This window comes from Tachypleus tridentatus, chromosome 7 (genome assembly GCF_004210375.1).
Source record: "Tachypleus tridentatus isolate NWPU-2018 chromosome 7, ASM421037v1, whole genome shotgun sequence".
Classification (NCBI taxonomy): Eukaryota; Metazoa; Arthropoda; class Merostomata; order Xiphosura; family Limulidae; genus Tachypleus; species Tachypleus tridentatus.
This window is the reverse complement of record NC_134831.1, coordinates 126,399,642-126,521,537: the sequence shown is the minus strand read 5'-3', so window position 1 is coordinate 126,521,537 and position 121,896 is coordinate 126,399,642. Positions and strand designations below refer to the sequence as shown.

Below are 121,896 nucleotides of genomic sequence, written 5' to 3'. Positions count from 1 at the left end.
AGCTAAAGCTCTCATATCCTGTGATTATCATCCAGGCTCTCACACACACATCCTGATGCCATATAAAGTTACATCGACTGTCAAACTAATGATTTGTTGTTTTTCTTTGTTTTTTTCAAAAAAGAAACAGAGATAACCACTGATACATAGAATAGAGGAGGAGCTGAACTATTCAATGTACTTGAAGGATAAAATGTTTACATTTCTGTGTGGATTTTCAATATGTTTTAATGTGTTGCTACTGAAATGGAAAGTTTTTTTGAATATCTCAGGTTTTACAGTTTTAAGTACCAGTTTTGAAGTTGAAACAGTTACAGAAGTCACATCCCACTGAAACTGAATACACTTTCTTTCCACTTTCATATTGTAGCTTTAACCCACTGACTGCTGATTTGCTGTATACTGTAAGGTCCTCCTCTGGCAAGTTCAGTGTGGCATGTATAGCTTACAGCTTGTAAAAACTGTGCTCACAATTAGAGCAGCTACAATTAATATGATTCAAATCAAATAACTGAAGACTGAAAGTACTAAAACAAGTACCAATGTTGTTCCAGAGAGCTGTTTCATGAGTAATCGTACCAAGTGTCTTACAAGGAGAAAACAATAATCAAAAATAACATTGTACGTTCCACTACTGAACCCTGTGTCATACAGGATAATGTCATGATCATACAATCAGTTTGTCACACTCAAAAATATTGCCATTTACACAACTGTATTTTGATGTTTTAACCAAAACAGAGTATTTCAAATGACAACATTTTTTTAGTCACACAGATTATACATGAAAAACAGCATTTATTTCATTTGCTGGTGACTGACAAATACATGTACAATTACAGAACTTAGATACATTTGTACAGTTACATATCTTGCATTGCAATGAAAACAACAACCTACTCTAAACATGAAATAATAGTTTTTACATTTGCTGCATCACATTAGCAGAAATTACAAATTTTGATCACTAAACATCTTGAAAAATAAAACACTGTTCCATCCATTGTTCCTTAAAAACCCCGTAGCAGCTTTCTTATTTAACCTGATCAATATTCCACATAATAATTATTTAATATGGAGACTTATGTACAATTAATGCCCCATTTTATTTTTTTTTGGAGGGACCAAGTTTTACAAATTGATAATTTAAAATGTGCCATATTAATAAACTACCTCCCCACAACAGCTATTGGTAAAAGCTGGCCTTAATACATTTTACTACATGATAGTAGTAAATCATTTGTATAAAAATTATGAAGTAACAAGAGCATAGTATATGTTTATTCATGACAAATATTGAAGTTACAAAATAGAGTATGGCAGTTTTGGAAAGTTCTTAAATAATTATCAGAAGCAATTGTTTTATTGTTATTCGTATTTTATTTTTGTTGCCAACATGATCATAAGAAAACAACTCGGGGCTGTAATAAAGGTTTTCTTTAAGAATATGACACCTTCTAGATATTTTTTAACATATAAGAGACTGGAGAGAAAAAAAAATCTAGGGTAACTTACCTGTTCTCCAATAACACAAACAATTTAAGGCAGAATATATGTGTGTATCAGTAAAAGTTGGGTTCTTCTCTTGTATAAGAACTTTTGGTCATGTACACAGAAAGTTACCAGGGTTTTTGTGGGAACTCCACTTATTTCTCATGAGCCAAAAGATGCTTAAATAGTTATAATATTATTTTCTTTTATTTGAGGGTTTCAAGTTATGGAAACTAAATAAGGAAATATTGGTTTAATATAAACGTCATTTAAATGGTTATTTCACACAATTTGTTTATACACAAAATAACATTAAACTCGTGCCAAATAATGCCTCTCTGTCACACGTAGCATACCTTTCAAAACTTACAGTGAATTATACGTAAACTAAAACCAATTTACTTGACCTGCATAAAGTGAAGTTAGTTTTTACTAACATGCAAAGCAAGAGCACCAAGTATATAGTTATACTTAGTATTACGTAACCAGCAAGGTTACCATTTCAATAGAATCAGGTATGAACAAGTGAAGTTTACTGCTATATGGCAAATAAAACATTTAGTATCCAACTTCACTTTTGTCACAGATAAGTGATGACACTGAACAATGAATTATCTAATAGTTACTGGTGCTCTCTTAACCAATTTAAAGATTCTGGGTTGGTTCAGTTTTAGAGTGCTCTCTGTGAGTAGTCCCACAAGATGAATATTGAAAGCCAAGAATGAAACTTTAGGATATTTAAAACAATTTACTGTGGGATATCATACAACATAAATTATCCAGACTTCACTGTTAACAAGTAAATCTATCTGATTTGTGTGTGTATGTGTATATATGTATACACACACACTACTAATTATGGATACTGCACATGCTGGATTCATTAGGAATTTTGTAGAATAACAGATTTTAAAATTTAAATTTTCAAACCTGATAATGGCAGATCTTTTTCTTGTGCAAGAACTGTTAGCCACGTACACAGACGTTCATCAGTGTTCATATAAATGCTTCAAAAGCTGCCCAAATAATTATCCTTGTTTCCAGAAAGCTGTCACCAATCATCCTACCAAGTGTCTTTCAAGGTGAAAAAAAAAAAACTTGATCAAAAATAACACCATATATTCCACTACTGAACCCCATGTCATACAGGATACTTTCATGATCATACGATCAACTGTATCACACTTAAATATTTTAATTAATGTGATTATATTATGGCCATTAAATCTTACTGTATTTCAAGATTTACATGGTGTTACTTAAAGCCCATTATGTATTAACTGCTAGTGGCTAAATCAAAAATAAGCTGAAAAGTGTACATGTCACAGCATAGTTTTTCAGTATCTGTCATAAACCAAGATAGAAATCCAAATGTTTTACAATAAAAGTTTTGAACATGTACTAGCAACAGAACTCCTATTCAGTCCTTTCAAGGAATATTTAACCATCTTATCACTCAGTTGTCTGAACTAAAGTTCAGGTTAACAGGCACAAAACTACTTTGTGAAAATGTGGTAACTATGTTAAATGTAAAATATGTAAGTATACCAAAATTACACAAAAAGGGATAAAGCAACAATAGTAATAAATAAGTAATAAAACTATCTATAAAGACGGAAATAAAATACCAGTTTTACCAAGTGAAATTTTACTTTGTAAAAAACTGTTATGTCATACATATAATATTGAAAAAAAACCTGGATTTAACGGATAATCTATCTAGGTGATATTGATTAATAAAATGCTGTATAGATGGATAATCACAGCACACAAATGTTTGTTCTTATGCATAAAGCTGCACAGTAGTTCTACTTGTTATGTTCCCACCAAAGGGATCAAACCTCAACATTTTGTAATATAAGTCCTTAAGTTTACTGCTGAACCACTAGATGGCAGCAGACAAATTATCAAAAAAAAAAAAAAACTGAAAAGTTAAATAAGTCCTGACATATATAGCTAGAAAATAAAGTGGTGATTTGTTTTTTCAGAAGGGTATCAAATATTCATAGATAAAGCATATCCACTGTAGTTGCATGTTATCATTACATTACATGAACAGAAAGGTTGTTCCTGACCACATGAAATATTTCTCATTTTCAATTCCTATTACTTTTTCCCTAAATTCTCTTGACATTTTGAAAAAAACCTTTTAAAAAGTTTTAAAAAATTTCATAATTGGAATTTTTATTCAAATAAAAAGTAAATACACATATAAATTTTAATTGTTTGTGTAGAAATATCCTACTGTTAATATACAAATACCGACAAAACCAGTTCAAAACATTATCCATTACGGGTGGGAATTATGTTTTTCTTCCTTCGTCAACGTCAAGCATAAAATATATCTATCACTGAATGGTAGAACACTGAAAGATATACATTTATAACAATTTCATCACAGGGCTATCTAAAAAACATACTTAAAAAGTTAAAACTGTGTGGTCTCCAAGTATTAATATATATTATGGGCACAGTACACTAAGAAAAGGTGCAGATGAGAGTACCAGCTTCAGCTATGGAGATTCTTAAGAAAATTCTGTTGCAACATACTTTCAAACACTATTCCTTCAACTGTACCTACTATAAAATCTCTTGATCAATATATGTATTTACAGCAATGACAAATATGAAAGTTAAAAAGCTAGGAACACAATGGGAATATTTGAGGGAGAAGAAAAACAAAGTGCACTGGAAATTTACACATTTCACAAACATTAGAAGCACACTATTATATTTACAAACGTTTTTAATGCATCTTACACAATAAAGTAATCAACAACAATAGGCAGTTCCAGAGCACATGTGAAACGTTTTAAAGAAATCATAAAACATTAGGGATATTAACAACACCTCTGTACAAGTAAATGAGCACCATCTGCTTGCATAAGCCCAAAGCTAAATCTACACATATGTTCTGAAAGTCTATATGAATTAAGGTCAACAAAATAAAATGACTACTTTTTACTTTCTAAGCACAATCTTAAGGAGACTGTTTACCCATATTTCTTAACATATTAACTGATTCAAAATGCTTTTCAGAGCTGGGTATAGTTATAATAAAAAAACATTTTCTTCATATGACACTTCTTGATGATATTATTAATTTCAAACTTCCACTTGTTTTTGTACTTGCATTCAACGTAATTAAATTTATAACGACGTACGGTTTGTTCATCACTAATATGCTTTAAAATTTTAAAATATATCTAGTGACTGTCAAAACAGGTAAGTAGCAATTTATGTCAGTACATCTACAATTAACATTTTAATGATAAATTTAAAATCATTTCTTGAAGGAACTGAACAAAAAATATCCAATAATAATGTTACTTTTTTATTATGTTTAAATGGAAACAACTAAACATAAAAAATCTAAACCTGTTATCACATTTATATCTGTTAGCGAAGGTATCTTAAATGTCCAAAATTATATAACACATGTGTTTCATGAAACAAAATTGGCAGTTTCAATATTCTTAAAACATATTACACTTATTAATTTTTAAATAAATAGTAACTTGAAACATCATAAGAAATAGTTCTCTCTTTTTCCATCCTCATACCATAAAGACCTTACAAAGCAAAATTACTTTCATATTATATATTATCCTGAAGCTTATAAAGTATTGTTAAAATGTTACAAGTATGCTACAAAATTCTGATACAACGGTGAAATTTCAGATGCAAGATATTTTTAATTTTTCTTTTATTTCATCAGTTTACTACTGATAGAATAATACTGTTTTAGTTACAGTACCATATATTTTGCACTAGATATTAATTATACTCCCTCTTGAGGAATGTTTCCTGTTTATTTATTTTTTAATTGTACATACCATAAGTCCATAGGCAATACTACAGTTAATGGCATGTAGTTTAAAACCACACTACTGCAGATGAACGTATCTGAGCAGATGCCCCTACTAAAAATATGTTTATCAATAACAAAATAAATAGCCTGAGAATAGCAGTAGCTGGAGAAATAAAAGGCACTACCATTTAAAACGTATCATTTAAACAATCGGTAAATTCCTGTCAAAATACCACTTTGCTTACCCTGTCATGATTCTGGATTACAGGGGAGGAAGACCTTAACTTAATGTTTTTCAATTTACAAGTAAAAGTGTAAGAGAGTTGTCTTCCAACAGCAGACATAACTGACTTCAATTTAAGAGTATTTTCAGTTAAGCATGCCACAGAAGCATTAAAGTACAACAGTCTGTAATAAAATTACATGGACCCATGACGAAATGTAATAATAAAAAGACATGGACCCTTCACAAAATGTAATAATACAATGAATAATTACAAGTAAAAAAAAAAGTGCTTTCATCTAGTTTGTGCTAAAAACAATGTAGGATAGTCATTGTTGAGAATAATAACAAAGTTAAATTTTCAGTATGACGTCACCTTTAATAACCATTTATCAGGACTGCAGACCTAACTCCACACATCTATGTCATTATTACTGCTTATATTAATCACATGTTTTGGTACATAATATATTCACTCCTACATGCAAACACTGTAGTAAAAACAATATTTTCTTTTACATGGCTTAAACAACCAGTGAGATTTTTAAAACAATTATTTAAGTAAATAAACACAAATACATCATTCAGGAACATTTTTTTTCATCACCACTTTTAACTGTTCGATTTGTAATAAATCAAGCACATATGAAGCCATTCAGTACTTTGGATGTTATTAAAAAATACTTGAAACTAGAGACAAAGTATCTGAATACAGTTGTGCTGATACATATTTTATCTTTGCTAGGAAATACATTCATTTGCATTTATCTAAAGATGTTTTTCTGGAGACATGTTTTCCCTTCAAACAAACCAAAAAGGAAGGAAATAAAAATCCACAATACATATTATAGCCATTAAATCTTATTTTGACTATCGCTGGCCTTAAAGACTAGTTAACCAACTAGCTTTTTAGCAAAATAAAAGTTATAAACTAAGGCTTGCTAAGGTCAAATTTTGTGTATGTAGCTCCATTTATTATTGTAACTGTAAAACACACACAAAGGCTCTCCAAAACTGTGCCCACAATGAAACAAGGTGAACTAAAGATAGATTTTTACTGCAGACATGCCTGTATCTTTTCTATCCATTCCTGAGCTGCTTGACCATCAGTGGCCATAAAATTGTATATTCTCCGTACTGTTCTCAACTACATAGAAGAAAAAAGAATGCCCATTGATTTCACAAAAATGAAACAATGTCGTAATATAACTAATCACTCAGTAAGGAAAACTATATGTCACAAACTATTAAGTGCACTTATTCAGTATTTCTAAAACTCACAGACTAAAAAAGGTCTACAAGTCATGTTCACAATTTTCTAAAAATATTTTTCATATAATTAAACTTATATGAACATTTTGGAATACTGTTTTTCATGTACACAAAATTCCTTTTTTTTTTCACAAAGTTTCAGGGTTCTGTGAAAACATTAAATTAAAAGGAGTCCTCAGGTTACTAAAGGTTGAGAATTAATGCATTAACCATTTGATACAATGAAATGTTTTTGTTGTTTTTTTATTCAATGAGCTTTTGTCTTAGGTAAATTTCCAGTAGGTAGAGCATGTAAAACATGTTGACACTGCTGGGAACTTGAAAACAGACAATCTATAGTAAGACCCCAATATTTCTTTACTTTTTAGGTTAATGGCACAAAAGATTTCTTATTAATAACAGTACACACAGTTTAACAGAGAAATGCTTTCAATTAGTTCTGGTTTCTTCAACAGCTATTTATTTTACAATTTATTTAGTTTGTATAATGATTAAACACATTCCAGAAGCATATTTTTAGCTACATATCAAAACACTTAACTAGGTAGTAACAGCAGTTGAAACTTTGCAACTTTGAATTCAACCCTCTGCACCTGGAATTACCAATAAATTATATTTTGTGGCAAGAAGAATTTGACTTAAGTCACAGATCACCCAAAGTAACTAACTCAGGTAATGTACTATAGATGGTGAAATAATTCGTTATGACAAGATAGTAGGAACTGTTTATCTTTCTTCAAAAATATCTTAAGAAAGCAGACAAAAAGCCCTAAAGCTAATGTAGTCATCTTCAGACATCAGAAAGAAATAAAAATAGTAAGAGAAGTGAACTTAAAAAATTTTAACTATTTATTTCTGGACTGATATGTACATAAGATATTTCATAGTTTGTCTTGTATCTAGAATTAACACTAAATACCCAAAACTCTCAAGTTAATTCCATAACAAATTTCCAACTCTATAAATTTGAAAAAAAAATGCCTTTAGAATTGTGTGAGATATTTAATGTAGCAATTATACTTTGAATGATTATTCATATCATTTTAAATTGAATGTATTTTCACTTCATCAAAAAACAAAAGTCACGTCTAATCAGCTGACCACTAATACTTATCAGAATTTAATATTTAAATTTAATCGATACCTATACAGATATTTGTATTAAAGCTTCACACCAAGGAAAGACCATTTAACATTTAAGCTTTATGAGAGTTATCTGGATGATATTAAGACTATACACTTCACAACTTCAGTTATTTCAAAAGTAAAACAAGTTGACAAATAGAAGTGAAGACATATATATATATTAGTCCACAAAAGTAACACAAATATTGTTTCTTACATCAAAGAATGACTTTTCATCACACTTCTTTGTAACTCCCTGCGGTGGAGCAACTGGTGTTACAGAAACAACTTCAGCTATGTCAATGACTCCCTTACAGTGCGACTCTTCCATGACATCATAGTAACGTAACTACAACACAGAATTACCATAAGCTTGAACCAGTGAAGTACTAGAACAAAACATTTACAAAGGGTATATACAACCTCAACAAATTGTATCATACAAAGGAAGAGAACAATATATATGTATATGTACATATACAGTACTAGAACAAAACATTTACAAAGGGTATATACAACCTCAACAAATTGTATCATACAAAGGAAGAGAACAATATATGTGTATATGTACATATACAGTACTAGAACAAAACATTTACAAAGGGTATATACAACCTCAACAAATTGTATCATACAAAGGAAGAGAACAATATATATGTATATGTACATATACAGTACTAGAACAAAACATTTACAAAGGGTATATACAACCTCAACAAATTGTATCATACAAAGGAAGAGAACAATATATATGTATATGTACATATAGGACCACAGACTTAACACAATGTACGACTGTAATATTCATTGTTTTTTAAACATGCATATAACTTCAATAAACAATATATATACATACACACACACACACACACACATGACCACAGGCTACAAAACATTATTGTAGTGTTGTTTAAAACACATGTAGAACTTCATACACAGGACCAAAGACTCTGTAAAAAGACATGCCTTTGGTAGTACATTGTTATTTTGTAAATAGTTCCATAACATCAAATGCCTATTGACTAACTGAAAATATTATTGAAATTTAGCTATAGGAAGAAGTTAAGACTTGAAAAACTCATGAGCATAAACAGCATTAAACCATTGTTATCAGGTTTAAAATCATTTCAACTCTCTGTAGTTTTAAATCATGTAACTGTGTATGTCTAAAAAATAATTAAAATAGGAATAGAAAGTGTTTTGAAACAAGAAGTCTGTTTTAACAGGAGGACATTTTGATATGTTCTAAGAAACTATGAATTTATGACCAAGTGAACTTAGTAATTTGTATACATCCTAAAATCAGTGTTCTCAATTCTAAGTAAATCACAGCATTATCTGCCAATCCAGACAAGCCCTGTTTAAAGTCTACACAATAACAAAGCATTTATATTTTTAAAAAACAACTTGAGTAGAGCAAAATTATAAAAATATCATTAACTTGACATAAGGCTTAGATAAAATGACAATATATGTTAAAACTCCACCCTAAAAGTGATAAAGAACATTTCAAAACCTTATGATTTCCATCATAACTACATATACTACATTTGAGTGTATAATTCTACAAACTATAAAGCAAAACTATATAAGTAATATTATTACTACTATATGGATAGAGGTTTTATACTTACATTTGTACTTACTATAAATATTCTTCCTACAACAAAGTTGAAATAAAGATATACAGAAAACACTTAAAGTAGAAAAGTTTCCAAACTGTTAAAAATAAAAAATGCATAATTTTACAACTTTTTTGGTACAAAATTGTAATATTTCAACATACAATTAAAGTATAGGATAAAATGTGTGCATGCCATCCACTACAATGGTTTGTAAACCACAGTCACGACTCAGCTCGTGAGCTACAACAGGTGGTTCTGATTGTGTATGTAGAAAGAGATGCAGCATGAACATTTTGATTTTACAATTATCTATAACATAACAATCTTAAAATTATTCTTGAACAAAAAACATATAAGAGCAGTACCAGACTTTAATTGGACAAAGATCCCCCAAACAATGTTTGGCTATTCATGTCAATTGTGAAAGTATGCAAATCCCTCCAACAAGTTTCTGATCTATGGTTAGAATACTTCAACCAATATGTACTTTAACAGTTTACAATTCATTCTGTGGAAGTACACACACTATTACAGCTTCAAATTGTGTAAAAATGTTTAAAATTTCACGAAGTTTCTGCAGTAGATATTATTGGTGTTCAACAGTTAGTAAATGTTAAGGACATGGACAAAGTAGGTAGAAATGTAAAGCTCATTTCTTTCCAATTTATGAGTTAAGAGATCAAAGAATATTTACTTCTTTCAAACTAATGACATATTTAAATGGTATTTCTCTGTATGACATATTTCTGACACATTCTACACTCCGAAACAAATTTCTGTTAGTTAACAGATTCAACATGAGGGTAACTGAAATTATTGCACCAACAGAGTTTTAACAAAGCTTATAATACACAGCTTATTTTTAATAAAACCTATGAGGAAAACAACCTGTAGAACCACTAGTAACACATTCTTTACATTTATATCAACTGGAAATCAGTTACAAAGAAAGAAAAAAGTGAATTATGTTAGAATTCAAACACATAAGAAAATGATAAAACAATTAATTGTTGAGAGATGAGATACATGCTCAATTTAACACTGTTAATCATATGGATATGGACTAAATAAGTCAACCTGATAAAGGTATTTAGCCATAAGCTTAACATACGGAACATGTTTTCAGTACAAATCACATATTTGGAACATTTTACTGATTATATCAAGAAAATATAAGTTCATTGACTAAATTAAAGTTACTTTCTTATAATTAGCTAAAAGTTAAACATTCAGTCAAGCTTTTTTTTTCTCATTTTTCTATTTTTATTGAACGTAATTTTGTACTGAGGAAAAGCTACAGTGGTGGCAACAGTTTTATGGAAGATTCCCAGTTAATGTCAACTAAAAACAGCTTTGGCTAGCAGTTCATAAACAGTGATTAGTTGATTTAGCCAATAGGGTCAATTGATATGAGTGTTTTACCTTGCCCTCTTGGAGGAAATGCTTGAAGCATAAAAATGCTGGCATCTCCTCTGACATTATGAAACATATAAACAATAAACTTCTACATTACTGAGCTTGTAATAAGAACAGGTTAAAATACATTACCAGAAATTATGTAAAGCACTTACTTGGTGTTTAATTGAATCAAGAACAAACCATCTCTGTTTCCAACCCTTCAAAAGAGCCCCACGTTTAAATAAATAACCTTCGTGGGTTCTGTTTTCAGCAACATTAGAAGAAAACTGATTGTAATATTGGCTACTGGTTTGTACTGTTGTCACACCTGTTGAACAAGAAACACCACAAAGTTCAACTTAAAACGACAACAAAGAGAAAAGTGAGTAACTATTCATTAAAGGTGTAATTTAATGAATGCTCTACTATTAATGTCGTTTTAATCTAATAATAAACTCCTTAAAACTATTAACACAATATTTTGGACACAAGAGTTCTTATACCTTAATAAAAGATAAAAAAACTATTTGTAAAGTAAGTAACAAAACTTGAATAGTTAAGCTTGATTTCATTAAGGTAAATTCTTGCCTCACTAATCATTAAACATTGTTTGAAAACACTATCACTCATGATGAAGAAGCTAAAAATGTAGATTTCCTACACACATATTTCCAGAAAATATTTACAATGTGCCACTTAAAAGGCTTTTTGGAAAAGTATCATTAAAGGTATAAGGGTCAAGTTGTTTCAAAAATTTGTTGGTGAGAAAAAAAGTATATGATTGTTTTCAATACATTTCAGTCAAATCTGATTAACTCTTTCTATGGGTCACAGGTCAAAAGTCTGTTGTTGCATTTCTTGACTTATATTAAAAATTTTATTGAACTACTATTTTATGAATTTATGTCAATAAGTTTGAAACCACTTTTACACTATAATTCAAATTTTAATATTACATATGAGTTAATTTCTTAATTTAAAAGTAAATATTAAAAGAACACTTTAAACATAAATTTTAGTGAGTTGTGGTAGGTTGAATGTAGCTCTGTTTAAAATGAGATATTTGTGATGTCAAAATACCAAGTATATAGTTTCATACAAATTAGTAACTCAAATTACTTGTATTGACAAGCTAGAATATAAAATAAGAACCTCGTATCTTTTCATTTTGCTGAGATGTGGCTTATGTACTGAATCAAACACAGTGGCCCCATTCAACTCTTTCCATTTTATGAAACGGTCCCTTACTTACTCTTACTACAGTATATGACATGTGAATAACCAATCAACAGCTTAGAATGACCCCCGAGTGATTTTCTCAGCCATTTTAATCTTTGAAAAAGTTAACACGTTCTTCGATCAAAGATTTCAATGAGACTTGAAGTTTCATATTCTTTTAAAACTGAACACAATGCAGAGCTAAAGTCCTTGATGATGAATGGGGCCCAGCATCTTTAAGGCCAAGGTCCTGGCAAAGCCATAGACCAGCGATCCATAGTCAAATTTCGATTGAATAAGAGCACGATATATCTGTAATATAGAACATCAATCAGCTCCCCAAGTGGTGGTAGAGAGGACATGGGAGATGTTCAGTGCTTACTCTTGTACATTTGACCTGTAGCTGCTTGATGTGTGATATAAAGATCAGCTTATGGTCAAAGATAAGCCCCAAGAACTTGGTCTCAGGGACCACAGGCACCACAACTTCACTGATACGAAGTTCAGAATCAGGGTGAATACCCCATTGGCAACAAACGTGCATGCAAACAGTTTTAGAGAGAGAGAAGTTAAAGCCATCTGCTGTGGTTCACTTCAGTAAATGATTGAGGGTAGTCTGTAGCTGTCGCTTAATATACCTCATGTTCAACAACTGACGTGAGACGTGAAAGTCGTCAGTATAGAACCCGTTTGCAACAGTCAGAGGGAGTTGTTGAATGATGGCATTAATCTTTATACTGAAAAGAGTGACACTCAAAACACAGCCCTGAAGGACTAAATTCCTGTAGAAAAGAACGGAAAGTATCAAACCCACACAAACTTGAAATCCCCTGTCCATTAAAAATGTTTAATAAAAATGGGCAAATGGCCACATAACCCATATATATGTGGAGGTCTCGTAAAATGTCATACCTCCATGTTATATCATAAGCCTTCTTAATATCAAAGAATATTGATACAAGATATCATTTGAGAAAGACTTTTCTGATGTTTCAAGTAGAATCAGGTGGTCCATGGTAGTGCTGTCATCAGAACCCATACTGGTGTGCACAAAAGAAGGTTGTTTGATTCAAGGAAAAAAACAAGACAAGCATTAACCATCCTCTCTAAGGTCTTATAGAGACAGACAGTTTGACAAAGGAATTAGACGGGAATTTTGTTTGATATCCTCCATATACAAAATTGTAAAAGGCTTAGCAACCTATGTCCAACAACAACCAAGTGCATCGGTCATAGCGAAAAAATTTTGTTTGATATCCTCCATGTATAAAATTTTAAAAGGGTTAGCAACCTACATCCAACAACGACCAAGTACATCGGTCATAGCGAGAAAAGATAATTGTTTGCTTAATGTCTTGATTTATTGTTCTATATTTAAAAAAACAAGTTTAATAATTTATTTCTAAATAGTAATAATCTATATACAATATATAATTATAGAAATGCAACTGTATATTAGAAAATACTAGTCTACTAAAACACAGCCAAGACAGGAAAGACAAACGGTTATTTTTATATTACTGGATATGTATCATGAATGCACATACACCACATCAATGCAAGTTATGTAATGTTAGCTAGGCATGACTGGAAGGTCAGTATAATAAAAATAACAATAAATACATAGCATTAAAAGACTTAAGCTACTTAGACTAAACATTTGTATTTTCATGTTATAATATGTAGTCATTGTAGCACAAAAAAGCATAATTTATATTTATTTCCTAATTTTGTTGTGATGGTTGTGAGGCTGGTGAAGTGATAGATCCCCCACATAGAATACAGAAAATAATAAAATATAAAGTTTTACTGGAAAAAAAAAACATTTGAAATGTATATATAGGAGGTTCTAGAGATTACACAAATAATATTCAGAATGAAGAGTAGTTTTTAATCATAATGTGAAATCATTCTGCACTCAGACAAGTAATGAAAAAGACTGTTTTCACAAACAGATCTTTGGTAAAATATTTCATTAACAAATCTGATTTTTGTATATGAAAATACTTGTAACCTTTACTAAAAGTATCAAATTTTGTGAAGATATACATGCTGTATCAAAAGTTACAGTGCAAATACTTAACATGTGCAAATGTGTTGATGAAATCATGTAGAAAAAGGGTAACAAATGGTGTGCCTCAAAGCTTAATGTTTGGGACCTTTCTTTTGATTTACATGAAGGATGGTGATAAAGGAATGGTTGATATAAATTCACAAACAGTATTAAAATCTTGGGCATTGTTGGCTAGTGGAAAAGATGTTGCTGCTATATTACAAAAGTATTAAAGTCATTTGGTAAACTGGCTGAATAAACAGCAGATGAAAGTTAATTATAAGAAATGCAAAATCATCAGGTCGGATATCGTAGTTTGAAATTCGTGTGTAATTTTAATGGATTATAACCTCAGCAAAGTTATAGAGGAAAGTGATGTTGGTGCTTTTGTTGATCACTCTCTCAAGGTATCCAAGAAATGTGCTGTTGTAAGTGGTGAGGTAAGGTATTCAAGAAGTGTGCTGTTGTAAGTGGTAAGTGTGCTGTTGTAAGTGGTGAGGTAAGGTATTCAAGAAGTGTGCTGTTGTAAGTGGTGAGGTAAGGTATTCAAGTAACTAAGGTATTCAAGCTGTTGTAAGTCGTAAGATAAGGTATTCAAGAACTGTGCTGTTGTAAGTAATGAGATAAGGTATTCAACAACTGTGCTGTTGTAAGTGGTGAGGTAAGGTATTCAAGAAGTGTGCTGTCGTAAGTTGTGAGGTAAGGTATTCAAGAAGTGTGCTGTTGTAAGTGGGGAGATAAGGTATTCAAGAAGTGTGCTGTTGTAAGTGGTGAGATAAGGTATTCAAGAAATGTGCTGTTGTAAGTGGTGAGATAAGGTATTCAACAACTGTGCTGTTGTAAGTGGTGAGGTAAGGTATTCAAGAAGTGTGCTGTCGTAAGTGGGGAGATAAGGTATTCAAGAAATGTGCTGTTGTAAGTGGTGAGATAAATAAAAATTTAAGCTGTATCAAAAGAAATGATCATTTCATCAGAACAGGTCACTAGCTAAGCCACATTTGGATTATTGTATTCAGTAGTGGGCATGTTACTGTAAGAAGGATGATGAATTTTTGGAAAGAATTAAAAGGGCTACTCAACAAATAATTTAATAGTTTAAATCCTTTTGTAAAGAAGCAACATTATCTTCTCAGCCAACAAAATGCATACATATGAACAGGTGGTTAGTGCATTGCAAGAAAGATTGATAACATCTTGAATCTATCTTTTCTGGCCTGAAGTACATTTTCTTTCTGGAAGTCCATATTGGTTCAGTAAAGTAAGGTACAATTCACACTGTTACAGTCTTCTGGTGATTCAATATCACAGAAGTTATCAATGAAAGGAATAATTTATCAATACAGAGGTATTTCAGTAATAAGGTTGTAGTTGAGTGTTTTTCAAGCTAAACTAAAACTTTTCAGCACATAAAAATGCAAAACAATACTAATCAGTTTATCTTATAGTTTTATTCTCAAAATTATATGCAACTTCCAAATAATATTGTCTGTTTGAAAAGGGTTATGCTGTCCTCTCTTAAGTCAGATATGCTCTTCTTGCAAATTAAACCTAAGATGTGTGAACAAGAAATGTTTAGCTAATAAACTTACTAGATGCCACCGAAGAATTTTCAGCACTGCCACCCTTGGACAGAGAAACAGATGCAGCTCCAGAATCACTAACAGATTTATATTTAGTGCAGTTCTTCGGAACTGATTCCATACATTTCTCGTGGCAATTATATCCACAGTCCATGCACCTCATGCCTGAAAACAAAGGATTAAATGTCAGTCACTTGTAATATGGTTCACGTACATAAATGCATTTCATGTTGAATTTGCGAAAAAGTACTTAAATAATGATTTCATTTAGAATAACCATAAAACCACTCTTAATAATATATTTCAACCCTTTAATGACAATGCATCTTTTAAATTTTTTTCTGTGTATATCACTGAGTTATGTTCAAAATTTAATTTACTTTCAATGTATTTTAAAGAAATTATTTTGAAGTATGTTACAGTTCAAAGATTTATATTGCCTTAGTTTTCAAAAGAAACATTGAAAACAATGATAAAATCCACCAGGTTTGTGTCACACGATGCACAAGCTATAAACAATGTCGAAATTTGGTGAAGTATAGCTTGGAACATAAGGAGAGGTCATGTACATTAAGTCTAACCAAGACTATAAGAGGTCATGCACATTAAGTTCAGCCAAGACTATAATTTACTTGCCCTTTTAACACGTTTCAAAGTACCTTGGCTGAATGTGGTTGAAACAAGAAACAAGTTTGGTCATTCCCTGAGAGGTGCCACACAACATATACATGTTAAAAGTTATTTAGAAAGTGGAAGCAAGTCATCATCTTTCCAAAGGTGTAACTGCTTACACAATTACTGGATGTTTTGTTCACAATAGAACTTCAGTTATTTCTTACCTAAATCTGTTAAAGTTGGAAAGGTAGTTAAACTATCTTTATATTTTAGTTAATTGTGCATTATTTGTGTTTTAATGTGTGTATTTCAAGGGCCTAATAATTTTTTTATAAAACAACCAAAGCTTCCCCTCACTCTGCAAGGCTTAAATTACTAAGTGTGTATAACAAAATTTCACAGAAAAATAAGGTACCTCTGGTGTTCATACTGTTCTATCATCTGTGGGTACCCATTAATGTGTCAATATAAATTATCAAAGGTAAAGAACTGGTAAGGAAGGTAACACATTAAAAATAAACTATAAGTGAAATGGTAAAGAAAAGAAATTACACATTTGACCCAAATAAGCTATTTTGAGATTATCCAACAGAGTTTAAAGATACCTATGCATTTCTATTTCTTAATTTTAAAGATTTCATTGCACTGTACACTAATGACACTTGCAAGAGTTTGTTATATGGTAGAGAAAGTGGAAAATATATGAATATTGGTCTTAAAAGATTTTAATTTTCATTTAGGAAGGTCTATAGATTACATGTGTGAAATGTGAAAACGGGGAGTTTTATACTAAGAATGAAAACCCACATTATAGGTGAACTATTAAGAGTGTGATTGCAAATAACTTTATTAAATAAATTTTTATTAGAAATAACAGAAAAAAACAACTTTTTTTCAAATTAAATATCTTTATCAAATTTGTTGTTATGTTTTAAACAAGTTTATTCACTTTTATTACTGGATCAAAATTTAGTGAAACTTATGTAACATGCTGCAAAGTGTAGCACATCTTTGTTTCAGGGTTAAATAACAACTCGGTTATTCAAGTCAAAACTAACACAAAGATTCAGTTTCTTGATAGCAAAAACCTTTATAATTATGACATATGGGGATTAAGCATCTTTAAAATTTACAATTGCTCTAAAATTTCAATTTTAAAATAAAATTTTATTAATGTGTGAAACACTATGCTCAAATTAACAGTTCATTTTCTTTGAATGCTCTCTGACAAGATCATAAATACACCAAATGATTTATGTAATTATAGTCTCTGCACACAGACCACCACTACTGCTTGTACACCAGTTCTATCTCTGAAGCACAATATTCCTGAATTTTTCTCACCTAGTCTGAGATAATAGAAATTACATGCCTTATTCAAAAAGCACATTTTCTGTTTTTTAGTTTCATTAAAAATCATCAAATGTTACTTTTTTTACAATACTATTGTTAGTGTCTTATTTTCTTCATACTTTTTACAATACTATTGTTAGTGTCTTATCTACTTTATACTTTTTTTTACAATACTATTGTTAGTGTCTTATCTACTTTATACTTTTTTTACAATACTATTGTTAGTGTCTTATCTACTTTATACTTTTTTTACAATACTATTGTTAGTGTCTTATCTACTTTATACTTTTTTTACAATACTATTGTTAGTGTCTTATCTACTTTATACTTTTTTTTACAATACTATTGTTAGTGTCTTATCTACTTTATGCTTTTTTTTACAATACTATTGTTAGTGTCTTATCTACTTTATACTTTTTTTACAATACTATTGTTAGTGTCTTATCTACTTTATACTTTTTTTACAATACTATTGTTAGTGTCTTATCTTCTTTATACTTTTTACAATACTATTGTTAGTGTCTTATCTACTTTATACTTTTTTTACAATACTATTGTTAGTGTCTTATCTACTTTATGCTTTTTTTTTACAATACTATTGTTAGTGTCTTATCTACTTTATGCTTTTTTTTACAATACTATTGTTAGTGTCTTATCTACTTTATACTTTTTTTACAATACTATTGTTAGTGTCTTATCTTCTTTATACTTTTTTTTACAATACTATTGTTAGTGTCTTATTTTCTTTATACTTTTTTACAATACTATTGTTAGTGTCTTATCTTCTTTATACTTTTTTACAATACTATTGTTAGTGTCTTATTTTCTTTATACTTTTTTTTACAATACTATTGTTAGTGTCTTATTTTCTTTATACTTTTTTTACAATACTATTGTTAGTGTCTTATCTTCTTTATACTTTTTTTACAATACTATTGTTAGTGTCTTATTTTCTTTATACTTTTTTTACAATACTATTGTTAGTGTCTTATTTTCTTTATACTTTTTTTTACAATACTATTGTTAGTGTCTTATTTTCTTTATACTTTTTTTACAATACTATTGTTAGTGTCTTATTTTCTTTATACTTTTTTTACAATACTATTGTTAGTGTCTTATCTTCTTTATTTTTTTTTACAATACTATTGTTAGTGTCTTATTTTCTTTATACTTTTTTTTACAATACTATTGTTAGTGTCTTATTTTCTTTATACTTTTTTTACAATACTATTGTTAGTGTCTTATCTTCTTTATACTTTTTTTACAATACTATTGTTAGTGTCTTATTTTCTTTATACTTTTTTTTACAATACTATTGTTAGTGTCTTATTTTCTTTATACTTTTTTTTACAATACTATTGTTAGTGTCTTATCTTCTTTATACTTTTTACAATACTATTGTTGGTGTCTTATTTTCTTTATACTTTTTTAACAATACTATTGTTACTGTGTCTTATCTTCTTTATACTTTTTTTACAATACTATTGTTAGTGTCTTATTTTCTTTATACTTTTTTTTACAATACTATTGTTAGTGTCTTATTTTCTTTATACTTTTTTTACAATACTATTGTTTGTGTGTCTTATCTTCTTTATGCTTTTTTTTACAATACTATTGTTAGTGTCTTATTTTCTTTATGCTTTTTTTTTTACAATACTATTGTTAGTGTCTTATTTTCTTTATACTTTTTTTACAATACTATTGTTGGTGTCTTATTTTCTTTATGCTTTTAACAATACTATTGTTTGTGTCTTATCTTCTTTATACTTTTTTTTACAATACTATTGTTAGTGTCTTATTTTCTTTATATTTTTTTACAATACTATTGTTAGTGTCTTATTTTCTTTTTATTTTTTTTTACAATACTATTGTTAGTGTCTTATTTTCTTTATACTTTTTTTTACAATACTATTGTTGGTGTCTTATTTTCTTTATGCTTTTTTTTACAATACTATTGTGTGTCTTATTTTCTTTATACTTTTTTTACAATACTATTGTTAGTGTCTTATTTTTTATGCTTTTTTTTACAATACTATTGTTAGTGTCTTATTTTCTTTATAATTTTTTTTTACAATACTATTGTTAGTGTCTTATTTTCTTTATACTTTTTTTTACAATACTATTGTTGGTGTCTTATTTTCTTTATACTTTTTTTTTAACAATACTATTGTTAGTGTCTTATTTTCTTTATACTTTTTTTACAATACTATTGTTGGTGTCTTATTTTCTTTATACTTTTTTAACAATACTATTGTTAGTGTGTCTTATCTTCTTTATACTTTTTTTACAATACTATTGTTAGTGTCTTATTTTCTTTATGCTTTTTTTACAATACTATTGTTAGTGTCTTATTTTCTTTATACTTTTTTTTACAATACTATTGTTAGTGTCTTATTTTCTTTATACTTTTTTTACAATACTATTGTTAGTGTCTTATTTTTTTATACTTTTTTTTTACAATACTATTGTTGGTGTCTTATTTTCTTTATACTTTTTTTTACAATACTATTGTTAGTGTCTTATTTTCTTTATACTTTTTTTTTACAATACTATTGTTAGTGTCTTATTTTCTTTATACTTTTTTTTACAATACTATTGTTAGTGTCTTATTTTCTTTATACTTTTTTTTACAATACTATTGTGTGTCTTATTTTCTTTATACTTTTTTTACAATACTATTGTTAGTGTCTTATTTTCTTTATACTTTTTACAATACTATTGTTAGTGTCTTATTTTCTTTATACTTTTTTTTTACAATACTATTGTTAGTGTCTTATTTTCTTTATACTTTTTTACAATACTATTGTTAGTGTCTTATTTTCTTTATACTTTTTTTTTACAATACTATAGTTAGTGTCTTATTTTCTTTATACTTTTTTTACAATACTATTGTTAGTGTCTTATTTTTTTATACTTTTTTTTACAATACTATTGTTAGTGTCTTATTTTCTTTATACTTTTTTTTTACAATACTATTGTTAGTGTCTTATTTTCTTTATACTTTTTTTACAATACTATTGTTAGTGTCTTATTTTCTTTATACTTTTTTAACAATACTATTGTTAGTGTCTTATTTTCTTTATACTTTTTTTAACAATACTATTGTTAGTGTCTTATTTTCTTTATACTTTTTTTAACAATACTATTGTTAGTGTGTCTTATCTTTATTTTTTCACAAATATTTCAAGTTTCTTTTGAAATGTTAAAAAGTTGTAAGTTGATTTTCACCTCTATAGTGTTAAAGTTTAATTACATGCAGTAATTCAAAAATAAAATAAGCACACAAAAAATGGAAGTTTAAGAATTTGGTAGATGAAAGAATGAGTCCAGCAATTTGTCACAAATGGAATATAAGACAAAAGGGACGGTGCTAACATACGTACAAAATGAAACATTTCTAAACACAGAAGAATGATTAACCAAAGTATTGGTTACCTAATTAATGTGAAGTAAAGAATATTAAAAGTAACAAAATAACTGATTTTGAGCAGAACTGAATACTAGAAACACAAACAATCAGCACAATGAAGATTGTAATAAATAAAGATAATACTTTACAGTGTGTTCACACTCATTCAAAACAGAAATAATGTTTCTCTACTTAGAAAAGAATTTGATATGAAAGCACCACAACTGTATTCACAGTGTCTTTTTCTTTGTAGATTGTTAATCAGGAAACAGGTGGTTGAATATCCCTATTCCATGTGATAGTAAGAAGCAGTTTTCTATACAAAGAATAAGTAATACATCAAAATTACCCACTAAAATAATATAAAGGTCCCTTGACTAGGCAGGCTAGTACATGAATTTAATCATATTTTTAAGTTCCAGATTAGAACGAAAAGAAATTAATTTATATTGTAAAGTTGGAATACACACACAACAGGAGAATTATGTATATGATTTCTATGTACTACAAGTATTCAAACTTATCTGGATTTCTTATAGAATTTAGTTAATGGTCAGTGAATATTTATCTTTCTGTACTGTATAACTAAACTTGATCTTAAGATAACATGCTGAAAACATATAGCACTAAATGTTATCCTAACTTGATTCCCCTTTACCTGTAATTTAAGGCTTCTGATCATCCAATTAACTGTATTTAATAATGAGACTAAAAATAGTAGCAAATACTGGGACGATGTTTTTGTATTTATAAAATGATTTCACATCCTAGTCAACTAGTTAATATAAATACCACAGTTTCTTCTACTTTATCACAGTACATATTTTTAATTTTAAATGGTTAGAAACTGATAAAGAGCATACAATTATTAGTTTTTCTTACCAGTTTTTACCAAACCCCAAAGCACGTGAGAGCAATAGTCACAATAAGTTGGTGTAGTGTAGTTGTATTTTTCAAATCGATGAGGGTGAGAGTAAACCTGAGGTTGGCTAGACTCCCCAACCATCTTGCCTCGAATCAAAATCTCAATTGTTGATCTTTTATGGATGGATCTTCCATGGGATCTAGTAAGTTGTGTAGTGAAAGAAGCTTGTCTCTGGATAAGGAAATATTTCACATTATGGGCATGAAGTTAGATAAAAATGATATAAACACAATTTCTACAAGTTTATCTTTAAAATCTCAGTATGTTGTATTTTATTTTGTTTTTAAAGAAAAACAACAATTTACTAAAACTTATCAGATTGTATTAATATAAAAAGGGATAGGTTTACCAAATTTAGTATTTTCAAAAGCTAACCAAATTAATAACACATTTTACACATCAAATGCAAATGCAAACTAACGTGGCAGGGGTTTAGTTTAGAGAGAGAGAAATCAGAAGAATTCTCTCTCCAACTGGGGTGTTCAGGAACGTTGTGGTTCCTCTTCGTCCCCTTACAAGGAAGGTTATTGAATTTAACTTTTTTTTTTAAATAATTTTTTAAACTCTTTTTTGGGTGAAGGAGTAAAGTTTAGTATTATTCGTAAACGAGGCACAGGTAGCACCGGAGAAAATGGCCAAATCCCGTCCCGAAAGGCAAATGTCATGGTAAATGTGAACCTAAACCTAAAAGACCCGATTCAGGGCATGGCAATAAAGTTGCCTTGGCTGGGATCTAAAGATCTAATGCCTAAGTTTTTGCTGTGAGGGGAAACGGGAGCGCCCCGAGAAAATCCCACTTTCACAGGACAGGCGCCGAAAGTTTTACCTGTCTTGTGCCTGAAACCTGAAAAAGAAAAATACATGAATTTTGCCTTTTACATATCAGCTATCAATAAATACTGATATAAGGTGTACATTAAACCAAGCACAGAGTCAATAATGCATCAGTGTAGTCAGAAATTGAAATAAATTAACAAAAAATATTTATAAATTAACAAAAAATATTTATAATTTCATATGAGAATAAAAACAAATTGACACAATGAAAGCCCAAGAAAGTCTGTTAGAAATTTCACTTGAGGTCTGCATACTATAAAATTACACTAAACAATCCAGGAAAGAAAGAATGACCAACATAATTTTAATTGAAAGTTTCAACAGGACACACGAGATCTTGCACAAACATCAGGCACTAATAGGGCAGTTTAATATCAAAATAGAAACAAAAAAACAACAAATCTGCTGAAAGCAGCTGCTGATTCAGAGGAAGGCATTTTTCTCTTTTAAATACAAAGAAAAACCAACTTACCCCTAAATTCAGATATCATGAAATTTTTACTAAATATCAAGTTTGCTTGGCAAAACAAGATTCAATTTGAATAAAATCAATATAAAAGTTATTTTATGTAGCAGAAAAACTCACAATGTGTGAATCAGAAGCAGGCAGTTCTAACTTATCCCATAAAACCATCCATTTCTGTGGTAAGTGACCAAGCTCAGTCTCAAGGCTAGGGATGACCTGAAAAGAAACAAATTATATTATTATTCTTACAGTCTTCATGGAATCATCAAATAAATATTTTTTAATTTTTTGGTTAATTATTTTTTAGATTAAAATAAAAGTCCAATCAATTTCACACATCTTTATTTACCATCAAAACATTCAAATTATTACTGATCATTGTCCTCATACAAGCAATAGTTTTAATTTTTGTAGTTTTAATTCCAACTTGTAAAATAAATACCACACAATGAATCATACATATTTGTACAACCATCTTTACTTAGAACTTACATTCAAGTTTAAAATGTCTTTTGTAGCCACTAACCATAAATTTAGTTTGGATTTCTAAAACACTCCTTTATTAGAACAATCTATCAAACTGCTTATAGATCTGCAACTTTGTAAGTTACAGAATCCTTGATAACATTAAAATTTAACCTAAAAATCATCACTATTGCAATTATTTTCTATAATTACTGTACACCCTCTAGAACTGAACTGAAGATCTTCATTGTGAAAATCCCTCACTGTTTGTACAGGGAGATGGGGCATAATCATGTTTTTTAATTAATTATATTTAATATTAGATTATTAAAATAAGAACCTAGAATCTTTGTACTGTTATTGATGCTTATGTATTTTCTGTTATTACAGTGTAATGAAATGTTTCAATATTTATAGGCTGTATACCGCATGTTCTGTCTTGTTTAGGAAGTGAGGGATATGGTACAAGAAACTACTGCATTTCAAACAAATACATTTAACTACATGCAATGTTCAACGTTGGAATTTTACCTAGTCTATACTAAAATGTGTAATTAATAATAACATTAATACAGTATTTCAATATATTCATGTTGGCTAAAACCGATATTTCCCAAAATAATGTTTAATATTCTAAAAGGTAATTTTAAACAAATTGACACAATTTCAGGTTACAAATATGGAAATCTTTTCTTTAAAATGGATAACAATATTTTTATCTTCTCCTGTTCTGTATTTTTGAGTGGACACTTCACTCCTTGTCACAACAACAACGACCAAAAGTAACAATCTTCTATACCTCTAAAAGCTGACTGAAAACATCTGGTTGAACAGTTTGCATATTATCATAGCAAGCATTGACTATCCTACGAGAAGTTTCTCGAGGAATTCCATCGGCTGCCTCTGATTCTTCTTCCCTCTGCTTCTCCATAGCAACTGCTTCTAAATCATATGGTGGACCATGTGAAAGCTCTTCCTTCAAGTAATAATCCCATATCTCCAAGTTGGAAATGTTAGAATACGGTCTTAAGACCTAAAAAATGTATTATCATTTAGAAAAATAAACACTGAACAAATGTTTTAATAATTTGCTGGTTGTTATGTGAATAGACAGGAAGGGGAATATCTTTCCTATTTTAAAAAAAGCATTCATGAATAAATAAATTAATGAAATACAATATTTTGTAGCTTAACCCAAACGATTTTTACTGTCATGTTTTGTTTTCACTTCAGTAAGTAAGCAGTGTTACCCTGTAAAATGACAACCATGCAATAAAAGGCTCAATACAAAGGACTGGTCAGGGTGGGCCAATTTTGTGGCCTCTGCACTTGGCATGCATCACTCCACTAGATTTCTTTCTTTGGGGATAAGTTAAAAACATGATGTATCATAGGCCTATAGCATACAGTAGAGAGTTAAAGACCACAATAACAGATGCTATCACCACTGTAGCTTGGGCATGCTGTAGCAAATATGGACTGAAATCAAATACCAGTCAGATGTGTTGAGAGCTAACAATGATGCAAGTGGAGAAACATCAATAAAAACTGTTTGAGTTTGGGCTGCAAGCTGTTGAAAACTGCATGGTTGTATTTATTTAGTTAATTAATTGTTACATTTTCAAATTCAAAGATAAATTTGGACCAACCTGCACAATAAAAAAAAAAACATTAAATATATGGTATGGTAAAGGAGTAATTTTAAGAATTGTAGATACAGAACATTATTATTGTATGTTGCAACTTACCCCATCTTCTAGATTGGGAACATAGAAGAAATTGTAAAACATAGTTGACCTAGTCCACAGCTTATCTAAATAATCCCACAGAGATGGACCCAGAACACTTGATATGTTGTTTAGGGTACCTGTCTTTCCAGAAAATCCTGTTTCATCATCTGACCCACTGTCCAGACCACGATACTTAAATCCTCGTTCATCAGTAAGCCATCCAGCTTCTTCCCTCTCACATTCACTATCCAAAAGAAATGTACGAAAACGGCACGAGACATAATGGTAGGCCATAAACTTCAAAAAGTACTGGTTGAATTCAAATGATAATGGAAACTGTAAATGAATCTGTACAGAAGAAAGATATACTGATTAAGTTTCTTATGACTAAACTCTGGAAATATTTTAAATATACTCAAATATGAGCCAATACAAATTTCTAATCATAATCTAATTTCAGCATGTCATTTTGCAGAAATTAAATTAAAACCATGAACCTTTAGATTTACAATAAGAGCAGCTAAACACAAGGCCATGCTTGGCTGCAAGACCTTCTATTTCTCAAAAGGAATTTTAAAAACCCAAAGTGTAAATTACAGAGTTTACATGAGTCTTTTCGAACCCTTTCAAGTTTCCAATCAGATCATGATTAGGAAAAAACTAAATATACGTTTTTTATGTATTTGCATATATAACTCCCCAAGTATCAGAGTTTGTATGTATATAACATAACTGTATCTTGGAACAGGCTATTGAATATGTGTGTGCATTTTTATAGCAAAGCCATATCAGGCTATCTGCTGAGACTACCAAGGGGAATCAAACCCCTGATTTTAGCCTTCATTGTAAATCCGTAGACTTACTGCTGTACCAGAGGGGGACTAACAGACTATTGCATTAATATATGCTGCTAATGCCTTTCCACATTAGGTGGAAATTACTTTCTTCACCATATCCTGTGGCTAACATACTTCTGACATTGCTATTTTTCAGAATTACAGAAACATACATTTACATAGGTTTCACAAAATTTAGGCAACTGACAATGAGTGCTTCTTTCATGCAGAATTACCCTGCCTATCCACCAGTCATCATCAACGTTAATACAAATGTTGCACTTTCACAACTTCAAAAAGCTGAACAAGAAGCAAAATGTTTAATGTTAAGTAACCATTTAATTACAGCAGTTCTGAAATTAACAAAATGTTTAATGTTGTGGCAAGTAACCATTTAATTACAGCAGTTTTGAAATTAACAACTTTGGTTTTCACATATACCTAAAAGTTCAAAACACTTAGTCACAGAGACAGTGAATGGTATGAAAATTGCAATGATTAAATTTTAAATCAAAATAACTAAAAAAAAATCCACAGTATGTATTACAAATGAGGAGCTTTACTTGCCTGATGCACAATGTCCAGAAATTGCAAAAACACAGGAGCAAATCCACTGGCTAAAGTAGCAGCAGTATGATTGCCTCTGTGACTGAAGCGGTGACCAAAAGCTAGCCATTCCTTCTCAATTAAGGTTCGAAATCCTTCATAAGTCCGGTAGTAGGGATCGAGACAGAGCTGAGCAGTGGATGACACCTTTAATGAGAAACATATAATTAAATAATATAAGTGTCTGTGCATGTATGCATAAAATATCTTGACAATACATAAACATTCTACAGAATATAAATTTGAATGCTATCATGATATATAATAATTTCTTTTAAACACACATATTTACTAAAACTTAAGACCAATGGTTACAGATTACAAAAGTCAGTTAAAATTAGTAAAAAAAACTAATCCTAATAAACATAGCCATCATATCTATAACTAACTAAACATATTTATTTGTTTTAATAATTAATGAGTATTTAATTCAAGTTAGACAACTATGAGAAACCGAAGGATAATAACTAAAAAACTCATTAAACAAATAATTTGACATCAACTTCTAAAACCAATATAGAAAAAGAAATTTACAATTTAGAATTACTCATTATATTTCTGAATTTATGATACGTATCACCAAACAGATAATACGAACCTGGCAAGTAACATCCCAACCATCTTCTAGGCATATCATAACAGATGAGCCTTGAACATCCATCAAGTCAACTACTGCCCCAGATAGCTGTAGAACATTCTGGAGCTAGTATGGGTTACATAAAAATCATTAAAACACATCACATGTCTCTGCAATTCCTTCTATATTACTTTCATTTTGTGCATGTTACAACCTTACACCTTTTTCATATTTTAACTTCGGGACAGGGTAAGTTGAATATTTACAAATGGTTTCTAATTTTTATTATTATATGTTCATTGATAAAGATATACGTATTACACCAGACTAAATATCTAGTGTAATTTACAATTATCAAATTAGAACCTCTAATTTAATATCTTACTCCTTCATTAACTGACAATTTCAAATGAAGTTTATCTAAAGCACTCTGATGTTAAGTCTACATAAAATTTTGTATATAATGTTAAACTTTAAACATCTAGTATAAACACAAGTATGTAACATCTTATTTGACAAGTTTAAGATGTTCAGTTGATGTACCACACATTTTTTTTTCAGTTGGTTTTAACATACATTTAACCTGTGAACTTGTGCTGTTACAAAAAGCTTTACAGTACTCTATACAATTTCAGATTATATAGTAACAGCCCAACATTACATGTAAACTATCTCAACTTTCTAATGCTATATTTTTATTTCAGCCTTACAATACTAGTTTTACCTAAATATTTTTTTTATAATGTTACACCTATCAGCAAGTTTCTGTTAAATATGTTTACTGCAAACTTGTAATTATGTATACATCTCTGACTGTAGAATGTTATTTTCTTCCTAAATTTCAACATTATTTACCCACAGTTTTAACAATGCTGTATTTATTTCCAGATTTATAACAATGTTTTATACAAGATGTTTTATAAAACACTTCTTGTTGTTCTATTTCTCTTTATGAACAAATATTGTACTGGCCAAATTATATGGTGATGTTTCTCAATTAATAATTTGGCTTTAAAATTCATAGTCACCTCACAGTCACAGCCAACCACAGGCTTCCTCTTCCCTACTCTACTCTTTCGCATTCCTCAATGTTTTGTATAAGCATGCCCACCAAATTACACTCAATTTTTTTTCTTTTCCATGGCTTCTGAAAGTGGGGGTCACCATATATTCAAGATCACTGTATAATGGGGCCAATACAATATTTTACAGACAGTGTATTAACACTACATAGTGCTAAAAACTATATCAACTGAGAGTGTTCCAAACATTTTTCATAAATAAGTAAAACAAATGAAGATAGATATACTTTTCAGTAAGTGAAACAACTGACTGTGTATTTTTCAATCCATTGACTTTATTAATATTTTACACATTTGGTATATGGTTTAACCACGAAGCCATTTCAGATGATACAAAAACTAGACTTTAGGTGACTAACTAGTGTTTATGAGCATCAATTAGTGTCACCTAAACTAACCAGTTATCAAAGTACAATTAAAATTATTAGTTTCATAAAAACAAGTAACTGATTGAAATTAAAGTTTCCAACTATTAACATTTTTTGATTATTTCAACTATTCAAGTATCATGGGAAAATCCTTAATTAACAATCCCAGTGATTAATCATTTATCAAATTTCTCTATTCACCAGGAACTATATAAAATAATAATTTCAAGTGCATTAATTTCTACATATGTATCACACACAACACACACTGTTTTTAAATACCACAGTCTCATCACTTGCATTACCTGATTCAGCCATTCTGAATTTTCTGTACTTCTATAAAAATTCAGGTCTGGATCTGTCACTGGGTCACTCGGAATGCATGCCCGCATAAGTTTCTTGAAGCTTGCTTTGATCTGACGTACTTCCGTGAAATCCACCGGAATGAAGTCACAATTTGGATAAGATTCTGGTTTCAAACCCTTTATACAATAGAAAACATTCATCATTTAACTATTAGCATAAAAACATTTTTCTTATAAGTTATAACTGCTGATAACATTCAGGAATACTTTCTACAAACAAACTTAATAATAATCGCCTACAAAATCAGATAATTTCATGTCTGAATATCTTTCCTATTAGAAACAGTTTTTTAATGTTAACAAAAAATGCTTAGAATTATGTTGTATACATTTTAATTACTATAATATACTAAATTTACAGAAATCTAAAGTGAAAGAAAGAGTTCTGAAGTGTAAGTTTTTGTTAAATAGTGATAACATCACAGCATTGTCATAAGTATCATATAAAAAAATGTAAGGTGTTCTAAAATTATGTAAACACACTTTAGAAATTTATAGTTTATGAACCATATGTGCAATTTGCATAATATTTTTTTAATTTTTTACAGATATCCATGGAAAGAATAGAAAACATGCAGTTGAGTTTCAATGAGATAAAGATGATTCTAAAATGGAGTGGGAGGAAAAGAACGTCATGAGGTAGAGAAAATTTGTTGTCAGGAAGTCAACAAGACACTGTTCACGAAAGTACAATTAAGTTATTGAAGTGTTTCAAGAATCATAAAGGGCTTAGAGATGAAGCCATTTATACCTTGATTACTGCATGCAATTCAAGAAGATGACCCATAGTGATGAGCACAATTCCACCTGATTTGTGCTCTGTAATACTGTAAAACTGTTGTAGAGAGATGTCACTCATACATCAGAGTTGGCGGTAGACACTTTGAACATCTCACCCAAGTTTAGTTTACTGTGAAAGAACCATACGTTTTTGAGCTTTAAATTAAAAAAAAAGTTTTGGAAAATTGTGCATATGGTATACAAGATACAAATTTCTGAAGTGTGTGTACATAATTTTGAAACACTGTACAAGTAATTACTTGCCTTAATCTGAGCTTTTTCTCCAAACACGTACAGTGCCACTCGTTGAAATGTATGAGCACTTCCTTCTATTCCATCAGCAAAGTCAGACAATCTTGAAGTACGATAGCCCATCTCTGAACCTAAACTTGTGATTGACCCTTGTCTTCTCTCCTTCAGGCTGCCCCAACGTAACTCTTTAATAAATACCAGATCAATACAACAAACTTATATAACAAGAAAGTGGGTCTTAAATATAAAAGGTTAATCACATAAGCTCTTGACTATATTTGAGAACTAAAATATATACTGTATGCAAAAATTATTATTCTTATTTACAGTTTTTACTATTATACAAATGATTCTACCCTTACTTAACAGTCAGAGTCTGATTCACAAACATTCATATTTAAAAAAAAACACTAACTCTGATTTTGCAAGAAACTGAATTCAACTCTTCCTTCCTTAAATTCTTTGTACTGTTGAGTTTTAGTTAAAAACACATCACCAACACTGGTACATATCAGTGTTAATTATAGTAAATATTTGTGATTTATATTTTAATTGATTCTATTCAACACTGCAGTTTCACTTGTCCTTTTTGATATAGAATTTAAAAATCAACAGATTTCAAGCATCAGAATGATTGATCACTATAACCAAACAAGTTTGCAAACAAAATATCTCAGATCCTCAACAAAGTTCTTTTAAATGTGGAATAGAAATCAAATAACTTTTTATTGAAAAGAAGCTGTAAGAATAAGTGGTGATGATTAATTATTACATACAACATTCTCTTAGAATAGCAGTAAAGTAACTGATATACTGGAAACAAATTACTCTGAAGAAAATAAAATAATATTTTTTTCTGAAAACCAACTATTACAAATAAAACAATTTTTTTTGAAAGATTAAAGATGTTTATCAACGGGAAATAAGTTTCTTTGAAAAACAAACAACAGAATAAATCTTTTCTGCATAAAACACAAAACGTGTTTTGGAATAGCTGGAAATTAGTCACTTTACAGAAAAACTAAAGGAATGAGCTCTATATATTGACTGATCACTATGTTTGGTTTGTTTTGAATTTTGTGCAAAGCTACATGAGGGCTACCTGCTTTGGCCATTCTTAATTCAGCAGTGAAAAGCTATATAGTGAACACAGCTAGTCATTACCACCTGTTGCAAATTCTTGAACTACCTTTTTATCAATGAATAGTGGGATTGACCATCATATTATAATCCTCCCACAGCAGAGACAAGCATGATCCACAGATTATGAATCAAACTTCCTAATCACCTGAAAATCAGCTGTTGCATGCAAAAGTGTTTTTTGTTGTTTTTTTTATCTAACGAGCACTGCTTATTCAGACAAATGTTTTGGTACAAAACGTCCCTGTTAAGTACATACTTGCAAATATAACTTGTTTAAATTACAAAATGCCAATTATAACTGTAACAGCAAGTGTCCAATTCATTTTCATTAGTGCAAAATGTCTGGTTCAATTCCACTACAGCAACCTTCTCATGTCATAGCTGATACATTCTCACACAGAAAATTAAAAAAAAAAACTTCAAATAGAATAAAAGCCTAAATGTTTCTTCAACAATTTAAAGAAATGTTTCAGAATCTTTTACTTTACTTCTTACAATATTATTGACTTGTCCTTATATTTATAACTAACATATAATAACTAATGTATGAAAATATGGAAGAATATTTTCACATGAAAATATTAAAAATGGGAAATTACAGCAATAAAAACTTACATAAACACCAACAATTAATTAAAAAAACTGCAGTAGAATTTGAAAATCGTTGCATCTACTTGATTAATAAGTAGTACAGAGTGAAAACTGCAAATAGCCTGAAAATTTATTTCTGTAAAACTTACGTCTTCCACCTTTGCCACCAGACGATCGCAAACTGTTCACAGCCTTCTGTAAGGGGTTACCACGTCGAGCTAGTTCAGGGGTCAATGTAGGAAAATTGTCCAGGCCAGCAGAACTCATCACTAAAGATGTGATACTGAGTGTGGAATCATTAATTCCTGCTTTACCTCCTCGTACCAGAGGCGTGCAATCAACAATGCTAGAAATGAATTTCTCTTGTTCAATGTGTGTAGACGTTTCACTTGATGCACCTTTCTCAAAAAAATATAAAAATTTGAACAAAGTCGAGGCAAAGCTTAATCCGTAAGTCTGATAAAAACATACATAATATTAAACAGCACTTCAAAAGTAATTAGACTAATTAAATAATCCATAGTATTTATTGATAGCAACAAAATAAATAGATGTACTGAAATAAGTGAACTTTGGTCATACTGCTATTTTCGCAGTTGTGATATGTCTAAAAACATGCACATTAACCTAACTTTATGGGACAGCACGGGATCTTCTGATCTATTTCAGCTATTACATCCTCTAAACTAAAATTATTAATTAATAAGTTTTTGGAACAGCATGGGATCTTTTGGTCCATTTCAGCTGTTCCATCCTCTAAACTAAAATTATTAATTACTAAGTTTTTGGAACAGCATGAGATCTTTTGGTCCATCTCAGCTGTTCCATCGTCTAATTAAGACCTCTTAAAGCAGCCAACCCTATTATTCACGTGCTTCTCAAGCTTTCGTTTAATTAACCTCACTTTAATTTATTGCTTCCACAACATTTGAAGGTGACCCATTCCGAAGGCCAACCCTATCAGAAAAATAAAACTGTCTTAGCCGAAGATGACTTCTACCCTGCCAAAATTAATTTGTACTTCAAAGTTCTACTGTTCACACTGTTAAGTATGAAAAAAAAAATCCTCAGTACTATAAATCCCCCTAACTCTTCTTTTTTTTTTTTAAGATAAAACAATCTGAAAGATTTCAGCCTCTCCTCATATGATAACCCATTTCATCTTAAGCATCATTCTAGTAACCTTCTCTAAGCCCTTTCCAACAGTTCAATGTCTTTCATAAGGTAAGGAGCCCAAGACTGGACACTGTTTTCTAAATGCTACCTAACCAGTGACCTATATAATGATATTATAACCTCTTTAAAGTTCCAATAAAGGTTTAAATATATTATTATTTTGTTATTATCTTACAGATAAAATATTTATTCAAATCCTATCAAACATACTTTTGATATTTTTGTTAATTTATTCATTCTTCACATGTGTATATTTTGTATCATTAAGCAGATGTGCAGTGTTTTTCAGTACAAACATATATTTGTGAACATATTATATTTTCATATGGAAAAAAAATGATAAATTTGTCTGTAAAATGATGATACAAAAACCTTTATCACCTAAAGATGTGAAACAGCAGAGGCTTATAATTTCATAAGAGTTTTAAATAGCATTGTAATGTGTTGAAAGAAACAGAAAAGAAGAACAGATCATAAAATTCAGAAAACCAACAATTCTTCCTTAGCTTACAGGTCTGAAACTGGTACTAATTAACTAAAAAAAATTATTCAATTATTAATCATACAGAACTTCTGGAAGATCTCTTAAATAACACTTATCAACTAACAAAGAAGTAAGACAAATTCACACTTCATCCTAAGAAATAGGTTGAGGAAGCAGTTTATATGATGTTTGTCATAACTGCTACTTACCATTCTACACAGGGCTTAAAACAATAAAACTTATAAACATGTCTTGATGATAAAAAAATATTTAACTTATAGAACTATTATCAATCAACCTGGAATCATTTCCACTAACAACAGTCAAAAAAATGGCCAAATTATTAACTTACCAATGCCTTCACAGATGTAATTAATAGATTAAATATATTTATATATTACAGGGGCTTCGTGTTTTGTATACTCAGACAGATGGAGAGTTGGTACAAAAGGACAGGAAATTCACAGGAAGAAATAAATTGTTCTAAATATAGACTATTTTGATTCCCTCAAACTGAATATCATGCTACAAGGTATTTGAGACAGAAATAATAAGTTGAAATCCAATTTTGCCTTTTTTACTTAATTTCGTTCTTATTTGTAATTATTATAAACATAAAATTAACTCAATGTACTTTAAACATCACTGGTTTTAGTGTTCCTGTAAAATGATTTATGATATTTAATGACCTTCCATGTTCTGACCTAAAGAGTTTGTTTTTGTTGAGATTTTTTAAATAACTATCTTGCAACATTCTTGCTTAATAATCATATGCATTTACACTATCTATTTTTTCATCTTGTCACTGTCATTTGTTAATTTAATACTTGGAGTTGCACAGCAAGCTGATTTTTAATATATTCAATTTATGTACAGGCTGTTCAAAGTTTGCACCTTATTTTGCACAATTTCTTCAGAAGTTGTATTTTCATATCATACTTTACAACTGAAAGATAAATTATCATAAACACCTGAAGAAGACGGAGGTCCTTTCAACATTCCAATAACTCCCTTTCCATGAAAACCACTGCCACGTAGAAGAAGAGACTTTGTCCTTGGATGACACCAAGTAATGACAGGAAACCTAAACATGAATCAGTGTAAACATATTATTATGCCATATGATGCTTCACCAAAAAAATAAAACTGCACTTGCAACCACTCCATACTCACATAAAAAAATTAGTGTTGACTCAGAAATATGATAAACAAAAATTAATTTATTTAAAGAGGCTTAGGTATTTGAGAAACTTTTACATCTGACTATTAAAGGACATAACAGTGTTTGAAACAAACATAACTAAAATGATTACAGAAATGTGTACTAATATATAATTTTAAAATTGGTCTTATCATTTACTAATATTCCAAACATAATATATTTTAACTGTGTAAACTAGAAGAGATAGAAGTGATGAAATACAGTTACATTCATGTGAGGGAAGGCTGTCAAGATGATTATACTCCCTCATGTAAAGATACATTTCCTCATGAATTGTTTTATTATTCAATCCATGCAACATGTTCACTTTCATTGGTTATAGCAAAACAGATGGATTATGCATTCCCATTTAGGAAAGCTGACTTAAAAGATGAAATTCCTCAAGTAAAGTTAAATTCCTGACAATAGCAGGCAGAACATGATATTCTCAAATATTCTCAAATAAGACTTGGATAATTGGAGACATAATACTAACCGATTAGGCCTAAAAAACCATGAATTAATCAAAAATAATAAATAATGAGAAATCATAATAGAAATATTTTGATTACATGGATGGTTGGAATAACCAAAAACACTAATAACTGGACACATTTATTTCAATTAGTTGATTATTTTTGTGTGAAACTATTCAACATAATTGATGCTCATCAATAACCGACAATTTTTATCAATCAACTTAAATGTCCAGTTCTAACTGCTACATATTAATCTGTGGTCATTATCTCACTAGTGCGATAACTTGACTGCAATTTGAAACATCAGTTTTTTCATCCAATTGGAAAGAGATTTTCAAGGGACTAGCCCTGATATCTGCAATAACTTGGTCCAAAATGTCCAAACTCAAATTGCCAATTCAGTTTGAATAACATTATTTGATAACGGCACTAATTTAAGCTTGTTTGAGGCGTCTTTTCCCAGAACAATTGTTGCCATTTCTAATGCACATGGTTTTATCACCTCTTCTGCAATTGTACTGGGCTTCTTTGATTTGGCTACTTTATATGCCACGTGATATGAAACCATCAGCAGTGGTTTGTTAGTAGATATAAAATCTAATTTTGGAATGGTTACTCGAGAATCAAAGCGGGCCCTTCTTCCTTTCAACAATTCAACATCATGGCCTGCAACAGTTGCTCCATCATACCAGTTGTTAAAGTGTTCCTGCAGCTTAGATGGCTTCAAATTTGCATTTGAAAAGACAGTGTCACAAAGCATGCACTGGGGTTTTCGCAGATCCTCAGTTGTTCCGATGCAAGTGAAACCAAACTTCACATAATCATCATTCCATTTCCTTTGACATAATGAAGTTTTTTGCACGAACACAGAAGCAACAATGCACTGACTACCATAGCATCACGCATGGGTTTATATACTCTGCAAAACTTTCTAGAACATTCTCAAATATACGTCACATGACGTCATCAATTAATTCTGGATACTTCTGGAAGTTTCTTGAGTCACAACCACGTGAATACATAACACAAATATATAATAGACTTTTTAAGACAGCATTCACGAACGTAATCTAATTAGTCGTGTCAACGTTTAGTTTCATGTGTTGTTTGTTTACAGTTGTACAATAAGGTTTCGGTCTGCACCAGCGACGGTAGAAACGATAGTTTATTGTAACAAGGTATAAAGCTATGTCTGTAACAAAAAAAATAAGAAATAAAAATCAAACGTAATTTTTGAATATATAGGACAGTACCCTTAATATAAACAACAAAAAAAACTAAACTGTTATCTCGCACCCCCAAGGTTGGGAACCACTGCCTTAATATAATTGTCTCAGGATTGCCTGAACATAATGTAGTGCAACTGTCTACAAATGTTTGTCTTATGACAGTCTAAACATAACTGTTCTGTAATTGTTTAAATATAATTGTTTTGTGACTGTCTAAACATAATTAACTTGTGATTTTCTTTGTACATTACTGTATTGTAACTGTATAAACATAGTTGTCTCGTGAACGTATAATCATTATGTTTTGAGAAAAGTGAAAATATATTGATTGCTATAAAATATGCTGACTACATATATCTGTGAAGTGGGAGATGCTTTAAATCATTATGTTAAATTTTACATCAATTGCAGCAATGTAAAAGTTAGCAGTTAACAACTGACTGGATGATTTTCAGAACATAGGAATAGGTTCTTTTTGAAAACTGTATAGTTAAGTAAATGGTTTTGAGATTTATGTAAAGCTATTTACTGATCCACAAATGTTAGTTCATGTTTGATTACTACATAATTTTATTATGATGTTCTATGTAACAAGGTAATAGATACAAGAGTACCACCATAATGAACTTCCTCCTACTAGTAATGAATTAAGATTAATGCTGTTTGAGGTTGCAGTACTTTATATACTATCTTCATAACTACATATAAATAAATCATCCTGAAGTTACCACGAATCTTTTAAAATGTGTACGAGAATTACAGTTTCAGCTTTCCATTTCTCAGTTCTGTGGTGAACAAATATATAACAAAGACACTTAAATAAGCAACACAATGCTAGTTAAAACTTCAGTTTATTTATAAGGAAAACATATTACTAGTTATCAATGTTTCAGACGAAAATTCTCTTGACCACATTATTTTATAAAGTATAGAATCTATTGATACAATTTGAAAGAAGAACACCTAAATACTCTAAGTATATTTACTATGTTTCAGCATGGACTGATACCAGCTGAAAAACAAGGTATAAATATTAAACTTTGTCAGCAACTCTTAAGTTTTTCTGAATTATCAAAACAGAATGAGATTTACATCAACATCTACAAAAACCAGATAGCAAACAGCACAGTACAAGAACATAACAAGAAGTTTACAATGCAAGTCAAAACTATTTGAAATAGTGTTTACAGTAGCAAAGTAATAAACACTTTGTAACAAGTAAGATCTGTCAGCTGCTTAGAAATTGTGTTTAAAATAACACTTACCTACAGTGCCGATAACATCGTGAAAACTTTCGAACACTGTCATCACCTACAGCTGCTGGAACCACAACAAGTGCTGGGTAGCTATACATAAAGATACAGTTTTTCTCTAAATGTTGAAACACTCAATCAATAGACTAATCTTTAAATATACTAAGTCCTGTAAATGGCACTTTAAAGGTTAACATATTCTACTTTTCATTAAGAACTAAAACATTTCTTTTCCAGAAGAATACACATGAACACATCTAACTAAAAGTAAACGTTTTCTAAATAAAACAACATGCAAAGTACTGACTTATTCTCATCACTGCTTCCTTGTATTTTACACATCGTAATCTTACTGAAACCCAACTACTGACTCCAAGTATGTCAGTGAATTTCTGTGTGCTAGCTCACATGAAAACCTAATATTCCTATTTGTACATTTAAACAAGTGTAAAAGTGAATGACATTTAACATGCACTGTTCTACATGAGTGCAAAACTACAATATTTATAACATTACAGACAATTATTTCTGTGACATAAACAAACATGCAAGGAAACAAAGTTCAACAGGCATCTACAAATCAGCAATTAGGCCTAAAGTTTTAATGTGTTTTTGTATATGAAGAGAGAGTTTATCCTCTCTACAATCTACAGCAATTAGCCTTAATAATCACTTTCATAATTCCATTCATTATCAATGTTCTACAGCTCACACAATGCAAAAAAAAAATTACAGATTTTAAGTGATATACAAATGCATATCCACATAAGAAATTTACAAAAAAAACACACATAAAACAGTTGTTTTTTCACATTTCTTGATACCATAATTCTACAAATTCACTATTTAATAACTATTATGCTTCAACTATCTCAATACAGAATCTATTTTGCATTTCTTGATGTTATAGTTTGAAAAATTTAATATTTACGACTTCTTTTTGTCAAGAAAAAATCTGAAGATCTCAGTCAAAGATGGTAATTTCCCACAAAGACAGGGTGAGTATACAACAAATATTGTGTACGGAGACACATTTCATTCTATGTTTTACACTTGTTTACCTTAAATCTAAATTTCATATAATGTTTAGTTGGTTTATGTTTCATTCCTGTCGAATGACATAATATAACAACAGTATTATTTAAAGGATTTATCTATTTTAAACATATACTCTTCTTACATATCTAGTATTCCACTTTATGTTGCATATGTGAAAAAGCATCTTTGGGTTTTGGCTCATATGGCATTCATGCTTCATGTGCAGGATTAATCCAATATATATATATCTTTTATAACTTTTTTCTAAAAACAATGCTTCGGTAATTAAATAATTTTAGTATATGAATCACACGTGAAACACAAGTTTATCACGTGTTAAATATTCAACAAAAGAGGAAAACAGTTTAAACCAGTAGTATGCATACCTCCTACATACAGAATAGTTGCTGTTGATAGACGTTACTCTGAAGGCTTCATTCTTACTCCTAATTGTGGAACTACTAACAGTTCCCAAACCAAGTCTCTGATAATCTTTACAGTAGCTACGTTCAGTGATCTTTTCTAGAGTCTTGGAGTCCACATGTGGTGAAAAAGGAGGTCCTTGTGGACTACTACCAATTGAGTCCACCTCCTCAAGCACTATAAGTGATTACAAGTTTAACAATAAAATAAAATATAATTTTCCAAAAGATCACTAAGAAAAGCATTCACATAAACAATATATAATGGATACACTCATAACTTGAAAACTACATAAATTATCATTTCATAATTGTAACAAATTAACTGAGATAGTTCACACTAGCAAATTCTTAGAAAAAACTTTAAACTACAAATGATTCCTTTAAGTGTATATATACATGTATACTTACAAACTGTCACATATCTGGTCACTAAGTTATCACAAATAAGTCATTTTGCACCCTTATAAGCTAGCTGAATCTTGCAAGTTTAGCTAATGAACACCACTCTGGAACTTCCCAAACATTACAGGGATTGTAACAGAGTTTAAATGCTAACCATCTCACTGTAATATCATGAATTGTCATATTACCTTAAGATTCAGTTACAAAACATCACACAGTGTAGTTAACCATCAAGTAGCTTTGCATAAAATCCAATAAAACCAACAACCCATCACTCCAAAATATAACTAAAAAGTAGTACTCTACTTGAAAACCTAAATTTATATATAAACAATAATTCTAAAATACAGGCATCCATCAAAATGAAACATATAAAGTTTTAACCTTTACTGTCAGCTGGATCCAAAAGATCCAAGTTTTTATTGCTTTAAATGACAAACAATTAAAGTACAGAGTATTGAAACCTAAATATGGCACACAAAACTTTGTTTATCACAGAGAATATATTCTATGAAATATAAAATTATCCCCTACTTATTCTACAAGCTGAAGTGAATAGGAACCAGAAACACAAAGAAGCCAATAAGTACCTACAAGTTAGATTACTTTACTAAATACTTTGTGGGCATGTCAAACATTACACACACATATGAAACATTATAAATGCATATATAACTCACAGTGTAGAAAAAGAAAATTAATCAACTGGATCACACTTCCCTAGAAATGCCAAACCTAAAATAATGTTTGTTTTCTGCAGAAAATGCCACAATTTAAAATTATTTAGAAACTGCTGAAAAAAAAAATTACTTTGTTTTATTGAAATAAATAGCATAAAATATGTTGAGGACAAAAGTAGTAATGGAGACAAAACCTGCTTCTCATAATCAATGACCATAAACTGCTATGTGAAATAATACATATAAATCACAATGTACTAAGTTTTAGTTCACAAAATTCTGTGTGCTTTAGATATATAAATGAAAAATCAGACCTTTCATGGAATACCTGTACCAAAAGTATGATCACAAATTTCAGAACCTTTGTGAGAATTCGAAAAAACTGAAAGACTTTTAGCCTAAGATTAAAAAAATATTCAAGTCTTCACTTTTCATTTTCAAAACCTCTAGACTATTCTAAATAAATATTAAAGTTTATAAAGTTGATAACACTAATTTTGAAAATATACATAAAAATAGCTTTTAGTTATACTCTCTGGGCTTAACCCCAAGTTCTTATTAATACATCAGGTTCAGAAAAAAATAACTCTGACAAATTGAAATAATTAATTCAGAATACAGAAAAAACCTATCAGTTTCCTGAACATATTCTTCCAAAATTACTAATAATATTTTCGATATTCTATTTCAATTACAAGTAACAGAAAAAATTCATTTCACACTTGCAAAAATGCTCCAACTTTATTCTTTGAAAAATGTAGATTTTTTATCATTTATAGGCTTTTCAATACTGACTGGGGGGATTGAACCTATATTTGAAAAAGATAAGAAACAACTCAAAAAATAAATGTTTTGATGTTAAATGTTAGATTATGTCTTTTTCAAAGATCTTTTTGATTCTAATTTTTACTGACCACAACCAAAAAAAAATCAAGCCCATAACAATATCATAGAAGAGTGCAGACTGAAATGTACCACAAGTATTAACAGCATAGCTTTACTGGTTAAAAATAAATAAATTCAAAGTAAATTATTTGCTTACAAAAAAGTCATCTGATGTATATTGAAGTAAAAGCTACAGATGTATTGCTCTGAATCTGGAATTTCTATTGGTTAAGAGCAACAAAACATCTGCCAAGAGTTGATACCAGGCAACAACCAAAGAAATTCATTGGTCAGTAAGCATGATTTTCCCACTTAAAGATTTAATGATTTATCATCCCAATAATGAAGTAAAAGCTTCACAGCTGTAATTAAATGCTGTTTATACTTGTAGATGATTTGAAAAGTAAGCAATAATTTTGATACATTTAAACACATCTTTAAGTTTTGTTAGGTTACCTAGCAACAATATGGCGATGCTGCACATTTGTTTTATTAAAATGAAGTTTTGACATTTCTAGTTAGTTATTTGTAAATATAAGATATATTCTTGTCAACATTATAATACAATCAAATGCACAGCTTGAAAAGATCAAAATCAGAAAACGTAATCTCCAGGAGATTAAAACATTTTTCAAAATAACAAAATAAATATAAAAATTTTCATTTTTACACTTCATTTTCATACAACATTTATTAACATACAATGAGAACTACGTTCCTAATTAAACCTAATTCCCTTTGTAACTCAATAACCTGCACACTAACCCACACTACATTAACCCATTTGTACTATAAATCACTATGGTGATCATAACTCAATGTTAAAATTGTGGAGTCAAAAAAATAAACTAACTGGCTTTAATAACATGGTAAGCCAACTATTAAGCACAAAACAAGGGTAAATTGAAAACCAGAAAGACTATAGAAATTTAAAAAAGTGAAAATAGTAGTAGTTAGTATAAATTATAAATATATAATAAAAACATATTTATGCAGTATATACAATTCCCATAACAACACATTTATGTACATACGTATATTTGAGTGTATGCACACATACACACACATCATAATACCATGAACAGTAATGATTATTTAAACAAAGACTTACCTATCTAGACAAACCCTATGCACAGTAGGATACCAAAAGCAAACAAACAATTTTTAAGCTTGACACAAGCTTTGTGTCACAAAAACATGTATTACAGCTCCTACATTTGTGGTGTTGTTGACTTTAAAAAAGTATTCAAAATTTGTATGCTTCTTAGAGGGATATATTCTATGGAGACACATACTGATGTAAACCACTAAAACCTCTTTTATGTGTGTTGGTACAATTTTCAAGCAAAATATCTTTAGTTTCAAAGGAGGGAAAAATAATACAGGAGTAAGACTTCCGTAAAAAATGAATACAACACTTGCATGACTTACAGTTCAGCAAGTCTACGTAGAGAAGCATTCTTTAGGCATTTTTTATTTAGATCATATTTATTGTATCAAGTTAACAAGACAAAGACATTAAAAAGAAAAATGTTAATGTTCTTGAAGAGACAGAACACAATTGGTGCACAGATGGTAGAAGCACTGTTTACATTTAAAGAAAACTTTTAACATCAAATTCTTTATACTAAAGTTAAAAGACATTACTGCAGTTTATGAATTGTACACAATTAGCACACATTTTGCATTAAGAAATCATAATATTTATTACATTGATGAAAAAGGATACAAATATTTCTTGAAGTTTATTAGATTGTCCGTTTCTCGAATTTTGAGCAAAATTACACAATGGCTATCTATACTAGCCATCCCTAATTCAGTAGTATAAGACTGGAGGGAAAGCAGCTAGTCATCACTACCCACTGCCAACTCTTGGGCTACTTTTTCACTAAAAAATAGTGGAACTGACCATCACATCATAATGCCCTATGGCTAAAAAGGTGAGTAAGCATATTTGGTGTGATGGAGATTGAACCCACAACCCTTCGGTTACAAGTCAAGCACTCTAACCATTTGGACATGAAATTTTATTAGCAGGTACAGAAACATTTATAAAAGGATCAGTACATCTTCATGAAAAATCTATTGTGTCCATTGAGGGGAATCAAATCCCTGATTTTACCAATCTAAATCCACAGATTTACAGCTGCCTCACCAGGGGACATTTTGTGAGAAATTTGTTGACAATTACTGGGAAAGTAGATTTTAAGAAAGTTAAACCATTCTTTGATAAGACTTGCAAATTTCTTCTAATGTTTGTTGATATATAAGATGTGTTCTATCATTATTAAGTACTGGATTATTTTGTTTGCTTGTTTTTTGAAGTTTGCATAAAGCTACACAAGGGATATCTGTGCTAGCTATCTCTAATTTAGCAGTTTAAAACTAGAGGGAAGGCAGCTAGTCATCACTACCCACTGCCAACTCTTGAGCTACTCTTTTACCAACAAATAAAGGGATTGACAATCACATTATAATGCCCCCATAGCTGAAAGGGTGAGCATGTTTGGTGTGATGGAGATTCGAATCTGAAATCCTCAGATTACGAGTCGAGTGCTTTAACCACCTGGCAATGATAGGCCGAGGATTATTTTGTATTTTTGTCTTATCAATAAGAAGTGAAGTAAGGACCACCAGCAGCACTTATGCCAGTTATAAAAAAAAGTTTTATAACCTTTCATTTAAAAACAACTAAACTGAAAACCAAATCAAAGCAGAGAGAAATGCATAATGTTATCTCTAAATTCACACATGAAAAATACTTAAATATTTTAACATGAAGAACATATTCATGACAAGATGTATAGCCACAGCAACCTTTCCCTAGTTTAACAAAGTGAAAGTAAACTTGTTTATAAAAAATTTATGTTAAAAAAAGAATAAATGTGACCAGTACTTGATAACTCATCTTCAAACATGGACGTAGGCCTTTCTCCAGTTTCTATATCAAAGTTTGTACTTGATCCTCTACCTGGGCTTGGAAGAGTGTGAACACTTGGTGGGCCTTGAATTACATACTTCTGTTTTCTGGATGAATGTTTTGACTTGAATCCAGCTTTCATTGCTGTCCTCAGTAAAGTCTTTTTGGCCAAGACTCTTTGAGATAAGGTTAACAGAATACACATTATAAATGCAGGTTATTTTATTAAGGCACAAATGAATATTTGAAACAGTATATTAAAGAAGTATTGAAAGCAGTAAAAAATTAACTACAATGATGTATTGACTTTTAAATAAACACTTTCACGCAAAACCGACACTCAGATCAGTTATATGCGTGTATGTTTACATACTGTCTTGCCAAAAGTGTTCATGTACTCCTAACTTGTGACATGACTAACTAGGATGCTCTTTAATGGTTTTGGAAATATAACTACAATAAGATAAAAGATATGAATAAATTATTTGTGTTTCTGTATGTTTCAGACCTTAAAATATATAAAATTACCTGATTATATAACATGAAAAATAACACACTGTTGGAAATATAGAAAACTGATGTACAAGGTTGTTAAGACATTTGTATTAAAGTACATATTTATTACAGGGTTTTAAAACTTTTACAGTGCAACAATTCTCAAAACAAATGTGTTGTTTTAATGAGATAATGTTGCAAACAAATATGTTTTTCAGTAAGATAACAGATGTGTTATTTCAGTGAGATAATGCTCTCAACAAATATGTTGTTTATGTAACAAAATGTTCTGAACAAATGTGTTCTTTAAATAAGATAATACTCTGATGAATGTGTTATTTAAGTCAGATAATACTCCAAACAAATATGTCGTTTCAGAAGAGTAATGTCCTAAACCAAAGTATTGCTTCCATACAATAATACTCTAAACCAACGTACAGTTTGTACAGAATAATGCCCCTTGTCCAGAGCACATATATAACTGATATTATTTAACAGTACCAATATAAGTACCTTTTAATGGAAACCATATCTCAACTACTTAGAAAAATGTACCCCAGGTATTATCATTCCAGTTTTTAAACCAATACTGGGAAAACAACCCCATAAGCCTATCACATTGATTTGAAAGTATGCCACAATATAGTACCATCGGTTATTTAATCCAACAGGGAGGCTAAATCATCAGAGACACCTGCTCTATCATTATATTCCTTCATACTTTGAGATTGAAGGGTACATAAATTAACTTTAAAAAAAATCACATATCATCTATTTTCTCAGAAAGATGAAAAGACTTACTTTAGTGTTGCATTTTTTTCCTTTTGTTTGTGAAGGGGAGTCTGTGGCATGGTTAAGTTACTGCTAAATGCAAACAGATGATAAATGGTTGGTGGTGCATGAACACGGTGTATTAACTTCCTCAACATATCAATACTCTCTGATGTCACTTCCTCATCAAATGCCACTTTAATTAACTAAAAGTAAAGAAAGACCAATAAGCATGAAGAGCTAACTAAAATTAAAACCCTACAAAGTTTAAAATTTAAAAATATTATTTAGCTATAAATATTAACCTTATAATGTATACAGACTGGATATATAGCTGCATTTTAGCTCAGTATTTAATAAGATAAATGTTGTTGGAAATTATATTTGGAATTTTTAACTGATAAACCTAAAGTTGGGCTGATAAATTATAAATGCCATATCTTTCTTTGAAGTTCTATGGCCTTAAGTGTTACAAAAATGTGTGTTGGTCCATAAGAAAAATGTTTCTCTCCTGTTACAGAAAAGAAAACAAGCTACTGATATTTACATGAGCAACTGTTTGAGTGAAAGCATTTTATCTCATTTTAAAGTATTAGAAATGTGTTCATAGGCATGATATTCAAATCAGTTGTGAAGTTCAACAGCTGCAAAAAGAATATCCCTCGTAGCTTCCCATTCATATAATAAAAGACCTCCCAAGTGCAATGAATTTCAAAAACAACCCAAAACTTGAGCACTTTCTCTTGTTCAGGAGCATATTCATATAACCTTCTACTTATTTTGCAAGTACTCCAACTATTAAACATCTCATGTAAACTTCATCATCAGAATCATAAACTCTATTTAAAGTAAACATTTGAATTTGACTTTCATTCTAATACAACTTCATATCCGAAACAATAAGTTTGATATTATGGTAAATTACACACATTATCCCAATGCATGCTTCAATACACACACTGTATAACATTAACTGCAAAACTGTTTGTATGGTTTCTTAAAAATAACTCCAATTTTGTAGTCATTATTTGCCCTATCCACCCAGGTATTTTTTACTGCACATGACACAAAGTTGTAGTGTTTTACATTCACACTTTTATTCAACTACTTTTTGTTTATGCTATACCAATTAGACTAAAAGGACTATAAATTAGTACAAAGAGGTAACGTGGTCAGTCATATAGACCAACACTGTGTTGAGAGATTTAAAATAACAAAAAAAAATGCTGTTGGTCAAACATGGACAGTTTTCTTATTTTTATTACTTGCAAATATGTTTAACCTTAAAGATCATTTTTGACTGAACTATCTAGAAGGATCTTTGGATTGTTTTATTATAAATATATATAACAACAAAATTTCAGAAAATCTTAAACTAAGAAATAAATAAAAATTTGAATTAAATTTATTACAAAAGTAGCAACAGTAAATATCAAAACTACTTAATCTATCTTTTTACTGCCAATCTAAAGTCTATACAATGGTTTATATGACATTACTATCACATATACCAAGAACAATTTCATATTTTTCCAAATAGATGAGGTCTTACTTAATATTTTTAACCACTGATAAATGCACAGGTAAATAAAGGTCAGCATCAAAAAGTATACACATATTTTGCTTTACAAATAACCATGTGCATTGTTTAGAAACATAACAAGCAATAACACTTTACTTTAATAATACTTTTGATGTTGTGCATTTACTTTATATATATATATATAAACCTACCTGGAATGTATTAGAGCGAAGTTGTATGCCTTCCTGGAGAAACTGGTCCACATGAGAAAGACATTGTACATTAACCCTCTTTTCTTTGGTCAGTGTGGCCACTGGAAAACATCGAACTACCACTTGTTCAGATGCTGCAAGGAAATTACGTACAATATTTACAAAATGAAATACAAACATCATGATAAGCACCAAGTAACATTGTACTCAAGAAAGCACTCATTCGTCTTGCCAATTCATTTGTGTGATGTCACATTGTAACAATACTGATAATATAGTTCATGATTCTTTACTGGCAAAGCTCAGACATTCTACACCATTAGATTACATGTCACATAAGTGCCTAAGATATAAAGAAACTCATCTGTGACTTAGTAAGTTGTAGCTCAACTAGCCTGAAAAGCTCTGGTACTAAAGATATGTTAGCAATTTACAATAGCAAAGAAAGTGTATTCAATATGAACTTTTCAAAACAGAAACCCATATGGCCCATAACAAAATGATGTAGATTAAACTATTATCAGTTTTTATCATGAAGTCAAATCACACGTTTCCTACTAAAGGATCACACTTTACCAGTTTAAATGTTTTACACAGTAACACTTGAACCTGAAATGCAGCAGTAACAAGTCTTTTGTTTGTTAGTTTTTCAAGTGAAAAATTTTCACAAGTACTTGAGGAACTCACTTGCCAAGGTTTAACTCAATTCTCTTTGTTAGAATCCTGTCAAACTACAAATACTCAGTTTTAACTCTCAAAATTTGATAAAATTTGGTATTTTCAACAGAGGGTAACTGTGCATCATTACTTATTATTTCAATGTTGATGTATTTAAATAATAAATAAATAAATCTTACTTCCAGCTCAGTAGCTTTAATACACTGTTAAGATATTTAATCTGTATATCAGTCATTACTCATTAACTTTATACCACATTCTCTGGAATATTTCATTTTCCTTACTATGATCGTAATTGTGTTCAGTGGGTAATTCTGTAATTTTAAAGTTCTGCATTGACAATGGCATTCAATTAATCTATTAACTTGAAGTTATAAAAATACATGTAGAATCAAGTTAATATATGATACTTCAGTGCTATAATTTATGAACATGACAAATATATTTTGTATTTTACTATACTCTTTCACACTCATGACACAAGTCATATATCATTGACATTCCTCACTGTCTAAAACAGTAATGTCTCATACCAAGTAAACAGCAAAATTTTAAACATTTTACTAAAAATGCAATCTTACAAGGAAAAAGAAATTTAAGTTTTCAAGTGTGAAATACCTGCAAACTACAGTGTACAAAATCAGTTGGGAAAATACACAGTTTCAAACTTGTTAAATATATTTTAAAAATTCAGTACTGGGAAATGTTTAACCCATGAACTGTCTTAACTTGACTAAAGTAATTACATGGATTTTCCTTCACATATCCTCAGAATTATGACTTATTTTGGTTTTCCTTCATGTATCCTCATAATTATAACTTTTCACCTCCATGCTTACCAAAAGGATCGCATGGTGTTCCTTTGAATATTATACGGTAATTTGTTAAAAACACTGCTCCCTCTGTGGGAAGTAAACATGGTCCACCCAAAACACCACCAGTACCATCCTCTCGTCCATCAGGAATAAGGTAAACACGAAGTCCTTCCATAACAAGTTCCTCTCCTTGTAGAAGACTTGGTGCAAGAATTTTAGGCTAAATGGATATAAAAAAAAAAAGACACTCAAAACTTTTCATAATTTATATAATTTGCTATGAAATGTGTTTAAAATTGTTATTTAGCCATTAAGAAGTGTTATTAACCCAATAACACATTGGAAAAATAAACAAAAACATGCATACAACTTTGTTGTAACCATTAACACTTTTTGAAAGAAAATTTTTATATTTTACAGCATTTTGAGTCATTCATGAAACCTTTATCAAGTTCATGATTTAAATACTAAAAACATTTTGGACTTTGCAAAAATTACATCCAAAACCAGTTACCTCTGTTAAAGGGAAGGGGAAATTATTTTTCAATTAGTTTGTGGCATCATTTTAAAACTTGCATCAATCGAATAAAAACTGTTTACCTTTAAAATAGGAGGCAGTCGTTTACTTTCTCTGTGTACAGCCTCAAGTGTTTCTATCTGCATGGCTACTACACCTGTTCAGCAAACAAAATTAAGTTTGTACATTAGAAACTTTACTGTTGTTTAGAGAAACATTTCATAAATGTTAATAATGTTAAAATATGGAACCATATAATAAGTATATATTATATAAATATAATATACATATATATACATACACACATACACTGCTGGCCAAAATCTTAAGGCCAATAAACATAAAGAAAAAATATGCATTTTGCATTGTTAGACTCAACCACTTATTTGAGTAGAGCTTTGAAAGATGAAAATAAGAAAAGGAAAAATAAAAATAAAGAACTTTTTTAGCATTTAATAGGGAAAATGTGAACACTATGAAATTAGCCTAAATACTAGCTGATCAAAAGTTTAAGACCATACCAAAAAGAAGTCCTAAACAGGGTAGGAAATGCCCAACAAGAGGTCTCAGTAGTGAGTTGCACGGCCGTCATTGCGAATAACTATAAACATTCGCTTTGGCATGATCGATATAAGCGTTTGCAGAAGGCTGGCTGGAATGTTATTCCAAGTGGTGAAGATGGCTTCACGAAGATCATGCACTGTTTTGAACTGACGTCCATTTCTACGGACTTCCCTTGCCATCCACCCCCAAACATTTTCAATGGGGTTCAGTTCGGGCAAACAGGCTGGATAGTCCAAAAGAATCATGTTATTTGCCATGAAAAAGTCCTTTGTCCTGCGGGCATTGTGGATTGCAGCGTTGTCCCGCTGAAAGATCCAGTCATTTCCACACAAGTGAGGGCCTTCAGTCAATAAGGATGCTCTCTCCAACATGCCAATGTAGCCAGCTGCTGTTTGATGCCCCTGTATAAACCTGAAGCTCCATTATTCTATGGAAGGAGAAAGCACCCCAGATCATGATGGAATCTCCTCCACTGTGTCATGTAGAAAATGTCTCCAGTGGGATATCCTTATTGTGCCAGTAGCATTGGAAGCCATCTGAGCCATCCAGGTTAAGTTATTTCTCATCAGAGAACAAAGTCTTCTTCCACTTTTCTACGTTAAGGCTTCATGATTTTGTGGATTAAGAATATATTTAAGGTTAAAAAGAGTCTTTGAAAAAAGAGCCAGCTGATGTTACAAATTTAAAAAAATGCCCATGCTATATATTTACCTAGAATGAAGTTAAATGATTCATAGGTTGGCATTACAGGTCACAGTGAACAATCAGGTTTGTGAGGTTTGGGGGTGCGAAATAGTTGTGGCGTGCATGAATTGATCTTTTGTAAGTAAGAATAAATGTTTTCTGAGATTGTGTTGGTTTTATTCATTTGTAGTTCGTACTTCGTTTAACTGGTTTTCATGTTTTTGTTGGATTTGTGTTTAGTAGTTTAAATTTGTTTGTATCTGATGTTGTTCATTTTGTGAATGTATTCATTTGTGTTCATTATAACTATAGCATTGCCTTTATCTGCTTTTAGAATTTTGATGTTGTCTTAAGTTGTTCATTGAATTAATACTTTTTTTGGGTGAGGTTGGTTTTTAGATTTATTTTCTGTAAACTTGTGTTGATAGTTTTGTGTGAAAATTCTTTAAAAAAGTTAAGATACTCTTTTAAGGTGTTTCAGGCAAATAGATGTTCTCACAGTTCTACCTGGAAAGACAGATTGTTGGTTGTTGGTGAAATTGTTGTCAAAGTTAATTCTTTCTTAATTAACAGATTCGACAGAAAATTAAGCAATAAATAAATACATCTACTCAATAAAGAACTTCACTTCACAGTAGCACCTAGAAATATTCCATCCATTGAAATGAAAGCCTGCCTAGCTGGAAGAGTGTTGATCCACTGTACACAAACTGAAAACACCAACAAAAAGAAGACAATTTCAACCACAATTTCATCAACGATCAACAACCTATCTTTCAAGATAGAACTGAAAACGTCAAAGAAGCCCTACTCATACAACAACTAAAACCAAATTTAAACCAACATAAAGGAACACCTTTATACCTAGACTAATTATTAACCTAATATCCACCTGAAACACCTCCTACAATCCCGTACTCATTTATACTCTCATTCCTAAGACATGTCCAATAACGGTCACTTTCAAACTCTCTTAACCTGAAGATAACCTTGGAAGGATAAAATGTTATTCTCTCCTTATCAATAAAAGTGCTAATAATCATACCAGCTGTTCTGAGATACATTTTCATGGTTTGTCTGTTTGTTTCACATTAAGTATAAAGCTACAAAATGGGCTATCTGTGCTTTGTCCATCATGAGTGTCAAGACATTTTTCTTTTTTTCCATTACAAGCCCTCATGTTTTCCACTGAGCTAGCAAGATAGGTATGGTTCAGGAACTAATCCTTTGTAATTCAATGTAACATACAAGGTGAACCAAAAGTTTAAAAATTAAGCAAATTATAAAGTTGAGTTTTCCACATACATTCTACATTGTTGAGATTTCTACATGCAAAAATAACTAAACAAGTATTTATAAACAGACTTATCCTGAATGTATAACATTTGTACTGAAACTATTTTTTTATTTGAAAATGAATGAAATTAATTGGTTGTAAAGTACAAAAATATATAAAATACTTTTCTCCTAATTTATTAATAAAAATTAATTTTAAATTCTAAGTTTCATTTGTGTTTTTATTATTAAGTATGTTTTTAATTTACAAGAATCTGTAAACAATATTAAAAAATAAAAAATCCTGACTATATCAAACATTCACAAACTGAATAATTCATTGAATCACATTAACTTAGTTTTTCATTCATCCTATTAGTACTGTTTTTATAGCATACAAATGCTTTTAAAGATTTTCACTCATTAGAATAATTAGAGACTAAATAATAGATTATTGAAAATATGTAGGCTATAGTAATGTTCTGGTATCAAAATACCAAGGTTTCAGAAACATGCTTATTCAATCCAATAAAGGTAAGCCACATTTTAATAATGCTCAAAGTTTATATTTTTAATTATTTTATATTTCTAATCATAAAACAGTATGCTTGTTTACTAGTGGACGACTATGTCCAACAAAACTCAGCTCAAGAACCTCACAAAAGATAAAGGAACCTTATAAACTAAATGGCAACAGAAACTTCAAACAGAAACTCTGGTTTTAAGAAACAATATTTTCCACCTCACAGAGTAGCTATGAAAAAACATCTGAACTAAATGGAATTAGTAATGACAAAAACACAGGGATACCAAGTTATGACTAAAACTAAACTGAATTTGTTTATGGCACTGGCTTGCCAATGAACATAAAAGAAGAAATATAAAAAAAAGTATGCAAACTTAAAAAAAATTTTCCAAACAGAAATACATTTTCATATAAAGCAAAATTTATATAAGAAAAATACAAGTGAACTTAAATATACTGAACACACTTAGAGATTTAAAATATCATGACGATAGAAAGCATATAGTCTTTTATGATTCTTCAATTTAACACTTTCTATATCGCCAGAAAGTCTTTAGGAAAGTTTCCTTACAAACTGTCATTTCAAAGTTTTTCAACAGGGTTTAACAGTGTGGCATGCATTTTCATGCTACCTACTTATAAAATATCTGTCTCAGACACATGATAAATATGTCAAAGTGCATTATTATTAGGTGAGTAAACATATTTTCTGGTACTGAAAGTAGTTTTGTGTCTGTTAAACACATCTGTACCTGGTATCATTTGTTAAACACATCTGTATCTGGTATCATTCGTTAAACACATCTGTATCTGGTATCATTCGTTAAACACATCTGTACCTGGTATCATTTGATGCAGTGACTTTATGTGTTCTTCCGTAACACCACTTTCTGTACAAACTTTGTCCACAAACCGTGAAACAAACTTAACAACATTTGCTCCAACTTCAGATGTATCTTCTTCAAATCCACTTTCTGCATCCATACTGTCACTTTCCGGTAAACTAAGAAAGAAACAAGTTAATTATACAAATTATGATATCAGAGACCAGAAAAAAGAAGCACTTGGCAACTTGACTCTTAGTAGACAAAAGTATTCGGTATGACTCATAATTATGTTGACTAACCTAACAACAACTGTATAAAGCAAAGTTAAAACAATTGTTTATTACTCACAAAAAGCTCTTACCAAGTAAATGACAAACAGTTTTTTAAGAATTTTGAATCGAGAAAAATCTAGTTTTTCAATTTCACTAAAAACCAAAAGGAAAATTTTATAATAGTGTCTTGTGAATATTCTTCACATATAAATTTGTATAATATTTTTACAGTGAATGCATCTGGAACTATTTAGTACTTCTGTTAAAGTTTTTAGCACTCAGTGACTCTTCCATTTTATAATGGTGCAGATTATTTCTTTGTTCAAGAAATTCGCAAAAGGCTATACAAGAGCTCTCTATGCTTAAAAATACCTAATTATGAACTGGGACTAGTACATAATCAGCTCCAGTTTATTTTGTTTTGTCCACAACAACAAAAATGTCAAAACTTGCACACAGAGAAAACAGCTAGTCAACAACACCTACCTTCAGCTCTCGCCCTAATCTAATAAAATAGTGAGATTTGACTGTCAGTCTTATAACACATCCATTACCCTAAAGTGCAGCATTAGAATGCAAATCATAAACCACCAGATTCAAACTTTGGCACAATAAACACTTCGTAATCCCTGGCCTTGATATAATATTGAAATACAAGACATTTACTTGAGAACAACCAATTCCACATTTTGGACAACTAAGAACTATGTTTCAAGCTACATCTGGTCTGATCAGCTCAGTTTTATGACAGGTTAAGGATAGAGAAATGTTATTCAAACAGGTTTCATATTCTTTTAAGCATGGGAGACGACTTGGTAAACCATGCTTTCACTAAAGTAATGAAGACAAATGAAATAGTTGAAATGTAAATGAAGTAATTCCCTATAGATAACTGTGACCCCAAAGCTTAGGTACAGTTTCAAGTTAAAACTGCATCCATATTTTTTATAACTATAATCTAAATAATTAAACAACAATGTACTCATTAAGTATTTTAAATTTAATAATCATACAAATACTTGTCATTTAAGGATATCTTTACACATAATACAAAGAATTTTATTAAAAAATATGAATTACACTATACAGTATCTGGTCTTAAAATGTCAAAAATATCAATTTAAGAGATAAAAATTCATTTAACCTTTTCTGTTCAGTAAGTCTATACTCACTAATTAAGAATCAGGTGTTATTTATACAATTAGAGTATACAGAATTATGCAAGTTTGACACAATCTTTTAAGTTCCGCTAAACAACTGGTACCAACATCAGTACCACATTTAATATCTTTGTACAACTGGTACCAACATCAGTACCACATTTAATATCTTTGTACAACTGGTACCAACATTAGTACCACATTTAATATCTTTGTATATGAAAGTATAAACTTCCCAGTACCTCTGCATTATGTGTTTTAAGCTTCATTAATAAAGGTATCTGATAATATCAAATGGTACTGGTACTCTGAGTATATCTATTAAATCATACATTCTACATCCAAGCAGCATTAAATTAAAGTAATATTAATAATACCTATTTGTTATATTACTGTTACTATTGCTTTCTGGCTCAATATCTACTGGAGACTTGGCATTCTTGTTGATGTCTAACGGTACACGTAGAGACACCATTCGGTTGGCATAGTGAATGGCTTGGCTATACACTGTTGACTCTTCATTTGATACCACCTCCTGTTGTTGCTCTTTTGTAAGTTTGGCCAAAGTCGTATCTTTATCAAAATGAATGCTACTATTAAAACTTTGTTTAGCTTATACAGAAAAAGCAGAAAACAGAAAGTACACACATCCAAGATACACTTTTCTGTCTGTGTTATATTGTATAAAGAGGTTAAAGCTCAAATCAATATAAATATGCAATAAATATGTTAGTACTAACATAATCGTTTACTGTCAGAAGTTTTTAAAATTTGATTGATTTGTTTTGACCAGAACATTTTAGAACTTAAGAATGGTATTTATCCATGGCAAAAGAAAAACTATATTTGAATACAAGAAAAACAAGATACAATAATATGAACTAGTAAGGGTGTTGCAAAAAAACTAGAATAGTTTGATTACAATTCTTAAATCCCAGCTCCATTTTCTGAACTGATTATGGTGTCCAGTAACAACTAAACTGTGCATAGAATACAAAGTTAGCAATCAGTATTAGACAGAAGTTTAATCCTAAACAAACACATTCATTTGGAAAAAGTTTTAGAAACTTACAGGAAGTTTGTAAATACTTAAATGTTGTTTGGTACAAATAAACATCTCCCAGAAAGTAAGGAGCTTTGAGATTTCCAACACTGAATATTTGTATATGTTGTTGTATCCTGCAGATTTCAAACATTTAGCAAACAGACCAGCTTTAAACATAAATTCCACTGAAAGGTCATTCCAGAAGATTCAACTAATTATGGCACAAAACATCTAACAAACATGTTCCTACAAAACAAAAACCTAAGTTAACAGAAACAAAAAAATATGCTGATTAAAGTCAGCTGGATATAAGATTGATCTGTAAACCTTCTAGATAACACATCAATATTAGAAGCAACAAATTCTAGCTTATAAATGTACAACAAAACAGTTGGAAAAACCAAGAAAAAAAAAATGTTAGCACATGTCAACTATTATTGTTAATAATTAATGCTAAAAATAAATTTTTAATTTTCATACCAGTCTACTTCTTGTTTTAATATTCACAAACCTGTTCTGCAGCTATTTCCAAAGCACTAGGTTCTGGAGGTCGAAAAGTAGTAGATTTCCTGCTGGTTATGTCATAAACAGATCGTCCTATGTCCCGATTCCATATGGAATTTAAATCTTTATTCTACAATTGAGACAGTTTCTACATTAAGGTAACACATCGTCATAAAATGAATGAAAAATGAAAATTACAAACTCACAGGTTGTTATTTCTAGTGCCATATTTGCACGTATATCCACTTATAATACAATTCTTTGTGGTTAAAATCTTATGAAATCATATAACTTAATAATAAATTGAAAACATACTCTTCCTAAAATTCAATAAAATATAAAAATAACAGATCCTAAAATAGTTCTTGTGAATTTGTATCATCACATACGGTCATTCACATGTCATTTATCATGACAGGAGGCACTAAATTTTACTTCTGAAGTTCAACTCTTGGAAATACTTTAAAACATTAAAAATGCATCATTAAAGAAACTTCTAATAAGCAAATATTTATCATTTAGTACATTCTAAGTTACAACAAATATTTGTAGAATCTAAACTTTACACTACTGAGAGCCAATTTCAAAAGTCTAGCATTTATATCAATACTAGTTTTCACTTATATACATTCTGAGGAGTTGTTTGCAAATCTGAGGTGAATAACGTGTCTCACAAACAAAGAAATTCTCATTTTACTTTCTTCTAGTCATTAGCTTAATTACTCACTTTTTTAAGTTAATTAAGGAGAGACCTTGAAAATACTTTTCTTCTTTTTAGTACACTGAGACTCAAGAGTCAAGAAGGGTTTTTACTCAAAGGTTTAGTTTTAAACTCAAGTTATTTCAAACTCCAGCAGCAATTTATTTCTGTTTCTAGTATATCCTTTCACCCTTCATATCGATTTTAATAATAATAACTCTATGTAACACAAATTTTGTTCCTGAATAGTGTGTGTTATTTCTTAATTGCTTATGCTGTAAAAGTACAGAAAATGGCTATTATTCACTTCAAACTTTGCTTTTGTGATCTGGATAATGAAATTTAGAAATTAACCTTAATTTCTATATAAAAACAGGCAAATTTGTGTATTTTCATTTACAAAAGGTCTGAATAAAACAATATATGAATCAAGATTTACATGTATTTACACTAAAGTTATACAAAAATGTTTACAAGTGAGTAGGTTTTCGAGATTTGGGACTGTAATGTAAATCACTTTAATGCATCAGCCCCCAAATATAGTCGCCCATTATGTTTTCGTTACACGCTCCCAGGTCACAAAAGTAAAATTTGAAGACAAAAATATGTCTTTTCCATTTACTTTAGGCATAAGCAATTGGGAAATAACACTTTCTGCCCAGGAACAAGAAAAAGTAAAAATTTTGTTGCATAGTTTTACTAAAGATAAAATATGTTACAACTATTCTTTCATTCACTCACAAAATCATTCCTAAGCGGACCATTTGTTCAATTAAATGCTCCCTTTTTGGGTTATTTTGTTTTACTTTAAATTCAGGCAAAGTTATACCAAAACTATTTGCACTAGCGGAAAAAGACTAGAAGAAAGGCAGCTAGCCATCGCCACTAATAGTGGGATTGACTATCACATTATGACATCTACACAGCTGAAAGAGTGAGCCTGTGTGGTGGAAATGGATTTGAACCTGCAACTTGTGGAGTGGGAGTCGGGCATCCTAACCACAAGGCTATTTCTTTGTTTGGTGAATGAAAATGTATTTTGACAGTCATTTTAATTCCCTTTTAATAATGTTTTAAATTTTTTGCTAAATTTTGAAGGTTTTTTTTTAATAAAGAATTTAAATCATTTCACTTCAGTAATAGTTCCAAAAATCAAGTGACAACAAAAATTATGTACTTATTTAAAGTGGTAAAGATGTGAAAAAAACTTTAATCCAAAGGTGAAATGTGAATATTAAACATCTGACAAAGGATAGTTCTTATAGGTCCCTCCTTTTGGTTTTGATAGAAACTTCACAAAAATAATATTTGTTTGACTTGTGCATTTTGCACAAAGCTACATGAGGGCTATTTGCACTAGATGTCTCTAATTTAGTACAGTGAGACTGGAGGGAAGGCAGCTAGTCATCACCACCCACCACCAACTCTTGGGTTACTCTTTTGTCAACAAATATTCGATTGACTATAACGTTATAGTGCCCCCACAGCTGAAAGGGTGAGCATGTTTGGTGTGACTGGATTCAAACCTGCAACCCTTGGATTACAAGTCGAATGCCTTAACCACCTGACCATGCCAGGTTTCATGAAAACATTAGAATTAAGTGCATCAAAAAAATAGATTGTGCAATCAATTCAAAATGTAGTTCCAAACATTAATGAAAACACAAATGAAACTTACATCATGAGGACTAATGGGAGAAAGTTGCAGCTCTTTATCAGAGTGAGAATTATTCTTCTGTGGAAGATACAAAGCCTTAATATCTCGCTGAACATCTTGATAAAAGGCTGCCTCCCAGAACTGTTGGTTGATCCAAACTGGATGTTCTTGAATGCATGTGTATGCAAACTGAATTACACCAGTGCACAATTTCTACACAAAAGATTTTTAAATTCATAAAAATTAACATGACTAAAATGATAAAAAAATTAAACATTTTATACAACTGGTGACAACAAAAATCTTATTTAATATTAAATTTTCTAAATATCAAATATATATTAACTATGTCAAAGTGTCACATGTTTCTACGATGGCTAAAAGCACAAGCATGTTTGGAGTAACATGGATTGCAACTCACAGATTGCAAGCTGAGTGCCTTAACCATGAGGCCAACATCTTAAAGCCAAGATATATGAAATTAATATAATACACGACTTCACTCTTCCACTGAAAACAGACTTTCATTCTTCTCCTGCTTCAGTGTTCAAAACCACAAACACTTCCTCTAACCCTACCAACATGGGTCACAGGTCAAAGGCAACATCATCACATTTGTTGACTCAAATTCAAAACTTTATTAAACTGCTATTTTATAAATGTACATTAATAAGTTTGGTATTAAACTGTAGAGAATAATTCTAATTTTAGTATTATCTAATAGTTAATTTGTTAATTTAAAGGTATATATATAAAAAAAGAAATCCTAAACATTAATTTTTATGTGCCACTTGGTATGCTGAATACAACATTGGTTCAAATTAGATGTTTGTGATATCAAAATACAGAGTCTGTAGTTTCTTATCAATTAAGGATTCACATTACCAATACTGACAAGCCAGAAACTAAAATAAGAACCTTCTATCTTTTCCGTTTGCAAAAATATCACTACATTTTCTGAAGAAAACACAGTGGACCTGCCCATTTTTTCCATTTTCTGAAACACTTACTTTTGTCTATAATGTGTGTGTGAATAACCAATCATATGCTCAGAATGTTCCCCTAGTGGCTTTCTCAGTCAACTTGAAGTACTTAGACAGCAAATTCTTTCTTTTCATACTCAAATCAAAATTGTAAGGTAAAATCTTATACAGCTTAGTTACTGAGCTTGATAAATTATAGTGAAATTCTATGATATTAATATATTAATTTATGATTTTTAGCTATTTTAAAATGTATGGATAAAACCTAAAAACAATTATTTCATTTGACATCATCCACGTGCAAAATTTGATAATGCTTAGTAACCTATGACAAGCAGCAAATTAGTGTAAAATTCGTAACTTGAAGAGATAATTCTTATTAATACTTCATTTACTTTTTCATGTTATAAGAAAAATAATGGATATACACATATGTATCATAACTGAAATGTGACTGTATTTTATATAAATAAATGTATAATGTGTTTGTGTTATAGCTTGTAGTTGTTCTTGAATAAAAAGCATAATTTATACTTATTTCTTAATTTTGTATAGTCATTAAGCGGTCAGTGAAATCGACTCAGCCCATACAGTAATGAAAATAATAGATAAAATACAAAGTTATTTTCTAAAAAAAAAAAACATTTAATAATCATCTGAAGATCTAAAGATATAAAGATTTTGCAAGAGAAATTTGAAAACATTTTGATGCACAAAATTAAATCTTAAAATAAAAATTACTTTGCATGTTTTATAGTCAACATTTGAAAAGAAAGGCATGATAAAAACATTATATTAAAATTCTTAAACCTAGTATTTAAAAACATCTGATGTATTTCATACAAATGTTTTGTAATGCTTAATAACAATTTGGAAAATTTTGTAAATACACATTTACCTTATCAAAAATCACAGTGTAATTACACTTGTGGATACTTTAGTTGTTACTAGTTAGGTAAATTCTACCTAGCCCATATTGATAGGATTAACAAAACCTAAAGATGAAGCACTGAACATACCCTACAAAATGCCATGGAAAGTGGAAGAATTGATGCTGCAACCCCATGTTCATCCATACTGGAATCATCCTATTGAAGAAATACAGTATTACTGAAGAACTTACAGTCCAGACAAAGTAAGTTTATAACATTACATATAACACTGAAGCTTAATGTATCAACCTGAACAGATGTGGCAACAGCAGGTGTAATCTTGAAGAAATACCAAGAATATGTTCTAACTAGCTCATCTGAATGTACCCTCATGTAGGTAATTCTTATCACGTATTCTTTAAAGTGTTGACACATGTAATCTAGAAGCTTATTCAGATAACATATATATTATGCCTTATTTAAACTGTTTATTTCACTTTCTGCAGGATTATGTAATAAGTGTAGAAATCAAGAAGATAATTTATTCCTTCAGCTAGAGATTTAAATAAAATTTATTTTTAAGAAGTTCTGAGTTATTTATGTGAGCAGTATGACTTACAATACTAATTAACACAGTATGATAGTCAACGTAGTTTTAAGAAGAGGAAACACTTGTAAGTGAAATGGATTTGAGCTTCTCAGAAACATTTATTCAGTAATCTTACATCTTAACTTTCACACAAGTTTTCCTCACCTGATTGTTTTGTGATAAAAAATTATATGCCTTATTTGTTGACAAAAGTGGCACCAAAAATATAACTTTACAACAACTTTTTCTGAATACACCAAACGAACATTCAGTTTGAGAAAAATAACCAATTATTATATTTAGAATTAAAAATAAATTTGCTTTAAATAACAACAATGAATAAGGAACATTTACCTGCAAAGCACAATTCATAAGACGTACAACTAGGTCAAACTGTTGATGTTCTAGCATGGCCTTGTTCCCAGTTACATGCTGTGCTAGCTCCTGAGTCAAAGCTAAACGAGCAGTTTTGTTTTTAAGAGCTCTTAAAACAGCAGGGAATGTCTGAAAAATACAAAAGGTTGTCAAAAAAAATACAAACATAATTATTAATTACATCAGTTATAACAAAATTATTTGACGTGATATATGAAAAAAGAAAACACAGTAAAGTCGTTTATTATAATTAAGAACTCCATTTATTTTAATTAAATTTAAGTGACAAAGAGTTACCAACAAATTCAAAACTAAATGTGGAAGATAATTTTCTTTATTTGTACAAACAAACATACTGGACCAGGTGGATCACCAGCAAGGTATACTTTTATCCACATGCTGTGTCAAACTTTCAAACATATACAGTTGGCATTGCATTTAAGTAAATATATATATATATGAATTTCCCAGAGTGCAATGTTTCAAAATATAATGGCATGTATCTTTGTTGTTATTAAAAAAACATTAGTCTTTTTAATGCCAAAAAAAGACATAATTAGTTATAAACATTAATATTTTACTTTACTGTGGCAAACTTTTACAATAGACAATTACAGAAGTTAAGGTTTTCATTTTCAATAATTAATTTTTGGAATAGACATATTCCAGGAAAATGGAACATGTCTCAACAATACTCATTGTTATAAGGCACCCAAACATACCTTTCTAGCATCTGAAATCTTGTTTTCAAAAATACAGTTAACACAGTTTCTCAAAACTTCCAAGCGTCGTGCACTATTTGTTATAACAGGTTTTCCTTCTTGAAGGGAGGAGATTGAAATGCCCATTGGTACTATCCTTGGTTGTTGAGGTCGGATTGCTTGTAGCCTTTGATTAAGAAAAAAAAATTATAAGTAACAAAAGTAAATGAAGATTCTTCATAACAATCCATCAAAAGTACATTTTTCCTTGATATGATTTCAATCCAAAACTTAAAACTGACACAAAAAAAACATCTAACAGAACACTGAGTGTTTCCTTATCTTGTGATTTCACTCTCTGCAAATTATACGTAAATTTTCTCTTAAAACATGGTTTATAAGATTCAGTTGCTTTTAGTTTTGCATTTGTACCATCAAATATATCAGTAAATGACTGTATCTCTCCAAAAATAAAGTTAGTGTTTTCTAAAACTTTTAACTTAATATTCTGCATTTTTTTCTTTGAAGTATTTTGGGTCCACAATACTATAAGAATTGTTTAATCAAATGTTTCAACATCTTCAATTCCTATCATCAGTGATGTGTAAAAGTAAACAGATTAATGATGATACAGAAATATGTTTTCAGACAGAACTGTTTCATGCAAACTGGAAGGGTTTGTTTGTTTTGAAATTCGTGCAAAGCTACACAAGGGCTATCTGCACTAACCATCCCTAATTTAGCAGTGTAAGACCTGAGGAAAGGCAGCTAGTCATCACCCACCACCAACTCTTGGGCTTCTCTTTTACCAACGAATAGTGGGATTGACCGTCACTTTATAACGTCCCTGCAGCTTAAAGGACAAGCATGTTCAGTGTGACTGGAAGGGAAGGGAATTTGGAATCTAAGCACATTAAAACAGAAGAAAGTTACTTAATAATGTATATTTTAAAGTAGATTTAATATGAGCTTATACAGTATACTTCAGTAGTTTTTCTTCTAAACTTATATTTTTTTTAACAATACTTAATTTGCTTCCAATTTGCATGAAAAATATTGTTTGTGCACATGTTTATTGTATGTAACTTGTACATATCTGTTTATTGTATTAAACTTATACATATCATCTGTTTATTGTATGTAACTTGTACATATATCTGTTTATTGTATGTAACTTGTACATATCATCTGTTTATTGTATGTAACTTGTACATATCATTATGATGGAATTCTTGATTATAAAATATTTGATTAAACGTATTTACAATTATTACATTTTTAAACATTGCTGTTTTATTTACACCCTCACAGTTTATCAAGAAGAAAGCAAGTGATATTTCAACCACAATATGTCAACCATATCCACTGTGAATGAAATGTTTTACTCAATACAAAGAATGCCAACCAGAAACGCATTATATAAGCTATTTGATACGACAACAGTTGTTGTGGTGTGAATGCCTTTTCCAAGTTAGACAATAGTATGGTTGCAATATTGTTATACACACTTCTTGAAAAAACCCTAATGGGCTTAGTAAGGACTAGGTGTCAAAAACTACCTCCGGCTTAATAACAACGTCTTATATTAAATATAATCAACTGTATTTAGTACTGTTTCTTTGGTGCTTTTGTTTATAATCAAACTTTGATTTCCACCTTATGAATTGAATGCTGCCTACAAAACTTGTCCTACAAACATGTCAACACTCAGTTTCACATAAGTTTGTTTAAGAATGTTTTTTCTCCTACATTCATTTCATTTATTGTGCAATTAATGTAGATAATCCATCACATCCAATGTGTGCTGAAAAAAACATCTGTCTCAAATTTATTACATTAAACGTATTTCTAAATTAGAGATCTACTTCGCTCTTAGATTATGCTTTGAAAGACCATCTTGCATGATGTCCTCCACTAATTTCTGATCCAACAAAGGAAAGGCTGGCTGATGGATCCGCCGGAAAGCACCCTCTGTTGGTTTGGGGATTTTCTGTACGTATGGCTGAGGATTAGGATTTTCCTGTAAGACAAAAGAAATAAGCTTATTTAAATTTGAAAAAAACAACTTTATTTTGAATAGTAAGGCATACTGTGTGCATGTGTGTGTGTATTAATCCTCATACAAAATGGTTAGAAAAAAATTATTAGTAATAAGAACTTGTGTGTGAAATTAATGAGTATATATAATATGATACTCCAGTGAAATAAACATTCATAGTATATGAACTACAAAGCAGCTGAAACTACAAAGTACTACAAAAATACAAGGGACAATGCTTCACTTTTAATACTGTTTTAAATTTCTAGTTCTGAACTACATTGCTGACATACTTATGAATAGAATTTCTTTAAACTCCAATAAGTTAACCCGAGAAGGTTGAGAGTTCAAAATGGCCATGTCTGGTTATCAGGAAACTGACAATGTGTTAACTATTTGTGGTAAGTCTGTGATCCTTTGGTCAGTCAGTTTATACTTAGTTTCTTTAAAATACTATAAAACCAAAAATCACCCTGCATTTAGGTATAAAAATCACAAACAAACAAACACCATGTAATGTCACAACCTACAACCAAGAAAATGTTAACATTCGTTTACAATTTTCACAACTGTTACATAATTAGGCCTTTAGGCTGTGTATCACTCATCACACACATCCAACATTTTTATTATCACGCCTTTCTTTCATCTTTTCAAATAATTTAGATAAAATTCAAAAAGAAGGTTTATTTTATTTTATGACTTTGAGTAAAGAGCATTAAAAATATTTGTTAATTTCCAAGGTACAAACTATGATATAAAAGTTATTTTAATACCAGTAATAAGCAACTTCATAAAACATATACTTTTGTTTAGTTCTTTAATCAGACACTCAGTACTTTCATTTAAAAACAGAAATACACAAAAAGAAGTCACAGCTTTCCTCAATCTTTTCAGGCAGGTGGCAGCACTGCTTATGTAATTGTTCATCAAAATGGTATTTTAAATAACTCCCTCAATAGATCATTAGAACTTTACTATACTATACAGTGTTTCCTTTTATAACAATATCTATGTAATGACTGAGTTACAAGTTCTGGGAATGTCTAACTATCATAATAAAAAGTTCACATTTATTGTTCTTCTGTTTTGGTTTTATTACATAACAATGGTGTCAACCAGTTTCACTAACTGTCTGTTTTCTTTAGTATTATTAAACACTAACAGTAATTTTAAAAATCGTAATTCTAATGTAAATGATGTTATTATTACCCCTTGATGTTAGCTTTCTTACGAGTAGTTGGTGTTACTTTAAAAATGTAAGTACAGAGTGAAACAAAAATTACCAGCCAATAATAGGCAAACAACAAATATTACTATTGGAACCTCACAGTATTTACGACTTGGTTATAAGTACAACCTTCTCATGTTTGTTGAAACAATACATGAAAAGATACATACAGTAAATAACTAAACAAGTAAGAAAACAAAAAAACAATATACAAGTATTTAAATTTAAAAGAAATATATCTTTAAATAAAATCTAATACATCATATCAGTACAAAAACGAAGATGACAAAATACATGCCACAATTTACATTTTGTAGGAGTTGTTGAGCAATATCCTGGATATGTTTTATCACTAAGCCTGAATCCTTGGTTTCTGACTTTATCAGATCCTGCATACCTGCATATAGCTTCAGAGAAAATAAATGTTTATTAAAATTATCAAACTCTAAAACAGTTTTAATGTGATAACACTCACTACTATGGAAAAATGCTTTTAAATCTATCTTACCCATCTCCTGCTATATAACTAGAGGCTTAGTTTTAAAAATATAAAATGAGTTTACTTTGTAGTGTATGACTGGAAAATTATAACTTTATTTACATTTACAATGAAAAATATTTTAAAATATCACATAGCATCTCTTCCCACCTATTCTTACATTCAATGACTTATGCTTAAAATAAATTAATACTACCCAATATAATATGTTAAGTCTTTCGTTTTTATTCATTCAATGTGACTAACTCTACACACAAGAAAATTATTTAAACATTGAAACATATCAATCATTCAACATGTCTTATACTTCAACAGCTCAGTGGGCTTCATTCTATTAGTCAGTTTAGAGAACTTATTAATACATTCTAGTGACTCCTATTTATGAATATATCTATAGACACATTCCTAAATTTAGCTAGTAGTACAGTTTAAGTCAAATTAAACACATTTGGTGATTTCTATGCATTCGTAATAGTAGATCATATTCATTAATCCAGCTAATTCAAGTAACTCCATATTCTAGTAGAAATTTAAATATAATATATATCCTGGAATACTTAGAAGAACATGAAATGTTATAAGCCAAAAGTCAACTCACCTCATCAAAAATATCACAGACACGATATGGAGGGCCTCGTTCAGATACAAAGGTGTTGAAAAACATGCAATCCAAAACTTTTGTCACAAAGTCATTATCCAGAAAATTTCTCTGTCCCAGAAAAGCTGCCTACAAAGTTTAAAAGCAAATTAAAATACAGAACCACCAACTTCATATCACAACTGGCTCACGGAAGAAAAAAAAACTAACCAGGTAACTAACATAACTCAAGATCAAATGACAGAAAAATGACTAATACACATTTACAATGTTAATAATATAACATATTCACTCAGAAATGAATACTTTTGAAAGAAAAAGTCATTTTTTACACTTTCTTAATGTTTTCCCACCTTGTGAAATGTAATGATTGGCTTTGGGTGGATCCTTGTTATTGTGAGACAAGAACGATAGCCTTGCAAGAGCTGTGCAAACATCCGAAGGAAAATTGCTCTGATCTCTTTGTCCTAATGTATATAACAAAAGTTATTAACAAATACTACCAATAACAAATATTTATGCTTAATATTAAAAATTTAAAGATTCTAGAACTTTAATAATAGAAACCTTTCTCATGATTGATTAATTTTTTACATTTTCATTACTTTTTTGCCGACCATAACAAATTGATAGTCACTAGGAAAATCTACATTTATTGAAAAAGAACACAAAAAAAAACAGATGTTCAAGTTTCACCACAAGTATCATGTTGACCTGTTTTTTTTAACTGTCATTAATATCCTCAGCAGAACTGTGACATAATACCACATCTAAATAGCCCTGTCAAAGTTTGCTTTCATAATATTTTGTTTGAGAACTAATTTTAAATACCAACCAACATATTATGTGGAGAGGTTTTCTGTTGTACAGGAGGAAACGCATCATCTGCTGTTAGCAGCTCTGGTCGCAGCACCTGAAAATAAACCATAAGAGAGCATTTTAACTCAATATAAAGTTATAAAGACTTACATAACATAGAACTTTTAACAGAATATTTTTTACAAAATTGAAAAAATACAATTTTAAAAACAAACAATTATCGTCATTATAAGCAATGTGTGCACACAAGTTATTTGGACTAAATATCTATACTTTTTTAACTCTCTCAACATGGGCTTGGTCAATTTGATTGACCACGTAACCTCTTTGTACTCATTTTAAAGATTTTATAGAATTAATACTTCTAGTATATTGAAAGCTAGAAATGTGTGTATCTTCAGAAAATTTGGCAGTCTTTGAATTAATATCATGTCTTTCACATACAAAAAAATATCACATTTTTAGTGTAAAGTATTTTTAATACCCTAACTTAAGAATATGTCCATGAATATATTTTCAACAGTCCATGTGCAAAGTAATTTTCATGTTAAGATTGAAAAAACTTTTCTACATCTCAAAAATCTCAAATTTCCTTCGTGTAACCCCTCAAACCTCCTGAACAGATTTTAGTAAAACTTTATATTTTATCTGTTATTTTCCCTACCCTATTTCAAACTGAAATTTGTCATTTTAACCAACCTCTAGTTACCCTTTTTTTCTTTCTAGAATGACTTTAAACTGTAATTTGAAACTACATTTGTTTATACTAAATAGCTTTAAGTTTATAACAGTACACATCTATTTATAAATAACTTTTACTGTTTTATTGCCCTTTAAACTGTCTAACTACCATTTACATCATTTTAAGTTGGAAGTCTTTACAGATGTACATCTCATGTTATATTATCAAATTACATTACCCAAGACCAACTACAAGCTGTTCAGTGAGTGTCTCTTGAAACAATTTTATTATATTTTCATTTATTTCCATTAATCTGACCTTAACTAACATAAACATATATTTTTTTACATTTTAGTTACTCTTATAATAATAAATAAAAAATAAACATAAAAACCAAGAAATACAGTACTTACCCAAATTTCTTTTTCTGGCTGTCAATTGTTGGTGAAACTTAAGCCTATTTTTTGATACTAATGGTAGTAATGCACTAAATAGTTTTTATTTAATAAATAATGCATCAGATCCCAGAAGATGTAAACTAAAATCACAGAACCTTCTCTAAGAGGTCCCTCACCAAATACAGAAATCCACGTCAAGGAGTATACTACTGAAATATATATTATTAGCTAATAGGACACTAATTGGTATAACATAAACAGAAAGTACTTTAATAATATTCTGAATGTAAAACACTAAAACTTTGTATCATGTGCAGTAAAGGATGTCTGGGGAGAGAGTTAATGGTATTTAAATGTGGAAGAAGACAAAGCATGCTATGTTAAAAACACATAAAAAGAACAAGACTACAGAAACAATATTAATTTTTATTTATTTAATAATACACACAAAAGGAAAATCCAAATATACTGGTATCGAATATGATTTCAGTTGCTAAATCAAACATAAAGAACTTCATAGCACTTAACAAACAGTATTAATAGAGATAAAAGTGATTACAAAATGACCAAGTTTTTGACATGAAAAACTCCTGTGAATGTTAAAGAGACTAACACATAAATGAATATAAAAATATAAATTTACTAAATATAATTCTAAAATGTCATCTGTACAATGTCCTTATTAAAACTTTTTCTGAAATTATTAGCTTGCTTTTTATATATAGATTACAACCTTCATTAACTATTTTAAAATTGTACTTAAACTAGACTCTTAATTGTGGTTGCTTTAAGTTTCATTTATCATGATTTATCCTTATAAATCATGAGTATCATCAGTTATCATTAGATACCACTTGTTATTTCTGCATCATAAGATGTCACTTAAATATAACTATCCTTATGCAATAAGATATATGCTTATCATTGCAGCCTTTATTGCATTGTGACGTTACTTCAACAATACTACTACCCACACTATTAACATCTTTCTTTTTGTATCATGACATATAATTTTATCAATATTAATACCCCATATGTCATGGCACATTATAATCTTCATCACTACACCAGGAGATCTGACTTTAATGTTACAGCTAACTATCACTTTCTCAGGAAATACAATTATAATAACCTTTTCCATAATAATACAACCTTTATTACTTCATCAAGAGATGTTACTTTAACATGAAAATTGTGCATCACAAGATGCCACTGTTTAAACAACTCATAATTAAAATAGTTAAAAACTATCAGTCCATTCCTACTACCAATCATAAAAAATATTTTAAGGTATCATTGAGGCAAATTTCAACTTTCTATCAGAATACATACCATACACAACTGAGTATACAGCTGAGAATGTAGAGGTTCTGGTAATATTGGCACTGTAATACATTCAGGCACAATTATGGACCCACCATCAAGGTCCACAACTAATACATCTAACTGAAAATACACACAAACATTTAATATTTTGCAAAATGAATAGCCAAAAAAATATATTTTACTCATGAGGCGAACTACATACATTAATATTATTGTCTAAAGAAGACTATAACAAATAAATACAATTACAAAATGATAAAATCTATAAAAGAAAAATCATTAAAACTATTTGATACAAAAACAATTACATGGTCAACATTTCAGCCAAGCTACTGCAAATTCAATTATTTCTCCCTTTAAAGATTTTAATTTAAACTATGAACATAATTCACTGATATTCACAAAGTAAACAAACTATGGTGTCTTTTCTAATGATGAGAAATGGCTTATTTTCAACCTTACTAAATACATTCAAATCAATGAAAGTTATTTCAAAGAAAATAAAAAATGATGGTTATTGTCTAACCAGTAAATTATGCATTTTGTAAAACATCTAGAAAGTAAACTGAGTTCTTGATGTAGCTGTGAATTACAGATGACATTCATTTTTTTTTCTGAAATTGAAATTGTATAGAACTCTTTTTTTATTTTTTTTAAATATTGGGAGAATTATTTTTGTACAGTGAATGAAATATTTATTACCAAAGTGATATGGGTAGTATGGAATCATAACTTGTACCTGTTATAAATAATTTGATTCTGAAGTATGATAAAAAACACAAGTGCCTAAATGAATATCAAATTCCGTTTAAAACTACTGTTCTGACAAATAGCTGACGCACTGATACATCACTACATTTTGCTCCATGATATGCATATATATCATGACCTTCGTACTGCAGACCTCACAATACATATATCCATCTGTACCAGCATTTCCATAGATAACTTGTGTAATTGTCTGCCAACATGGTTGGTGTGCTTGATCCTTGGCCATGACTGTTTGCTGCATGTACCCTTCACAACAATGGCCATTAAAGTGCAATCTCCCACCAGCATCCCACATTCACATTCAAATGTCGTTCCTCAAATTGTTATCAGAAACCAATAAAACTGGTATGCTATTCAATGTACTCAGAATTTAAAAAATTTAGCTTTCCAAATACTAATACACTCATCAAATGCAATAAACTGATTTCCTCAAAGGTTGTTTGCATGTTCAAATCATTTGATATTGTATCATATATCATACAGTGACCAATATATAATGATACAGATTTAACAGTGTACATGTCTACTTAAAATACTATAATAAATAATATTTCAATAGTCAACACTGAAATTCACAGTTATGCATGAAGAGGATTCATGACTATTTTTTAATTTCCTTGATAATAATTCAACAGTAAAGTTTCAAGACACTTTTGTTCATACTTCCTTTGAAGTTAACCAGAAGTCACAATGAATCATGTTTAAACAATAGTGTTTTATAGCCTGCTGAAGTTAATTGAATGCCATTCTTGTAGATTCATAACAATTGACCACAGCTAGAAACTTTTAAATTTTGAAGTTCACCATCATTAAAAAAAAAAAAGTCATAATGGTCCCACTATATATATATACACATATATATGACAAAATTCTGCAGTTGTTGACTGAAATCTAATTATTCACTTAGGTAGAACATATCCAACACAATAAACAGAAAAAGAAATTTCCAACTTACCAAGTCTACAATTTCTCCTTTGACAGATGAATGAACACCCATAATGAAAGGTGTTGGTGTGCTAAGTACTTCAACTAAAGCAGCTGGTAGAAGTGGGATGTACACATGGCTAGGAAATATAAAAATATATTAATTTTATTATCTTGTTTTGAAATCCTTTCATCTTCTTTTGTTAGATTACTACTTCTGCAGCTCCAGAATAACATAAAGCATTTAGACACAAAATAACATACCATCACTTTAAAATATTTACACTATTAATTAGTTTTTATTTCTCATAACCAAATGTATTGCAAGCAACAAAGATACCAACCTGGTGAACAAATGTATTTTAATCATAAACAAATACGAATGGTACATCAATAAATGATCTAAATCTTCTTGTAAAGCAAAAACATCTTCATCAGATCCAGCAACACCCAAAACCTTAATATCAACAGCATATTTAAACGATTTATTGGTCATATAATAAATATTGCTGACGATAATAAAAATAAGCAGAGTCCTGAGATATCCAGGTGCAACATTAAACCAGTCTAACCAAACCTCATTCATAACAGTCCTTTGTTTTCTTCCCTTCAGTCATTTTTTTCTTATCAAACGAGTTACCTTACACTCAAAATCCACTGACAAAGTTTTAACTTGCCTTTTATTAAAAATTACTTTAAACAAACAAGACAAATATATACATATCACAATAGTCATATACTTATCTGTGATTCAACCATATCAAAATAATGTCATAAACTTTCAATCAATAAGAATCAAACCTAGTGATAATAACTAGGCTCAAAAATGTTTTCAACCCATCTTGAATTACATAGCTGCCAAACGTATCAAAAACAAGATAAACAATTCACTAATTCAACAAAAAAAAGTCTATATCTTTACAAACAGCAATGCCTATCTACATTATAAAAACTGAAATAAGAAAACACAATAACATGAACAAACTGTAGTGGAAAAGAAGTGGCAAAGAGAGTCAGATTTAAAAGTTTTTCCATTAAACAAAATTTCTATTTAAAGTTACTTGAGTAAACTGCACAAAACAAAACATGTACAAATTTGAAAAATCTTTGTCTTTTAACTCAGAATTACACTGGATGCACTGAAAAATATGTAAAATGAGCTGGAATCCCAGTAATTGAAAAATAAAACAAGGTTAAATAAATAATTAAACATCAACTAAAGTGATGATAGTGAATAGTGGTTGTCTATCATATTCAAAGTTTATTAATTTACACATCTGATGCCAGAGAAAACATCATATTTTATATTTTCTCATCTGCCATATCAGTGATGGAAATAAACTAAACATTAACTTATGAGTACAGAACTGATTGCACAAGGCCAGAAATAATCTTCATTGGTAGTGTTAGCAACATGAAAATTAAATTTTATGTTTACTAATTCTACAAATATTTTAGCTTTAATTTGGTAATGGGATAATCTCATTCAACGATGTTTTTTGTACTGAAGGTGATTCTTTTTCGAAACTACATATTTTTTTTTTTTTTTTTATATACAGGCTAGAATATAACATTGGAACACCTTAAGTTCACTGAATCCTAAAAACTAATAAAAATACTTCCTACTTCTATCTAACATTACCTGTATTTAAATGGATACATGAGTGAAGTTAGTGCATGGCAGGCTTCAGTTAACCTTGTATAGCTTCTAGACTCAAAGAGTATCTTGTGCTCTGTCATTGTGGCACAACAAAGCGTAACAACATTGTAGATACCTATAATGTTTTATCATAACTATTAATGACACAAAGACTGTCACTATAACCTTTCACTGTGTGCCAATAGGTGAATACAATAATTTATCAAATTTTCAATTAAAAATAATACATTCTTACCATCTACAAATATTGAAACAATTCTTGTTTTACTTTCTTTGACAACAAGTTTTATTTACAGAAGTTAAATCATATTACCCATAATAAATTAATTCAAAATAGTGTATAATAAAATTCCTTGTTCACTATATATATCATTGTTCCAATGTTAACATTTTCCAAACTGAAAATATATTTCAGATAGATACTCATTTCTCTGCACAACAAAGAGCCATTACCTCGCACGACAGCAAAGAGGATTTCTCAACATACTAAAAATTTGTAAGTAAACTCACACCCTACACATATTAATATGGACCGAACAACCTGTGACATAATCACCAAACTGTAACACTCCACCAAGAAAAGGGTAACACATCCTCCATGTGCAGTAATCCTGATGAACAATAGCACCTAAATAAAGGCCTTTTCTTAAAAAAGCAAAAGAAAAACAACAGAAGTGGAGAGGTAAGGTGAAAGGTTGCACTAAGACATCTACCTATCTGAAATATATGTTTTCAAGCAACAAAATTGTTAACCTCAGAGACTCTACTCACTTCTCTCCACAACAAATCACTAGAAATCCCAAACAGTTAAAATGGTGTAAAGATGATACAAATAAAAATATTAACTCATTTCTAAAATCATGGTATCAGAAAACAAAAATCTACAGATCATGTCACCCACTGGTAGTCTAGTGGGGTATCACTTACTGGAAGACCGTATCCTTCTCATACAGAGAATATATACTCTTTATCCAATAAAGAAGGTATACCAAAAGGTACTGTGGAAAGAACCTTCTGCATGGTCTAAAGTGTCACACAGGTGGTGGTATGGATGATAGCTCAGTTTGGTAAACTATTTCTGGCAGTTGGCAAAGCACATGTGTATGTAGGCAAGGTCCAAAAGATAAGCAGTACAATAGTGGATATATATATATATATGTAAAACGCTTACTAAACCAGTCAGGTTCAGGAAGGAATCATCTCAGATCTCCATTCCAAGCAAACAAAAACACATCTAGCAAAGCACCAGGAACAGTCCTATTCTGAACATAAAGGCTGGCCTGTATTACACTTCCAGATAAATACCCCATTCCTCTGTTCCATTGAAGAATACATCTACTTGATCTTATACAATTTACTCTAAATATCAACATCTCCAGCAGCTTGGGACTTTGGAAACAAAGGTTCTACTGATTCTCCACTGAAAGAAAATTGGGTGAAATTCACGTGTGAAAATGACCAGAAAGATGTGTATAAATGTATATTATCTGCACAAAGTTTCACACTGATAGACTGTGTAATAGGCTACAGAAACAGCAGAACATGTCATCAGAACATTCACACCTAGTATTCTCTTTTTGTTTTGTTTTTCCTTCAGATACAGCTTGAAAGTAATATATGTACTTATATAGATATACTGCAAAGACAACCTTCCAGAAAATCTGACTTTAACAGCAAGAAGTAAACAGAGTCTTAACACTTTCTGGTCCCCCCTCCAGTGCTAGATGCAGATTGTTGGAGAAAGAAGTATCCTCTGAGAGTTAACATCAGTCACGTGGTGGGTTCTATCACCTCCACAATAAGGACACACATGAATAGTAAGGTGATTGAGAACTTCAAGGTAAAAAAAGGAACAACTCTTTTATGTACACACTGGAGAATGGAAATCAAAGGGAGAAAAAACAGGAGAAAAATGTAAGTGCAATGTGGTGCAAGTAATGTGTGATAACAGCATTGGGAGTCATCCACATACCCACCTGCAGTATCTTATCCAAGGAAAATCAATGGCTAGAGACCAAAAAAAAAAAAAAGCAATGGGAGGGAACATGAAAAAGATAAAAAGTGTCTCACACATACAAGAATAAACTAGTCAGATAACAGGTATAATCCAATCAGTCAAAGTGGAAGAAGATAAATTATTAGAGAAAGAGGAATATCATGGCACAGACTGTCTTGAGAGAAAGCAGCATGTTTCAGATAACATACTGCCTGTATAAGATAAAGGAGATGAACAGGGTCAGAATGACCATACTATGAATACACGTAATGGAGACTGGTTGGAGGAAACATCCAATCACCTCGCAAGCAGTCCAAGTTATGGGGAGGAAGGAGTGATCAGAACATAACATGAGTCTATCTTGAGGTAAAATGACAAAGCAACAGCTCTCACAAGTGATAAGAAAGTATGCCCTAGTAGAAACATAGGATATGAAGCATGTAGCCAAGGACTTGAACAGACGAGATGCGAGAGCCCTGAGAACTAAACAGAGTCATAAAAAGAAATCAAATGAGAAAAAATGGATAAAGTTAAAAATATTGTGAAAAGCTCCATAAGAGCCAGAGAATGTCTAGGAAATGATGGAAGATCAAGTACAAAAATGTCCTATAACTTGTAATAGGATAATAGGAAGGAAGCTAAAGAGAAGAACGGAAATAGAAATGGAGTGAACCAATCTGGACTCACAGCATTTGTGCCAGAGCTGGTAACTCTATAACTAGAGAACAAAACAGAATAAGTTAGATGTTTAGGGAAGTTCAAAAGGCAATAATGGAAGGGCTGCCCCAAAGCAGAAGCAAATCCACTGAAAACAACAGAAGATTTAAAGGCTCTATGAGAAGGATCTGGTTTGGACAAGACAGTTATTATGCCCACCAACAGAGTCAAAACTTCCAAGATATAAGTAAATAATGAAAAATGGGGGTTATGGACCCAAAAAAGAAAGTGCAGAACTAGGAAAACAGGAGTACCAAGAGAAAGTGCCTCCCTGTAAATGGATAGAATAAATAACAGAAGGTTTCTGAATGAAACAGAATGAGAAGGCCAGATAGACAAGACAAAAGATAATGGCAAATTATTTGAACACCAACTTCTTCAGAACTTTAATAAAAAGACCATCCCTCCAAAAGTGGAGCATGTGTCTAAAACAGATGCATTACTACCCAATGTAATATGTACTGTGCTCCCCATAGGCATATAAATCCAAATGTTAGTGTGTAATTAGCCCTCAGACTTTTTAATGAGACACTGAAGGACTCCAAACAGATCTAAATCTGAATAAGGAGTGTAGAGGATTGCACAGGGATAAATGAACAAGTATGATAGCAAAAGGTGGAGAGAGACATATGATAAGACAGTGATTCTCTGAATATACAACACCAATCAGCCAGAGGCCACTGAAGAAGATGCACATGGGTGCATCTGAGAATATGCATTGTCTTACACAAAAAATAGGAAGGCACAAGAGCCTTGGAATAAAAAGCTTTATGTCTCAAAGCTGTAAAGGAAAAGGCCAAATCTTCCCCACAGAGAAATGAAAAAGGCTTCAAAAAATTGAAGAGCTGAACTAGAAACCCAAAACAACTCTACTATCAAAGTAGAAGAGAGACTACAACAGTGTTTGCCACAATAGCTGGAATAAGTATGACTTAAATGATGCAACTTCTTTTCAAAATCCTACCATACTCTAAGGAAACCAATCAGGGACATAGACAATCTAAAAAAAAGGTATTTGAATAAAATATTGACCACTGTGAATTAATTGAAGGAAACAAAAGTTAGACAAACAAACTGGGATGTAAAGATAGCATCTGAAACATCAATTCTAGTCACCCAAAATCCAGAGCAGTACAAACATCACAGTGAGATATCCATCCATTTTGAACTAAGAGAAAATTAAAGCTGCCAATCCCATATCTTAGTAGAAATTAAAAAAAGAGCAGATTAAATCCCACAATGGGGTTGAGGAATTTGTCCACAGAATACTAATCTAGTGAGACAGTGAGTTCAAAGATAGAAAAAAACTCTTAGAAAGCACCTGTGTAACACAGTTGTCTGCAGGGAAGTCCACAGGAGTACAAAGTGAGACAGCCCATGTTCCATGGACTGGATCTGATGGGTAAGCCAAGAAACAACTTGCCTCTGAGACCTGCTATAGCCAGCCCTCATAAACATACCTATGTAATACAACTCATGAAAAATGAAGGTGAGATTGCCTGATCTTTGATGGGAATCCTGGATTCTGGTGTATAATGGTGGTAAGATCACAGACCATCAGAGTGCCTCCACTGACCATTTCAGTAGAAGATTACCCTGTTGAGGAGGTGCAGAACTTCAGTAGATGTCAGATGCATGTAAACATGAATTTGTAATTCAGGTGATCCATGAAACCATCTGATTTCGTTAAAATAAAAATTGGTGTGATTGGTCAACAGTGCATAGCCTGAGGTCATTGGAGTCATGAAGAACTTTAAGAGCATTTAAAAAAACCAACATGCACTGGTTTAAAACAATGAGAAATATTTTCAAATAACTTGTATTGCAATGTCCTAAGATTATATATTTGATTAGAAATTAAACCCAAACTGAAAATAATTTGAATCAAAGTTCTAGATGAAATATTTAAAATTTGCTATATTTCTCATAATGAAAAAAATTATTGAAAGACAGCAACAAATGGTAATGAAAGTTTAAAATATTAAGTACAAAAGTTTCATTATGTCCTCAGAAAAAAATATGCCTGAACAAAACAATACTATGAAAAATAATGTCTTTGTTCAAATGCTAGTGCTTGTCACATGGAATACTGCACATGGGTAATGTATCACTTTCCAACATATTGATGGAGTAATATAATCTGGTAGCAATTGCATCATATGCTTATGCAGTCCATGTTAATACACGTCAGAGTAGAAGTTTCATTCAAAGCTTTCGACATGCACAAAAATCTCAGCAACAACATGAGGTAGTACCTCTGTTATGTAAAGAAGTGAGTAAGCATTTCTGAGATACAAATTGCACATGATGAAAATCAACTTGTATCATGCTTGAATTCTCAATTAACAACAAAATTAGAGTTTAACAGTATATTATCTAAATTATTGTGATCCAGGAATTTAATTGCTCTATCAATATAAACATCAATATACTTAAATGTTTTTATTGACAAATGTATATATACCTAATTCTTCAAAAAGCTGGTAAACAGTGGTGTGTGTAACAGGCAAGGTAGAGCTAAGTGGAGGTTGCAATGCTTGTCTGTCACCTGCTCCTATTGAAAATCGTACTTGAGGCCCACCTGAAAATTAATTGAAATAATACGGTTATTACAATTTACAATAATACACAAAACAAAGAAGTATTTATTCAATACAACACTAAACCATCTCTTTTAAGAGTCACCTAATGATATTCAGAGAGAAAACATATTTATAAATAAAAGCTGGCATATATATATATTATATATACACACACACACACACACACACACACACATACATACATACATACATACCTAGGAATGTAAAGAAATACCTTCAAAATTTCTGTTTAAAAATCCAATGTAATTGAAGTTATATACACAACAACACTCCAAAAAAATCACAAAGTCACCTTAAGCTGTACATGTACGAGTTATCCTACATTAAACCATGAACAAATGAACAGTTTAAAACAAAAGAAACAAAACAAGGAGGTAAGCCAATACCATTCAACTTACTCACATTTAGTTTCTTTATCGTTAATTTAAAAAGATTGTTAATATTTTACATAATATTGTTAAATGTTTGTGATTTCAGTTTATCATACAAATTTTAAGTATCGAACACAACTGAGTTATTAAGTTTAATTTTTTTATACTTACATTCCGAGTTCTGTAACCATATGCGAGCCATTATAATGCCTCGTAATTTAGCAACACTAATGGTATTTTCAATCTGACCAGCCCTCATACAACATACTGGATTAATGGTCATGTCAAAAATCTTGAAGTTCAGATACAGCCATCCCCAGTTTAGTTTTGCCTGGCTAAACAGGGAACCACCACTCAATAGCATCCATTATCTTGACAACTACTCTTAGCCAGTTAATAGGACTGCCTCTTACTACTATTACACCCCTGTAGCTAAAAGTGTACAGAATGAAGTAACAAAATTAAGTTTCCTGAGAGCAGGCCATTCTGCATGTGATAGGAAGCTTTCAAATAGCAACACCAAAGGTACATGACACAAGAATGAGTCTTCTTAGGTTGTTTAAGGGGTATTCTCTCCCAGAAAGTAATTATAGTGTTAAAATAGTGCTATCTGAGCAGGAAAACTGAACAATGTAATAAACAATTTCTTCTTAAATCTAATGGTTATGATTTTCTTAGGGAAAAAAATTCATGAAATATGTATAGAAATACCTTGATGAAATAGTAAATAACAAGGAAACATGACAAACAGCTAATTTTAACAGCATATGAAATATAAAGCTGAAATTTCCTGTGCCTTCAAACACTAGACTCAACTCAGGTGGCCTGTTATGGTACAATACTTTTTTACATAATTTCGAGTTGGGCTTAATCAATAAATGCAACCCAGTTTGATTACTATAAATGTAAAATTTATTACTGTAAGTCTGTAAACACCCCTAATTATTCAATATCGTAAAATTCATTTCATCTCACAAATATCTGATACTAGTTAGTCACTACATTCCTCTACACTGTGGACATACCAAACAGCCAGAAACTGCTGTACAGGAATGACCATGAAATGGGACCATAACAAATCTGGGTCAACCAACACACTATAGCACATGAAATAATCATTAGGTTAAATACAATATATAAATCATTTTTTTGAATAGTTCATTTTTGAAATGAATTACAATATTTTAAACCTTAAAAAACTGGATGCAAATTATTTCACCATTATGCTATATTCTTCATGTATTCATATTGACAAGAGATTTAAAAAAAAATTCAACTTTGATGACAAATTACAAACCATTGGTCTCAGATAACAACTAGGAGAAAGTAACAAATGGTTTAACACATGCTCTTTAAAGAAAAAGTGATTGTAAATGACTGTAAAAAGATAAGAATCAGTGCGCATTACCCTAAAGATAAAATGTACTCCAGTTTTGGAGCAACACTAAATATGCACCAATCATAAGCAGAACAGGTTGTGATTTATGTTAGCGAAGAAGTCTTCTTTCGATGTCACAGCATGTGGTTACATTATTTTTCTCACTTTTTATTTTCTCATCTGGCATGCTGACCACTAGGCCACAACTGGCTTAGTAAAAATATGATCATAAAATATTACTACCAAGTGATAACTGTCATCACATATCATATCACAATATAACTTATAGCCATACGACTCTGAGAATGTTTGTAATACCACTTCACTCCTTTTACTTATTTGCACAACAAGTCATTTTCATATGTACCTACATGCTCAAAATACTGGTTCACAGCAAAGTTTAAACAAAGGAGGCAACACAAAATTAAACACCAATGAAGTATATAAAAGTCACTAATCAGTATTAAATATATACAAAAACATACTGGTTTCTGAAAAACATACAATTATCATTGGACACATACAAGTCTTCATGTACAATACATACCAAATTACCAGACCACATACCTGGAGGAGGGACTTGAACACAACCTAAAATATTTCCTATGAGAGTCTCGATCTGAACAGCCATGTTTTCTATATACACACTGTAGATTATTCCGAGACAATTCTGGAATATTTATCAAGATTTTTAATTCAGTAATCTTATTTCACATCTACAAGGTAATTCAGTAAATAGCAGATATGTTTCAAAAGTCTTATTAAAATATTATACATCTGAAAAACTAGCATGATGGAAACAAGTGCTATTGACTCTTAAAGACCAAACAAATAATGACTTTATTAATCTGAATGTATGTGGTTAGCTTTGAAGAATTATTTTTGGATGTTTCATTAAAAAAAAAAAACACAGAAAGGTCATTTTACATAACTAATACTTTATGCCTGAAAATAAAAAATGGATTTCAACACACCTTGAAGGTAGCAAAATAATCTAAGCTGGAGACAAGAACCAAACACTTTGGAGCATACATTATGGAATGATGTTGAACACTTGAAGATTCTAAGCTTTCTTCTTCTCCTTCTTCGTCTGGTGGCTTGCTGGGAGTTATGGCCACAGGTTCGTTGAAGGAGAGACATGCACAGTAATGACGGTTGGCATCGATGTCGGTTAAAACAGAAACAAAAAAGGTGGGTTGTTGGCGAGCAGTTGATAGACTCCATCCTTGTGGCTGACAGAACTAAAGTGCACATGATGAATTTTCTTAAATATTTAAATTACTCTTATATTTAACAAAAATAAAGTATACAAGAATAAATTTAAAATATCAAAATAATTTTAAGCTGACAGAAATAATACTTTAAGTTAGAATCTTTTAAAATGTGAAAGAATAATTTAAATAATAAGATTATCTGTTCTGTGTAATACCTTTCAAATCACGATATTTACTGAAAAATGTTAGCTTTAGTCAAAAGCTAGAGTGAAAGCTACAAAGATGTGTTTTATATAGTAAAATATGTTTTTTTTATACTGCAGTATTTATTGATAAATTCAACACAACATAAAATGTATACTAATCAACTTGTAAAGAGCAAGGCTTGTTTGATTTCTCTTGTTTAAACTATAAATAAATCAAATACACTAAAGAAAATCATTTCTTAGAACCATGGGCATAGATCCTGGGGGAATGGGTGGTATACATCCCGTCCTTCATTTTAGGTGGTGGGCATGGTGCATACAATCACCCTCCCCTACAGTTTGGTCTGTTGAATTGTTTTATTGCATCACAAGCCTACAAACTTGGTGATTTCTCCAAGCCTGTTCCCTTGGCTGTGGTTTCGCTAGTTTCACATGACTTTTACTTGTGTTTATAAAAACCGACCAATTTATTGTTTTTGATTATGCTAATGTCAACAAACCATACAGTAAATCAACACAAAACATAGCACAAGTGTGCTGATGCACAATCTTCATGAAACCAATGAAATAAATGTCATGAGGCATAAAAATATTTTCCTTCAGTACATATAACCATTAGAGCTATTCACAATAAATGTTGCCTCCTTATAAGTTTACATAGCTATTCATTAGCAGACAGATATATTTTATACCACTCAGTTGTCAATCAGCAGGAAAAATCCATGGAATTAAATTCAAATATGCAGTGGTACATGAACGTGTTGTACTCTTACAAAAAACAAATTAAAGTTGAAATTTTTTATTAAAATAATTTTCACAAGTACTGTCTTAATGGGTAAGTTGTATAAAAACATTTACTTTGTCATATTTTTTGTTAAAAATAAAATTCACCTATTATTTCAAAACTACTAATCTGTCAATGTACATCAAAAGTTGTGTGCCAAAGCGACTTCTCAGTGTGAGGTTTTAACTTAAGCCCAATACTAAAAACTTAAAATTTAGCATGATTAATTTTAACAGTATCGTAAACTTTACTACCACAATATTATACCTAGGTATACATAATAATGCTCTTTTGCAGAAAACACTTATGAAAATCTTATTACTGTTTTGATAATTAACTTATCTTTAACAATTTATTTTCAATTAATTCAATAAAATTATACAAGTATTTATGTGAAAACACGAGCAGTTTACGGCAATATTTTTTAAAAATTAATGTCTAAACACTTTAAAAAACATAAAAAGGTTACTAATTCTGACATTAAGCAAAATTAGTATTTTTTTATGGTGTTGGTTGTAAAGGTCTGATATATTAAGGATTCAGATAAAACAATTATTAACATATGGCCAATCTTAATACTATTATTCTAATCTCCAACATTTTTCATTTAAAAAAATTTTGAAAGTCAAACATTTTTGTCAATAAGAAAAAAATCTAAGTTACATTTCCCAGAATGCAAATGTGCAACTGATACTGCCTGAAATGTTCTTGGTATTATGCTTATTGTGCAAAGACTTAACATTCATCAATGTCAAGGGTTTATAGCATGTCCAATCAACTAATGTGAACAAGCTTCTGTTCTTCATGACACTTAGTTTCTCTGAACTATAAATAAAAATGTTTCCACAGTACAAATAACAACTATCTTGACATAATACTAAATTATCCATAAAGACTGATCCATTCAAGGTACCTGTTAAATACTAGAATTTATGTCCCTGTTACACGCACATGTAATTACAGTTTATACACAGACAAGTGACGTTAACTGGTGCTACCAGGTTTCTGTTAGTTTGTGGACATGAACACACACATGTTGACATAAATGTACAGTAATTATTTAACCCTTCCACTACAGGCTCTGTGTAAAATACAAGTTCATCTACCCATTTGCACTTGTTAAGTGTTTGTACTCTAACTTTTGATACAGCATGTGTATCTTCATAAAATGTGATATACTTTTAGTCAATATTACAAGTATTTTGTATGCAAAAAATCAGATTTTTTAATATTTTTATAACAATTTCTTTATGAAAATAGAGTATTTTTCATTACTAGTCTGAGTGCAAGATGATTTCATGCTATAATTAATAAACTATTCTTCATCGTGAAAATCTCATATATTATTTGCATAATCTCTAAAGCCTTCAAAATACATTTCAAATGTTTGTTTTCAGTAAGAATACATTATTTATGTTATTTTCTATACTCTAACTGTCAAGGTTTGTTACTTGACCAACCTTGTAACCATCATAAAAAAATTTAGGAAATAAATATAGATTATGCTTTCTTCTGTGCTAGAATGACCACATATTATAACATAAAAACACAAATGTTTAGTCTAAGTAGCTTAAGTCTCATAACGTTATATATTTACATATATATATATATATATTATTTTTTATTATATTGGCCTTCTAGTCAAAGCTAGCTAACATTAAATAACTTGAATTAATGAGGTGCATGTGTACTAATGTTACATATCAATTAATATAAAATTAACCTTTAGTCTTCCCTGTCTTGACTGTGTTTCAGTGGAGTATTATTTTATAATATAAAGTGACATTTAAATTAGTATACATTATATTTATCTACATAGATTATTACTATTTAAAACTAATTAAAAAATTTATTTTTCTTAAAATATAAAACAATAAATCAAGAAGTACAACAAACAATTATCTCTTCTCACTGTGACCTTTGTACTTGGTTTCTGCCGAATGTTGGTTGCTAAGCCACTTAAAATTTTGCATATAGAGGATATCAAATTTTTTTTAGGTTTCATATACACACACACACACTTGAATAACCAAAAAATAGCTACACTGATATCATAGAATGCCACTGTAATTTAGTGTCGTATCTAAGATGTATCTAGATTTAAAAGAATACGAAACTTTGAGCAAACTAAAGACACATCTTGCCTCATTAAAACCTTGGCTCAAAATAACATGATAGCCTTTTCAAAAATTAAAATGGCTGAGAAAATCACTCGGGGGCCATTCTAAACTGTTGATTGGTTATACTGTAGTAAGAGTAAGTAAGGGACCGTTTCATAAAATGGAAAGAGTTGAATGGGGCCACTGTGTTTGATTCAGTACATAAGCCACATCTCAGCAAAATGAAAAGATATGAGGTTCTTATTTTATATTCTAGCTTGTCAATATTAGTAATTTGAGTTACTAATTTGTATGAAACTATATACTTGGTATTCTGACATCACAGATATCTCATTTCAAACAGAGCTACATTCAACCTACCACATGACTCACTCTATATTTAGATGTGTTCTTTTAATATTTATTTTCAAATTAAGAAATTAACTCATATATGATATTAAAATTTAAATTTTAGTCTACAATTTTATTCCAAACTTATTGACAGAAATTCATAAAATAGTAGTTCTATAAAATTTTGAATGCAAGCCAACAAATGCGATGACACGGCTTTTGACCCACAGTGAAAGGGTTAATAGAATATTCTATAAAGCATGGAAAACACACATATAAGCTAATGAAAATAAAATGTTAGAAGTGCTGCCAAAACGTTGTATTTCCTCTAGTTTGCATTTCAAGATGAAGAAAAAAAAATTGACAGTTGATGCTTCTAGACAGTTATTTTGCCTAGAGTTAAGAGTTCAATATGAAGGAGGCAAAATCCCTAGGAGCTTATAAGACTAAATTTAGGCAGAGCTGTATCTTCAGCAAAAATATTTTGATTGCTTGGGTAATTAAAATAATCAAAAATGGTATTAATCAAAAACCCCAGTTTTCTTTAAATGATTACATTTGGGAAAATTGGTTTCATTATAATTTTGCCTGATTGATTGTTAAAATAACCAAAAACAGCAGAGATCAGAAATACTATTTTAAATTATATGTTTACTTTCATGATAATTTAAGTGCTATTTCAATTAATCAACTATTAGAATAATTTGAAATAGTAATAATCAGAAACACTAACTTTGATTAATTAACTGGTTTACATGACACTAATCATTGTAATCACTGCTCATAAATAAGCATTTAAATTTATCAGTTCTAAATGTACTTACATTCACAATATATTGTGCCACACAAACAAAGAACTTACTAATTCTATTCCATCTATAAATGGCGTGTCTTCCCAATCCTTTTCTGGAAATCGCTGAAGAATTTTTCCGAAGCTAATACCACTTCCTGCAAAGTCGTAAAATTCAAATAAAACTGTTTCCTGTAGAAGGTTTTTATTCCATCAACAACAAAAACATATAAACGATAATAAGTTGATATTACACAGGCCTTAATTAATTTTAACTTCTTTAAAGTAAAAGGTTTTCTTGTAACTGCTTTCTTCGAATAATTGCATGTTGCAACATACATATTTCTTTTTATGTATTTTCAGCTCAAATGCTGGTAAACAGCTCCTATTTTGGGTTGCCAATTCTTGAAAATTTTGAAGTAGAAATGTTTCTAAGGGACCAGCCATAAGGGACATCACACGATTTAGGCTACTTTTTGACCCTCCCATTGTCTGGTTTGGTCACATGGATGGCCCCAAAATGAAGTAAACACTTCAACAATAATCAATAGTGAAGTATAGACACATTTTATCTCTTAAGTACAACAGTCAGCAATCCTATTCCAAATAAACAATTAATTTAACAAACTTACAACCAAAAACATCACGGCAATGTTTCATGTCTAACAGTTTAATAAATGAATTAGAAAACCTGAAAAAAAGGAACATTTTTGAAAAATACATGAAACAAAACTTGTAGCTTACATGGTTCTAATGTTTTCAGTTTTTGATTACATATTAAAAGTCTGTTTGTTAATTATAATGGAATTAAAAATGTTTTTGTGGCTCAAACTTAAGATGATTAAACACTTAAGCATTCTTAGAAATTTTTCCTTTGAAACTGGTAACTTTTAGGAACTTTGACAGAATAGTAAATAATTAGCCAGTTAAAAGATAGCCCTGGTATAAACTTGAGTTGCATAGTGATAAGTCAGAAAGCTTATAATGCTGAAAACCAGATTTTGATATTGATGGTGGGTATTTGATTTCTATCAAACATTGTGATTCACGGTCATTGCAAGTACTTTAACATATAGCAACAGTTTCAAAACAGATAAATATTACTAAAAATTACTTCAATAACTATAAACAGTGAGCACTTCCACTACAAATTACATAAAGTAAAATATTTAAGCAATACATTAACTAGGTTAAACCCAAGTTTGATTAATTATGCAAATAATTAAGGTACTTTGTTCATATACTTATCACAATAAAGAAAATATATATACATAAATATTTTTTTAATATTGATGAATTATGTATTTTAAAGCTTATAATTTAGACACCCACAAATATCATCATATTTATTTTGATCTTCTGTAACAACTTCATAACATTTGTGCATAAACAGCTAAGAATATGAAAAATCTATATGTATGCTAATACATAATATTCTAATTACATAAATATTATTAATTATTCTAGGCAGGTACTAAAAGAGGAACATCTGATAAGTTATATACAAATCACTATTCATAAATGACCTTAAGATCACATTACAGTAGAGTTAATTAAGAGAAAACCTAAGCTGTTAAAACAACTGGAAATTTTGCTTCTCACAACAAAAAAATATGTTATGAAATACATTTAATTTTTTCTAACCCATTAACTACAAAATCAAAATTCAAAACAGAAAAAATATACATTTTCATTTTGAAAATTAATGTAATTTCAAATACCATGATTTGCTTAGATGAACATTAAACACAAGACAAAAATGATGCATGTATAAAAATGAAGGACTACAGTATTTTTTTTACCAAACTTTGTAAAACAGGAGAGAATAAACTGTAGCACTTTACTACAGCAAGATTAGAATTGCATTATTTATATTTCAAAAAGACTATTCATAAATGAAACACACATGTACACAAAATGAACCTAGTTTTAACTGCACTAAGTTTTTTTTAAAGCTACTCCCTGTGCTTGGAAATGAATGCAAAAAGAATATTACCATTAGAAATACACAACTGATATAGAAGTACAAGCACCTCATCTCAGTATATTATAAAGTACTTTAACATACAGCATAAATGTCAAAACATACATACATCTCTAATAGTGTCAGAATGTCAGGAAAATATCAAATTGGTATCAAGCTCTATGTAAGTGGAAGGAAATGAAAATTGCATGGGAAGGTTCAAGTACATGTAAGTCCTGAATGTGATAATTCTGTGGGCTTCAGGGATGCATGACCCCAGAAAATGCGACATTTACAGACTTGAAATGAAACAATTTCTAAAATACATAAAATGTTTTAAATTTATTTTACAAGCTATTAACTTGTTTTTACCAGGAATATAACTGGGAAAACTAATGCTCCCACTCCTCTGACAGCTCCACCTATGAGATGAAGTACTAGTACTAATTATATTAATATATAGTCATATTGCTTTATACCCCTTTAACATACTGAATTTTATATCAGTCATGTATTTGTCTCAGAACTACAGCTAAGTAACAGCATTAATTTATAGTGTACCTTACATAAATGTGTTTAAAAGACATTTTACTGGTTATACATGAACTTTCTAATATTTTGCTCATATGAACTAAGAGGAATTGAATTCATGATACATAACTTAATGACAAACTCAGGACTTATTTCACATTATCAAAACTTTTAGTTCAGTCACTAAAACAGAAAAGAAAAAACTTGAAAGGATGATCCAACTGTTATCAACTTCTATATAACAGACAAGAATGATGCAACAGATTAAGATACAATTCAACAGAAAAGCTGACTGACAAAACATCTACGGGACTGGCAAGTGTGTTAGTAAAATATAACTACACAAATACATTGATAAACAAACATACATATCTGAGAAGATGGTTAACAACTGGGCTGTGATATGCATATAACTCAACTGAGATATTGACCAAAATAAACACATTAATCCAGTAGAAAATTTGGCTAACAGAATTTGGCCTGACAAGTGAGCTAAAAAGTTTACAATTAGATTTCCATATTGAGTAGCACAAATTGCGCATACAAATAGACTGAAAGATTGACTTAGAGACAATAAACTAATCTCACTGATGAGTTAACACAATACGATATGACAAGACTGGCATTTAGATGGGTGACAAACTGAAGACACAGAACACTAGACCAAAAGGTTGGCTAACAAAAATAAATTAGAATGATAAGTTAAGTGGCAGACACATACTTCAACTGCAACAGACTAAGAAACAAACAAATATATAACAGACTATCTAACAGAAATACAACTAGACTGATATGACCAACAAATACACAAGTGGAACACAACTTGTTTGTAGATATACAACTGTACTGGCAAGTTGATCACAGTTTTAAAAGTGAATTAAATGGTTGACAACAGTTATATAAATGGGCTCACAATTGGCTATAGTTATAAAGTAGGTTAACAAGTTGACTGTAGTTAGACAAGTGGAATAACAGGTTGGTTACAGTTACACAAGTGAAATCACACACTGGCTACAGTTATACAAATGGACTGAAAATTTGGTTAATAGACACATAAATGGGCTGACAGGCTAACAAATATGCTAATATTTTGTGCATTGGATATATAGTTAGACTGACAGGTTGATTAACATACATACATTACATTGTATGACCATAGTTGGGCAACGTAACAAATATAACTGATTAATTATGAGAAGCACTGATGTTTATCAGTGTCCTGTAATATAATCAATTTATTAAAATTATAGTTCAATCAATCTGATCATTACTGTTTATGAATATTCTGGGAATCAACAAACAAATTGAAATTACAATTAAACTATTTTTCACAAAAATAACCAACTAATCAAAATTAGCACTTTCAATAACCAATGTTTTTTATTATAACAACATACAATTAATCAAAATTTTTATCAAACTGATTATTGCTGAAATAATCAATGACTGAAAGTTGTGGTTTCAATTTAATATTTGTAATTATTCCAGCTAACCAAGTAGTAAAAATATTGCTGTTATGTTTCCTAACTGTTAAGCATACAGCTACATCATGAATTAAGGATATTTGTTATAGTCACTAATTATTATATTCTCACTCATAGTAATGAAACCATCTGGCAGAACCTGCCATCGTTTTCTTTTCTTTTAATTACCACAGTCTGTACTAATTACTTAATTGAATGTAATCATTTTCAAAAATACAACTAGTTATCCATCTCTGCATATAACAACCATAACTGAACACTAATATGTCTATCGAACAACATCAGAAATTGGTTTTGACAAACCATTTGAGAAGTAGAGATATATAAACTTAATGACAATAAAAGAAAAAAACAAATATAGTTTGGAAGATATAATCAGGCATACAAATAACTGTCTGAGAACATTTACATGTAACCATCTATACTGCAGAATTACCAGAAATAATTGATGGACTGACAAGTAGATAACTAAATTAATAGTTAGACTCAATGTCTCAAAGATTGTTGGACAGAAAAACTTGCACATACACTATGTGACAATACTGTATACATAATAAATGGATGGATGAAGGAATGATCACACAGAAGAATTAACAAAATTTATAATGCAAGTTAAGGAGAACATATGAATATACATACTAACAGTTGATCAGAAAGGAACATGTAAACACAGTAACTGGCCCAGTGTTCAGAAGTGACATATGATAATTAACAAAGACTGAAACTACATTCATAGACAAACAGGACTAAAAAAGCAACAAGAGGATTCACAAATATTTGTGATGTAAGAAAAACATGTACGTTCAAAAGGTCTTGATAGAAATGAGTAAAATCCCTATAACTGATGTGCTTTCAAAATGGGGACCTTTCTTCTTCAAGGGCAAATTGGTTACAGTTGCACAAGTAGACTGACAGGTTGACTAGTTACAGAAGTGGACTGAGAAGTCGGCTACAGTTACAGAAGTGGACTAACAGGTTGGCTAGAGTTTTCCCCCTGAAGAAGAAAGGTCCACCTTTCAAAAGTGCTCAGGTTGTAGGGTTTTTAATGATTGATGTCAGATATTTATACTTTAAATACCAATAATTGAAGTAGTACAAATAACCTACCAACATAAACCTTGAGTTTCATATATTCATATAAATGATTACCAGTTCAGTCTATGTAGAGCACTGGCTGCAGTGAAACATGGTCATTCAATCTCCACTAAGATGCTTGTATTTAATTCAACTGAGTTTCGGAAGACAAGTTTGTTTGGAATAAAAAGAATAAACACTGTTCTTCAAAATAAAATCTTTAAAACAAATCTGTACAAGCTTTTTCCTTTCATTAATGTTTATGTTCAATGAGATGATGCAGCCATTCCCATGTGAATCCACTTTTCAAATAGCCAACTTATACCAAACATTCTCTCTTACCACAAACTAAGTCATGACTACACTTGTCAAGGTTATTCAAGTCATCTTAGATATGTATTAATTATTTTTATCTCAAATATTTATGTACCCAAATCAAACTAGTAACACACAGCAGGCACTCCCAAATCCAGTTATCACAAAACTCATTATCTGTCACAAGCTGTAATTTATTCGTGTAGTCTCAGAGAAGGAAGCTTGTCAGAAGCTGTAATTTATTCGTGTAGTCTCAGAGAAGGAAGCTTGTCAGAAACATTCAAGATTTCAGCAATAAAAAAAAAAATTCTCCTGCAGTTCATCCAAAACATTAAATTATTAGTTCCTACATGTACATACACAAGTCATCATTAAAAAATGTTAAATATAGTATTACGGAAAACAAAGACATCATAATGGCTTTACTGGCAAAATCATGGTCATCATAAATGAAAAACTTGTAAAACAGACAACAGGTTTTGTTTTCCTCAGTTCTGTAATTATGAAATTTCCTCAAAGTTGATATATATAAAAGTTTATCATAACATGAGTTTTAAAAAAAAGATGTATATTTTGTGCATGATTCTCATTAAAAAAATGTTTTTAATAACTTCTGCAAGACAATCAAAAATACATCAGGCAGTACTAGCTAAAATTTATATTATAGTACCATTACACACACACACACATGAGAAACAGAGATTCTGATATACTTGGGTGTATTCAGCAACTCCTAAAAATTCCACATACTTGCTTACAAAAATTAACTATGAGAAACAATAATTAATTTAAAACTTCTTTATTATTCAATAAATGTAGTTTACAGTTTCTGGTCGTTAAGTCATTTCAATTTCCTCGGATACAGATACGTTTTCTGACTCGAACATTCTTTTTCTTACACATACAAATTTTTGAAGAAATGATTTCCCACTATTTTGACCTTAATAAACAATGTATTTGTAATTTCATAAAACAGACAAAATGCCTACTTAAAAAGCTCATGAACTATCACAGTCTTAAGTAATACAATATAATAAGTTATGTCATATATTAACCAGTGTTTGCTAACAACCAGGAATAATAAAACAAGTAATGTAGACAAAGAAGATAATGGGGTTGGTGAAAATGACCCATGTGTAATAAACTTTGAAAATACTATCTTTATAATACTGTAGGGTCAGAATGACCAACAAATTATTACAACAGTTAGAGAAAGGGAGAACTGCAATAATACATCCACTCTGCTTAACATTTGAAAAATGGTTGAGGTCAGAGTACTGAAAATACGAGGTAGAGAGCAGCACTAGATGAGTTGGAATAATAACTTGAAAACTGGCTTGCTTATTCTGACCCCACCCAACAAGCTGAGAGTTGAATTGTATTTTTAAAAGAGAAAGTAAGGTTCATTGGTGTTTTTCTTCTTTATTCAATGAAAATGTCTTAGCTTCTCTTTAAAACTTCTTATATGAAAAAGAAAAATGTTGTAATCAGTTATCTATTAGTTTTGAAACTAGTAAGCTTTGACAAGTTTGAAGAGAAATATTCTTTATTCGTAATGGCACAAAATTATAAATTCACATTATCTGTTGCTTGAAAGAGACGGTTAATTCTTTGAATATATGTTTATCAAGTTTCAGTGCTTTTATAAATATTATTAGCATTTATATGTATACTAATGAAACTTAAAGGATACTTTGAAATAGCAATATAACACAAACAAATGTTATACCTCATTATATTAGTTTCATAAACATGGATAAATGCAGTTTCCATTGCTTACATATTCCACTATACTTGTAGTAATTTTACTTTTCATGATACATTTCCTTGCACTTGGTTCCAACCCAAGACTTATAACACACCTGACTGGTGCCCCGCCAACCAACTGAGATAAAGAGAGAGCCCCCTGGAGCTTTCTAATAGGGCATTTTTTTTAACAATTCAAATTGCTATATTCTTCCACTGCCACAAACAAGGGCAGTTCTCAGGCCTCATTTGAAGTTGTGAAACTGACCCACTTTGGGAGTCAAAGTGGTGGTTTTATTTTTTCATGATATATTTTCCTGTCTCAGAATTGGGCTCGAGACCTGATGCACACTTGACGAATTCTTTAGCAACTTGATTAAATTAACAACCGACCTAAAGGGTTAGCCCTCAATTTCTTACTAAAAACGCACTTTTTTACAACTACTATACACTAAAGAATGGTTAAGGAAACACTAAGTTTTGCATTAACCGTGTAAAGTTACGAATACTGGTTTTTATATTTATTATAACCATGAAACTTCAAGCTAATAAATATATGAAAAGGAACTCTCCACGACTAACAATACTTAACATCACTTTTTATCCGCTATTTCAAGCCGTCAGCAAATGTGGAATGTCAGTCGCTTCGAAACTTCTATTTATCTCAATACAGATTAAAGGATGTAAGCGTTTTAAAACGAAAGTCGAAACCTTTATTCACGACAGTTTTGATTATTAATAATTTCTGATCAAGAGTACGCTAACTATACAAATCGAACGTGAAAAGCAACCTGTATCTTAATGTACAAATCCAATGCTATATTACATTCAGTCATAAACTGTCAGTTGGGTAATTATCGCTTTCAACAATAATTTCGTCCGTAAATTTTCATAAAGTCGCTGTTCCAAGTCGTTTCTAAGAAAAACACCATTATTTTAAAGTTTTGTGAAAAATTGGATTAAATCGATAATGAATATTTTCTTCAGTTTTATAATGAACGTTCCTAACCAGAAAAACTGTAAAAGCATCTCATTAATTAGCTTTTACAACGGATGTGTATTGGTAATTGCCTAAACATTCAGTGCTGTATAATTATTCAAACGTATTAATTGACAGAGGTATCACCATGCGCTGGCACAAGGGGTTTGATTATGTTTGATAGTGCCCCAAATCCCCAAATGGTGTTTTGAAAAATCACAAAAAGAAATCATAATTGATATCGCACTGAAACGCTTAACTTTCCCGCGCATATGGGCCCGATCCCCGAATCTTTTAAACATCTATCGACGCTTCTGTCAACGAAATAAAAATATGTAGCTCTTACTTTTGGTCACATATAAAGAATAATTCTGATAAAATATTAAATGAACTAACATGTATCCATAGTGCTACTACCAGTTTTAATGAACAACCATACGCCGTGTTGTCGGCGACATATTATCAAAAAAACGTAAACTTTTCGCCACCTGCTGTTTTGTTTGCTGGGTTACAACTAAACAGGTTTTATTTTCACTTTCAGTTTACGTAAAAACAAAGTCAAGACACACTCGTCATGTCTGTCTCTTTATACAGAGTGGCCCATCAGTCCCTATCCATCCATATGTTATTATGTTATATTCAATTACGCATGTATTATAATTTTTTTCTTTTTTTGGGAGAGAAAATTGTTTGAAACTGGAAATATTAAGGAAGATCAGGAAGACTAGTTAAACGTAGAGTCATGTGTTAATGTGGAAGAGTCAATAATAAACTGGATACACAAGATATATGGATGGGTAAGGACTTACGGGCTACCCTGTATGTTCACGTGACTTTCAAGTGTTCAAAAGCCTTACTATTCAAGAATGGGCACTTAACTGTATCAGGTTTCGAAAAATGTAAACTAATAATTCAAAGACGCTTTTTTATATTTTACCCTAAAGGCACTTTCTCTAATTTAAAATCAAATTATATCCTATTAAAACTTAAATATCATGCAATATTAATCTTCAGATTGCTATTTGATAACTCATTTTCTTAACAGCTTTATGTTTCTCTGTTTCTGCCAAACACAATTGTTACGTATGATAAAAATTCTCTTGATTAAATATAACTAATTGTTTACAGAATAATTTAAAATACAACTTTTTACACTTTTATTTGTTAATTATTTTAAAGCCAAACGTTCATTAATGAAGAATTTGTTTTATATCTTGAAAGAGTTCCTTTATGATCTTAAATAGAGCTTACAATTAAAAATGATTATACAAGTACGATTGTAAATAGGTTTTCTAAGCCTTAAAAACTTATGCCATCCAAATTGTAAAAAAAAACCAAAAACCATCAGTTTGTTTAACTATTTAATAAACATTTTTGTTTCGTTTTTCGTTTTGTTGCGTTTTTTTGCGAATATTTTGATGAAACACCTGCACCGGTAAGAGATGACGTCATACATACTCCTTCGCACCTGTTTAATTACTTAAAAGCTAACTATAGATATGACATGAAATTTGATGACGAGAAACCCATTTCAATGAATAATAAATCTTAAGGCAAGTTGAACGGATACTGGAAAAAAACAAAACAGTATTACAAGTTTAACACAGTAACAGATATTCAACGTTCCGACAAGGTTTTATCTTCATCGAGGTCATTACGTTAAAAACTTGTAATAAGATTTTTTTCGTTACCCATCCACACCGTCTTCAAACTTCATAAATATTAAATTTTTTCTCATTTTTTTTATAAAGTCGAAAACTACTGTACAAAAAATTACATCATCGTATGTGAGAAACACGTGAAGAAACAAGTATGTGTTTGACTCATGTGTGCTCTGACTGTACAAACAAATTTCTCGTGTCTGTTTCTAGCGCATCTACATGGGTGAAGAATATTCAATTCTCATGTAGAAACTACATGTTTATCGTTTCGTAAGTTATTGGGCATACTGTGTAAAGATGAAGCCTAAAAAAAAAAACTTATATATGAGGCTCAAGCGCATCTTGCAACATGTGCAGTTTAACTCGAGCATCGACCCCAATAGACACCGAAAACTTCAGCAGACGTACCTCCCCCCCCTTTCAAAATTTCATTTCAGCAACCGCATGTCGGCCTCGGGATGTATCAACAAATAGACGTTTATGAACTTTATACTAATTCATTGATACTATAAGTTGAAAATCAGTATTAAAAAAAAAGTTGTTTCCCGGAATTCTTTAATAAACTTTAAAACTCGAACTTGGTTGACTGATTATTTTTGATAAAATACAATCGTCATCAGTGATGATACGTAATTAATTTATATATATATACGCTACCATACACGTGCCTATACTTTTTTCAGTATCTCACAGCTACAAAATTTCTAAGAATCAACTGTATCACGCAGTCGATGTGTTTTTATTGAAAAATTCAAATATAAATCGTTTATCGAGTTTAGTTGTTAATTTAAACAACAAAAATTCTGGACAGTAATACAGGGTGGGTGTCTTAAACACAAAGTGTCTAAGTGAGGTACGTGAAAGTAGCCTTTATTTAAGCCTAAATCTTACAGAAATTTCAGAACCTCGTTGGTTGTTCGACCCCTACTCCTTACTGTGCCCCTTCTTAACAGTTATCACAAACTTTAAAAACAAAGCATATTAATTTCTTAAGACTATAATGAGGGTGGATCTAAGCCTTTTAGTTTCCGCCTCAGTATGAATCATCTATTCAAAATGCAAATATCGTATGGGCAAGTTATTCGTTACACTGTTATATTTCGTAACATAATTCGTTATGTACTGATTTTAAAACGTGTATGGGTAGGAACAACGCTATCACACCATCAAAATTGCGCCAATACGTGTAAATAACATTCAAATACCATCAAAATGCATTATTTTACGTGAAAGTTACAATTTTCCAAGGGGGTATGTTTCCTCGTATGGCTTCATCACTCATCTCCTGTTCCCTCCAAAAATAGCACCCCTTTATATATTTTTTACTACGCTACTCAATTATGCAGGGAAGTTAGAGACGCATAATCAAATCAGGGCTAAATAATACACTCGGTGAATGTATAGTTTCAGTATGATTCTCTTATGTCTTGAATTTTTGGGCGAAAACAAAAACTGATTTATTTAAACATGCATTACGAAACAATGTATAATTTCCTAATTATACCTGTCATAGAGCACACTGAACGAGCTCAAAGAATATTTTGATTTTTCTTTTTCAACATTGTGGCTATAAAGAAGTAATCCTTTCTTTCCTTTAGCTTCTGGAATAATTATGAACGACATACGAGATCAGTTTGACCCTTTAAAATTTATGTTCTTAAGACTATAAACCATTCTTCATGCTAAACTAATGGAACCACGCAACACTTGTTCGTAAGGCATATAAAACAGTTCTTTACAGTTAACATGAAACTTAGAATGATAAACTATTACAAATGACAGCGTTATGTGCAAACTTGTTTTCAAAGGGGCAGTATAAGAAAAAATATAAAATGGTGCATTTATTAAAATATAAACAACTTAATGTACGACCACTGTGACAATGGGGCACATACTTACGTTTTTAAATATCTTTGTGACAATAAAACTTCATAATCTAAAATATTTTGTGTGTCAGTTCACCAAACGTTTACTTTAATAACAAAATCCCACTTCCTAATTTTTATATACCTTTATGATTTTTATATCACTTAAGTAATGAAATTAGGTGCATTAATGCAAAGCACTGGCTGTACAAAATAAAAAAATATTCTGTATACTGGTATATTAAGTTAGCTAAAGAAAACAAAATTGGTATTCATAAAAATTAAACACACTAGTAAACCACACTGGCTACAGAAAAAATAACACTCATGTAACTTATGAACACTAGCAGTTAGCACTAACAAAAAATGTTTCAAATTTCGTGCAAAGCTACTCGAGGGCTATCAATGCAACAAAAAATGTCTCTTCATGAAAAGTACAAGTATTAATATATATATGGACCCTCAGATTCACAATCTGATTGCTAACCCTTAGACCATTCCTGGTTATAACAAAGGAAAAATTACTATTCATGAAAATTAATTCATATAAACTTCTATGCTTTAAAATTTCTGTATATCATACTTGTACCATTGTAATGGTTAGCTATTGTTAACATTAGTCCTTTACATTTGTGAATGGATACGTTAAAGTTCTGGAAATGAGTATTAAAAGTCAAGTAATTAGCAGTTAAGAGAAGTTAAAAATTATTCTTTGTGATCTATGGATACTAAAGTTGCAGAGTAATACAATTAATGTCAAATAAAGCTATTAAATATATAACTACAAAATGTGTGGTTTAAAATCAGGCTCTAGATTCTCATATTAAAAGGCTGAGTTTCAAAGCGTGAGGGTTTTATTAATCTTTGTTCATTCAATCTCATTCACAACAGTATGAAAATGTTTTACTTTACATTACACAGTAAAAAAACTGAAGAGTTAATTAGTGATCAATGGACTTTACTACTGCTCTTATAAAAACAGTTTTATATACTTTTCAATAATATACTAATTTTAGCTTTTCTTTTTATAACAAGACTACATTTTAATCACTTGGATGCAAAACGTAATTTCCCTCTATACTGTAATAAAACTGATGAAATACGAAGTGAAGCTTCATTTCTTTATATTCTACAAAGTGGAGAAACATAAATAATAAGTATCTGTAAGTTCAAGATTTAATGATAGAAGAACTGTTCTAGTTTGTCTGCCAAAAAGGATTGGACAGATTTTTAATACAGTCAGTATTTCATCAAATCTGATCTTTCATATATAGCAAGCATCACACAAAACCCATATAGAAGCTTCTTACCTTGTTACATTTAAATACCACAAACACACACATGTACACAAAGACCACATACTAAACACTCAACTTCTATATTTCCTTCACACACTGTAATTTTCCATACAAATAGAAATCATTATCACAGCTCAATACATTTATTAATTTGAATGTTTCATTATCTACCTGGGGATGTTAATAACAGGAAATAAATATATGACAAGTTGAACAAAGGAAACTGTTTCCACCAGAGGTGGAATGGAAACAGGAAATTGTGTACACAATGAAAATAATCAGGAATCCAATATTCTGAATACACATGTATGTAGAGTTTATGAAATCTAAGCATCAGTAAGTTATCCTAATCATAAAATAGTTGGATTTGCTACTAATTTACGGAAATGATTCTATAGGTCTGTTATATAAAACATTTTACACCTTTCAGTTACATCTGTATTTATCAGCACCAAAGGAAGAAAGTCCTGCTTTTAATGTTAAAACTCCTATTTACACTTAAGCATTGCTTTTGTCATATAAGTTTTCTCCCTCTTGTTTTCAGTTTGTGTCATAACAGTCTTTGACCTTGCATACTTTATGCTGCTTTCATTTTAATATGTAAAAATTTTACAGTAAGCAAGATGGTCAACAATGGTAATAATCTTACAGTTAACAGCAATGACAGCCTCTGGAATCTGAAACATATTATTTTAATTTTACTCAGAACACAGAAATAATCGAAGGAGACATTTGTGTGTTAAAACAGTAATGTATCATACATGTGTATGGTTTTTTAATGGACACATTGATTCCATGGATTTTTAACTATAAATTTTAATATAAAAAATATACTGTAATAAATATTTATAAATCTCCATACTTTTACAGTTTAGAACAATGAAAGTTGTAATAAATAACCCTTATTGCCTTTAATTAACTATTGGTCAAACAAAGTACCAGCTAATAAATTTACATGAAATGGTGCTCTGGGCAAAAGTCCATACCAAGATAAAAAAAAAAACAACTTTATATTCATAATATCTTATAAATCTAAAAGGAACTCACACATGAGACAAGCTTTTATATGAAAGAAAACTTAAAACAAGAAAACCAAAGGAACAGGGCTGGCAAGAATGAAAAAACAAACTCACGTCACCTAAAACACATCTTGTTAGTTTCATCAGTTAGTTGAAAAGTAAAACCTACTGTTATCAAACATGTAACAAAATTTTAATGGAAAAAACCAATTAATTCTTAATGTAGATAGTTTAAAGCTCTTTCCTTTTTCCAGGTGGAACACCTGACACAGGTAGGTGAATTTGTATGGTAACACATGTACATACGTTTCTCACTTTTATATTCAACAGTTCACTGTTTTAATGATTCCTATTTCTTGGATGGGCAATACAAAAATAATGATTCGCCAATACTTGTAGTTCATATGTCATTTTTTGACAAAACAAGAATAATTACTATATAGCAGAAACAGCTTGAGAAAAACTTGTAAATGTTTAGGAAACCTTAATTACCAATTTGGTAAACTTTCTATTTTTATCTAGCAAAACATGTTTTAATAATAATATTTAATTGATCAAACATTAAATATACTACCTGTGGTATGCAATGTCATTTACAAAACTGATATTTTAGTAAAAATGCAAACACATGTGATATGTATAATTAAACAAGTACATGTACACAGTTAAAGCAACTGTTACCAACCAACATACTTGCTCAATAATAGAAATTGTGAACACTATCGTGTATCAAAATCCTTACAAAAGGCAAAAGCAAGTGGAAATTTCTTGGATTCAGTTTTAGCAAATTCTCAAAGATCTCTAACATTTACCAAGAAGGAAATTGTATATACAGTACAAATTATATTGTAGCTTTACACAGTGTACAAAAACATAATCAATTACATAAATATTAGTGATTAGTAAAATGCCTTGTTAGGTTTGTCAAAACACCTGAAATGTAACAAAATGATCAAATTTTAAGATATACACATTTTATGAAAGATACTTATTTAAAGAAACATTTGTTTTCACGATGCCAGTTAAAGTCACATATAGAAAAAATGAAAGTGCTCTGATGACAGAGGTAATTATTACCTATTCTATTCAAATGTTTGTTAACTTTATAAAACAGTACAATATTTTACACATTAAGTGAAACACTCGTAAATTATGTCATGATTCAGAAAATCTTAAGTTTATTATAAAACAATTCCTATAAGACTAATTAAATTGTTTGTGCATTTTATAAATGCTAACAATGTCAAAGACATAAAAACATTTTGCTGCTGTGAATATTCCTCCCCCACACTGCTGATTATTTACCAATATTACAAATATTAAATATATAATACGTTTTTGTTATTAATGTCTGATTAATTTTAAATGTTCTTATACAAAATAACCAAACCTTAAAAGATTCTATCAAGGAACTTATCACAATTAAAAATATATTTTTTGTCTTCTTGAGCATTATTTATGAAATATTTGAATATTTACAAAAAAAAAATCACAGCTTTGTATAGTTACTCATTTGTAGAGGCTGTATTGTAATAAACATTTGCACAGCCTCAACAAGCCTTCTAGATTTTGTAATGTTTAGATGCACTGTTTCTGTCCTGTAAAATTCTGTAAAAATAAATTTATAATAAAAGATATTATTTAGTTTACTAACCACTTCAAGAAGTTTCCACTTTTAATCATTTATTGTTATTTTGGTAAACTTTGTTTCATCTAACTTCAAAAGAAAAAAAAAGTCAGTTTCTTTAAGATATAAATAAATATGTTATATTTAATCCATACTTAAAACTGTTGGTAGTTGGTGAGACTCCATTACTACAGAATTGAGGAAAAACAGAAACAGTTGTATGTTTCACAATAAGACTGAACCTGACAATGAATTTACCAGTGAAACCATGGTCGCTAATAAATGAAGTTTCATGAAATGTATAACAATTTTTTCCTCAATTCTGAGATAAGTAATATTATCTAATAAAGTAAAATACTGACATAACCTGATATTTTCAATGTAGATGAAACTGCCAAGTCTATTTAATAAATCAAGAACAGTAACCTGTACAAGTGTTGATCAAATGAACATTTTTGCAGGCTTTTGAGGCCACTTTACCTTGCTTTTGAATTTTATAAACACAACCCTAAGATATAATACAAATTAAAAAATCCATTTCAATACAGCTGTTGTAGGTAAAGATGAATCATTTGTTACATGTAGAAATAATTATCTTTGTTTAAAAATCTGAATATTTTGTGCTAACTAAACTCCTAATTAAATCTACAGACAAACCAAATGTTAACTATATGTCACCGGCTGCTAGAATAATTTAAAACCATAATGATCGGAAACACAAAGTTCAAAAAGTTGATTCAGTCATAACTTTGATTAATCGACTATTTTATGTGGCACTAAGTGATGTAATTACTCCTTACAGGTAATAGATTATATAAATTAAATTACCCAGTTAATCAGTCCATCAATCTAGCTAAATGTTGTCCAAATTGTCAGCGTATTTCTTCCTTCAATCCCTGTTGCACACCCACCATGGAAATGAGTTAAAATTTAGAGTCCAAAATAACATTTTGGTACATTCTCAATTCCCCCTCTTAAACTTCGGTAAAGTGTTCACCGCCACTATTGCCAACAAAAACTCATTCCCTAAGACACTCACCCTATTTAAAAAATAAGAATTATCTTAACTGGAATCTCACCTGTTTCTTTCATGTCTTAATACATCATACCACACACTAAAAAAAAATACAAAATATGGATTTATTCTATCTATCCCTTAGAATAATCTTAAAAATTTCAATAAGATTCACCTCTTAACCTTATTTTCTCAGAAATAATTATGATGTCTTCACCAGTTCTTATCAAATAGCCCTTCCATACTTGAAATCAATGTAGTAGCCCTCTCGAGCCCTTCCCAATAAGTTAGTCTTTTCTTAGAAAAGTAGACTAAAACTCCACACGGAACGACTACTGAGGCATAACTAGCAGTATGTGCACAGAAATAATTACTTCTTTTGACTTGTAATCTATAAATACCCCATAGCATACATTATCCATATTATTAATAAATATTCATTACAATTATGACTTCAGCTAATAGGGGTGGACCATTAACTCAATTACTCAATATAATAAATTTCCAATAGCATCAGTTACCTCAGTAAGTTACATAATATCATAATAATTATGATTAAATTGATTAATGTGAAGAAAATAATAAACTATTCAAATTTACATTTTCCGTAAGGCTTACTACAACTGTATAAATAATCAAAACAGTATCATTATGATTTTTTATTGTATTAACTAAAGTTTCCCTCACCAATGAACAAGCCCATCATCATAATGGTTCCTCCTTTAATTAAAAGTCCTGAGTTCAATCCCCATTGCCACAAAACATAGTCCCCTTTCAGCAATGAGAACATATTTGTTTTTGTTTTTTAATTAGAGCAATGTTACTATGCACAAAACATAGTCCCCTTTCAGCAATGAGAACATATTTGTTTTTGGTTTTTAATTAGAGCAATGTTACTATGCACATATTACCAACTATTAGGCTACTCTTTTACCATCATATAGTGGGATTAAACAGAACATTACATGACCCTAAAAGCTAAAAGAGCAAAAACGTTTGGTATCACTGGATATCAAATCCACAACCCTCAAATCCTGAGGCAACAACCAGTCCATACTGGTCCTGGAGCATTATAACATAGCAGTTAATTCTATTCACTGATAAAAAGTTGACCAAGAATTATTAGTGTGTGCTACCAGCCAGTTTCAGTTCAGTATTAGAGAAGTGATAATGAATTCTTTTCATTGATAAGAGTTACCCAAGTGTCATCAGTGTGTGCTACCAGCCAGTTTCAGTTCAGTGTTACAAAAGTGACAGTCAATTATATTCTTGGATATTTGGTTGGTTTGGCAGTTTATGATACAAAGTAACTAAGTTATCTATGCCAAACATCTGGTAAAAAGTTAAAATTAAAATTATTAAAATTCATAAAAAGGAATCAAAGTAAAACAAAACAAAGTTTAATTTTTAAATTAAAAACTTAAATAACATTAAATACAATTTTTATATCTAGTTTACAGCAGTGAGAAAAAACTACAGAAATAAAAGTTTTAAAGGGCTTTCTGTAGCCTAGTTTTAACTATGATAACTCACCAGGATGACAAATGGGTAAGTTCAAACATTAGCATTAGTCACCTGAAGTTGGCCTTTCCAATCTTGGTTTCAAGTTATTTAACATCACGGCCATTTTCAGAAAGTAAAGTAATACAAGTTTTAAAAGACTTTCTGTAGCATAATTTTAATTATTATAACTTTCCAAGATGACTAATGGATAAGTTCAAACATCGGTGTTAGTCACCTGAAGTTAGCCTTTCCAGTCCTGGTTATTTGACATTACGGCCATTTTCTAATTTCATATTGAACTAGTTGTATTTCAATTCTTAAAAAGGAATCATATTAAAAGAAAGAAATAATATATTAATCAAAAACTTAAATAGTGTTAAAAATGTCAATAGTCTTTAAAAAAGCTAAAAACATTTGTAAGGTGAACAGTGTCACCATCACCAATGACACTGGCCAACGTGATAGATAAACCTTGGGACAAAACATGTCTAAAGTGGTGCTGTCACTAAGATTCGTAACAATAGCAAGACAGTAAAATGTGGCTTATTGTGACCTGAGTGTTACACAGACAACACATTGGTGCATCAGTCCCAGATAAAAGAAAACGAGTTAAAACACTGTGACCAATATGTAGTCGAGTTAGACAACTTCCTCTTTCCAATCCTTACAGATGCAAGATGGCCAAAATCCAATAGAGGGTTTGGAAAAGCTCGTTTTTACGTTGCTCACTCCAAGTCCACTGCCAATTGGCACGGAGCCTAGCCTTGAATACAGGACCTTGTGCCATGTATGGAACAGACATGGCAGTGATAGTGTCAAAGTAGACTGATTTAGCTGCAGTGTCAGCAAGCTTGTTCCTGCAAATACCAATATGGCCTGGTATCCAGAAAATCTGAATAGAAATAGATCTTAAAGAGAAATGGGCCAGTCAGTTATGAATATCAGTGAGAACAGAATGAAAACTGATGTAAAGCAATTCCAGGGCTAGTAGAGAACTAAGCAGGTCAGTTTAAATAATGAAAGGTCATTTTTGGGGATTGTAATAAGCCATGGTGGAATGGGCTGACCAGTGGATGCAGCAATGTTACCTAAGGGCAGACCCAATTTATCCAACTGCACCTGGATATGAAGGCCAAAAGAAACAATGGCAGATAGTCTGTTCTGAAAAAGTATGGCCCACCAAAGAAGGAAAACACAACCCCAGGTGGAATGCTGTGGTAAGGATCAAAGTTTCGAAACATACAGTAAAGACGGTTGCAAACGACAAAAGTGTAGAGGAGGTTCATGAGACTCTGTGTACAAGTTCTAGACTGGAGAAGTGTGAAAAGCCCTGGTGCAGAGTTGAAGTCCCTGATGATGAATGGGGTCCACCATCTTCAAAGCCAAGGTCCTGGCATTGCCATAGACCAGTAACCCATAGTCTAGTTTTGATCAAATAAGAGCAAGATATATCTTTAGCGTAGAATATCGATCTTTTCCCCAAGTGGTAGAAGAGAGGACATGGAGGATGTTTCCTGCTCTTGTACACTTGACTCATAGCTGCTTGGTGTGTGGTATAAAGGTCACCTTACAGTCAAAGATAAGCCCCAAGAACTTTGTCTCAGGGACCACAGGTAGCACAACTTTACTGACACAGAGTTCAGGATTGGGGTGAATACCCTATTGGTGGCAAAAGTGCATGAAACTGGTTTTAGAGAGAGAAAAGTTTAAACCAGTTGCTGTGGTCCACTTCAGTAAAAGATTGAGGGCAGTCTGTAGCTGCCACTCAATATACCTCATGTTCAATCACTGGCATGAGATGTGAAAGTCGTCAACAAAGAGCCCATTTGTAACAGTAAGAGGGAGTTGTTCAGTGATGGCATAAATCTTTATACTGAAAAAGTGATACTCAAAACACAGCTCTGAGGGAAAGTGTCAAACACACACAAACTTGGAATTGCCTGTCCATGAAAAAAAATTTTAATAAAAATGGGCAAATGATCATGTAAACCACACAAGTGGAGATCTCGCAAAATGCCATACCTCCATATAGTATCATAAGCCTTTCAAGGTCAAAGAATATTGATACAAGATGTTGTTGTTTGAGAAAGACTTCTCCAATTGATATTTCAAGTCGAACCAGGTGGTCCATGGTGGAGTGCTGTCATCAGAACCCACACGGAATGGGTGAGAGGAGATTGTTTAATTTGAGGAACCAAACAAGACTAGCATTAACCATCCTCTCAAAGGTCTTAAGAGACAGCTCATCAAAGAACTGGATGGTAGTTTGAAGGAATCTTGGGACCCTTCCCAAGCTTAGAGAAAGGTAGGACAATAGCCCAGTGCCAAGCATCAGGAGAAATATTCTCCTGCCAGATCCAATTTAAAACAATTGGAAGAATATCAACAGAAGCAGGAGATAGATGGCACAGCATCTCGTAGTGTATATCATCAGGTCTGACCAATGTACTGCCAGACTGATAAAGGGACAGTTTGAGTAAAGGGAAGAATACAGTTACAGAGATAATCAGCTCAAAAGAAAAGATGTGATCACTCTTCCCGAGTCTTGATGGCTGAAAAGGTGGAAGATGAAGCTGAAATGCAAGATACCCGGTAAAAGCTTTCTGGCAATGCTCCAGGTATCAGCTACTTCCTGGCCATCAGAGAACAAGATTGATAGGGGAAAAAAATTATATTGACCATTGACCTTTCAAATTTTGTCGCATATGACTTTGGAACTGGTGGCAGAATAGATGCTGGTTGTGAACTTAATCTAAGATTCCTTCTGGCTTTGACATCTTACCTGCGGAGCATGTGCAGATGCCTGCTGGAAAGCGATGCTGTTCAAAAGTGTGGGATATCTATGAAAAGTATCCCATGCCTGTTTTTAAACCTTTCATGCCATGTGGCAGACAGCATTCCACCATGAATGAGGATATTGTGGAAAAAAGTTGAGGTTTTAGGAATATATTGAGCAGCTGCTTGTATAATACAGTCAGTCACTGCTGCCACTCAGTCATCTGTTGATGGCTTACAGATGATGGCAGGATCACTTCTGCAAGAGCAGTGAAAGAGGGCCAGTTCGCTTGATCCAGCTTCCATTGGAACATGCAGGTAGGGTGGTATCAACCATGGCCAGTCTCTCTCAAAATTATAGGAAAATGAACACTGCCTCATGGGTCTTTGTCAACCCACCATGAAAAGTGAGAGAATAGTGAAGGGGAGCAAAATGAGAGATTAATAACAGTAAATAACTGACTAGGTGCAGGAAAATAAATACAAGAACCTCTACTGTTAAGAAAAAGATTGTGATCTGAGAGCATATGCTCTACAGAGCAACCACTCCCATCAATATTTGTACCTCTCCAAGGGGGATTATGTTCATTAAAGTCCCCCAGGATTAAAAAGGGAGATACTAACTGTTCGACAAGAGTATCAAGGTCTAATTGATCATAGGTCTCTTCAGGAGATAGGTAGAGAGAACAAACAGTGAAGGTTCGACTCAAGGAAACATGGATGGCTACAGCCTCCAAAGGTGAGTTGAGTGGCAAAGATAGGGTAAGCACATGCTGATCAATAAACAGTGCCACCCCTCCATGCACTTGTCCATCACACAACCTGTCATTTCTGTACAAAGAAAACTGCCAAAAGGTTATTGTATCATCAGGTTTCAAAAATGTTTCCTGTAAGGAAAGACATACAGGATGGTAGGAAGCAATCAGTGCTCTGATGTCACCCAGATCAGAATGTAAACCTCGACAGTTCCATTGTATCAAAGTGGCCATTTTTTATTTATGTGTAGGCAAATTAGGTGGACAGCCCTTATGTTTTCAACCATGGTTTTTTTCTTTATTCAAGAGATGTCTGTGGACCTCCATGGATCCTGCCCTGGGTCGACTGGGCAGGTCTTTGTTGTTGAAAGTGAATTCCAGCAACTGAGGACATGAACGAATGATCGAATTGCATTTTGGGGTAGGAGAAGATGTACCTGAGGAAATGCCAATACCCAGAACCATAGAAAGTGGATCTTGAGGTTTGCTGGAATGAATATTAGGGACAGAGATGGGTGTTCACATTAATTCATCAACTTTTTAAACATAGAGGTCAAAAGGCTTTTCATATGTATTAAGAATTATTCTTTTAGAGACAAGAAGAAATCTGTCTGTACTCCCATAGCAGTAGTGGAATGAAGTGCAGCAGCATATGTCCAAGATGAAGTGATGGACAGTAACTTTCTAGTCTCAGTGTAAGTAATGTTTTGAGTTATTTACAAATGCAGCACCTCTTTTTCTTCCAACTACTTACGGCAAGAACAAAAGTAGGATGGGTGAGAGCCATTGAAATTAATAACAATGAGGGCATGTTTCACACTCATAGGTATCATGGTCCTCGTCACTGCAATAAGCACATGTCAAGGAACCACAGCATGACGTCTTCAAGTGAATATACTGCTGACATTGGATACATTGAGAGAGTATGGAATATATGGGCATACCTTGCAATTAAGATAACCTGCCTTGATGGTGGCAGATAGACACAGTGATGTAAATCTTAAAATGAGAACACTGGTTAGCATCATAATTCCATTTTTGCAAGTGGAGATGTGCCCCACTGCAAAAACTCCTTGGGTGGAGAAACCAGTGAGAATCTCTGAGTTGGGGATGTTCTTCAAATCCCTCTCAATAGTAACTCCTCATGAAGAATTCAAAGTAGCATGAGATGTAATTGCAATGGATATATCCCCAATTGTCTTTGGATTTAAGGGGAGTTCATTGTGTTTAGATGTGGATTTTTCCACCAATATGTAACCTGAGCAAAGCTTTGTGACTGACTTTCGAGATTCAGCAAGTCCCTCTAGTCACTTCTGAACAAAAAAGGGAGACATTTGCCCTGAAGGTTTGTCTGAAAGAGAATGTAATACAAGAAAATGAGAAAATCTTGAAGATACTGAGCAGCAATCTTCAAGACATGGTCATTTACCTATGGACTGTTTTTTCACTATTTTATTTAAGTTTTTTTTGGGAAATCCATAATAAAGAAAGAATGTTTTGGTGCCCACTGACCCCACCCACCATCCTACAAGAGGATGCACAACAATGCCAAACAAGGAAGATGCAGCAATGCCAAGAACAGAGAAGAATGATAGAGTTACCCAAGAATCATCAGTGTGTGCTGCTAGCCAGCTTCAGTTCAGTATTAGAGAAGTGATAGTGAATTCTATTCATAGATGAAAAGTTACCCAAGAGTTAGCAGTGCATACCATCAGCCAGTTGCAGTTTAGCATTATGGAACAGCAGCAGTGAAGTCCTAGTAGCTTTTCCATAACTCAAACAAATTTCAGAAACTAAAACCACTCAACACAATAACTAGTGCTACTTCCACTGGCATGACATGTACAACACTAAACACTTGTACACAAATGTGACAGTGGGATACATAAGTAGCTACCAATATTTGTTGTTCATGTTTCCCATTTTCTACACTAAGTTATAGTGTAGCTTTAACTTAATATGTTACTTCCTTATTACAAGGGTTAAAACTTAATACAAGGTACCCACTTCTTAGAAAACAAAGTCTGAGATGGATTAACTTGGTAAGAAAAAATGTTGTTATAAATGTACAATGTTTCAACAAAATCTTATGTCAAAATGTCATACACTTAGAATAAAGTTTTTTTCATTACACAGTTAAGCTATCTCAAAGCTTTTATCCATTAGGGCATAAATGGAACAAGCATTATTTAAAGTAAAATGGCTTTTGGCTTTAATAAAAGAAAATGTCTTGTAAACTTAATGTTCCACTTATTTCCTTAAAGGAAATGTTGATTGTACTGTGCTTGTCAAAAATTATGAAACATAGAATAATAAGTCTTGAAATATGTAATACTTTAAACTGTTAACCTATTCACATTAACTGGACTCTTCTTTAATTTCAATGAAAACTAGCAAGATAAAAACACTGTAAAGAATAAATAAGTTTGATTATACAAGATGATTGGAAGTTCACTAATATTACTCTTCAAGAAAGGAAATAAAAAATTGTCATTATAACTAACTATACACGTGTTATATTTACACCAGTTGTTGAAAATCTGATAAAACATACTTTGTAAAGTCACTTACTAAATACCATGTTTTTTGTACAATAATCAACATGGTTTCACTTGGTGGAAAAATTTGTCCTATCAATCTATTGATATTTTATGAAGAGATTACTACATACAATAGATTTATTTGTTTGTTTTTTCAGAAGGTATCTAACAAGTTGCCAATAAAAGGGGTTGTTAAATATATATATGGAGTATAAATCTGCTCATTAGATAACAAAATCACTGGATGTATATATGTAAAAATGGCTTATTTGGGTTAAGAAAATTTTCTCAACCCAAACGAGCCATTTTCACACACTTATTTTTCTCTACAAGTGGGTTTCTTGTCATCGCTGATTGAAATCACTGGATGACCAAATTCAGAAGGTTGTTATAAATAGAGTTCAGTCAAACTGGATTAATGTTGCAAGTGGTGTACCTCAGGGTTCAGTCTTAAAACCTTCAAACTTTTTTATTTGCATCAATAAGATAGATGAAGGAATGGTTAGTAAATCAGTTAAAACCTTGGGCACTTCTGACTGTAAGAAAAATGCTGTTGTTTCACAAAAGGATTAAGATCCTTTGACAAGTTGGACGAATAAATGATAAATGGCTTTTAATTATAATAAATGTAAGTTAACATATGCAGGTTATCACAATTTAAATTATGTGTATACTTTTCAGAAGAATAACCTTAACAAAGTTATGTAAAAAAAAGAATTTGATGTTCTAGTTGATAAGTATCTCAGATCATTCAAGAAGTTTGCTGTTAAACCACCCGAGCCGTTGCTTGTGGTAAGACAAGTAGGTTGTATCTAGAGAAATAATGAGTACAAACCTAAAGTGGTTATAAATTCACTGTGTAGGTCACCTGTTCGACCACATTTAGAATACTGGGTTCCTGATCTTAAAATGGATAATAATTTGTTGTACAGGTTTAAGAGAAAGATGACTAGGATGATACTTGGGACAGATTGATTGTCATACAAGCATATGTTATGAAATTCATCAACATAAGGCATTTCTATATGGATAATTGAAACTTCTTTTTGAATTGGCTTAAAAATTAATTCTGCATAGAAAGAATTAATCACTTGATTTATTACCTCCACAACATTCAAAGGCAACCCATTCCAAAAAACAACCATGTTTTTAGAAAAATACAACTGTATTAGCTAAAGATGTGTCCCATATTCCTACTATTCTTGCCATTAAGTATAAAAAATTATAATGCATCAGTACTATCAATTCCCTTTACAATGTTGAAGTCCTCAACTAGAGCCCCATAACTCTTCTTTTTCTAAAATAAAACAATTTCAGAGATCTTAATCTTTTCATATATGACAACCCCTCCATCCCAGGCACTGCTCCCCCTGTCCAACAATTCACTGTCCTTCCTAAGGCAAGGAATCCAAGACATAACACAATGTTATGTTTAATAAGCACTATGTTACTTCAAGTTGATAAGTAGTGATAAAAAAAAGCCACAATTATTTATGGCAGCTCATTCTCAGAAGATTGTGACCACTAATCAGCTTTGTTAAAACATGAAAACATATATACAAGTATGCACTAAAAGGCTATATAAACTGTATAAAAGTAATATACCTAACATAAAAACAACATTGTGACAAGTCACACTCAAGAATTCACAAATAACTATGATTTTTATTTGCAGCTTTATCAGTCATTTTATACTGTTGAATAGTTATTATCTCAATAACTATTCATTTAAACATCAAAGTGAGTGTGGTCTAGGAGATTTGACTTTTGGTTCCCTTTTTATAATAATGTTTACAAATCTTCAAATTCCATTGAAGACTGATAAATGTCTGGGGACAACAGAATTTAATGAAGAAACTATTAAATGTATTTTCCATAATTTCCTCAGCAACTTTATAATGATCTCACCATAGAGATAAAAACAATATCTTTCCTCTACTGTAGAAAGATGCAACAAATGTTTAAAATCCAATAAAACATTGTTTAACATTTACAGATCAATAGCACACACTATACGTCTTCTTATGTGTACAAATTTCACTTTATCTTAGTTGTTGTTTTAACTTTCATTTACACAGTTTCTTTTTAAATGTCATAATCATAGAAACAGAATCATGCTCCAATTTGAAGAAAAAAGCATAAAGAAAGAAACTAAAACTGACTGAATTCTCATCACCAGGGGTAGAGTTCTCAGGGTACACATTTTTTAATGTGGTGCTGGTACTTATTTGAGTTGCTTTGTAGTTTTTTATGTTTAATTTTTTTTCTCTTTCAAAAACAGGTCCACTTCACCCAGCCAATTACCTCTACTTTTTTTCTGAGAATTTCTCCCCTGCTCATAGCAGTGTTTAAGTTAATTTTTTGAAGACTTCTTTCTCACATCATCAAATACTAAATGGTCTGCCTTACCTTTGCATTCCAAAGATTTTAGAAAAAAGATTAAGGTCTAAGTATATGCTATGTTTTAAAGTTGAATCATAAGACTACACTATAGTGGATACACTAATAGAACATACAATTTATTTGTGCTTCTACTGGTTTACAGCCACAGCCAAATTAATTCTGATGGATTTGAGAATCAAAATCTTATGGGAAATGTATATGTATATTTAGTTTCTCATTTAAACAGTGATCCAGTGTCAAACTGGAACTTTTTACACCATGTAATGGTATGTTCTTTTGATTTACATGTTACATTTAAATACTAAATATATGTTTGACAAAAACAAGAAATAAGCAAGATGCTTCCTTACATACTTTTATACTTTGTGAATAAAATAAAAGATGAACGCTGTTTTTCAATTGGAGATGTTATTGTATTTTAATGAGATTCCCTTTGACAGCAAAAGCCACGTTTTAAGTTAAATTACAGTTATTCTACCTAGTCACTGCTTTAATAAAAGATCAGTGGTATAGGAAAGAGTTGCAAAACTAGAGATACTTGGCTAGACATGTATATAATATAGGAATATACAGTTGCTATACAAGTCAAATATGTATAAGTGGGGACGTTGTCACCCGCAGTTCCGACGCCCCTGAAGATGATGCCATTTTGATAGTAATACACCGTCATTAGCCGTGTTACGCGATACTTTTGTGTTAATATATTGTAAATAAATTAACAACTTAAATATTTTTACTAAACCTACACTCCCCTAAATTTGGAATCCTGGGCTTCAAGCTCCTGTGTTAACCCGTCGCTGCCTGCAGTAAAGTACAAACTTATAATAGTTCTGTTAAACTGACACTAATAGTACGAGTAGTAAGTAAATACCTCTGACAGTTCTGCGACCGATAAAAATAAATTACTAAATCTAAGTGTAAATTTCATACTTACTTGCTTTGTCGTGATCGAAACCAACTATAACAAAATAGTCGGCCAGACGTGACATGCTTCTGACTACACAAATGTGATTTTTTTAGTGGTATTCAATTTACGTAACATTTTACTCTCCATTTGATCTATCCACCATGAAACCTACTGCAGCCAGAGGCAGTAACACATTTTCATCGACACTAGAGGTCACTATCATAAAATGAGAGAAAAAGAGGATCCAAAGAGCGAGAACCTTGCCGTATTTAGTTTAACACATAAAAATATTTGTTACAAGTTTCATAGGTTGCATAAGGTGAGAGTTAAAGACGGTGCGTAGTAGTCAGAAAATGTAACTTTATCCCAATAATATAATAAAATCAACTTGAAAGTGTTACAGTTAAAAGAAAATAATTTGAGATTAAAAATGTTATTAATATAAATTTGGTTTCATATTTCACGTTTTAAAAATAAGCGAACAATATTTTATGTAAAAAAAAATCCAAAACATATCTAACAGCCATACGCCGCCTAGTGATTAACTCCAGGGTTTCACGTCTAAGATTTGAGCCACGAAATGTCTCTGAGTGTGCTTTGCACTTTCGTCTTTCGAAGCGACATTATAACCATGACAGTCAAATCAACTTTTCGGTTTTGAACTGCCGTGCAAGTAACAAGTGATGTAAACTGATAGCTTTTCATGTGATCAGAAGCCTTAAATTAGGGCGTCTGTTGTATAAAGTAATTGTGTGGTGATATATTTGTTCACAATATTTATATTTTATTATAATTATTTGCCATTTCAAGCTCTGCTGATGAGCCTTTAATAGGCAAAACTGCAGTTTACAGCAAAGAATACGGCCAATCAAAGAACACATTAGGTCTTTATCTCACAGATTCTTCTTTCAATTTTACCTTTGGTGAGCTAAAAAAGAAATCTGTAACACATATATGCACGTGCGTGTGCGTGTAATCATTAAATACAAGTTTGTTTGTTTTTTCTGCAATCGTGAACAAATGCTCGTACTTCATCTCAATTTACGAGGACTCAACCCCCAAGACTCCACAAGAAGGGCAAGCCCAGACGTTCTGTGTAGATGCTAATTATTTTATTACGATACCTGCTTTTCACGTACAGAAACTGAAGTTTGACTTTGCCGCACCTTAAGGCCGTTGTTAAGGAGTCAGTAAAGTCTCGCTATTTGGTCAGACAAGAGTAGTCCAAGAGCTGCTATTATCTAGCTACCTTTTTCTACTTCATCAGTTCATATCTGGGGATTGAAGGGAGCGTAGATACTCTTGAGTAGCTTAGCGCGAAAACCGGAAACAAATTTGTTTAATTACAGCATGTTTATAATTCCTTTGGACACATTTTAACATGATTGTGGAAAGTCTCAATTTGCTATGCGTTTAGTAATTCACGAATTGTACATAGCAGCGTCAGAAAAAAAAGAATTCAACGCAATAACATTTAGTTATTCACATACCCTTCATGGCCAGGTGGTTAAGGCATTCGACTCGTAATTTGAGTGCCGTGGGTTCGAATCCCCGTCGCACCAAAACATGCTCGTCCTTTCAGCCGTGGTGGCGTTATAATGTGACGGTCAATCCCACTATTTGTTGGTGAAAGAGTAGTCCAAGAGTTGGCGGTGGTTGGTGATGATTAACTGCTTTCCCTTTAGCCTTACGCTGCTAAATTAAGGACGGCTAGCGCAGATAGCCTTCGTGTGGCTTTGCGCGAGATTAAAAAACAAGCAAACAATCTTCTAAATGTAATTCAGGAAGACGCGTTTAAAATTTTATATTCTATTCTTTTCAATATGAAATTGAGCAGCAGCAGCAAGATTTCGGTAAAAATACACATGCGGTGCGCGTGCTGTGAAGTGATTGGTTGTTCAGTGCAATACACGCACAGTATGTATGATTTTAAAAATATACCTGCCCGTGTAGCTTGTTAAACTTGTAAATAAGTTTTTGTAAAAGATACTAAACTATTTTATTCAGTGGAAAAAGTGCAATTAGCGTTTACATTTTTAGTATGTCACAAAACATTCCTAGTTATTGCCTCAAAAGAACTGTTACCTCCTCTGATACAGATTTTAATAACTGTTTGTTTGTTTTTGTCATTTTAAGTCAGATCCTATAGTTAAAACATTAGAACGCACATTATTCAGGCTTAGCGATTGTGGATAAAATCGAGTTGGAAAGTTTTTTGTTAACAGTTATAGATGGATTATTGTGTGCTACACCCCAGTGACACAGCGACATATCTGCTCACTCCATCCTCTAGAAACCAGTGGTGGGCAGGGCACAGATAGCCCATTGTACTCCCCAATTTAACATACACTCATAATTCACAATACGCAGACGACATTGTTATCTGGAGTACCTCCAGAAACCCAGTAATGGCCGTGTCTCGCGTTCAAGAATCACTTAACAACGTCTCGAACTGGAGTAACAATTGGGGAGTAGTTTTAAATCCAACCAAAACTCACCTTTAACAGGAAACTAAACAGACAGAGAAAAACTCTGGAAAAAGTAAAATTATCACTCGGAAATAACTTGGGCAAACATATCACCTTCCTTGGTATCACTTTCGACACAAGACTGACATGGAAAAAACATTAACAGCATACACTCATCAATTAGAAAACGCATTTCACAATTAATGACTCTAACCAGCAAACACTCAAAATACTCACCAAAAACCATTATTCAAATATATAAGGCTTACATTCGTCCGTTAATAGAGTATGGATGTCAAGTCACATATATGTCAAATAACACACTCCAAAAAATCCAAGTTCAACAAAACAAAATACTAAGATCTGCATTCAGACTACCATCATTCACTCCCGTAAATTATATACATCAAATCAGTAACTTACAAACACTAAAAAATAGACTAACAGAAATGTCACACAAATATTATTTAAAAGCAGAACACAGAAACAAACTAACTGCATCACTCTGTAAATTAACCAGTGTACCAATCAAATTTATTTCACCATACAACATATTTCAGAAATTACACAACAAAGTACATAAAGGGCAAACCTCACGCAAATATTATGTATTTTCATTTTCATGTCTCAGGCACAGGGAAGGTAAATCTTTCGGCGCCTGTCCTGTGAAAGTGGGTTTTTCTCGGGGCACTCCCGTTTCCCCCCACAGCAAAATCTTAGGCATTGGATCTTTAGATCCCAGCCAAGGCAACTTTATTGCCATGCCCTGAATCGGGTCGTTTATGTTTATATTTACTGTGACATCTGCCTTTCGGGACGAGTTCTGGCTGTTTCCTCCGGTCCTACCTTTGCCTCGCTCATGAATATTAATTATGACCAACTTCACTCCTTCACCCAAAAAGAGTCAAAATAAAAGAAAAACAAAAAAACCCAGTTAAATTCAATAACCTTCCACGAAATGGGACGAAGAGGAACCATAACATTCCTGAGCACTCCATTTCGAGAGAGAATTCTGATTTATCTCTCTCTAAACTAAACCCCTGCCACGTTAGTTTGCGTTTTGCGTTTATGTATAAGGGTCCGGCATGGGCAAGTGTGTTAAGGCGTTCGACTTGTAATCCGATGGTCGCTGGTTCGAATCCCGGTCGCTCCAAACATGCTCGCCCTTTCAGCCGTGGGGGCGTTATAACGTGAGAGTCAATCCTACTATTCGTTGGTAAAAGAGTGGCCCAAGAGTTGGCGGTGAGTGGTGATGACTAGCTGACTTCTCTCTAGTCTTACACTGCTAAATTAGGGACGGCTAGTACAGATAGCCCTCGAGTAGCTTTGCGATTAAATTCTATGACTCCGCTGCTTTGTTGTTGTTGTTGTTTTGCTAAAGTATTAAAAATGTTGTTATCGGCATATCCTGGCCGCGTGTTAAAATATCGAAAAAGAGGATCCCATATCGGGAAACTCCCGCCAAAATCGGAAAAGTCAACAGGCCTGCAGCACTAATATTAATATTGGAAATTTGGTGTTGCCTGGATTAATTATTCATATTCACTTTTAAAATATATTAAGATTATTGAATTATATTTTCACATAATGATGATTGTGTTTGTTGAAAAGAGGGCGCATGATAACTCGAATTTTATTAGAAAGAATTAAAACGTAAAGGAACAACGTTCCACGAAGCTGTCTGAAATCTATAGATGCATTAAATTCCATCCACAGAAGTAGAGCACAGATAAGAAGATAATGATAATACTGTATTTGTCAACAGTAGTTTCAGACTAAAGTGGCTAAAAGAAGGCAAAGTCACACAAACACAAACTCAAAACACAACTTACCGATAAATTAACTAAACGTATTGATAGTGAGATAGCAAAGGTCAACTCCCCCCCCCCTTAATGGCTCAACAGTAAATCTGCAAGTTTACGACACTAAAAATCAGATTTTTATACCTGTGGTTGGCAAACCATAGACATCCTGTTCTGCACTTTCTGCTTAACAACAAACTAAACCAAAGAAACACAGGCCAAAATTATAAGGAAATAGCATGACATATTGTTTGCGGGAAAAAAGGGACCTATTGGTCTATCTGTCCTATCCTTTAAACCAAACTTATCACGACTCTTAACAATTTATAATGCCAAAATTATAAATATCTCTTTTTGTTTGAGTTGGATTGGAATGAAGCCCTTGCAACAGCTCTGGCATTGTCCACAAAAAAAATTTAAATAGAAGGTCAAAATTTTATATTTGTGTGCACATGTGAAAACTTGAACGAAAATATCCTGAATCACATGGTTGTCCTCAATAAACACCGATGTTAGTATGGTTAGAAAGTTTGTTTGTTTGTTTGTTTTGGAATTTCGCACAAAGCTACTCGAGGACTATCTGTGCTAGCCGTCCCTAATTTAATTAAAATAAAATATTTTAAAAGTTTTTAAAACAAAGCAGAACAAAGACGTTAGTGTGTTTGATTAATTAGATTACACAAAAGTATAAACATTAAACTTGTGAGTTTAACCTGGTAAATTTAACATGGTAAAGTATAGTTGATACTTTAGTTTTCTTACTCATTTTTTTTTTTCATTTGAAATATTAATATTAAAGCTGTAGATTCTTTTTTGGCATATTTTTCAAGGTTTGCCATTAATGCTAGATGTACATATATCCTTTCTATAGACGAGGCCCGGCATAGCCAAGCGGTTAAGGTACTCGACTCCTAATCCGATGGTCGCGAGTCCGAATCCCCGTCACATCAAACCTACTCACTCTTTCAGATATAGGAGCGTTACAATGTGACGGTTAACTTGTTGGTAAAAGAGTATACCAAAGTTGGCAGTGGGTGGTGATGACTAGCTGCTTTCTCTCCAGTCTTAAACTGCAAAATTAGGAACGGCTAGGGTAGATAGCTCTCGTGTATCTTTGCGCGAAATTCAAATCAACCAATCCTATAGAGTATGTCAGTCTATTTTTTATTAGCTTTAAATTTTCAAGACAAATGAGTAGTTAAGAAAAATTAAACTAATTTTAAAAAGTCTATGTTTATAACGCATTTTATAATGAATATTCACAATCTTTAAATGGTAATTTTAGAAAATGCACGAAATTTTATTTCTCTGGTATGATAACAGCATATAATTTTCTCGTGCTACGTCTTTTGAAGGTATTAATTAAAAACATTTTTTCTCAAATACAGTATACAAGCTTAATTAATATATAATAGTACTGTTATTCTGTTCTTATATTACACGTATTTTTGCAGGAAAACCGCTACCTGACAATTAATTCAATTTAAACACGTGTGACTTCCATATTTAACAACAGTTTTATTTTTCGTCACTAGGTAACAGCACATAATGCTTTCTTATAACGACAGTTTCAGACCATTGTATAAATGTGGTGTCTTCCAAAATAATTATGCTAAAAAAATTAATTAATTAAATAATTGTTTAAAAATATCCAATGCATCAAGCAGTTGAAGTCTTTATGTAATTTATTGATTTGTGTATATATTAATGATAGCTCAGTTAATAAACATCAGTTTCTTAGTTATCACAACAATACCTTATATAGCAGCTGTTTTTCCTCTAAATTTTGGTATATTCTTGTAAAGAGCCTAAAATGATAAAACAACGACTAAGGTAATTATTAGTATTATCTTTTAGTGTAGTTAATTACTTTGAAATCAAACGTTTAATTAGTTATATTCGCGAGTGTGGTGAAGAGAAATCTGTGTACCTGACCGTCCCTGGTTAAAATTTCATACCACTGTAGGGGTAGAAACACCAATTTAACCAAAATACCTGCTAAGGATGGAGGGCTTCGAATGATTAGTGAACAAGTCCCAAACATGTTGTGCATGTTTTTGTGTAGTATATCTCACTAATATTTGGATGCTTTAATGTTGTTGTTTTTGGTTTTCACGAGAAAAAATTCCCACGCTTTTTAAAATTTTTCTCGTGTTGGATTATTTATATAATTCAGGCAGATAGTTCATTCACTTGTCGATTCTATCTTTCTGTAACAGGTTTGATTACGTATATACTGTATTTCATAATAACTTCCTGTTTTGACATGTACTTAACTGCTACTTCATCATGTAACATTTTGATTTTGTGATTTCTGAACATATTCATTTTATGTGTTAAAGTGTACTATTTGGTTATAATTGTACATACATTAGTCCCCACAGTGCCTCAGCGGTATGTCTGCGTGTATACAAAGTTAAAAACCGGGTTTCGATACCCGTGGTAGGCAGAGCCCAGATATCCCATTGTGTAACTTTGTGCTTAATTCAAAACAACAGATATTTTGTTTTCCCATGCCAATATTGTATTTTCTGTAATTGTTTATTTTGTCAATAAAATTTCACAATTCTATCATACTTCCTTCTTTGATTTGCTAGTGTTTCATTTGATTATCATTGAGCATATTTTATTACTATTTTTTCCTTATATAAAAGCCACACAGAGCTATCTGCTCTGTCCACCGAGGGGAATCGAATCCCCCGATTTTAGTGCTGCAAAACTCGAAGACATACCACTGTCCTAGCGGGAGACAGTTGATGTTAAACTATTGTAAACATTTTAATTTAAGACTTAAAAAGTGACTACATTGTCAATACCTATATCAGCTGTCGCTGCTTTAAATTAACTTCAGGTGGATTCCTTGTCTTCATGAGCAATCATTGTTGAATATCTTCCATATTATTCATAACAGAATATTGTTTTAGCCTTCTATTAACTGATGTTGGTGTATTTAACCCCTCTCGTGATTCGCTTGCGCTCAGTATCAGCGTCATTCTTACATGACTTTAAATAATAAAATATTATTTTGGTGATAAATGCCTACAGAGACTGAATCAATAATTATTCCATTAATATATCTGAGGGTTTTGAGGTTAACATCATGTTATTTCTGGTTAATAACAACTAATACATACACCAGTGAAATGTAAATGTTGACACACTAGATGATGCTTGTTGATAGCAGTGAGTAGCAAGTTGAAACATTTTTTTCTTCATTCTTCAGAGGTCCAGTGAAGGAAAGTTTAGATTGATTCCTTAAATGATTTTCCTGGATAATACTTGAACATACTGAATAAAAGAACAATAAATGTAGTATCTGCTACTTAAGTTAGGAGGTCCAGCACTAAATAATAAGAAATACCTAACAAACACTACAACTGGGAAGCCAATATTGATGAGTTGAATCAGTGCTGCAACGCTTGTCTACTTGTATACAAAAGAGAAGTTACAGAAACTACCGGTAGGGTAAGAATAACTTCAGCTCTACAATTCCGATAGATGTATCTATGGTTAACAGTACAGTTGAGGGCACTGGTCAAGGACTGTACAGAAAACTTCAATTCAAAGATACGGAAAGAAATGCTACTGATGGAATTAACTGCCGTGTTTCCTCAAACAGACTATAAAATGAAAAGAATGAAAACCAACTAGCATGATACAGCTGCAAGATATGTCTGTCTTATAAAGCAACTACCATTTAGAGTTTTTAATGTATAGCCATCACTAAGACAGTTTGTATAACGGAATCTCTACTCGTTCAAATCTTAAAACATGCTCGGTCATCATCAGTTTGTTTTGTACAGCAGCTTAACTATAAGTTTGACAGCTTTTAAAGCTAAAATTCGGAGCTCGTTCCCTGTAATGTCACTTTTTAACTAAACAATAAACACATCCTAAGCTAAGTAATACTAATTCTATTTTTAAAATGGACGTACAATGTGTTTGGTTACTTTTTAACTTGAGAAATCTATTTCAAAGCTCTTAAGCTGTCAGTCTTTTAACAGCAAAACAAATGCTAACTTCAGAACGATCAATATTTATTGATAATTTATGGCTTATACATATGAACAACTGATAAACTTGAAAATTAAACGCTGAACTAGTTCGACCACGAAGCTATCAAATAGCGTAAATCTTCTTTAAAAAGTCTCGCTATATATTATTAGTATACCTTTAGGCTACACGTGTCACACTACCTATCCATTTGTCTGTCTGTATGTATCTATCGCTTCTGTTTTTCTAAGCTTATCACCAACGTTTCCATTGTACAGTGACCAATAATGCAGGATGTAATGATCAACGTACTCATTTCGAACCACCCTTAAGATGTAGAAATGTGACAAATCAATCAGTGTTAAACTTGATTTGGGAAACGTGATAACAATTAACGATAAGTTTTAATCAGGTTGAACGATTCCTTGTTCTTGTCTCTCTGTACAACCACTTTGAACATTGCTTTGTACCAGGAGTGTATACGTAAAATTTCACTTTTCTTTCTTTTCTTGTTTTCTTTTTTTTGAGTGGGGGGAGACATAACAGTGTGCAAAAACTTGAATATGTGAAAGATAACCTGTTACTTAGGCTGTACGTGCAGAACGT

General features: G+C 31.1%; 1 protein-coding gene across 1 annotated transcript; it reads right to left on the bottom strand.

Annotated features, from left to right (window-relative positions):
- Positions 1 to 778: 778 nt before the first annotated feature.
- On the bottom strand, positions 779 to 113,224 carry LOC143256547 (myotubularin-related protein 13-like). The gene is given in 42 exon segments (XM_076513904.1): positions 779 to 6,672; positions 8,140 to 8,271; positions 11,119 to 11,273; positions 15,806 to 15,961; positions 22,056 to 22,269; positions 23,522 to 23,617; positions 24,666 to 24,899; positions 25,615 to 25,944; positions 27,000 to 27,185; positions 27,637 to 27,741; positions 29,371 to 29,547; positions 30,475 to 30,647; positions 32,346 to 32,594; positions 34,828 to 34,940; positions 38,031 to 38,111; positions 39,443 to 39,656; positions 44,345 to 44,544; positions 45,665 to 45,840; positions 47,369 to 47,502; positions 48,886 to 49,081; positions 49,462 to 49,535; positions 53,267 to 53,430; positions 55,064 to 55,238; positions 55,241 to 55,259; positions 56,243 to 56,365; positions 58,614 to 58,805; positions 60,595 to 60,663; positions 61,391 to 61,540; positions 62,134 to 62,299; positions 63,978 to 64,132; positions 65,690 to 65,788; positions 66,479 to 66,607; positions 66,832 to 66,945; positions 67,314 to 67,391; positions 69,710 to 69,823; positions 71,430 to 71,538; positions 73,041 to 73,173; positions 78,236 to 78,352; positions 80,691 to 80,793; positions 81,098 to 81,364; positions 85,640 to 85,725; positions 113,055 to 113,224. Coding segments are annotated over 42 exon segments (6,105 nt in total). The 5' UTR covers positions 113,110 to 113,224; the 3' UTR covers positions 779 to 6,579.
- Positions 113,225 to 121,896: the final 8,672 nt, after the last annotated feature.